This window comes from Gopherus flavomarginatus, chromosome 2 (genome assembly GCF_025201925.1).
Source record: "Gopherus flavomarginatus isolate rGopFla2 chromosome 2, rGopFla2.mat.asm, whole genome shotgun sequence".
In the NCBI taxonomy this organism is placed as follows: domain Eukaryota; kingdom Metazoa; phylum Chordata; order Testudines; family Testudinidae; genus Gopherus; species Gopherus flavomarginatus.
In genome coordinates, this window is record NC_066618.1 from 221,981,724 (window position 1) to 222,125,902 (window position 144,179).

At 43.6% G+C, this 144,179-nt stretch overlaps 3 protein-coding genes across 6 annotated transcripts in view; 2 read left to right on the forward strand and 1 right to left on the reverse strand.

Moving 5' to 3' along the window:
* Window positions 1–152, forward strand: part of LOC127045685 (transthyretin-like) — a 6,274-nt gene extending 6,122 nt beyond the window's left edge. Inside the window, exon 3 of the mRNA XM_050942080.1 lies at window positions 1–152. This exon is cut by the window's left edge and continues 150 nt beyond it. The gene's annotated coding sequence lies outside the window, so the exon portion shown is untranslated.
* A 4,017-nt stretch (window positions 153–4,169) lies between these two features.
* Window positions 4,170–61,276, reverse strand: B4GALT6 (beta-1,4-galactosyltransferase 6). 4 transcript variants are annotated; one of them, XM_050942027.1, is made up of 9 exons: window positions 60,473–61,276; window positions 26,370–26,486; window positions 25,791–25,904; window positions 17,441–17,565; window positions 16,322–16,438; window positions 14,602–14,789; window positions 12,005–12,127; window positions 9,516–9,617; window positions 4,170–5,518 (listed from the first exon to the last, which is right to left on the reverse strand). In XM_050942027.1, exons 1-9 carry the CDS (start codon window positions 60,585–60,587, stop codon window positions 5,371–5,373), a joined length of 1,149 nt encoding a protein of 382 aa, XP_050797984.1. In that variant the 5' UTR covers window positions 60,588–61,276; the 3' UTR covers window positions 4,170–5,370. The 4 variants fall into 4 exon arrangements, with proteins under 4 accessions (XP_050797984.1, XP_050797986.1, XP_050797987.1 ...); XM_050942029.1 differs by having other exon boundaries at window positions 26,370–26,505; window positions 60,473–60,549; XM_050942030.1 differs by having other exon boundaries at window positions 5,407–5,518; window positions 9,538–9,617.
* Window positions 61,277–66,715: 5,439 nt separating this feature from the next.
* LOC127045679 (uncharacterized) lies at window positions 66,716–68,530 on the forward strand. The gene is made up of 2 exons (XM_050942073.1): window positions 66,716–67,083; window positions 67,978–68,530. Exons 1-2 carry the CDS (start codon window positions 66,903–66,905, stop codon window positions 68,469–68,471), a joined length of 675 nt encoding a protein of 224 aa, XP_050798030.1. The 5' UTR covers window positions 66,716–66,902; the 3' UTR covers window positions 68,472–68,530.
* Window positions 68,531–144,179: the final 75,649 nt, after the last annotated feature.

Here is a 144,179-nt window from a genome sequence, read left to right on the forward strand (position 1 = left end):
TTTAAGATGTGTAGATTGATTTCCTATAATTAATGATTCTGCAATAATTAGTACTTATTACTCACGTAATATTTTTCATCTTCAAACACTAACTCAGGAGCAAACTGCTACATAACAGATTTTTATTTAGTGAATGTGTTAACTCTGGTAAAGTCAATAAACGTTTCTTAAAAATGTTTTCAGTTACTCTTTCCAATTTTTTTTTTTTTTTGGGATCAGAAGAAACACTGTTTGAGGGTTGTAAAAGTCCACTGCTGATATACTGAAAGTAAACTAAAATCTTCTATATGGTCGATAAGCCATAGTCCTTATCACAAAGAACTGTGAGCAAAATAGATCTGTAATGCAAATAAGTCTCAAAGCCAAAATTTTGGAACAAGACAAATTTACTTAATTATCTTCATTAGTATATTGTTTACTTTGGCCCAGACCATACCAAAAGAGGCAATAACATGGAGCCCCTGCACAGAGTCCCACTGATTTTCCTGATGTTGCAGTTCTGCAGCTATGCCTACAAAAGACAAAATCAGCCTACAAATGATGACAAGGCTGTATGGCATTCAGGGATAGCTAATATTTATATAATTAAACAACACATGCATATTGTAAATAAGAAAAAATTTACAGGTGTGTTTTTTAAAATATCGTCCTTCTCCTTTTGCATGTTACTTGTCATTTAGAACCCAAGTGCTAATGCAAAGATCTTCCCTATGTTTGTACAGTACATATAAACTTGGCCACAGTTGTGATGGGGGCTCTAGCTACTACTGTAATAATAATTAAAAGACATGAACAACAGATGAGAAGGGGGCACCACTGACACAAGAGGAGCTCTGTCTGCTCCCAGGTTTAATAATTCCATGAAGCTTGGGTGAACTCTTGATACTGGGGTATTTTCCTGCTACTTATCGCTGTTTAGAATACTTCTAGGACACTGTGCTGTTTTATGCTAAGAAGAAGAAACTTGTTAGTTAGAATCCAATCAATATAGTATCGCTGGACAACCATACCTTATTTTTTCCCCCAAGTACTTTCAGATCTAAACAGATGAAAAAAGTGTTGTAAGAGCTAAGTATTACTAAATTGTTGTATTTCACTCCAAACATTTCAGCAGATAAAATCTGTTAATTAGCTGAAGTACAACATTTTTAGATTTTGTAACAGTTTTAACAATGTATTGTATTACAATAGCACAGGGGTGGCCAACCTGTGGCTCTGGAGCCACATGCAGCTCTTCAGAAGTTAATATGCAGCTCCAGGGCTGGAGCTACAGACGCCGACTTTCCAATGCGCCAGAAAGTATTCACTGCTCAACCCTCTGCCCCCACTCCACCCCTTCCCAGCCCCCCTCCTGAGCCTGCCATGTCCTCGCTGCTCCTCCTCCTGCCCCCCAAGCCTCCTGCATGCCACAAAACAGCTGATTGGGAGGTGCGGGGAGGCACTGATTGGCAGGGCTGCTTGTGGGCAGGAAGTACTGGGAACGGGGGGGGGGGGGGAGTTGAGTTGATGTAGGGGTTGCTGCCGTATTACTGTGGCTCTTTGGAAATGCACATCGGTAAATTCTGGCTCCTTCTCAGACTCAGGTTGGCCACCCCTGCAATAGCACCTAGACACACCAGAAGTCAGGCTCAAGGTTGCATTATGTGGGGCAAAATTTAAAGAGTGGGTCCTGCCACAAATAATTCTCACCCTATGCTATCACAAGTTATTTTTTTCTGTAAAATAATTTAACATGCTCTGAAAACATGTTTCAATTTTATCTGTAAAAGGTTTCTACAGGATCAGTCCTTATCAAATAAGAAATTTCCCATCCTGTCAAGCTGTGAGGTCAATGTGGGAGTAATACTGTACCAGACACTTCAACTAATGCTTATTTTTTTATAATAGAATTCATTGAAGGAGCCACCTTCCACAGAACACAGTGCCTAGAAGAGGGGAAAAAATTAAACAGCCACACAGTCTTTAGAACATTATATTTCAAAAGAGACAATGATAAAAAAGTACAAACATTTTCATGAACAAAACAAAAATAAAGGTATGATAGTACACAGGAAAATTGCCAGCAATTGTTTCAGTGCAGTTTTCATTAAGCTTGCCTCAGCTACCTCTAAAAATAAAATCTTAAGTACACTTCCTCTTGCTGATATGCAATGTGTCCTTTTAAATTTTTATAACTGGCTTGTTTGTAATCCACTATAAGACTCATATTATTTTAAACAGAAGAGTACAAAAATAGCCTAAAAGATTTAAGAATAAATATTTTGCATTTGTTTGTCAATATATTCTTGGTTTCAAGGAGAATATTAAATTTTATATTTTTCTCATTGTAATTTAAAATATGGCAGATGGGAAGGAAATTTAGAGGAAAAATATCCGCTAGTGTACTGGCTGGACTTGAGACACTGTTAGTGTTTTCATAGCATTTCTACCTCTTAATTTGTAAAGCCCCTTCAGAATCTCAAAAAAAAAAAAATTCTGTATGTCGTGTCCTCTGTTGAGGAACAGTCAAATTTGCGGTCTGTCAGGAACCAAAATACCAGCATGAATTCTTTTCTGTTTTACTAGAATTAAGCATGTTATCAAAAGGAATGTGCATAACTCTCAGCTCTGCACTTCATTTCTTTTGTTTGAAGGCACTGTTTATGTTAAAGTCTGCTACAGAACTGTACTGGGTTCAGACAGAGTGTACACACATTATTTTGGTGTAACATCAATAATAAGATGGCAGCCTTTAAAACTTCCTGACACTAAAAGGTACGTATCTGGCAAAAGTGATTGGTAAACATCTTTCTTAATGTAAGCTGTGTCAATCTGGGACATAAGTAGTTTGTGTCATGTTAAATTAAAGAAATTACAGTTATGCCTTGTTAACCGATTTATATATAATTGGGACTATGTATTAAATCACAACATTTCTTCTCTCAGACAGTACATGGTTAATCAACACTTAATCAGTTTGCAAAGCACCAAGAGATATTAAAAAACCCAAATCAAACATTAATTGTACTGGATGTCTTCCAAATGCATAACTGAGAAATGGACATGTCAATAAAAGCATGCTGGAGAAACAAGGCACAAACCTAAACTACCAAAAGATGCATCACAAGCAGAGATGCTAAAATTGATGGTACTGAATACCAGAAAACACTTCAAAATAAAGTCAGACATTTAAAAACTATTCCTTTTAATAATCCTGAAGGAAATGTGTTCAGCTAATGTGACATATGGATATAAGACCAAATTTACTTTGAGAATATAGCTGCTTATTTAGTATACTAGTTATTGAGTTCACATCTATTAATCTGCCTCTCAAAATATTCAGTATGCTCAATTACAGAAATATCAGGTAGTAATACAAAAACTCAAGCATGCTTATTTTAAGGGTTTGTTCGGTTTGTTAATCTTTTGTTATTTTTCCTGTACATTAAATAATTTCTATAGCATACTATATGGACTAGATTTAAAGATCATTCCAATACAATATGAAATATCTCCTACCGCCTGCTTTCAACTATGTCAATCAAATCAGTAATTACCACCTTTCCGCAAATTATTGGAAAGTTTACAAGTATACTCACAACTTTCATTAAAGAATGGCCAGGGACACAACTTGCTGCTGGGAAGGCTGTAAAAGAAAAGGCGCTAACAGCAAACAAACATCTGCATCCCACCATCTGCTGTGGTAAATCCAGGAGGCACACAAATGGGCAGTGAGTTTAGATTGGTGTTTCTTGTCAGCACTCTTGCAGGAACACTATATAAAACACTGTTTTTTTATTCTTCACGTGAGCAGAAGAAAGTCTTTGGTTCCTAAATCACTGAATGATTATGACAGTTACAAAACAATCTCAGACCATCTTGGTCAACATTTAACTGATTTGTGTTGCATTAACAGAGAAAATAAATGTTTCAGACTACCTCCTTACATCATATTACCTATTGATATATAAAAATATTAGGCAAAGATAGTGTTTCTGAATGGGATGCTATTAGATAGCACAACAATACCAGGCAAAGCAAAAGGAAAATTAAGATTTATGATGAATAAAAACAGAGAGGCTAGATATTCATGCATTTAATACCACAAAAATAGACAATTATCTGGGATCTATCCTGGTCAGTCCTGAATACCCTCAATTTCACTGCAAGTAATGGAGTTGAGGGTGCTTAGCACTTCAAAGGATTAGGCCCTTAATATCTATGCTGATTAATATATTACGGGGAGATTTTCAAAAGCACTCAGTACTGGCTTAATTCTTGTCCCATTGATCCTATCATAATCAATGGAGCAGCTAGGCCAACAGTGTGCTTTTAAAAATCCCACCCTACAAAGTTTAGGAATATATTTTGCTATCAATTCTTTAAAAAATTAACTTTAACATTTGTCTTCCAGTGAAGATACATTTTTGGCTCTTCTGATTCTTGAGGAATAAAAGTGCTGTTTACTAGGAATAAAAAAAGAAGATACTACCAAACTACAATACACAGACTTGAACAAACTGTTTTAGGCATAAAATCCCTGACATTGACACTAGTGGCACATACGGAGACAATTAAAGTAAGAGTTCCTGTATATCATGATATGCAACAACCTTAAGATTTTTCTAAAATGCACATGCAATATGCATAAACTATGATTTAGATGGCAAGCAGGGAATCATAGGATTTTACTAGTAATAAGTAAAATTAAAAGCTTTCTTCCTAGCAAGTTTACATGTTAAATTAATTCTTCTATACAGATATGCAGCAGGTCTAAAGCTCAAAACTTGTATAACAGTTTACAGTCATAGCTGGCCATCAATTACTGATAGTTCCATCATTTCATACAAGATATAAACTTTGTTTAAACACAAATATTTACATTTGTTCTTTCATGCTACTGAACACAGAAGGAAAACAGTAATATACCTAAATACATACTGAAGCATAATTTACCATATTTAAAAAGCTATTTGAGCACATTAATTTACATCATATATTTACAAAACACATTTTAAAAAGGAAACAAAAAGCATTCATTTAAGTTACAGTTTTTAACTATAAAAATTTCCTGGGAGAAAAGGCCTTCCAAACAAGCTACAGATCTGTTTTCTGCAGTATATATTGTTGAGTGGCTTAAGATAGAGAATATGGTGAAACAAGGCTTAAATATAGTAGTCCCATGCTGTAAACACTGAGTAGTAGCTGCTGGCATTTCTTTTCATAATAGAATGCATGGTAACACATGCAGTCATTTGTCTTCTCTTCCTAAACATCCTTCACCAAATAGTCAAAAAGATCTAATTTAAAGTCTTTTAATAGGTCTTTAATTTGTATTTTCCAGTGTTACAAGTCTTAACTCCAGGAGTGTAGCTTGCCACTCCACTTCCATCAATAGTCTCTAACAGGAGCTAGCTCTGGTATGAGATTTACAGTTATATTTTTATAAAATCTACTGATGAGTATTTTAGGAGTATATATTAAATTGTTCAACCCATCAATGTACTGACGCTCTTTGGAATACCTCAGGAGTTTATACCTGTAGGGCAAGGGAAGAAGGAACAAGGGAAAAGGTTTGTAAAGAAACATGTTAAATTGGTATCAACTGAGTTATTGTAATTAAAGACAGGTCATCATTTATTTTGAAACCCTTGTTTTACAAAAACTCACTCTGGGAGCACTTTGTTTATACTAATTACAAACATCAGCTTTAAATGCATGAATTTTTGCTGTTCTATAAATCAGATGGACATTCAATTACTGTTCATATTCCTAGACAAACTACATTGAGATTAACTACACAGCCAACATATGATTGTGATTAATGCGTATTAGTGTTTGTGGTCCCAAATTAAGAATGGTCTACATTACAACTAGATACCCACAGCTGGCCCACGCCAGCTGACTTGGGCTTGTAGGGCTCAGGCTGTGGGGCTGTTAAATAGTGATGTAGACTTTCAGGCTTAGGCTGCAGCCTGAGCTCTGGGACCTTCTCATCTTGCTGAGTCCTAGAGCCCAATCATAGATGTCTAAACTGCAATTCAACAGCCCTGCAGCCTGAGCACCGGAAGCCAGAATCAGCTGGCTTGACTTAGCCGCAGGTTTTTAACTGCAGTGTAGACATACCCTTAGTGATCCCTCTGTATTCCTGCCTCAGCTCCCCAGGCAGTGCTGCCTCACTATGGCCTGGTCTACACTACAAGTTTATATTAAATTTAGCAGCGTTAAATCGAATTAACCCTGCACCCGTCCACACAACGAAGCCCTTTACATTGATATAAAGGGCTCTTAATACCAATATCTGTACTCCTCCCCGACAAGGGGAGTAGCTCTGAAATCAGTATTGCCATTTCGAAGTAGGGTTAGTGTGGCTGCAATTCAACGCTATTGGCCTCCGGAAGCTATCCCACTGTGCACCATTGTGACCGCTCTGGACAGCCATCTGAACTCGGATGCACTGGCCAGGTAGACAGGAAAAGCCCCGCAAACTTTTGAATTTCATTTCCTGTTTGCCCAGTGTGGAGCGCCGATCAGCACAGGTGACCATGTAGTCCCAGAATCAAAAAGAGCTCCAGCATGGACCGTATGGGAGATATTGAATCTGATCTCTGCATGGGGAGATGAATCTGTTCTATCAGAACTCCGTTCCAATAGACGAAATGCCAAAGCATTTGAAAAAATCTCCAAGGCTATGATAGACAGAGGCTACAGCAGGGACTCAACACAGCGCTGCATGAAACTTAAGGAGCTGAGACAAGCGTAATGGAAAGCCAAAGAATCAAATGGACACTCACGGAGGGAGAGAGGGGGGACTGAGGACTCTAGCTATCCCACAGTTCCCGCAGTCTCCGAAAAACATTTGCATTCTTGGCTGAGCTCCCAATGCCTGAAGGGTCAAAAACATTGTCGCAAGTGGTTCAGGGTATATGTCGTCAATCCCTCACCCCCGTGAAAAAAAGGGGAAAAAATCGTTTCTCGCCTTTTTTCGATGTCACTGTATGTCTACTGGATGCTGCTGGCAGATGTGGTGCTGCAGTGCTACACAGCAGCATCCCCTTCCCTTCCTGATGGCAGACGGTGCAATATGACTGGTATCCGTCATCATCATCATCCTGTGAGTGCTCCTGGCTGGCCTCGGTGAAGTCGGTGGGGGCGCCTGGGCAAAAACGGAAATGACTCCCAGTCATTCTCTTCTTTAAGCTTTGTCTCCTGAAGATTCAGCCCTGCCTGGAATATTATAGCAGCCAGAGGCTGTGCTCCCCTCCCTTCCCCTTAATGTCTAATGGAGAGTCAGTCCTGCCGGGAATATCATAGCAGCTGGAGGCTGCCTCCCCCCCGCATCCATTTTATCTCAATAAATCAGTGTTGTTTCTTCTTCCTGCATTCTTTATTACTTCATCACACAAATGGGGGGGATAATTGCCACAGTAGCCCAGGAGGGGGTGTGGGAGGAGGGAAGCAACAGGTGGGGTTGTTGCAGGGGAACCCCCTAGAATGGCATGCAGCTCATCATTTCTGCAGGATGTCTGGGGCTGACTCGGAGCGGCTGCTTGCTTCTCTGGTTCTTTAGTAGACTCGCCTGATATTCTTGGCAGGACTGACTCTACCTTTAGACAAAACTTAAAGAAAGGAATGACCTGGGGAGTCATTCCCATTTTTGTCCATCACCCCCGGCCAACCTCATCGAGGCCAGCCAGGAGCACCTGTGACAGCAGCAGATGGTACAATATGACTGGTAACCATCTCTGCTAACTTGCAAAAGGCAACGGGATACTGCTGTGTAGCACTGCAGTACCTCGTCTGTCAGCAGCATCCAGCAGACATACGGTGACAGCGAAAAAAGGCTGAACGGGCTCCATGGTTGCCATGCTATGGTGTCTGCCAGGGCAATCCAGGGAAAAGGGCGCGAAATGATTGTCTGCCGTTGCTTTCATGGAGGGAGAACTGACTGACAGCATTTACCCAGAATCAGCCGTGACACTGTTTTTTCCCATCATGCATTGTGATCTCAACCCAGAATTCCAATGGGCGGGGGAGACTGCAGGAACTATGGGATAGCTACCCACAGTGCAATGCTCCGGAAATCAACACCAGCCTTGGTACATGGATGCACACCGCCGAATTAATATGCTTAGTGTGGCTGTATGCACTTGACTTTATACAATCTGTTTCCAAATACCAGTTTCTGTAAAATCGGAATAATCCCGTAGTGTAGGCATACCCTATGAAGCATGGCCAAGCCAGTAGTGCCACAGGGAGCCTTTTAAACACTGATGCTCTAACTAGCATACAGCCACCACATAACTTCAAAGGAACAGTGACAGCAAGTGCCAACTAACTGACCAAAGACAACTCCTGATACATGGGTTCAGTTTCTCTCATGACACTAAAACTAATTTTCATGTTATGATTCTGTTCATTTTATTGAGTCAGAGACAGAGTGATTGCTTGGATTTTTTAATGCCACAAGAGTCCCAACTAATAGTGATATGGACTGTTTACTTAGATTTATCTATGGTCTATAATCATATCTATTAATCATTAGCCTAGTTTAATTACAATCTGGTATCTGAATGTTCCTTATGCACAAAAGGGTCAATGATTTTTAATAATATGGAGTATTTGAATAGAGTGATATGTCATTGTTCAGATTATTAGGGATAATAAAAAGTTGAAACACTGTGCTAAATTTCTTAAAGAATCCATTTTAAATTAATTTTAACTCACTATTCAACAAATATATTTGTACATTCTCCTAAAAAATAATTCAGTATTCAGAAAATACAGAAATGTTGGTAAGGATACACAGTATTTTTCATATATAAAAGGGGGGGGGGGGGAAATCACTGTTTTATGTGCAAAAAAAACTCAACTCAACCTTAACTATGGAGCCATATTAGTGTTTCCAAAATAAACCATGGAAAGCTCTTTATGCATATACTCTCCAGAAGCTCAAAAACCACATCTTCTGTACTTCCACCTATACGAATAAGTTCATGCTACTGATCACTGAGACACATTGTCAATGTAATCAGGCTTTTGCCAGCAATTTTTTAAGCAGTTATTATACAAAAGATACCAGACTGCTACAGCAAACAGGTTAGAGGAGATATTTTCTTTTCAGTTTACTCTTTGTTCACTGTACTTTGTGAAGTTAACTTTGTTGTTTCCCTTATGCAGTCAGTATCCCCTGTTGTGTGAGTACCAAACATTAACAGTGGGCTGGTGGGGAGAAGGGGGGACAAAAACTAAAAACAAAACCGAACAGGAAAATGTTACTGTAAAACCACAGAAATCAGCAGGACTTCCCACAGTAGATCTCTCACCTGAGTTTAGTAATTTTAAATAAATTTGAAGTTTATATGTCCCTTGAAAAATGGAATGTATCAAAATAAAAGTATAGCTCCTTACAAAAGGTTCAGAAGTTTATTAATAGTTCTATATCATTGTGTGTGTTTGTGTGAGAATATGCTCCGGATAAAAATCTTCTGTATTCCTTAGGTTTTAATGTTTGAACACATTGCCCTTTTTCTTACCGTCCTAAAAATTGGACTTCACCTCTGTGATGATGAGGAATGGACTTGTACTTCCCTAGGTCTCCCTCTGGTCTTGTTACATTGTATCCAGCATAATGAACCCTGCAGTACAATAGTTAAAGATAAGTGTATGAACAAAAATGAATTTACAAAAAAAAAAATTAAGTGACACAGAAAAAGTGAAAAAAATAGCATTAGTGTTCAGATCTTAAGCCAACTCTTCCATTTGCTGACAACCTTTCCAATAAAAGATTGGATCTTTGCTTTACTGTTTTTAATTTTTAAATTTAAACAAACAGTGCTATATATAGTGACAAATAGCAACTAGGCCCCTGTCCCAAGCACTTTCCAACCTACTTCACACAGCAAAGAAAGAGATGACAGAGTGGGAGCATATGGAAATGAGGAGGACTACAGGAGTAGAAACTTGGGATATGCTTTTGTTACATAAGACTGTTCCTTTTAGCACTACATAGCTGTTAGTTTACATATAATTTAATTATAAAAATTAGCAAATTAATAAAAATAACTTTTAAAGTTTGTTTACTGTGAGCATTTAATGGTGTTCTTATATAGTCAATTTCACTGTTCTGTTGATGGTCAACTACAACTCTGTGTCATAGGACAGCATGGTGTAACTCACACTGTTCTTGGACATGGAAGCAACTTATGTGCAAGCTTTTCCCCAGACACTGTAAGAAGGTTTTTAGTAGCAACAGCAGCAGCAAAGCTGGGGGGGAAAAAAAAAAAAAAAAGCACATGCACAGAGAAAAAGGAGAGAGGAGCCCAAATATGCATGGTGTTATTCCTATTGTAACACTCATGCCTAATAGGGAGATATCTCTTTAAAAGACCCGGGGGAGGAGGAGGAATGGTGTCTGGGTCATTGTTGCTAGGCGGATGTACAATCAGCATTCATGTCCAGAACTTTCTGGAACTTGGTGTGATAGTTTTGGGCATGACTAATAGGCTTTCTGTAGCTGGACTAAAAGTCTATTGAGTCAGGGCAAGTAGTCAAGGTACCTGTGTGGTGGCTAGAAAAAGCTCAGTCAAAGTAACAGAAAGCAAGCTGTTTTCCCTTAACTCTGAAGCATTTTGCAGCAGGTTGGTGATATTGTTAACTTTCCAACAGGGAAACAAGTTATAGGAGAAATTCTGAAGGAAAACTTAATTTTTTAATTGTATAACTTGAATGTTATTTTAGTCAAATTGTCTTAATTGATATGGTTCAAAAACTCTTTCCTCATTTAAAATGTGTTGACGGGGAAAGAGTCATACAAATTTTCCTATTATTGCAGTGCTTTTGAGAATATAGGGAGTTGATAAACAAGGACTGTAACTAAGATTCTCAACATAAGCTTTTGGACTTCTCAGGTACATCTCACTGTCTTTCTGTTGGGCTAACCTTTTAGATTTAATTTTTGTATATATATTTATGTATAACTATGAAGATAATGCATGTGAATTATGAAGTAATCTTGTTATTTAGTAGAAATTAAGATATTGTTTCTTTATCATTATAAATTTTTATAAAGTTGATACTAAAGAATTAAGCTAATTTCTCCTCTTCTTTTTGGACTTGATCGTGTGGGGGAGGTTGACTCTGTGCAAACCTTGCTGAAAATCCTCAAGGAATGAATTCTGGGTCTCCATGTGCTTTTCTATAGGAGTTGTGTTGAAGCATTAGGAAAGGGGCAATACATTCTAGCCCACCCAAAGGTTACACTACTAGGCACCAAAAAAAGCCTTTTAAACATCAGCAAACCAAGCATAAAACCCTTCCTAGGTAGTTTTTTAAAAATTCAGAACATATTATTTAAGGGGAGCTATATCAGAAACATGATTTTGAAATCTGAACACTTCATTAGCACTGTTCCATTTAATTACAGTTCTTTTAAAAAATAGCTAATGTCGTAATCTGGCTCTCCCCAGCACACATCGTACACTCACCTGGGGGAGATATTCAAAGGTTGGAAGAACAAGTAGGTACCCAAATTCCATTGAAAGTCAATGGGAGTTGGCCACTTTAGGCACTTCTGAAAGTCTGTCCCCTGGAGTTTAAGCTCTTCAGGGCAGAGACTGTGTTTCTTTATAAAGCAAACCAAGTACACACCTTTTAATTTAATATAACAAAACACACACTATAAAGAGTCAATAAACACCTGCTAACTCAAATACGCCTTCTGCAAACTTTTCTTAACTTAGATATTTTAATAGCGAAAAAACTGATCATCACCGTTCAGGAGCTCATGTCTTACCCCAGGGGTCAGTAACCTCTGGCACGCGGCCAGTATATCCCCCGGCCCGCAGCGCTTCCCGCCACCCCCACTGGCCTGGGATGGGGAACCATGGCCAGTAGGAGCCATGGTCTGCCAAACCTGCCGACACAGCAGGTAAACAAACTGGCCCGCCCTGCCAGGTGCTTACCCTGGTGAGCCGCATGCCAGAGGTTGCCAACCCATCTTACACAACGTACTAAAAACACTCACCTATTCCAAAGGTCGTCATCTTCTCCTCCCCATCCCCAGAAAGCATTCGGAAATCCATTGATCTTTTTGAATTGTTCCACTGTCAGTCCACTTACACCACCAAAGAACTCATTGTATGGAAGACTAAAAATGAGAGAAAGTAAGTTTTATTCTATCGATTGAATTTAGAGAAGTGAAAATCCTCTTTGAACAACTGTTTCCGTATCTTGCAGAAAAAAAAAATCTAGTGTATGCGTAGATGGTCAATATACCTATTAGGAAAAATGCTTTACAGATCTTTTATAATGAAAGTTGGTATTAGCAAAGAATATGGAAACTAAATACACTTCTACCTTGATATAATGCTATCCTTGGGAGCCAAAAAAAATCTTATCGTGTTATAGGTGAAACCATGTTATATTGAACTTGCTTTGATCCATTGGAGTGCGCAAACTGCCGCCCTGAGCAATGCTTTATCGCGTTATATCCAAATTCGTGTTATATCAGGTGGCATTATATTCAGGTAGTGGTGTATTTTTAATAAGGGCTTTCATTTGCAGAACAGACAACAGCAGCTTAACCCAAGCTTCAGGTAGCCGGTTTTAGAAGAAAGACCAACTTATAGCTGAAGGGACTGTGAAACAAAGCTTTCAAAATATGGTATTTTGACACGATTGAGTTGAAAAAGTTCTCTTCACCTGATTCAGCAGTAAAAGCTCTGATATATCAATAATATTCCCAGTCCATTAATGTATTCTACAAAACAGGGAAAACTGAAAAAAAATCCAGCCGTTTAACACCTTAAATTAGCCTACTCTGGAGTATTTTTTAAAGTAATGGAAACTCCTCCTTTGTTTCAGTTTTTGGAGAGCATAGCTAAGCACGTTCAAGATTATTTTAATCCTTTTTGCACCAAGAGAATATTTTTCTTGACAGTAAATGCATGCTGACTACCATTACACAAGTGTTAAGTAATAAGCAGCTCCCCAACCTGTACAGCCTCTACAGCTACATAGCTAAAATTACAACTGTCGGTCACTCTTTAAATTTTAGAAATTGTAATTTCCTGATTCCAAACACTGTATGCACAGTGAAAGAAAATTAGCATGGATGTTCCCTTTAGCTGCTGCCTCCTATAGTTACTGGACCAGATAGCTTGTGGGAGGTGAGATGATCTATCAGAGTGAGGAAATTTCCAAGGATCCTCTTTCAGAAATGCTTGATGATTTAATCCCAACCAGAATAGCTAGGTTTGCTCCCCAAATGGCTCCTCCAAATATGGATTCCTAAGGAGGTGAGCACCACCTGCAAGGAGGCCCAGCACCTCTACACCAGGATTCCACAGGTATTGTGCTAACAAGGCTTCCTTCTACCCATAGCTGCCTCTGGGACGCTGTGGAAGAGGGAGCTGCTGGGAGAAAATAATATAGCCCTACTTGTATTCTAGATAATGTGAGAGCAAAGAATGGACAGTAAGTGGACAACTATTATCCCCACATACCAATGAGCAAACAGACAAAAGAATAAAATGGACTCAATCTTCTGACTCTCAATCTCTACTAATTTTGGATTGTTCTACTTCTCATGTACTAAATTAATCATTCTCGGTGGATCACTGATGTTCTGAAAAACCTTAACACCGTAACATTTTCTGTAGCACAGCTGCAGGATTTTCAGGGTTTTCAATGGCTTTTTAACACTGAACTCCAAACACAGCAAGCACACACAAACACACAAGTTGGAGAAACAAATTACAAAAGTTATCTGGCGCAATTGGAACTGTGAGAGTTGCAGACAAGTTGATATTTAGAATTAATAATGAAAGGAAAAATATTACCAATATAAAATTGCAAGGGAAGTGATGTAATCCAGCTGCAGCATCCACATTACATTAAACGTTAATACTGCCTGAATACATGACGGGAAGCAGTCTATCAGTTGGGGAGAAATCTTTAATTTAAGAAGTGATCCGCAAAGTTAAAATATGAGATCCTCTGTATTAAATAATACATTAATGCAAAGTTGAAGTGGGAAACAGTTCCTACTATATTGCCAGTATTCCTACTTCTCCTACTCCAAGATAGTGATATTACAATGATGGTAAGAGACATCTCAAGAAGGCACACACTAGAAGGAAGGAAGTATTGACGCCCTATTACAACAGTTAGATAGATGAAAAGATAAAGCTATTTAGGAAGCCAATATTAAAAGTTTACAAAAGCAACAGAGACCTTTTGAGAGCTGTAATTATATCAGGGTAGCGAACACAAACCCAACACTAAGAATATTTCTACAAAGGTAGACTAGCTTTTCCACAAAGCCGAAATATATCATCAAGAGCAGCTTGCCTTCATTGCCACGTGTATTTTATGTACCCCTTTAGTAACAAGGAGGGTGCTAAAGGAGGAGGTGTCTTTATACTAGTAGCTTCTCAAATATAAATAATTAAACTTTCTCTTCTGTTCTTTTCTTTTATGATACTGTCAGTTAATAGCTTGTACAACATTTACAGTAAGAAAATAGGTTGAATGTTAACTACGGCTAAAGTTTTTTTATGTGCACATTCAAAAGACATTTCTGCAGCTTTTAAAACAGGAAAGGTGAACTGCATTACTTACATGTACATGTATTTGTCCAGCTTTGCTGCAAAATGACGTGGCATCTCTCCACATCCATAATAATTTCGGTCATTTTCAGGTAAATGATCCACATCATGAAAAATTACACAGTCCCAGGCAACATCCTTCATAGCCTCTTTGAAGCCAACATTAAAGAGCATTGCACGGTTAAAAGGTTGTGTACCACTCTTTATGCAGAAACAAAGGAGAAACCGAGTGAGGCAAGAGCAAGTAGACGCTACTTTGATATACAGGAAATTTACCAGCCCCCCCTCGTACTAGAAAGAAAAAGGTGTGTTGATACTGAGGCTTGTTATGCTTTCATTTAATCACAGCAGCAGCAAGAATAGCAGTATTTCACCAACTCCATTTTCATGCAATTAAAGAAAAATTCTTCCTCTAGAATTCCTGCCCTTGAAGAGCAAGAACTTAAAACTTCTATTTAGTTTACATTAAGTAACATTGCACCATATTAATCGTAAGCACCAACACTATAAAGAGCACTGATACTTGTGTTCAAGTACAAGTTGTAGTTAAGTTTTATGCCTAAGTATAAATGCAATACCAAATCACAAATGCAATACCAAAGTTGCAAACAATATTTAACCACTGAAAAATGTATCTTGTTAAAACAAATCACACAATATTTATGAATTTCAACTAGTATGAAATATTTTTCTACATGTTTACAGTAAGTTAACCTTGTGATAGGACATATGTCCACAGCCTGATAAAATCTTGTTAGATAATTTTATTAAAAACCTTTTTAAATGTTCAACATTATTTAATCTTATTAAAACAAAAATGTAATTTGAAGAGCAGCTCACTGAAGGCTGAAAAAATTAGTTTACAAGACTTTTTAGTATCAGAAAATTACCATGTAATCAGATCTTTTTAAGAACACCCATTTCCTCACTCTCCCTTATTCTTTTTCCATTAAAGACTGAATGTATGTATGTGAAAGATGCAGAATTTACTGTTCTGGAAACCAAAATCATGTAATTAGTGTATAGATCAGCTATGAATATAATACTGCCAACAGCAGAGCAAATTCCTCACAAACTGCCCCACCAATGTGCCATAACCCTGTTTTGAAGGGATAGACTCTTCAGGGGGTCAGTCATTCTCCAAACCAATTGAGGTCTATGCACTTATGATGAGACTAGCTGTCAAGGTACTAGCTGGTACCATTTGTAATGTGATCACATATTCAGTAAGAACTAGACAGAGTCCACCAATTCATTTAATGACAGCCAAATGGACAACTTCAAATGATAACAACTTTTGGTAACTATATTTGAGTTAGATAAGAATATGCAATCTAGAGGTGTATATCTGTGTAGCCCTTTATTAGTCCCTGCCCTCACATCCCTTTGTAAATATAAATTTTTAATTTTTATAGCTGCAAAGATAATGGTTTTGCACTACAAGCCTTACCTTTGTATATAATAGATTCGATGAGGTTAATGTTAACAGCTATAAAAATATCGCTCTATATTTTGAGTGGAATAAGATGTCACTGATCAATAAATCTGAGAAAAGAGTTGAGGGATTTTTGTTTATATTTTACTTAATGGATTAGAATGTAACTGCTTAAATATTTAGTTTCAGAAGTTGAGATTTCCCAATTCACAGAATATTCAATAGCAACATCAGACCCCAATCAGTGAGGAAGTTCCAAGGAGTTAATTTTGATATACTATTCTAATTAAAGACTCACCTGTTCAACAACATAAAAGGCAAATTCCAACCGTTGCTTCTGTAACATAGGTATGAGGTGCCGGAAAAAAATTGGAAGATGTTCATGGCGATTGCGAAAAGGAATGAGGATTGCCACCTGCAAAATAAGTCAGATTAGAGACAGTAATGTTAAGATGATAATGGAGTATTTTAAAATCATAATGGGTTAAATTAAATCTGTTATGGATTTTTCAGGGGTTTAGCCTTAATGCTGAATTGATGAACTCTTCTACAACTTTTTGTGCTCCTCTAGAAAGCAGTTAAACAAGGCAATGCTTTTTACATACAAAACTATGATGCATTTTTCTAGCGAATGAGTCTACAAGTGAATTTAAGGGGTAATGCTGATGTCCAACCACCTTTATTGTAAGCAATTTATTGAACCAAAGGACTGAACATACTTGGAAGAGTCACCACTGATTAGGGCAATACCTTTTTTACTACATTCATTGTTCTCATGAGAAATGATCTAATCTGTGTATATTCATATGATGAGAACACTGAAATAATGAATTCATGTTGATATATCAGGGGTGACCAAAGTGGCTCATGAGCCACATGCGGCTCTTTTACCATTAAAATGCAGCTCGCGGAGCCACCCATGCATCCCCCCATTCTCCACTACCAGAGTGGGGAGGACTTGGAACCCCTGCCTTGCAGCAGGGTGGTGTGGTAGGAGCTTTGCCCAGTGAGGAGAGGGGTCTAAGGGCTTCAGACCTGCAGGGCACACCTGCTGGGGGTCAGGGCTTCAGCAGGAGCAGGGCTGAAGCACCGAGCCCCAGACCCCAGCAGGTGTGCCCTGGCTCTCGAACTTCTGAAGATTATCGTACACAGCTCAGAAGGAAAGTAAGTATGGCCACCTGTTATATATTAAAATGTCTACACAAATATCAAAATGTCCTTACCTTCCCTGTAGATATGTTTTCAAGTACTGAAATTTTGTGAAGGTTCATGACAATATTTAAAACTACCCTTCTTGGATCAAATAACCAGCACAAAGATTTAAATTTCTAAGAATGGATGCCTGTAGTTTTCAAATATTCTCAATAAGCAGGAAAACAATTAGTAGAAAGGACATCAGTAAGGAACTTTGTCTCACCTTCCATCGTGGTTTACAATCTTTTGGTTTCCAATGACCACCTGGCTCAATGTCTAAATCCTTTGAAAATACTTCCTGAATTTCATCAAAACTAATTTCACTCATGTTGATGCTGATAAGGCCTCCTAATGTAGTAAGAAATATGAAAAATATTTATTCATTGTAATTAAAGTGTAAAAGTCTAACAGTGTTTTTAATTTGTTCCATCAGAGACACTGTACAGAAGTAATCCAAGAAATGGTTATTTTGATTACCTATTGGTAAACAGAGTCCTAGTGCTGACTCATTTCTTCCAGAATATTTCGTGTATATAGGAATGGAGTTTAGTTTTTTCTAAAGAAATTGAAAACATATTCCTCTGCAAAAGCCTGTAAAAGAATTCTGTAATTTTGTTTTTACAGAACATTCTACAATAGTTAAAATACAGCTAAAACTTCTAATCAATATTGATACATACCCATATTTTGTAACAAGACATTTAGTAGACAAAGTAAACTTACCATAAGTGTGTCTTCTCATAATAAAGAATCACCTTCTCTAGAAGTCACAGTAGTTAGTTAACTGTGCCCACACTACCACAGACAGAGGCACTAATCTGATACTGTACTGAAATTACAGGTATACCTCTACCCCAGTATAACGCTGTCCTCGGGAGCCAAAAAAATCTTACCGTATTATAGGTGAAACCGCGTTATATTGAACTTGCTTTGAACTGCTGGAGCATGCAGCCCTGCCCCCTAAAACACTGCTTTACCAAATTATATCCGAATTCGTGTTATATCGGGGTAGAGATGTACCTTCAAAGCTCTCCTTACATAGAAATACACAATATTTCCATTCTCTAAACTTCTGAAGTTTTAAACCTAATAATTACAAACATATAAAAGTATATGCTACCTTGGGGGAAAATATACAGACTCTTCCTTGTTACAAGAAGACATTTACAGTAAACTGAATTTGCCTAATCTCTCCATACATTCATAAACCTCTAATCTGGAGCACCATAGCTAATGAAAAGTAGTAAGCAGACCACCCAAAAAAGAGGAAGAAAGAGTAGAAGGAAGTGAGACAAATTAAGGAACAGTAGCAGACTAAAACCCAGAAACAAAATGTAAAACAATCTGATGAAGCTGTGTTGTTTCACAACATCTAAGTTGTGTCACTTCTCTGTCAGATGTTGCCGCTTCAGACAGAATGAAGGATGACTTTTCCCAGGAAGAAAAGAGAGTTCTCAGCACCACTCTGTCATTATGAAACACAGAATTAGGTTCTTGCATTGATAACACTGTCAGCTCTCATACCTGTCTAGTTGGTGTGATAATGACGAGAAAAAATGGTTTTTATGGACAGAAAGAAGGCAGTCACTGAAGTAAGGTGCTCGACGGAATGATCTGTTAAGCCTTCAAAACCAGTGGTAGATCCCATTTTAGGAAAATTGGCCTGATCGTTGGCTTGGCTAGCCTAACAACCCTGAGCAATCTGGAGATCTAGGGGTTCTCTGCCAAGGATCCCAAAGACCCCATGAAAAGGGCACAGCTAAGAACAAAAACCTAAACTTGACACATTGTGGTGATGGACTGAAGGTCCTTTTCTAAACCTTTCTGGAATACGATCAAAATGGCTGGAATCCCCAGATTCCTGGGATCCAGGTGGTTTGCACATGGACAAGATGGAAGAGTATGCGTTTAGAGTTAAGGCTCTCCTGGATGCTAGCAAGGTCTTGAGGACTTTGGAAGATACATCTAGGATTGTTAATGCTTCCCTTTCATTAGCCAGACTGGATCTGAATTGAGAAATGGGCCTTGGGAGATGATAAACAATCTCCCTTGGGAGAAGATAATTATAGTGGAGATTCCGGTATCAGGTCCTATCAGGTTGGAAAACCATGTCTCTTTGGTCAATAGGGAGTTATAACAGTTTGACCTGCTCCCTTTTAAGTTTCTGAATCACTTTCCCTGGGATGGGAAAAGGTGGTCATACATAAAATAGGCCCTCTGGTGTAGTACCTCAGCCTCTGTTTCTGCAGCTCACAAACAAAGCAGCTGAAGAAAGACTGAACATCCTCAAGATCAGACCAAACAGCTCCTCATACAGGCATCAATCCAGATTGTTGAAGAGATTGCTCTGCCCATTTCATTATTTCCATTGCTTGTGTGTGTAGCTTTGGACTTCTTGCCCCTTCTTTGTTGTTTATGCATATGACTGTAGTTGTGTTGTCTGATTGAACCATACATGATTTCTTTCCAGGAAGATCTAGAACTCACATTTCTAGCTTGACTGCTCTGAGTTCTAGAAGGTTCATGCTATATCTTTTTTCTCCAGGCTTGCGGTTCCCTGCGTGGTTTGAAAATCCAGATGAACACTCCAGCCCTCCAGTATAGCATTTGTAGTAAGGACAAGAGGCTCTTGAAGACATCGGGCAGGCCTTTGTAGGCATTAATATGGAAAGTCCACCACTCTAGAGAGCTGAATATCTGGATTTAGACTTGCACTTGGTCCTTCATGTGTTCCAGCAAGTTGTTGCATGTTCTCAGGAGGAAGGTTTAAAGGCATCAGATGTGCAATCTTGCCCAAATTCCTATTCAGGATACCAGAAAGCCCAGAAGCTAAAGACACCAAGCTACACTAGGACATCTACAGGTTCGCAAAAAACTGTTAAGATCCTGGATCTTCTGGAATCTTTCAGGTGACAGATTTTTACTATCAGGGCTTCTGTATCCACTCCCCAGTGAGAGATGCAGGTTGAAGGAATTAGGGAGCTCTTTTTGATGTTGATGACGAAGCCATTAACTTTCCGAAAGTCCAGACTCAGAGCTGTGGCTTTGTGAACTTTGGCTTGGGAAGGGATGTGGTCGAGGAAAGGACATATGTAGATATCCTGTGCCCTAAGCCTGAATATGATCACTACCAGCACCTCTGTAAAGACGCTGGGGACCGAAGACACTCTGAAGGGGAGCATGTGATTCTGGTAATAGTTTCTCCACAAGTAAATCTCGGAGTCTGTGGTTACATGACCTTACGAGGATATGGAGATAGGCATATACTGACATCAAGGAGTCTCCCTGAAATAAGGACGACAGTGCTGAGGCCAAGGTCTCCATTCAGAACTTTGTCTTTCTCATCCATATGTTGAGCCTCTTGCGGCAGAAGATGGCCCCCCACCCTCATACTCTTCTGGGTATACAGAAGATAGAGTAAAACCCTTAGAATCTCTCTTCTGAGAGCACACTTTCTAATACTCTTACTTCCACATAAGAAATCTCATTCTGGATCAGCTTATGTTTCATGGGGACTGGATGAAGAAGAGTTGAGGGCTCCATCTCATCCTAAGGCAGTACCTCAGCTCACTATATCCTTCACCCACTTGTCTGCTATGGATGCATACCACTGCTCTGTGAAGTGAGAAATTCTGCCTCCTAGCTTCAGCCATGGGTGTGGGCACATCCAATCATTGTCATAAGGTGCCCTTGGAGGCTGTGGAGCAGTCTCTTGGGCCTTCTCCTAAAACCTTGATTCCAGGACTTACTACTGGAGAAGCTGCTGTCCCTTCATTAGTACTTCTGCAAGGAAGACGGATGAAAGATGTCCCTATCTGAATGTAAGTTTGTATTCTCTCCTAAGGGCACTTACTGAGGCTGGGAGGGTCTACTCAGATTTCGCCATGTTTTCCACCACCAGTTGCTCCAGCTTTTCCTCAAACAGGATGGAGACTATAAACTTTCCTAAGCATAGAACCTGTTTAGAATGGGAATTCATTTTTCAAGGCAGAACCACACCTGGCACCCGTCTGCTGAGCTATCTTGCCATGGCTCTAGCTGACAAGCTTGATACATTCACTGAACTGTGAAGAGCTACAAATGCTGTTGCTAAGGAGGTTTTTTGTTTGTTTGTTTTTAAGAGTAGGGCTGGAATCAGGGTGATCTCTGTCCCTTAGAGCCATGAGATCCCAGTCAGAAGAGAGATGCCCTAGTAAAGCATGTCGCTGTCAGAGATAGTCTTTCAGGTAATCGAAGAGGCCTCAGTCTTTCTTGAGTGTGTCCTCCACTTTTCTATCTGTGTGATCCTTAGGGTAGAATTTTCCTTGAGGGGATAACCACACCCCTTACTAGGGCTTCAATGACAGCATTGACCTTTGGGACCTCAGCAATGGAGTTTTTTGGTTCCTACAGTCTGTAGAACTGGATGTCATTTTTACTGATGTTTGCCTTTGTCAGGCTTGTTCCCACTCCTCTATGATCACATCCTCAAAGGAGAAGTGCAGAGGAATAGCTGCCTCAGAAGAGGATTCTGAGGGCAGGAATTTGCTTTCAGGCTTGCTCTCAGGAACTTGTTCAGGCTATATCTGTATGGTGGACACAAACTTTTTAGAGAGTAAGAATCTCTGTTGTGTCTCCCCTGCTCATATTCAGAGCCCCACAGTTGTTCTACTGTGGAGGTGGGGGAGAATAAAGAGGAAGAGTCAGAAAGCACGTGCCTCCTGTTTGTCTTCTCTATTTTGATTTCTCTGCCCTTGTAGCCTGTCCTGCAGGTCAAGGAGCTGTTATGGCTCTGATGAGGTCTTTTGCAGCGTGCCTTCCAGAACATCTGAAGACCTCTATAGAGCTCTCTGTCTCATTCCTCCCCTGCAGGGTCCCAGCCCCTAGAGAAGGCTCAATTTGGGAGTGAGAAGGGCTGTTTATTAGACCTGCTTCTTTCCCCAGGGAAAGAGACATTTTAAGAGTTGGCATAGGGAGAGCGGGTGAAGACCTATAGCCCCACAAGGCTGTTCTCTTCAGAGTTTCAGGAGTACCCTGGGCAGCTGGATGGGGTCCTCCTCATCCTTCAAGCCTCTCCCTGCTCAGTTCTGTGGCTCTATGTTCTGTTTTCCCTTGTTAGAGTTGCGGCTACTCGGGCAGGTAGCGGACCCTGGAAGCTTGTCCAGCTCGAATCGCTGTGCCCTAACGGAGCTAAGGTTGGTAGACTGGGCGCAGGCAGGGCACACCTCACTGTCTGATGAGTCTGTGAAGGCTGCTTTGCAAATAGAGTAATTTTTGGACTTAACTGGCGCTTCCTTAGCTGTTCTGCCATGCCAGGGAGGGAGGGGAAGGAGAGAACCTGGCAGCGTGGAACTGCTGTTGCAGTTTAGTCACCAAGATGCTGAAATTCAACCCAGGCAGGAGGAAAAAGAGTTAGGTAAAAGATTCTGTCTGCTACTACCCAAAAACAGAAGAGAAAAAAAAACAAAAGAAAGCAGAAGCAGCTAAAACTGCCCACTGACCAATGCCATGAAGGCAGCAAGCAAGAGCAGAAAGGTGTGGCTGGCACACATGGAACAGTAACTATGGATTGCCTCTGTGAGCTGCAGCATGAAGAGGAACAGCCCAGATGTCTCGGAATTGTGGAAAACACTGAGCTGCAATAAGATATTCTGTTTCAGGTTATGCTCTAATATAGAAGTTCTCAACCAGCTGTTCTAGAGGTCACCAGCTGATATCTGCAAAATCCCTATGTGTATTTTAAGAGCATAAGTTTGGGGCAAAATATGACAGGACAGTATCTCTTCCAGGATCAGGGCCCCCAGGTTAAATTCAGCTAGGTAAAGTAAGGCAACTGACCTAGCTAACCTGAAACTGTGTCAAAGTGCACTTGATTCCAGGCAAAGTAGTCTTCACTGCCTGCTTCAAGAATGATTTAGTGAGGTGAAAAGATGAAGATGGGCAGAAGAATGTCTCAAATATGATGAGTAGTTTAGAGAGATTATTTAAATCAAATCCACCCTGTACATTTACAAAGTTTTATCATTTTTTTAGGCGTTTCAGTTTTAACATAAATTTATCAATTCAGTCTCAAAATACTTTTCATTTAGCTAAAATTCTGAAGTCATAAAGCAGTAATTTCAATTAGGGTAATATTAGTACCGTAAGGTAAAATTAATAATTAATTCAATCAGAATGTGTTCTTTAATAATAGATAAAACGTTATTTTTCAACTCATCTCATTTTTCAGTAAGAAGCAGTTTCTGTATTTTTAACTACTGACTTGCCAAACATGTCCTATCTATTTGTATTGATTAGTCCTTTTATATCCAATCTATCTTTAAAAATAGTTAACTATTCAGAAATCTCATAGACGGTCAGATACCATTTCATGTAATATGGATTTGAGAGAATTTAATATACTAATGGATAATCAGGAGGGTCAAAAAATTTGTCTTTAAGACTAAAAACAAGTTGAGAGACTTCTGAAAGTTAGCTTGGAATTTCTGTTCTTACAGATTTAAAATTTTTATTAAAGCTAATGTTAAAAAATATATATAATACATAGGTTGAGAAAAGAGTATGTGTGTATCTGGTATAGTACTTAGATTAAAAACAAACTTTGTATTTGTGGCTAAAGTCATAAGATACATATAGTGCATAATCAGCAATAACATTTTGATATTATTGAATCATAAGAGGTAATTAAAACATTTTTCTAAATTAATATGTAACTAGTGTACAATGATATCATGGTCACACACTAACCCTTTCCTGTGTCAAAGTTTTTAAAGAAATGTTGTGATAATTGGGCCTACAAATTTACTCTTGTTGTAAACTCAATTGTAAAAACATAACGAACGGCCATAGTGGATCAGATCAATGGTCCATCTAGCGCAATATCCTGTCTTCCAACAGTGGCCAATGCCAAGTGCTTCAGGGGGAATGAACATATAATCATCAAGTGATCATCCCTGCACTTCCCAGGAAGGCGGGAGCCCGGGGTGGTGCTCTCTGGCGCTCTGCGCCGCGCAGGGCCCTGACCCTAAGAGCCAGAACGGTAGGGAGTCCCGGCAGTGCTTACCTGGGGCGGCTCCCAGGAAGCATCCGACAGGTCCCTCTGGCTCCTAAGGTTGAGTTGGGTCAGGTAGGGTAGGGGGGGCGGAGGGCTCTCTGCCCGCTGCCAGCACCTGCAAGCCCCACCCCCGCAGCTCTGATTGGGCAGGAGGAAGCCTGTGCAGCACACAGAGACCCCCTCCGCCTCTGTTTCTAGGGGCCGCCAGTACAGCACTGCAGGTTCCTGCCGACAGGCAGGAGCACCACCGGGAGCTGTCACAGGAAGCGCCGCCATGCCAGCCCCAGCACTTTGGCAGTGATGGCGAGTGGTCCTTTTATCGGGACAAAGGGAATTCCAACCGACGTGCAGTCGGGACGCGGGACAAATGTTAAAATCAGGACTGTCCCGATAATATCGGGACATCTGGTCACACACTAGACCCAGATAACACTGCCACTTCTACCACTCCAGCAGAAATTCAAGCATGACCTGGGATGAAATGGGATCAGACTAACAACCACAACTGTTGCCCACCTCAACTAATGTCTTCTTTTTTCCCCCAAAGGGACAGTTATTACAATCTTTTATACCATCTCAGAGACCATCAAACAAGAGGAGGTTTCCTTCTAAAAATTCTCTTTAGGTAAAGGGAAAGGGAACAAAGGGTGCTGTTAAAATGAAAACTTTATTTAAAAGTTTGTTTTAAAAATGCTTTAACTGTTTTTTTCTTTATCTTTAAATAAAGGTTAAAAGGATTTTTAATGGTATGTTTGCCATCGTACTAAGCAGGCAGAAGTCTCTGTATACCAAACCCTGAACCTTGTTTAACGCTGTTCAGTGTTGGACAGTGACTGGATTATGTTAACAGCTTTGGCCCCTTTATTCCAGCTAAATAAATACAACAGAATGTAGGCTAAGATTTTAATCTAATGCTAAAAGATTTTGAGTGTACATACACATGAGAAACTAAATAAGGTTGCATAAGCAAATTTTGTTGCTTTTTAATTTCTAAGTACTTCACTTTGAAACCTTAATCTTCTCAACTTTTCATAGGAATTATTTTCATTTTTTTTCACATTTTATGAAACTGTTGCCTGCTCAGTTATAACAAGATTTAGGACTTTTGTACTTTCTGAAGCACTCACTTTGCTATCTTATGCAGCTTCACAAGTGTTGGTGCAATTCTGATTAACTGATGAAAATATAGGCAACTTGTTTTTGTCGTCTCATTCAATTTTCCACCAAGAATATCCTCACCTCCAAAAATTCTAGCTAACAATTCTCCAAAGCCTCTAATTCAAGAAAGCAGAAGCACTCTAACTGTAGGTGTTGAATACTGTCTTAATTGTAGCACAAATGCCAGAATGCATTACACAGAAGAAAATGCGTATCAAAACATTAGGTATTAGTCAGAATATTGGGCCAAATTTTGCTAAGCATTATTACATATGTTCAAGTGAGTTTTATTCAAGAATTCTGGTTAACAGTTTGCCTTCTGGTTTAACAGAATCAGATGCAATAGATAAGGATCTAAATTAGGGTGAGATTATAAACTTACTCATGTAAGGCAGCTTTTCTGGACAAGCCTGGTAAGGAGAATATGTGAAATTTTCTGGAAGATACATTGTTGTTTGAGCAAGGTAGTCACTGGAATTGTTGCCTTCAGGATAATCTTAAAGAAAAAAAAACAAAACAGTTTATTCTTGTAAAAAGGAAAGTTTCCCAAAGACTTCTCATCAATATATCACTACACTGGCGGTGGAGGGGAATTGTTCTGCATCTTATCCTGACATCACTGCATAAACTTTATGTTTGCTGCAAGTTCCGACGGTGAAGATAAAAACATTCTCTGAACCTTTATCAAGTTGATCCTCATGAATTCTAATCTATTTACCTCAGCTCTTGATAAACCTATTTCTTAAAGAAGATTTAACTTCAGTTTCACAAGTGACTTTGTAAAGAGTAACCACTCTTCCCTTCCCTATTACTCCTCAAAGTTGGGAAAGTATTGGGGGAGGAGGGGAAAATGAAGGGTGCTTAGATCTAGGTTTCTGTAAACTATGTATAAACAAGCTATGTCATTGTCATGAAGAAACAGTCCACTTTTTTTTAATAATTAAATAGGAAACATTCTTACCTGTGCCATTCACAGTAGCATTTTTATTAGTGTACAATCTGATCAGATGTCCTATTGTTTTCACGTTTTCTCTCAACATTATGCCTCGAGCTTGCACCATAAAGAGATAGGTGTTTGCTGTTAAACACAAAAGTGACTATTTCATATTGAACTTAATTCAATAATATTTCATTTTATTTTGTATTTACCAATGTATAATGTCATCAAATCAATACTGAACAGAGTTCAAGGTTAGCCCTCAAAAACCTATTAGACCAAGAGTAGGATCCACAGAGTAAAACCTAAAAATATTTAAGATAAAAATCAAGATAAAGACAAGAGGAAAAATATTAATTCATATTCCTAGACCTAACCGAAAGGCTAAAAATATAAAGTTAAGTTTCAATTACTATTGATTAACACAGTTGCATTTTCCTCCACCCTGCAAAAAACCTATTAAGATACAGCATTAAAAATCTATTTACCCCTAGTAAGTTATATATATTTTAGAGGAGAGAGAGAAATATTTTTAGAAGAGAAATAAATGTAACCCACAAAAGCATCTGTTTCCTACTTCTTGACTGTTTGTAAGGGTATGCTAAGATTTACCTCTGTTCATTCACCACCAGGTGGAAGTATTAAACAGCAGCTATGCCATTTTACAATTATAGAACACCAATCATTGAAAAATCTCAAATTACAGTAGAATCCTGTTTACTGGATCCTCCATTATCTGGCTCTTCATATTAATCAAGGAACCAGCACACACAGGTTCAGAAGTGAGTGATCTCCTGGGTCTCCAAATAGTGCTGCAGCCTCGCACTTTCCCATTCTTCAGGATTATCTGAACTTTTGATTATTCGATCTGGCTCCGGTCCCAATTAGATCAGCTAAACAGGGTTCTGCTGTACTAAAAGTCAGTTTCGCTGTGAAGTAGTTATTAGAGACATTCCAAGTTGGTAAACTCAGGTACAGAAAATTTAACTGATTCACACAAGACGACAGCACATCAGTAACAGAACCAAGAATCCTGCTCTCATATCAGTAATCAAAGCCATATACACAGAGCTCATATAATACTTATCTTTGGCCTGAATAGAAAAGCAAGAAGGACACACAAATCTGAAAGATAAAATGTTCTGTTGCCTTCTAAATAGGCATAAGCCTAAACTCGATCCATACGACTTCAGTAATCTACAAGTAGATGGACAAATCCCTTTTGAAAATCAATTTTCATACCCGGTAGCAAAGTAGATCATCTGTCTTTTCATATACGCCAAGCATGCAAAGACTCATGCTTTTGAAAAATGTCTCTACTGACTACTTACAGCATAGCAACATAGTATCACTAATAAGGAGCCCCCCATAAAAGCTTTTGAACATTGTTTCCTAACCTATGGCCCGCAGAACACTTTCTGGTCCACAGAAAGCTGGCTGATCACGTGGCACTGACTCATATTTCCAGCTGTTAAACTGCATTAAAAACAGCTAAAAATCCATTTTCAAAGCAAACCAATTGAGAATTCTGTCCATATTATTCACATCATATGAATTTGTTGGTAGAGGTGATGATGGGCAGTACACAAATACCAAACCCATCATCTCCTTTATATCAAACAAGCACCATCAGAGGAGGGAAGCGCTTTGAAAAATCTTGCCTTTATAACATTCACCACTTTCAGGGGCCTCTCCCCTCAGATTAGAAAGCATAACCGAGCATCTTGACCATTGATACATAGATTGATTTCCATCCATCCATCTACAAGGATTTTATTTTTCCGTGACTGAAAGCTAAATTTCATATTTCCTTCTTTCCTGGTTGGACATTTCAATGTCATTTTACTATAAAACTGTTCAGTCCTCTTTGACATCTGCATGTACTAAGTATAACAAACTTTAAGACAATGTGTGTTTATTGACTGATCAATACAGGAACCAGGTGGCAAAAGGCAAGAGGCCACAAGCACTTTATAACTGATTTAAAACATACATCTTCATGTGTCTTAATGCAGTGGTTATTTAAAATTATTGATTGCTATTTTGACCATATGATTCCACCAAAACAAGCAAAACAACATACAACATTTTCTCTTCTTCCTTTTTGCTGTAAGCCTGATTTCTTTTCTCTGTTGCTCTGTACTCCATACTCAAAAATTAAACCTCCAGACCCTGAGAGGAAGAAAGAAAATCCTTTGTCATATACCTTCAAATATACAGAACAACAAGGTGATTAATTTTCCCTTAAGAGTGAAAATCCTGTGATGATGGTAAGCAATTGAAGGAACATGTCCATTTAATAAAATGATCAGTAATGCATACTGCATTAGAAAGCAAGGAAGATAGAGGTCAATGCCATATAATCAGTGTTTTTTGTCACTTATTTTGTTTTGGGGTTTGTTTGTTTCATTTTATAATTTAATAAAGAGGGGATCAGATGCCTACAAGTCACCTGCAATGCAAACCCAAAATTTAAGGCTACATCCGCATAAAAGGAAGAATAAAAAATAAAAGTTTGGCTAGTTGAGAAAAAGAACATCCTAACAAAACCAGGTGGGATTTTGAATCCCTCTTCATTAGGGGGTCAAGTTATGAAGGCCTGCACAGCAGAGCTAGCAGGATTTTTGACATTTTTCCGCCCCCAATCAGAAAGCGTTAGGTCATCAAAACCAAAACTGCTAATAGAAAAGAGTTTCTATAAATTTCCCATTTTGACTTCTAAACAAAAGGAGGTCATTTTGAGAAGTCAAAATTACTATTGTTTCAAATTTTAGAGTTAATTTACATTAGAAAAGTGTTTAAAAGCATCAAAATCCAAATGAAATGTTTTGATGAACCCATTTAAAAAAAAATGAAAAATTTTTAGATTGACCTTTCATCCAAATTCAGGATACGATTTATTTTTTTTAAAATCTATACATCCCATGGGATAAGAAAACCATTTGCCATTTGGTTCTCTCTGAAAGAATAAAGAAGGGTTCAACACTACAGAAGCATAAATTTGATCTATTATTTGTATTTGTATAAATTTGTATTACTGAAACCTAGCAGAATGATTCACAAAATTGGATGTTAAAATCAATGCTTACAACCTATTTAGGAAGGATCAAGTAGGCAAAAGGGTAAGGTCAGTGGCACTTTATGTCAAAAATTGCCTTACCTGTTTCCGAGTCACTGATAATTCAAAATGCTTATGAACATAAGAATGACCCTATCTTCTGACAGTGGCCAATGCCAGATGCTTCAAAGAGAATGAACAGAACAGGGTAATTATCAAGTGGATCCATCCCCTCTCATCCAGTCCCAGCTTCTGGCAGTCAGAAGTTTAGGGACACCTAGAGGACGGGTTGCATCCCTGACCATCTTGGCTAACAGCCATTGATGGAACTATCCTCCATGAAGTTATCTAATTCTTTTTTGAACCCATTTATGCTTTTGGCCTTCACTACATCCCCTGGGAATGAATTCCATAGGCTGACTGTGTGTTGTATGAAGTACTTCCGTTTGTTTGTTTTAAAACTGCCTATGAATTTCATTGGGTAATCCTTGGTTCTTGTCTTAAGAGAAGCTGTAAACAACACTTCCTTATTCATTTTCTCCACATCTGGCATTGACCACTGTCAGAACAGAGGATACTGGGCTAGATGGGCCACTGGTCTGAACTGGTATGGTTCAATAGCTCCACAGACAAAGCATAAAACGGGGTATTATTTCGTGTCTACTACAGACCACCAAATGACACTAGGGAAAAGGAAGACCACCTCCTTACGCACCTACCTATAATATTTAAGACAAAAACTGTGTAATCATGGGGGGCTTCAATTTGAGTGACATTTGCTAGAGCTCTCACACTGCCAGAACTAAAACATCCTGGGACTTTCTAAACATTACAGATGATACTATCCTAACTCAAAAAGTGTAGCAACAAGATGGAATTCTTTATTAGACCTTGTTCCTAACAGATAAAGAGGAACTGATCACAGAACTAAAAAATAAATGGCAGCTTAAGTACAAGTAATCAAGTTTTGATCATATTTATAATGTGCAAGCCCAATAAAGCCCAGACATGTAGGCTAGGTCTACACTCGGGGGGGGGAGTCAACCTAAGATACGCAACTTCAGCTATGCAAATAATGTAGCTGCAGTCAGTGTATCTTAGGTCAATTTACCTGGCCGTGAGGATGGCAACAAGTCAACCGCTGCCCCTTTGATTCCGCTTCTGCCTCTCACGGCAGTGGAGTTCCAGAGTCGATGGCAGAGCAATCGGGGATCGATCTTATCACGTCTACGCTAGACGTGATAAAATCAATCCCCAATAGATCGATCACTACCCGTACACATACCCTTAGTGTTTTATAGGGCCATTTCATAAAGCAGAAAACAATTTTGAGCCAAATCTGCTAGGAGGAAGAATTTAATCAGAAAAATGTGAATGATAATTGGAAGTCATTTAAGAACACCTTACGAGATGCCCCAAAAGCCACAATGCCATAACTGAGGAAGATGGCCTTGCTGGTTAAAAAACTGACCTGGTACAGAGGGAAAGTGAAGGCAGCTATACATTTTTAAAAAATATATAATAAATGGAAGAAAGGATAACTTGATAGTAATGAATATAAATCAGAACCTAGAAATTGTAAAAGAAAAAAAAGATAAAGGAAACAAAGGGACATAAAGAGGAATCCATGGCCAGCTGAGTTAAGGACAATAATATATTTTAAAAAATCCTTCTTAAGAACAAAAAGAATCTTGACAATGGTACTGGTCCATTTCTAGATGGAAATGGTAGAATTATCAATAATAATGCAGAAAAGGTAAAACTATTAAAATAAATATTTCTGTTCCGCATGGGGAGGAGAGGAACAGAGGCTACAACCTCAATACATGGTGATAACACTCATTCCATTCCACTCCACTAGTATCTCTAAAAGACTACAAACGGAAGATGCTAAAGTATTTTCAAATCACCAGGTACAAATAACTTGCATCCCAAAGTTTTCAAAAAACTAGCGGAAGAGCTCACTGGACTGTTAATGTTGATTTGGAGCACTGGAGAAGTTCCAGAAGGCTGGAACAAAGCTAGCGTTGTGCCAATATTTAAAAAGGGGTAAATGGGATGACTCAGGTAATTATAAACCTGACACTGATGTCTGGCAAGATAATGGAGCGGCTGATACAAGATACAATTAAAAAAATTAAAAGAAGGTAATGCAATTAATGAAAATCAACATAGGTTTATGAAAACTAGATCTTGCCAAATTAACTTGATATATTTTTTGAGATTTCAAGTTTGGCTGATAAAGTTCTGTAAGGTATTTGACATTGTATCACAAAACATTTTGATTAAAAACAGTAGCATATATCCCCATAAAAACTTAAAAACAAAAAACAAAACATAAGTAGAGAGTGTTATCCCACTCCCAACCCCCAAACAGGAGGGTTAGTGGACTGCCTTTAGGTTGGCTCTTGTTTGGCATGGGTCACCATACCAGGTGTCATAGTGCCACCAGCACCGTTCTCAGGGTCATAGGGCATGCAAGCCTTCCCATTGTATTGAGATTTAGTCCATGGGGAAGGTTTCAGAATCACTAGTCACATTGAGAAGTTTTAGCCTCAAGTTTTGGGAGTTCCCATCCATTCTCACACTGAAGGTCTGAGACTAAAGAGTGAGAATCAGATTCTCACCAGGAGCATGTTTGAAGTTATGGTTACTCTACCTCTAATATTCTTTAAAATACCAAGGAATACTACTTTAAGTGGTCAGCTTTGAAATAGCACTTTCGTATTCCACCTGTTCAAACTGGTGCTTTTCCTGCTAGCTTCTCTCCTTTGTCTGAAGCTTTTGTATCTAGCCTTTCAGGTAATCTCCAGAGACTATTAATTCCCTGATCTTGTATTTAAAAGATTTTCCAGTTGATGAAAACTTTTCCCTAAGAAACCAATGTAAAAATCAATTACACGAAATAATAATTCAATGACAACTCTTTACCCTTAAGCAAGTAACTTGTTTTTAAATCAGTTTTCCCTCAGGGGTCAGTCCCTCAAGGTTAAAATGAATGTTTTAAAAACATGACTCCTATAATAAAACGTTTATTTTTCTGGTAAACATGGGATGAGATTACACTAGAAGAATCTCAGAGCAGTTCTTTCAAAGCCCCACCATATTCCCAATCTGCCCGTCTTTCTCTTCATGATCATATGGCTCCTTCCTTGGATACCTTCATATATTCCAACACTACAAGCTACAAATAATGTAATGTACTTTGGTTTTTGAATTCCTCGCTTTGGATATAAAGTGGGAGGAACCAAGCTAACTCTCCCACAAGACGTGTTATGGAACTCAGTAGTGGACTGTTTTGAGCACTATAACAAGAACTGGCCTAATCTGATGACAGTTTGTGAACAAAATCGTCAACAAATAGATGGCACTGTCACAGCCAAAGTTCTCAACATTGGGCTTAAGAGAAATGTTGAACACATGCCGAGTACCCTGAAGCCTATTTCTGCAGCCTTGAACAAAATGCAGGAAAAATGGCTGACTGTTGAAATTTGGAAGGAACTGAGTGAGATCTTAAAAAAGAGAAATATGCAATGACAGAGTTAAATTGCAAGCATTAAAAAAACGAATGGGACAAGCACTATCTTAAGCTCATTTTCTTGTAAATAGTCTCAATATACTCAGTACTACGGACAAACCTTAACTGCTGAAGAAGAGGAGTTGGCTATGACATGGACATCCAGCCATAATGCCAACTATAATAAACTTCAGAGCTAAGGGTGAAGCATTCAAGAAATGTATGTTTGCTGATGATGTTTTAAAGAAAGTCACACCAGTGAACTGGTGGAAGTCACTTAAGCACTTGAATTCAGACTCTGTTGAAGTGATAATCTCACTTTTAACAGCAGTAGCTTCTTCTGCTGGTGTAGAAAGAATATTTTCTTCCTTTGGACTAATTCATTCCAAACTGAGAAATCGTTTGAGACCTGAAAAAGCAGGAAAGCTTGTTTTTCTTTTCCAGATTATGAACAAACAGGAAAATGAAGATGAAGACAACTGAGTTAGCTGCAGAAGCCAGTATTTTAAGTTGGCTGACATAATCAATTTAATTTTTTTTAAATATTTCATTTAACTATTTTAGTTAACAATTTTAACAAAAACAAACCTGACTTTAAAAAAACTTGAATGTTTAAATTCAAAAATTCATATGCTTGTTTTGTTAAAATATTATATATGTTTGCTGTTGAAGAAAAAAATCCAGAATACTTAACGTTGTTGTTTTAGTTAAATAAAACAATTTAAATGTCTGTCTGGTGATGTTCTCCTCCTAATACAGCATGGCAAGAAAATCCTCCAAATATTAATGATTAACCTGTTGAATTGCAGATAGTTCACCTCCCAGTGACTTCATAAATATCTGCTTCAATTACCTTTGGTAAATGAAATAACCAAACAATCATTCATTTTCTGATATAGCTGTAAAACTAATCTGAAAAATTTTCAAAATAAATCACTTAAAAATGTGTAATGTGTACCTTCTAAAAATTAAACCTACATCTGAGTTATGAAGAATATGTATTAAGGTTAACACAACCAACGAGAATGCACTTTTATGTAGAAATCCATGATTCAATTGTGTCTTCCTGACTAAGATTAAATCAAATCCACCATGTCATGCGGTATTTTAAAAATAAATTCATTAGTCTTTGTGAAGCACTCAGAATTACAGTGATGAGAACCATAGAAAAGCTCATAAAGGAAATTCTATAATCAAAGCAGTAAATACCGGTAATGCACGAAGCCACATGATGAACAATGTGGATAAAACAGAGATATTGCATATCCGCTCAGTGAGCGCTGTCCCTTTTGAGCACTGAATGAGGTAGCGATCCCGCGGAAAAAAATCCATGTAATAACCCATATGCAGAAGAGGCCAAATTAAGATGGCAAAGGCAACCTTCATTTTGGCATTTCCTAATTTTTGAGTGCTTGACTTATAACCTTAATGTTCTTTTAATTTTGTTTCTTGTGGATAATATAAATAAAATACTATTGAAGTACACCTTTACCGTGATATAACGCGACCCGATATGACACAGGTTTGCATACAACATGGTAAAGCAGAGCTCCGGTAGATCAGCATGTCAGCTCTCAACTGAGGTGCTCTGCTTCCCAGCCAGTGAGTGTGAGGAGGATGGGGAAAGGGCGCCCCCCCCGTACTCACCTGCGGCAGGGAGCTGGTGGAGTGGAGCGGGCTGGGCTAGGCTGGTCTGCTTCCGCCACTGCTGGGAGCGTGGGACCTTTCCCCAACCTCCCACCCCCCCAAGCAACATGGCTGGGGCTGGGGCAAGGAAAGCGGAGCGGGCTGGGGCCACAGCGCTTCGCTTCCCTCCACAGGTGAGTATGAGGGGCGTCCTTTCCCCAACCTCCCCGCACACACTGGCAGCGGAAAGCAGAGCGCTGCAGCTGGGAGCTGGTAGAGTGGAGCGGGCTTGGGCCAGGCTGCTCCGCTTCCCGCCACTGCCAGTGAGCTCCTGTCAGGGGGTGGGGTCCTGGGGGTGATTAGGGATGGGGGTCTCTGGAGGGGGCAGTCAGGGGACAAGGAGCAGGGGGGCTAAAGCAAGTTCGATATAATGCGGTCTCACCTACAGCGCAGTAAGATTTTTTGGCTCTGGAGGACCACATTATATCAGGATAGAGGTGTATTATGTATTTAGCAGACAAATGCTATATCAATATCGCTCCCTTAGTAGGATGTCTCCTGGAGCTTGATTTATCTTAATGAAAATAAATGGTAATTATTTCCGTCTATTGGGAATAGTAGCATTAGCACAAAACGTTTATTAAAAAGAAAGCAGTAGTTTAACCAGTTTTTAAATTCTTAGTGCTGGTCTTTTGGTAAATCAGTTGCCCTAGCAAAAATTAAGAGACATGTTTTCCAGGGCATACTAGGAGTAATGAGACAGGCAGGAAGGAAGAGAGAAGACTGTTTTCAAAGAAAGGTGTAGTACAAATTTGGGGTGAATTATATTCCCAAATTGGTTTTGCCAATGTAAAAATGTCACTTTTCCCCTCCATAAGTAGAAAATTGATAATGCTTTTTCATTGCTGACAACTCTTACAATTTTATCATAAGTCAAGCAAAATTTGGCATTTTTCTTAAACCCTAGCTTTTGGAAGCAAGAGATTAGATGAAAGCTGCGATTTCTGAACAAAGTAGAGCTTTTAGTCTTCATGGTAATTGAGAAAAGCTTGAAAACATAACCAATTGCTCTCTACAGGCTCAGAAATCTGAAGACAAATGAAAAGAACCCAAAATTTATTTTTAAAGAAATATCATGAGTGTTTAGGGCCTTCCTTTTTTTTGTGTGCTTTGGTTTGGCAATACTACTGTTTGCCTATGTAACTGCTCAGTGGTGTGGCCCAGTAACTTCAAAGTGTTTTTATATGTACATAGTGGCAACAATGATGACTCTTGGAATTTTAAAGAAACATACTGGAAATAATTTACACTGCTGAAATAAGATTATGGTAGCACTCCACTGACATGGTGCAGACATTTTAGAGCTACTATTATCTCCACTGTAGCAAGCAAGATTTGATTTCAGAAGTTAAACACTTTTTTAAAGGTTCAAAAGACACTTTTTCATCTCCATCAACAGCTAACTTATAAACTTGCTGAATCTACATCAATTCACGTGAGATTTGATACCTGATCCTCAATTAAGTGAGAATATTTTGCCAATTCTTGGGTGGTAGCAAAGTAAGAAATTTCATTTGTGGAAATCGTCAATGACTTTTTGGAAAAACAAAAATTTTTGATTTCTTTCTCTCTCCTAAATTTCAAGTAGTGCTTTTGAATAGTTTTAGAAAAGCTGGATGCTGTAAGCTTTCAAGTTGTGTGCTATGAACACTTGGACTTCTGCATTTGGATGCATTCTTTGTAAGCTTTATATGCACTTCCACATGCTATTCTGCTGCTTCGAAACCCAGTGGAGGTTCCTAGAAAACTAGTAAGTAGAAATGACAAGATTATCAGAAGTTAAGAAATCTACAAATACAGTTTTGAAAACAATTTTGGTACAACAGTAAAATCAAAATCAGAAGCAGGAAGCATGCCAAATAATCAGTGGGGACGCTGGATGATTGAGGTTCTAATGCAGTACTCAAGGAAGATAAGGCAACTGAGAAGCTAAATGAACTCTTTGCATTAGTCTTCACTGCAGAAGATGTGAGAGATTCCCACCCGAGACATTTTTAGGTGACAAATCTGAGGAAACGTCCAAGATTGAGGTGTCACAGTAGAGAAGGTTTAGGAACAAATTGATAAATTAAACAGTAATAAGTCACCAGAACCAGATGGTATTCAAGAGTTCTGAAGGAACTCCAACGTGAAATTGTAGAACTACCAACTGTAGTATATAATCTATCCTTTAAATCAGCTTCTGTACCAGATGACTAGAGAGTAGCCAATGTGACAATTTTTTTAAAAGGCTCCAGAGATGATCCTACCAAATAAAAACCATTACACCTAACTTCAGTACCAGGCAAATTGGTTGAAACTATAGCAAAGAACAGGATTACCAGGTACACACAAACACAATTTACTGGGGAAGAGCCAACACGGCTTTTGTAAAGAGAAATCATTCCTCAACTATCTATTAGAATTCCTTGAGCCCGGCATGTTTGTGTGTGGGTGGGTGATACAGGAGGTGTCATGGTACAATTCCCCACTCTGAACCTTAGCGTCCAAAAGATGGGGTACCAGCATGAATTCCTCTAAGCTCAATTACCAGCTTAGTACTTGTAGTGCTGCCACCAAACAGGAATTGCAGGGCCTGGTACACTCTGGTCCCCCCAAAACCTTGCCCAGGGACCCCCAAGACCCAGTCCCTCTGGATCTTAACACAAGGAAAGTAAACCCTTTCCCTCACCGTTGCCTCTCCCAGGCTTCCCCTCCCTGGGTTACCCTGGAAGATTACTGTGATTCAAACTCCTTGAATCTTAAAACAGAGAGGAAAATTCACCTTCCCTCCTCCTTCTCTCTCCCCCTCCCAGACTCTCCCGAGAGAGAAAAAGACAGTTACTCACCTCTGAAACTGTTGTTCTTCGAGATGTGTTGCTCATATCCATTCCAGTTAGGCATGCGCGTGCCACGTGTGCACGTTCATCGGAAGATTTTTACCCTAGCGACTCCGGTGGGTTGGCAGGTCGTCCCCTGGAGTGGCGCCGCTATGGCGCCTGATATATACCCCTGCCGGCCCGTCCGCTCCTCAGTTCCTTCTTGCCGACTACTCCGACAGTGGGGAAGGAGGGCGGGTGTGGAATGGATATGAGCAACACATCTTGAACAACAGTGACAAAGGTGAGTAACTGTCTTTTCTTCTTCGAGTAATTGCTCATATCCATCCAGTTAGGCGATTCCCAAGCCTTACCTAGGCGGTGGGGTCGGAGAGAGATGTCGCAGAGTGCAACATGGCGGAGCCGAAGGCTGCGTCATCCCTAGATTGCTGAACCAGGGCCTAATGGGAAGCAAAGGTATGGACAGAAGACCAGGTTGCTGCCCGGCATATTTCCTGAATGGGCACGTGAGCAAGAAAAGCAGTCGATGAGGCTTGAGCCCTGGTGGAGTGCGCAGTCACGTGGCCCGGGGGGGCGTGTGCCAATTCATAACAGGCGCGGATGCAGGACGTTACCCACGAAGAAATCCTCTGGGAGGAGACGGGTAACCCCTTGACATGTTCTGCCACCGCAACAAAGAGTTGGGGGGTTTTGCGGAATGGCTTAGTTCGCTCTATGTAAAAGGCGAGCGCCCTACGGACGTCCAGTGAGTGTAGCTGCTGCTCCCTGCGAGTTGAATGGGGTTTTGGGAAGACGACAGGTAGGAAGATCTCCTGGTTAACATGGAAAACCGATACCACCTTGGGAAGGAAGGCTGGGTGCGGTCTCAGTTGCACCTTGTCCCTATGGAACACGGTATACGGGGGATCTACCATAAGGGCCCGATGCTCCGAGACTCATCTCACTGATGTGATGGCCACCAGGAAAGCGGTCTTCCATGAGAGGCAGAGAAGGGAGCAAGTCGCTAATGGTTCAAATGGAGGGGACATGAGCTGGGTCAGAACCAGGTTAAGGTCCCAGGTAGGGGCAGGGCAGCGAACCTGGGGGTAGAGACGCTCTAAGCCCTTAAGGAATCTAGTCACCATAGGGTGAGAGAACACCGAGCGGCCATCCCCCCCTGGGTGAAAGGTGGAGATGGCTGCCAGGTGAACCCGGAGAGATGATATCGCCAGGCCCTGTTGTTTGAGAGACCAGATGTAGTCCAAGATTTGAGCAATGGAGACCTCGGTGGGAAGGAAACTCCGTTCCACGCACCAGCAGGTGTAGCGCTTCCATTTGGCCGAATACGTCGCTCTAGCGGAAGGCTTCCTGCTGCCCAGGAGCACCTGCCGCACTGGGGTAGAGCAACAGAGCTCAGACCAGGTCAGCCACTCAGGAGCCACGCCGTGAGGTGGAGCGATTGAAGGTCTGGGTAACGGAGCTTGCCATGGTTCTGAGTGATCAAGTCCACATGAAGGGGCAGCGGGACAGGGTCGGCTATGGAAAGGTCCAGCAGCATGGAGTACCAGTGCTGCCGAGGCCACGCTGGAGCTATCATGATCAAGCGGGCCCTGTCTCTGTGCACCTTCAATAGGACCTTGTGGATGAGCGGAAACGGTGGAAAGGCATAGAGCAGGTGCGTCGTCCACGGAACAAGGAAGGCGTCCTCCACCGAACCTGGTGAGAGGCTTTGAAAGGAACAGAACATCTGGCATTTCCTGTTCCCGCGGGATGCAAAGAGGTCCATTCGGGGAAACGCCCACCTCTGGAAGAGCGAAAGAGCAATGTCCGGGCGAAGGGACCATTTGTGGGACAGGAAGGACCTGTTGAGATGATCCGCCAGCACGTTCCGGACCCCTGGGAGAAAGGACGCGATGAGGTGAATAGAATGGGTTATACAGAAGTCCCAGAGTTGTAAGATCTCTTGACACATGGGGGAGGATCTCGTGCCGCCCTGCTTGTTTATATAATACATGGTCGTCATATTGTCGGTGAACACCGAGACACAACGGCCCTGCAGATGGTGACGGAACGTCTGACAAGCAAGGCGGACTGCTCTCAACTCCCAGACATTGATGTGGTGGGCTAGTTCACGAGGTGACCACAGGCCTTGGGTTTGCAAGAGCCCGAGGTGAGCCCCCCAACCCAGGGAGGAGGCATCTGTTGTCAGGGACACCGAGGGTTGGGGTGGATGGAATGGGAGCCCCGCACACATCACGGAAGGGTCCAGCCACCACTGGAGGGAGTCCAAGACGCCCTGTGGAATTGTGACAATCGTGTCGATTGGATCTCTGGTCGGACAGTATTGTGCGTCGAGCCAGGACTGGAGGGGTCTTAGGCGGAGCCTCGCATAGTTCGTTACGAACGTGCAGGCCGCCATGTGGCCCAGGAGGGTAAGGCAGGTGCGCACCGAGGTTAGGGGCGCTGCTTGCAGTCTCCGTATGATGGCTGCCAACGTTTGGAACTTCGAGGGAGGCAGAGAGGCTGTGGCAAGAGTGGAGTCCAGGGTGGCACCGATAAACTCTATCCTCTGTGTGGGGATCAGCGTTGATTTCTCCACATTGATCAGTAGACCTAGGCTTACGAACAAGTTCGTGACAATGCAGATGTGCCTGAGGACTTGCGCCTCGGAAGTCCCCCGGATAAGCCAGTCGTCCAGGTAGGGGAATACGTGTATATGACTGCGGCGAAGGTGGGCGACGACTACAGCCATACACTTGGTGAACACTCTTGGGGCTGTAGATAGGCCGAACCGGAGGACCGCGAATTGGAAATGTTGCCGGTTGATCACAAACCAGAGGAACCTCCTGTGGGGTTGTCATAACCTAGTCCCAGATTTGGACCTTAGCGTCCAAAATATGGGGGTTAGCATGAAAACCTCCAAGCTTAGTTACCAGCTTGGACCTGGTAAAGCTGCCACCACCCAAAAAATTAGAGTGTTTTGGGGCACTCTGGTCCCCCCAAAAACCTTCCCTGGGGACCCCAAGACCCAAATCCCTTGAGTCTCACAACAAAGGGAAATAAACCTTTTCCCTTCCCCCCCCCCCCCCGCCTCCAGGTGTTCCTGGAGAGAGACACAGAAGCAAACTCCGTGAATATAAACAGAGGGAGTCCACTCTCTCTATTTCCAGTCCTGGAAACACAAGCACTTCCCTCTTCACCCAGAGGGAATGCAAAATCAGGCTAGTAAATCTAACACACACAGATTTCCTCCTGACTTCTTCCTCCCACCAATTCCCTGGTGAGCTGCAGACTCAATTCCCTGGAGTTCCCCACTAAAGAAAACTCCAATAGGTCTTAAAAAGAAAGCTTTATATAAAAAGAAAGAAAAATACATAAAAATGGTCTCTCTGTATTAAGGTGACAAATACAGGGTCATTTGCTTAAAAGAATATTGAATAAACAGCCTTATTCAAAAAGAATACAATTCAAAGCACTCCAGCAACTATAGACATGTAAATACAAAAGAAAAAAAAACAATCCCTATTGTTTTTATGATCTCTGTACTCACAACTTGGAAACAGAAGATTAGAAAGCAGGAAACAGAAATCCCCTCATAGCCGAGAGAGAGTCAGGCAGAAGACCCAGAACAAAGGACTCACACACAAACTTCCCTCCACCCAGAGTTGAAAAAATCCTGTTTCCTGAATGGTCCTCTGGTCAGGTGTTTCAGATACTTCTTTCCAGGTGAAAGAGACGTTAACCCTTAGCTATCTGTTTATGACACGCCCCCCAAATTGCAGACAGTGGGGAACCTCACTGGCGGCGATTTCCTCCTAGAACTTTAAACAGAGTAATACAACACATGCACCTTTACCTATACCACTAAGTATATAACTAACAGACTTCTACAGTTTAAGAACACTTTTTAACTACTGGATTCTGGGAAACTCTCACGGGAGAGTGCATCAGCTACTTTGTTAGAAGCTCCTGAGATGTGCTGAATTTCAAAATCAAAATCTTGGAGAGCTAAATTCCAACGAAGAAGTTTCTTGTTCTTCCCCTTGGCAGTATGAAGCCACTTTAGTACAGCATGGTCAGTTTGTAGCTGGAACTGCCGTCCCCAAACATATGGGCGTAGCTTTTCCAGGGCGTACACAATGACGTAGCATTCCTTTTCACTGACTGACCAGTGACTTTCCCTCTCAGACAGTTTCTTGCTGAGAAACACGACAGGATGGAAGTTGTGATCCGTTGCTTCCTGCATGAGAACTGCTCCTATACCACGCTCAGATGCATCAATGGTTACTAGGAATGGCTTGTCAAAGTCCGGGGCCCTGAGCACAGGGTCAGACATGAGCGTTGCCTTAAGTTGGGTAAAGGCCTTTTGACACTCATCAGTCCACTTAACTGCATTTGGCTGGGTCTTTTTGGTCAGGTCGGTCAGTGGGGCAGCGATTTGGCTGTAGTGTGGTACAAATAGCCTGTAGTACCCGGCCAAGCCTAAGAAGGATTGGACCAGTTTCTTTGACCTTGGGACAGGCCACTTTTGGATAGCATCCACCTTGGCCTGTAGGGGGTTTATGGTTCCTCGACCCACCTGGTGCCCCAGGTAAGTCACTCTGTTTTGGCCTATTTGACACTTTTTGGCCTTAACAGTCAGTCCGGCCTGCCTGATGCGCTCAAAGACCTTTTCCAAGTGTAGTAGGTGTTCGGGCCAGGAGTCTGAAAAAATGGCCACATCATCGAGGTAGGCAACAGCATATTCTCCCAGTCCTGCTAGTAGACCATCTACCAGCCTCTGGAAAGTGGCGGGTGCATTTCGAAGGCCGAAAGGAAGGACATTAAATTCATACACCCCAGCATGGGTGACGAATGCTGACCTCTCCTTGGCAGGTTCATCTAGCGGTACTTGCCAGTACCCCTTGGTTAAGTCTATTGTAGAGATGAACTGGGCACGTCCCAACTTTTCCAATAGCTCATCGGTGCGTGGCATTGGATAGTTGTCCGGACGAGTTACCGCATTTAGCTTACGGTAGTCCACGCAAAAGCGTATTTCCCCATCTGGTTTGGGTACCAGAACCACTGGAGATGCCCATGCACTGGTAGATGAGCAGATTATACCCATCTGTAGCATGTTCTGGATCTCCCGTTCTATAGCAGCTTGGGCATGAAGAGACACCCGGTAGGGCGGGGTTCTAATGGGGTGAGCATTACCTGTGTCAATGGAGTGGTATGCCCGTTCAGTCCGTCCTGGGGTGGCTGAGAACAATGGGGCGAAGCTAGTGCACAGCTCCTTGATTTGTCGCCGCTGCAGACGTTCCAGGGTGGTTGAGAGGTTCACCTCTTCCACGCCACCGTCTTTTTTCCCTTCATAGTAGACACCGTCAGGCCACTCAGCATCATCTCCCTGGACTGTAAACTGACAAACCTGTAAGTCTCTGGAATAGAAAGGCTTGAGAGAATTAACATGGTACACTCTGGGCTTTAGTGAGGAATTGGGAAATGCTATGAGGTAGTTCACAGTTCCCAGGCGCTCTTGGATCGTGAATGACCCTTCCCATGATGCTTCCATCTTATGGGCCTGTTGCGCCTTCAAGACCATAACCTGGTCTCCTACCTTGAAGGAACGTTCTCTGGCATGTCTGTCATACCAGGCCTTTTGCTCTTCCTGAGCATCCTTTAGGTTCTCTTTAGCAAGGGCTAAGGAGTGTCGGAGGGTGCTTTGTAGGTTGCTTACAAAGTCCAGAATGTTAGTTCCTGGAGAAGGCGTTAACCCCTCCCATTGCTGCTTCACCAACTGTAATGGCCCCTTAACCTTGTGACCATACACAAGTTCAAATGGTGAAAACCCTAAACTGGGATGTGGTACAGCCCTGTAGGCAAACAGCAACTGCTGCAACACTAGGTCCCAATTATTGGAGTATTCGTTGACGAATTTACGTATCATGGCCCCCAAAGTTCCATTAAACCTTTCCACCAGGCCATTGGTTTGATGGTGGTACGGGGTGGCAACCTAGTGGTTCACCCCATGTGTGTCCCACAGTTTTTGCATGGTCCCTGCCAGGAAATTAGATCCTGAATCTGTAAGGATGTCGGAGGGCCAACCTACCCTGGCAAAAATGTCTGTTAGGGCCAGGCACACAGTGTCAGCCTTGGTGTTGCCTAGAGCTACTGCTTCCGGCCATCGGGTAGCAAAGTCCACGAAAGTCAGTACGTACTGCTTTCCTCTGGGTGTCTTTTTTGGGAAAGGACCCAGAATATCCACAGCTACTCGCTGAAATGGGATCTCAATTATGGGGAGTGGCTGGAGAGGTGCCATGACCTGGTCTTGGGGTTTTCCCACTCTTTGGCATACCTCACAAGACCGGACATACTTGGCAACGTCCTTGCCCATCCCATCCCCTCCCAGTGGAAGGACTTCCCCAACCGGTCCTTGGTTCTGTTCACCCCAGCATGGCCACTGGGATGATCATGGGCTAAGCTTAAGAGCTTCCCCCGGTACTTAGTTGGAACCACCAACTGTTTTTGCGGCTGCCATTCTTCCCGGTGTCCATCAGAAAGAATCTCCTTGTATAAAAGTCCTTGGTCTATAACAAACCGGGATCGATTAGAAGAGCTGAGAGGCGGTGGGGTGCTCCGTGCCGCCGCCCAAGCTTTCTGAAGGCTGTCATCTGCTTCCTGCTCAGTCTGGAACTGTTCCCTTGAGGCTGGGGTCACCAGTTCTTCCTCAGACTGTGGACTTGGGCTTGGTCCCTCTGGAAGCGATGTAGGTGATGGGGTCGTTTCCGTTGCTGGTGAACCGCTCTCCGCTGGTGCACCTGAGGGTATTTCAGGCTCAGGCTGAGCCTTTTGGGTATGGCTGTCTGTTGCTTCTGCCAGTTTTGGCTCGCTGGTGCCCTCCGGCGTTGAGTTTGAAGATGGGGTTGCACTTGCTGGTGCTGGTTGCTGTTCCAGTTCCGGGCCTGGGACTGCAGGTGCTGTGGCTGCTTCAGTGGTTGGCATGGAATCCGGGTCCACTACCTCTGTCTGGGTCTCTGGTAACACAGACGGGGCGCCTGTGGACGGCTCAGGAACAGGAATGGGTCTGGAAGCTTGCCTGGTTTGGCTGCGTGTAACCATTCCCACTCGCTTGGCCCGCTTCACCTGGTTGGCCAAGTCTTCCCCCAGTAGCATGGGGATAGGATAATTGTCATAGACTGCAAAAGTCCACATTCCTGACCAGCCTTTGTACTGGACAGGCAGTTCAGCTGTAGGCAAGTCTACAGCTTGTGACATGAAGGGGTAAATTGTCACTTGGGCCTTTGGGTTGATGAATTTGGGGTCTACGAAGGATTGGTGGATAGCTGACACTTGTGCCCCCGTGTCTCTCCATGCAGTAACCTTCTTTCCGCCCACTCTCAAATTTTCCCTTTGCTCCAAGGGTATTTGAGAGGCATCTGGGCCTGGGGATCTTTTGTGTGATGGTGGTGTAATGAATTGCACTCGGATGGCGTTCTTTGGACAGTTGGCCTTGATATGTCCCAGTTCATTACACTTAAAGCATCTTCCATCTGATGGATCACTGGGCCGAGGTGAGTTACTGGAGACTGGTGAGGTGGAAGAATAGGGTGTCTGTGGCTTTACTTGGGTTGTATGTGGGGTCTTTGGCTGTCCTCGGTTGTAGGGTTTATGGTCGGTGTGCCCTCTGAGGTATTCGTTCCCCTTGACAGTAGCTTTCTTGCTTTCTGCCACTTCCATCCATCTGGCTTCAACCTCCCCCGCCTCGGTGAGATTTTTGGGTTTTCCATCTTGTATGTACCATGTTATGTCCTCAGGAACACCATCCAAGAACTGCTCCATTTGTATGAGGAGGTGCAGTTCTTCCACAGTTTTAACATTGTGTCCTGATATCCAGGCCTCATAATTTTTCCCAGCGTAGTAGGGGTGGGAAATGACACATCTGGTTTCCACTTTTGGGTTCTGAAACGCCGACGGGCATGATCCGGGGTTATCCCCATTCTGTATCTGGCCTTGGTTTGAAAAAGTTTATAGTCGTTCATTTACTGCTTAGGCAGTTCAGCTGCCACCTCTGCTAAAGGTCCACTGAGCTGTGGCCTCAATTCTACCATGTACTCGTCTTCAGGGATGCTGTACCCAAGACAGGCTCTTTCAAAATTTTCCAAGGCCTCAGTGTCATTACCTGCCTTGTAGGTGGGAAATTTCCTGTGCTGTGGAACCATAATTGGCGGAGGATTGTTAGGATTGGCTGGAGCCTGTTGCTTAGCCTTTTCTAATTCCAAGGTCTGGCGGTGTGCCTCCCTCTGGAGTTCTATCTGTCTTTTGTAGGCTGCATCTCCTTCTTCTTCTTGTTTCCTTCTGTGTGCCACCTCTTCTTCTTCTTGTTTACGTCGGTGGGCCACCTCTTCTTCTTCTAGTTTCCTTTTGTGGGCTGCCTCTTTGGCTGCTTGCTCTCTTTTGTAGGCTGCCAGTTTGATGCTTTCTTCCTTTTCTTTCAGCTCCACCTCTTTTTGTCTTTTTTCCAGTTGTCGCCTGTGTTCAGCTTCTTTGATTTGTTCTTCTGCCTCCCTTTTTTCCTTGGAAGTCATGGTTCCTGTTTTCTTGTGTTGGGGTGCCCTCTGGTGTTTGTTGTCTGAACTGCAGGCTCTGTTGCCTCCTGGAGTCTGCCTAGCAACAGTGCCTTCTTCCCTTTCTTCCTTTAGCTAGTCTTTTCAATGTAAAGTAAACCAGAAAAACCACTTTATTTGCATGTGTATAGTGCTGGTAATGACTCTCAATGGGAGTGCTATTGTCACAAAAGACCCTTAATAGCTCCTTAATGGTTTCTTGCTTAATATGCAAGCCACAACTGCCAGAGAGAGCAGAAAAAAAAAAAACTCTCTCTGGTTCCCTTTTAAAACCAAACTGTTTCTCTCTGCTAAAAAGCCCCTAGCAGAGAAAAGAAAAATATAATATTCCTACTGGCTTTTGGATTCTGTCTATCTCACCACTGCCACTCAGGTCATAACCTAGTCCCAGATTTGGACCTTAGCGTCCAAAATATGGGGGTTAGCATGAAAACCTCCAAGCTTAGTTACCAGCTTGGACCTGGTAAAGCTGCCACCACCCAAAAAATTAGAGTGTTTTGGGGCATTCTGGTCCCCCCAAAAACCTTCCCTGGGGACCCCAAGACCCAAATCCCTTGAGTCTCACAACAAAGGGAAATAAACCTTTTCCCTTCCCCCCCCCACCCGCCTCCAGGTGTTCCTGGAGAGAGAGACAGAAGCAAACTCCGTGAATCTGAACAGAGGGAGTCCACACTCTCTATTTCCAGTCCTGGAAACACAAGCACTTCCCTCTTCACCCAGAGGGAATGCAAAGTCAGGCTAGTAAATCTAACACACACAGATTTCCTCCTGACTTCTTCCTCCCACCAATTCCCTGGTGAGCTGCAGACTCAATTCCCTGGAGTTCCCCACTAAAGAAAACTCCAACAGGTCTTAAAAAGAAAGCTTTATATAAAAAGAAAGAAAAATACATAAAAATGGTCTCTCTGTATTAAGGTGACAAATACAGGGTCATTTGCTTAAAAGAATATTGAATAAACAGCCTTATTCAAAAAGAATACAATTCAAAGCACTCCAGCAACTATAGACATGTAAATACAAAAGAAAAAAAACAATAACCCCTATTGTTTTTATGATCTCTGTACTCACAACCTGGAAACAGAAGATTAGAAAGCAGGAAATAGAAATCCCCTCATAGCCGAGAGAGAGTCAGGCAGAAGACCCAGAACAAAGGACTCACACACAAACTTCCCTCCACCCAGAGTTGAAAAAATCCTGTTTCCTGATTGGTCCTCTGGTCAGGTGTTTCAGATACTTCTTTCCAGGTGAAAGAGACGTTAACCCTTAGGTACCTGTTTATGACAGGGGTGGGAAGATGGCTATATGGAAGTAGGCATCTTGCATGTCAAGGGCGGCGTACCAGTCTCCAGGGATGGGATAATGGTCCCCAGGGATACCATACGGAACTTCAACTTTACTAGGTATCTGTTGAGTTCCCTCAGATTGAGAATAGGTCTGAGACCTCCCTTCGCCTTGGGGATTAGAAAGTATCGAGAATAAAACACCTTGCCCTGCTCGAACTCAGGAACCTCCTCTATGGCTCCTTTGGCGAGGAGCGCTCGCACCTCCTGTAGGAGGAGTTGCTCGTGAGAGGGGTCCCTGAAGAGGGACAAGGGAGGGGGGTGGGAGGGAGGATTTAAAACAAATTGCAGGTGGTATCCAGATTCCACCGTGCATAAGACCCAGCGGTCCAATGTTAGCTGGGACCACGCAGGGAGGAAAAGGGAAAGACGGTTGGAAAAAGGAGTGTCATAAACAGATAGCTAAGGGTTAATGTCTCTTTCACCTGAAGCACCTGACCAGAGGACCAATCAGGAAACCGGATTTTTAGACCAATCAGGAAACCGGATTTTTTCAACTTTGGGTGGAGGGAATTGTGTGTCTGAGTCTTTGTGTTCTGCCTGCCTGCTTTCTCTGAGCTTTGGAGAAGTACTTTCTACTTTCTAGTCTTCTGTTTCTAAGTGTAAGGACAAAGAGATCAGATAGTAAGTTCTATGGTTTTCTTTTCTTTGGTATTTGCATGAATATAAGTGCTGGAGTGCTTTGATTTGTATTCTTTTTGAATAAGGCTGTTTATTCAATATTCTTTTAAGCAATTAACCCTGTATTGTATCATCTTAATACAGAGAGCATTTGTATGTATTTTTCTTTCTTTTTATATAAAGCTTTCTTTTAAGACCTGTTGGAGTTTTTCTTTACTTCAGGGAAATTGAGTCTGTACTCACCAGGGAATTGGTGGGAGGAAGAAATCAAGGGGAGATCTGTGTGTTGGATTGCTAGCCTGATTTTGCATTCTCTCTGGGGGAATAGGAAAGTACTATTTGTTTCCAGGATTGGAAACAGAGAGGGGGAGTCCCTCTGTGTAGTTTCACAGAGCTTGTGTCTGTGTATCTCTTCAGGAGCACCTGGAGGGGGGAAGGGAAAAAGGATTATTTCCCTTTGTTGTGAGACTCAAGGGATTTGGGTCTTGGGGTCCCAGGGAAGGTTTTTCAGGGGGACCAGAGTGCCCCAAAACACTCTAATTTTTTGGGTGGTGGCAGCAGGTACCAGGTCCAAGCTGGTAACTAAGCTTGGAGGTTTTCATACTAACCCCCATATTTTGGACGCTAAGGTCCAGATCTGGGACTAAGGTTATGACAGGAGGGGATGGATCCATCAACGAAACTGGTACAACGCCCTCGGGCACACCTTTAAAAGGAAGGTTTCAGCCCGGAAGAAGGCTTGGAGGGGTTCTGGCCCCCTTGGTTGCTGGATTGTCTGCAGCGACCATTCCTGCCTCGCCGTCTGGCGAAATCCTGCCTCTGCCGGGGTTGGGGGTAGGGCCGGCATTGCTGCTGTGGCCGGAAGGGTCTGCACGGGGTAACAGGTGTATGCATCCCCAAGGAGCGCATAATGACCCTATTGTCTTTTAGGCTTTGCAGCCTAGGGTCAGTTTTGTCAGAGAACAGGCCTTGGCCCTCAAATGGGAGGTCTTGGATGGTATACTGGAGTTCCGGGGGGAGGCCAGAGACCTGCAACCATGAGATACGGTGCATAGTAACGCCAGATGCCAGAGTACGTGCAGCTGAGTCCACGACATCTAGGGCAGCCTGCAGGGAAGTTCTGGCGACCTTTTTGCCCTCATCAAGGATCGCGGAGAACTCCTGACGTGCGTCCTGAGGGAGCAGCTCCTTAAAATTGTCCGCTGCAGCCCAGGTGTTATAATTGTAGTAGCTAAGGAGGGCCTGCTGATTAGAGACGCGGAGCTGGAGGGCCCCCACAGAGTAGACTTTCCGGCCGACTAAGTCCATGCGTCTCGCCTCCTTGGATTTTGGGGCCAGGGCCTGCTGACCATGTCGCTCCCTCTCATTCACAGATTGGACGACGAGGGAACAAGGGGGAGGGTGGACATACAAGTATTCATACCCTTTTGAGGGGACCATGTATTTACGTTCCACCCCTCGTGCAGCAGGGAGAACAGAAGCCGGAGACTGCCAGATGGTAGTGGCGTTGGCTTGGATGGTTTTAATAAACGGAAGGGCCACCCGAGTGGGGGCATCTGCTGACAATATGTCCACCACTGGATCTTGTATCTGCGAGACCTCCTCAGCCTGCAGGTTCATGTTCTGTGCAACATGCCTGAGGAGGTCCTGGTGCGCCCTAAGGTCAAGTGGAGGCGGGCTGATAGATGATGTCCCAGCCACAGCCTCGTCTGGAGACGATGAAGAGGAGAGACCCAGGAGGAGTGGGTCTGCGGAGGGCTCTGCCTGAAGGACTGCATCCGACTCCGCAGGTGGTTCGGGGTCTTGAGGCTGGGACAACCTTTCCACCATGGTAGGAGGAGGAGGACGGGAAATCGTGGCCTCAGGAACCCTGTGCTCCGAGACATTGGAATGTTAGGGGCCCGGCTGAAAGCCTTGGGCTTGATGGTACGCCCAAGGTGTCCAGAGCCCCCACTGCTGCAATCCATGCTCTTGAGGCTGGGGTTCGTGGAATGATGTGGTAGGGACATCTGTGTCTGGGGCATATAGGCTATCCGCCTGGGAGGACACAGACGGCTGGTGAGACAGTTGGGGGGGGCCCGAACGAGGTTGGTATGGGCCCCTTGCCCCCGTTGGTGAAGACCTTCTCGGTGCCGGAGACCGGTACCCATAACGGTGCCGAGATCGCGACCGAGACCTGCCACCAGCTCGGTGCCGGGAGGTCGACCGGGATCGGGAATGCCGACAGCGCGAGCGGCTGCGGGAGTCTCGGTGCCGGTAGTGATGACTAGAATCGGAACGGTGCCGAGAGTACTGGGAGGTGGATCTGCGCCGCAAGTACGACCAGTACCGCCGTGGTGAGCGGTGCCGGGACTGCGAGCGGCGCCTCAATCGAAATCTTCCACGGGATCTGGAGCGGTGCCGGGACGTAGGTGGAGATCGGTGCCGGCCCGTCGACTCCAGGGATGGAGGTTTCATGGCTGCCAATTTGCCTCTAGATTGAAGAGCCCGCACCGGCGGTGCCGGGGGTTGAGGCAGGGCAGACTCGGTCATTGCGATCAGGTCCCTGGCCGACGAGAATGTCTCTGGCATAGAGGGGACCGTCAGCTCTACCACAGGTCTCACCAGGGAGCTCACCAGGACCGGACTCGACGGACCTCTCGGGCCCGGAGTCGATGGTATTACTGGCGTAGGGGCAGCGGCAGGAGTCGGTGCCGAGCGGTCCACACGAGTCTGCTTCGCAGGAGTAGAGGCCGCTGATGTTCTTCTGTCGGGACCCGGCGCTGGGGAAGGCCGGTGCCGAGGCGTCTTCGTGGTGCTCATGCGGTCCAGTGCCGGCGTGGTGTCGGCACTCGGTGCCGAGGAAGGAGGGTTAAGAGCTGCCTCCATAAGGAGAGTCTTCAAACAATGTTCTCTCTCCTTCTTGGTCCGTGGTTTGAAGGCCTTACAAATGCGGCACTTCTCAGATATGTGCAATTCCCCCAGGCACTTTAGGCAGGCATCGTGGGGACTGCTCGTGGGCATTGGCTTTTTGCAGGCTGAGCACGGCTTGAATCCCGGCGAACCGGGCATGAGCCCAGGCACCGGGTGCGGGGAAGGGCTAGAGCCTGAACCCGCTAAACTATATACAATAACTAACTGACACTATGAACTAAATACTCTATACACTAACGATAACTATATACAACAAGTGAACAAGGAGAAGCTAGGTACGTGGAGGACAGCTATGACGCGCTCCACAGTTCCAACGACCGACATGGCGGTAAGAAGGAACTGAGGAGCGGACGGGCCGGCAGGGGTATATATCAGGTGCCATAGCGGCGCCACTCCAGAGGGTGACCTGCCGACCCACCGGAGTTGCTAGGGTAAAAATCTTCCGACGAACGTGCACGCATGGCGCGCACACCTAACTGGAATGGATATGAGCAATCACTCAAAGAAGAAGTAATCCTAACGCAGAGAGAAAGTTAACCTCTCTCTCCCCCTTCCCTGCTTTCTCCCCACAAATTCCCTGGTGAATCCAGACCCAGTCCCCTGGGGTCTCTCCAGAATAAAAAAAAAAAAAACAATCAGGTTCTTAAACAAGAAAAGCTTTTAATTAAATAAAGAAAAAACAGTAAAAATTATCTTTGTACATTTAAGATGGAATATGTTACAGGGTCCTTCAGCTATAGACACTGGGAATACCCTCCCAGCCTAAGTATACAAGTACAAATTAAAATCCTTTCAGCAAAATACAAAATTTGAACTCCTTCCAGTCAAATACACATTTGCAAATAAAGAAAAACAAACATAAGCCTAACTCGCCGTATCTACCTAGTACTCACTATTCTGGACATATAAGAGCCTGTATCAGAGAGATTGGAGAGAAACCTGGTTGCACGTCTGGTCCCTCTGAGCCCCCAGAGTGAACAACAACCAAAATCTAACAGCATGCACAAAAACTTCCCTCCCTCAAGATTTGAAAGTATCCTGTCCCCTGGCTGGTCCTCTGGTCAGGTGACAGCCAGTCTCACTGAACTTGTTAACACTTTACAGGCAAAAGAGATATGAAGTACTTCTGCTCTATTAACTCTTACTTATCTGCTTATAAGAGGAGGGGTCAACAAATGTTGACAAGGGTGATCCAGTAGATATAGATATCTCTTTTCATAAAGAGCCTTTGGTGAGGGACCTTCTGTAGAGTAAGCAGTCATGGGATAAGAGGGAAGGTCCTCTCCTAAATCAGTAACTGGTTAAAAGACAGGAAACAAAGAGCAGGAATGAATGGATAGTTTTCAAAATGAAGTGAGGTAAACAGCAATGTCCCCTAGGGATCTGTACTGAAACCAGTGCTGTTCAACATATTCATAAATTATCTGGAAAAAGGGGTATACAGTGAGGTGACAAATCTGCAGATGATACAAAATTACTAAAGATTGTACTCTGCTTTGGACCTAAGAATTACAAAGAGATCTCACAAAACTGGATGACTGGCCAACAAAATGGCAGATGTTCAATGTTGATAAATGCAAAGTAATCAACACTGGAAAATGAATTCCAACTATACATACAAAATGATGGGTCCAATAAATAATATATGGAGATAAACCTATCTCATAGAACTGGAAGGGACTTTGAAAGGTCATTGAGTCTAGTCCCCTGCCTTGACTAGCAGGACCAAGTACTGTCCCTGACAGGTTTTTGGGGTTTTTTTTGGTCCCAGATCCCTAAATGGCCCCCTCAAGGGCTGAACTCACAACCTTGAGTTTAGTAGGCCAGTGCTCAAACCACTGAGCTATTCCTCTCCCTTAAATTAGTTGTTCGGTCTAAATTAGTTGTTACAACTCAAGAAAGAAATTATACAGATTCATTGTCCACCATTCTCTGAAAACATCTATTCAATGTGCAGCAGCCGTAAAAAAGCTAATAATGTTAGGAACCATTAGGAAAGAGATAGCTAATAAAACATTAATAAAATACAAAGTATCGTAATGCTACTATTTAAATCCATAGTTTGCCCACACCTTGAATACTGTGTGTAGTTCTGGTCACCCCATACCAAAAGATATATATTAAAATTGGAAAAGGTACAGAGAAGGACAACAAAAATAATTAAGAGTATGGAACAACTTCCATATGAAGAAAGATTATAAAGAATGTAACTTTTCAGCTTGGAAATGAGATGACTAAAGAGTGATATGATGCAGGTCTATAAAATCGTGACTGTTGTGGAAGACAATAGGAAAGTATTATGTGAAGGAATAAACACCACAAGAACCAGGGCTTGCCCAATGAAATTAATAGTCAGCATGTTTAAAACAAACAAAAGGAAGTACTTTTTCGACACAATGCATAATGAATCTGTGGAATTCATTGGCATAGTTCAAAAAAGAACTGGATAAGTTCAGGGAGGACAGGTGTATCTATGACTCTGAGTGTCCCTAGCCTCTGATTGCCAGAAGCTGGGAGTGGATGAGAGGGGATGAATCACTTTATGATTGCCTGTTCTATTCATTTCTTCCAAACCACCTAACATTGATCACTGTCAAAAGACAGTATATTGAGCTAGACAGACCATTGCTCTGACCCAATATGGCCATTCTCATGTTCAATGCTACCAAGCAGATCACCGTTAATTAGCAAAGATGACATCAAGATTTACAAACTATTTCAAAAATGAAAACAATTCTGGATGATTGTGTTACCTCCTACCTTACTTTTTCTACGAAGAATTTTGAATAATTTCCTTTCTGTAGGTGGTATACCTGTGAATGTATTTTTATGACAACTGATTAACAGCATCATTATTGTGGGGAAATTTAGAAATTTTTGTTCCCCTCTGGTTTCCACCTCCTATTTCCTCTATAAAATACACAGCCAGAGTGTATAAGAAATACGTTGGGTTTCTTTGCCAGTGCTCAACTAGATTCTATTTGCTTGACATTTATTGTCCATCTAAAAGACACTTGAAGTATGAGACAAACAAGGTGGGTGAAGTAATATCTTTTATTGGACCAACTTTTGTTGGTCAAAGAGACAAGCTTTTGAGCTTACACAGAGCTCTTCTTCAGGTCTAAGGAAATTTTCTCAATGTTACAGCTAAATACAAGGTAGAACTGATTGTTTAGTAAGTTAACACATGTTTCAAGAAACCATTCAAGGTGAAGTGGCCTATTAACACTCTCCAATCATAGGTGAGAAAGGAGAAAAAAGGGTGTGTGTGTGTGTGGGGGGGGGAATTTAGTAGGTTATAGATTGTTGTAATAAGCCATAAATCCAGTGTCTCTATTCAGTCCATGATTTTTAGTGTCTAGCAAAGTCATTAATCTAAGCTCCCAGGCTCATCCTTTGAAGGTGTTGTGCAGGTTTCCTTTGAGGATGAGGACTAAGAGTCAAATGTAGAGTGATTGTTTCGTGAAGCATGTAAATAAGCAGAGATTGTGAAAAGTAAGTTGGATTACTAGAGTTCTTCCTATTTTAATAAATCACAACTTTTTTTCAAAAACAGATGAAGATTTTTTAAATATTTTTAAAATTACAGGTTCCCTTGTAACAACCAATAAGTTATTCTTCACAGAATGTTTAAATGGAAAATACCTCATTCAAAAATAATCCATTATGATACATGGATTATGAATACAATACAGTTGTAATAAATCCATATTTGAATTCTGCAAGTGGTAATTAATCATTATCCTGGTTTAAAGTATTTTTAAAAAGCTAAATTCACAATAAGGGCAAAAAAGAAACTAAAGTACAAGCTATTGACATCTACCATTTGCAAAATACAGATACTGTTCTTAACAGTATTTTAGAAGACCAGGACCAATAAGAGAAATGGCTCAACAGATACTTGTATGATACAGAATTAAATTAAAATGACAATTATTCATTTTCCAACTAAATGCTATACATACAGAAGGAAGAGTTAACTAAAGCACGCAACATACTAAAATGTAATCAGGGGCTTAAAACAAGTAAAAAAAAAATCAACACCGTAACAATTATGGAGACATGAGGAGCGATTTCATACTTAAACTTGCAATTAAAATCGGAAAGTAAAGTAAGAATAAAAAAAATCCTTGTTTCACACTTTAATTGAACTTAGTCTCCAAATTTGTCATGATTACTCTTCAGGAGTAATTGACTGTCTTATTTTTTAGGAAAATATTTCCTCTGCAGTTAGTAAATATTTTTACATGCTTTCTTTTTGTAAACTTTGTCCTGTTTCTCACTTGTCTTTGGTTTCCTATGGCTAATCAATCACACCTCCCCCTGCTCCAAATTCCACAGATGAAATCTTTAAAATAGGCCTCTTTGATTTTAAAATTAAACAGTTATTCCCTTTATTCTGGAAAACCCAACTGAATTACACCAAGAAATGCCAATCAAGCAGCTCAGATAAGTCAGCTACCTCCAAACCGCTGAAATGGACCTGCAAGCTCCCAAACTGGCAACTTGGATTTCAACTCTACCTCTCTCATTGCCACCTCCCTTCCCACTACCTATTTAAAAAAGGAGTCATGAAGGAGACCAGAATAGAGGTAGAGAAGAGATGGGAAGATGATGTCCAAATTGTCAGATACTCCACTTGCAAAGGCAGATACTATTTCTGATGAAGCATAGGAATTTTTTTTAGAAGTTCCAGTTTGATGTATCAGAGAAGTCCCTCAGACTAGGGGCTTTTCTATGCAGTGCTTTAACACTAGCATATTGTGCACTAATTAGCCTGTGCGGACCATGCTAGAACATATTAAATGTTTCCAGTACATGTTAACACAATACTGTTTGAAAAGGGACTATGTTAACATGCATGCGGGAACTTCAGGATCCACGCAGGCTAGTCAGTGCTTGACATACTAGTACAGACTAAAATTTACACCCCTGTGGTACAGACTAAAATATCATGCGGACAAGCCTGAGGAATCAGTTGCTGGGCTAAACAATGGGAAGAAGGGGTTATATGTTGAGCAAAAACATGCTTAATGGAAAAAAAATATACAGGGGGTGTGTGTGCGCGCACACAGAGATTAGCAGTGGTTGGATGACCATTCCAACAGAGCATGGGTGAGCAGTTTAACTCCCAACTGACAGAAATGTTCGCAACTCCGAACAAAATGTTATGATTGTTCTTTCAAAAGTTTACAACTGAATATTGACTTAATACAGCTTTGAAACTTTACTATGCAGAAGAAAACTGCTGCTTTTTACTATCTTAACATAAATGCAACAAGCACAGAAACAGTTTGATTACCTTGTCAAATTTTTTTTTTAAACTTTTCCTTTTTTTTTTTTTTTTTTTTTTAAGTAGTTTATGTTTAACGCAGTACTGTATTTGCTTTGTTTTCTTTTGTCTCTGCTGCTGCCTGACTATACACTTATGGCTCCAAATGAGATGTGTGGTTTACCAGTCAGTTCATGACTCTGGTGTTCCTGAGGTTCTACTGTAGAAAGATTTTTCCCACCTTTATTTATGCAATAACTAATGAAAAAAAAAATTCGTCTATTTCGAATTGTAACTATTTGAGGGAAGGATGGGGAACGTAACCCACAAAATTAGGGAGTCTGCCCACTGTGGACAGAAAACTGGATTCTAGAAGGGAGCTTGTGACCAATGGACAACTCTGATACCAATCTCTGTGCCTGCCCAACATTATCCATAGCCCTCTACAAATCAGAACTCATCTTTTATCCACATACTCCTGCATTTATGCATATGGAAATTTTCCCAGTTTTTCTTCCGTTCAGGACTCCCCCTTGCAAACTACAAGAGGGTCTCCAGAATAGGTAGCTGTATTCCGGACGCTTCAGATAAAATCTCTCCCATCTCCTAATCCCTTTCCATTACCCTCGTGTCCTAGATTTTATCATTACTAAGTAAAGCTGGTCAGGAAGAAAAAAAAATTTTGTTCCATGAGAAATTCTGATACTAATTGTTTTTGTTCCAAATTTTAATTTGAGACTATTTAAACTCTTCATTTCAAGAAGGCAAACACAAGTTATTATATAATACATATAAATATTAATATAAGACAAAACAAAATGAATCAAAATGATAAAATTGAAACAAAATGTTTCAATTCTCTCCTGTTGATTTTGATTAAATTTTTGATGCGTTTCCACAAACCCTTTGATTTTGACAAAACTGCATTTTTCAATGGAAAACTGTTCCACTGGAAATTTTTTAACAAGCATCACTACTAACAGGAGCAGGAAGAAGGGGAGAGTTACAGCTTTGTATGACTCAAGTTACTAGATGTCTTGTGGTAGAGGCATCTTCTCCCTCTTCTAGTGAACCATAAAAGGTTTGCTAGAGAGGAATTCCATTCTAATGACCTGAACAGGTCTGTCAAACTTGAATTCCTTCTAGAGGAGGCTAGGTCTTCCCAGGGAACCTGTGGAACTCCTTGCCAGAGGATGTTGTGGAGGCCAAGACTATAACAGAGTTCAAAAAAGAACTAGATAAATTCATGGAGGATAGGTCCATCAATGGCTATTAGACAGATGGGCAGGGATGGTGTCCCGCAGCCTTTGCTTGCCTGAAGCTGGGAACGGGAAACAGCGGATGGATCACTTGATTACCTGTTCTGTTCATTCCCTCTGGGGCACCTGGCATTGGCCGCTGTTGGAAGACAGATACTGAGCTACATGGACCTTTGGTCTGACCCATGGCTGTTCTTATGTAATATGGGAAGGCAAAAATGCCCTCTTCTTCCCCAACTTTCCCTGGTTATTCTTTCTTCTTACTACATCACCACTCCATATACAACCCAACCTTTTCCTCTTCATCCAACCCTCCTTCTCTCCTGCTGGTAACCCCCTCTTATCTTTCTGGTCTCAAAAAGAAGGAAACATGTCAGACAGCAGCTCTACTACAACAACCTTCTGTGGATAAGTTAGAGTTGAGCTGTCCTATGATGATTCTCTTGTGGTTTGCCGGAGAAGAGCTCCATTCTAGTGAACCAGAGGAAGTTCACCACAGCAAAATTCCATCGTGATGAATGCATTTATTATTCTAACATACAGACATTACACAAATTTCCATCTGCATTTCCACATTTAATATACCAACTGTAGAATAATTACTAACATAGATCACTCTTTCACACAAAAGTTTTCCTAACTATTATAGGAAAACATATTGCAGACATCATTTGCAATCGGACATTTCTCATTTACACACACTAATAACAACCTGTGTATTCACAAACATGATAATAACCAATAAATATGGTTGGAGTTGAATTTCAAAAGTTCTCATTGGTTACCTAAATTTTAGGGAGAGATGTGCTTGGTGTAGTTAGAGAAAGGGAAGGGAGATAGCTGATGAAGAAGGGGAATTGGTTTGAGTGCACTGATGGGGTGTTGACTGACAACTATACACAGCCTTGCTTTTTACAATTCGCTGGTGGGAGATTCAACCTAGCATTTTTAATATTATTAGATTGGATCTGATCTTAAAGCCACGAATCGGGGATAAGAGTCACACCATAAAAAATACAAAAAAAAAACCATTTCAGATGGAAATTTAACTGAAAATCACTGTGGCTTTGCATACTGACTGGCTCAGAGGACTAATGATAATAGGCCAGATGGGAGCAGGGTGAAAGACTAGCAGAACCATATACAGTTTCTCCACACATTCAAATCCAGTCTATGTCAGTAGTGACTGAATGTTTTCTTAAGGCTAATTGGATGTGTGACCTAAGGTACATGACCTTGGGCTAGACCAACAAAGACAATTCAGATTCAGCATTGCAACTCCTAACATTTAGACATGTTTCCACCTAATGGAATCCACATTCCCAAGTTAGATCACTAAGCTTCATATACAGTGCTTGGGGAAAGTTAGGTGCCTAAGACTATGTCTATACTTAAAAGGCTACAGCAGCAGAGCTGCAATGCTGCAGGTGAGCCGCTGTAGTGCTTCAGTATAGACACATACAACAGGAGGGGTTATTTTGTCATCATAGGTAATCCACCTCCCTGAGAGGCAGTAGGTAGGTGGACAGAAGAATTCTTCCATCCAGCTAACACTGTCTACACGGGGATTATGTTGGCTTAACTACGTCTCTCAGGGGTGTGGATTTTTCACACCCTTGAGAGACGTAGCTATGTCAATGTAATTTTTCAGTGTAGACCAGCCCTAAGAAATCTTCACAGCACTCTTATGAGCTAAATAAATATCATCCCAATTTTGAGGATGAGGAAACTGAGGCACAAAAACTGAAGATTCTTTAGTCATATAACACACTGATGGCAGAACCAGGAACAGACCACCGGAGTTCTGGCTCCCTGTCCCCTGCTGGAGCCACTTAAATTAAATACACCTCTTAAATAGTAAATATGCTCCCCTGTACTTGATGACTGGTACAAGTCAAGAGCCAGGTTGATTTTTTTTGCCAGGGGCTGTTCTCTTCTGTCACTGAGCAGTCTCTCAACATGTTCATACCATTTTTCTGAAGTCCTCTTAAATGAAGAACAGTATCAGTACAAGAAACACTAATCTTAAGTAACTACGGAAGTCTGGGTAAAACTGATAAAGAAAAAACACTGATTCATGCGCTGCTTTTCTAGTCTGCATTCCTATTGTCTTCAGTGTTCTACCAGAGGGCTTTCAGCTTATTAGATGATGCTTTATAGCACTGGTTGTTTCAACTCTGTGAGGTAAGGAGGGAAAGATTCTTTCAGATCATACTGACATGTCAGCCAAATTATGCCAACTGTGATTGACTATCATTTTTCCAACAAGCACCTATAGACTTTTTCCTGTTATGCATCATAGAATAATCCCAAAATATCAGCAAAGCCACTTCATTGCATTCCTCGAAATTACATCTTAAAACTTTTCCCTGCTGAGATGTCAAAAAACAAACTCCACGACGGTTAGGCAGTTACCCTGCTGTGGCCACTGTGTAAGGCTGACACTAAAAAGTTAAGTCAACTCAGCTACATGATTCAAGGGTGTGAAAAATCCACACCTCTGAGCAACATAATTAAGCCAACCAACCCCTTGTGCAGCCAGTACTGGGTTGATGTAAAAGTTCTTCCACCAACCTAGCTACTTCCCACTGGGAAGGTGGATTAACTAGTGATGGGAGAATTTTCAGCGACAGGAGGCAGTGTCTACATTGAAGCATTACAGCTGCACCCTTTTAAGCATAGACCTAGATTATATGTTTACAAAGCATTTGAAAACCTTGAATGAAAGGTGCGACAGACATATACTGTACTACCCTAACTATCCTTCAATCTCTCTCTCATCATCCCTTAAGGGGAATGTCCTTTAGTTTTAGACCTAAATTTACTTCCACCCAATAGTATTTCTGTGGCACCTCTCTTACTCTGAAAGATTTCCCCAGTGCTGTATTATTCAAAGCCCATTATCTAAAGCCTCTCTCAAAACAGACTCACTGACAGACACTCCTACCTTGGGCCTCTGTCCCAATTACATTCCTCACACTTCGGGAGTCCGGCAAGTTAAGAGATGTAGACCCCTCCACCTCACCGCCCGCCCAAGCAGAGATCTTCCCTGCTTACCTATCCCAGGGGCCACGTAGATGAAGTAGAGGCACGATGAGGAGAAGGAAAAGAAGAAGATAAAGGCGAGGATGGAGCGATTGGAGACCCGCAGCGCCTTCCCGACCAGTGACATCCTCCTCCTGGACAGGGGCTGCTGCCTCCTAAGCCCAGCAGCAGCCAGCGGCGGCGGCAGCACTTCCCAGCGGGAGGGAGCAGACTCCCATGAGGCGCACAGCGGGGCCAGCCAAGGGAGAGGGCCTCAGGCGAGCCGCCGGCGGCGGGAAGAGGCTGGGGCCGGAGCGGAGGGAGTGTCTGACAGCAGGAGCTGACCGGCGGGGGCTCGGGAGGCCGGTTGGTGTGAGGGAAGCTGACGCGAGTGGCTAGTACACGAAGGTGCTATCGGAAGGGCGGGGGCTCCCAATGGGCGCTGGGTCTGGGGCTGCAGTAGCGGTAAACACAGCACCGCGCAGGGGAGGGGAGCGGCTCGCTGGGGCTCGGGGGCTCCCTTCCCCGCTGCGCAGGTGAAACGGGGGCGCGGAGACCGGCAGAAGAGGCTGCCTCAGCGCTGCGAGCCGCGGGCCGGACCGGTTGTTCCGGCCCCTCACACAGCGGGGTAGGGGTAATCCGCCCCGCTCCCTCCGCCGGCAGCGGCAGACCCCGGGGCTCGGCAGAGGAGTCCTAGTGCTGCCGCGGGCGGGGCTGCGGTGGCTGCTGGGTGGCTCGGTGGCTGGTCATGCCGGCGGGGGTAACGGCCGCCTGCTTCCTTCCCACGGGCGGCGGCGGCAATAGCAGCAGCATCGCCGCCACCCGCTGACAAAGTCACCTGCGCGCCCCGCCGCTGCTTCCTCCCGGGCCGGCGGCGGGGAGCGCGCTGCAGCCGCCCCGCCCCTCAGCGACCCGGCTACTGCGGCGGTTGGGAACGTGAGCGAGCCTCTGTGTGGCTGGCGACCAACTGCAGAACTTCGGCGGGCGCGCGCGCCCGCCCACTCAGGCCGCGCGGGCTGTCTCGTCTGACACTGTCAGAGGCTTGCAGCAGTGCTAGACGGCTCGCGCGGCCTGAGTGGGCGTGAGCTGCGCCGGCCCAATAGGGGACAAGGGAGAAAAGAATCCGCTTTCTTGATTGGTTGATAAATAAACTACTTTCTCTTGGGGCAGAGTGTTCTACCAGACTCTCCGGCGGCTGTTGTTCTCCTCCGGAAGTGGGGACCTAGGGGTAAGGGGAGAGACTGTTAGTGGTAGGATAAGAGAATGAGTGGCTGGGGAAGGGGCGTGGAGGGGAGGCACAGCAGCCTCGGATCCTGTGTGAAGAAGCCTGGCTGGAGCCTTTAGGCTAGGCTCTGTCTCCTCCTAGCTGTGGTCCAGGGCCAGATGACTAGAGCAGTGGTTCTCAAACTTGTGTAGTGGTGACCCCTTTCACATAGCAAACCACTGAGTGCGTCTTCCCCCCTTATAAATTAAAAACACTTTTTTATATCTTTAACACCGTTATAAATGCTGGAGGCAAAGTGGGGTTTGGGATGGAGGCTGACAGCGCACAACCCCCCATGTAATAACCTCATGACCCCCTGAGGGGTCCCAACCCCTAGTTTGGGAACCGCTAGACTAGAGCAATAGCAGCTGGTGCCCTTTGGTAGCTGTAGTGCTGAATCTGGCAATGGTACGAATGGACTATTTTTTAACAGGAAGATGTGTGAGTGCTAGAAGCTGCATGGCAAGAGGATATGAGAGGCAATAGCTGTATATTGCAGCAGAGGGAGATGAAAAGAAAGAAATGAGGTAATCCGTTGGGAAACTATATTATGTATAACTTTAAATCCCCTTTTGCCTGCAGCTCAGCCAGGGCTCAGACTTTTCAGGACTTTGAGGGAGGTGGAGGGAAGAAATTTACACAGTTAAATGTTATTCAGAAATAACTGTATGGCACCCTCTCCAGTTTAAGAGCTGTAAACTTCTGCTATCAGCATATGTAACATTTCAGTACAAAATATATCTTTGTATGCCTATATCTGCATATTGCCCTCCCATCTTGTCATGGATATAACTTCTCACTCTCTGTGGTATTTCAGAGTGGTAGTCTATGTTAGTCTGTATCAGCAAAAACAACGAGGAGTACTTGTGGCACCTTAGGCCACGTCCAGACTAGGAATTAAAATCGATTTTAGATACGCAACTTCAGCTACGTGAATAACGTAGCTGAAGTCGAATTTCTAAAATCGAGGTACTCACCAGTCTGGACGGCGCGGCATCGATGTCCGCGGCTCTCCGTGTCGATTCTGGAACTCCGTTCGGATTGATGGAGTTCCGGAATCGATGTAAGCGCGCTCGGGGATCGATACACCGCGTCCAGACTAGACGCGATATATCGATCCCCGAGCAATCGATTTTAACCCGCCGATGCCGCGGGTTAGTCTGGACGAGGGCTAAGAGACAATTTTATTTGGGCATAAGCTTTTGTGGGCTAAAACCCACTTCATCAGATACATGGAGTGGAAAATACAATAGGAGTATATATATAAAAAGTACATGAAAAGATGGGAGCATGGGAAAATTAGTTTTTGTAGTGATCCATCCACTCCCATGCTTTATTCAGGCTTAATTTGATGGTGTCCAGTTTGCAAATTAACTCCAGTTCTGCAGTTTCTTATTAGTCTGTTTGTGAAGGTTTTTTTGTTGAAGAATTGCAACTTTTAACTCTGTTATTGAGTGTCCAAGGAGGCTAAAGTGTTCTCCGACTGGTTTTTGAATGTTTTAATTCTTGAAGTCTGATTTGTGTCCATTTATTCTTTTGCACAGAGACTGTCTGGTTTGGCCAATGTACAAGGCAGAGGGACATTGCTGGCACATATTGGTAGATGTGGACGTGAATGAGCCCCTGATGGTGTGGCTGATGTGATTAGGTCCTATGATGGTGCCCCTTGGCAATAGGGTTTGTTGCAGGGATAGATTCCTGGGTTAGTGTTTTTGTTTTGCGGTGTGTAGTTGCTGGTGAGTATTTGCTTCAGGTTGGGGGCTGTCTGTAAGTGAGGACTGGCCTGTCTCCCAAGTTCGGTGAAAGTGAGGGATCGTCCTTCAAGATAGGCTGTAGATGCTTGATGATGTGCTGGAGAGGTTTTAGTTGGAGGCTGAAGGCAGTGGTGAGCTGGAGCCGGTTTGCACCAGTTCGCAAGGACTAGTTGTTAAATTTAGAAGCCGGTGTAGAACCGGTTATTAAAGGGGCCGGCAGGTGAGCAAACTCTGGTCTGCAAACCACATCTGACCCGCGGGACCGTCCTGTCCGGCCCGCTTGAACTCCCAGTTGGGGAGGCTCCCCCAGCCCCTCCCCCACTCCCCCCCCCCCGAGCCCCAGTGCACCGCGCCACCGGCACCGGCACCAGCACTCTGGGCAGCTCTGCAGCTCCTGCCGCTTTGAACGGCATGGTAAGGGGGTGGGGCTGCGAGCTCTAGCGGGCCACATGGCACCCATGCACACTGCCCTGAGCAGCATGGTAAGGGGGCTGGGCCAGGGCTGGGAGGAGGGGTTGGATAAGGGGCAGGGAGCAGTTGGAGGGGGTGGAAGTTCTGGGTGGTTGGTCAGGAGATGGGGATCGGGGGGGGTTGGGTAGGCGTGGGAGTTCCAGGGGTCTTTCAGGGTGGTAGTGGTAATGGATGGGGTTGGGGCAGTCAGGGGACAGGGAGCGGGGCAAGGTGGGTAGGGGGTGGGGTCCTGGGAGGGCAGTTAGGATGGGGAGATCTCGGGAGGGGGTGGTCAGGCGACAAGGGGGGTTGATGGATTGCAGGTTCTGAGAGAGGCAGGACATGGGTTGAGTTCAGATGGGGCTGGGGAGACAGGCACTTGGGGCCCAGCCCCCTTACCATGCTGCTCAGGGCAGCATGTATCGATGCCGCACGGCCCGCTGGAGCTCGCAGCCCCACCCCCTTATCATGCCACTCAAAGCGAAAGGAGCTGCAGAGTTGCCCAGAGCACTGGCAACAGCGGCGTGGTGCGCTGGGGCTCTGCGAGGTAGGGGAATGTGGGGGAGGGGCTGGGGGAGCCTCCCCAGCCGGGAGCTCAAGCGAGCCGGACAGGACGGTCCTGGCCCGTGGACTGGAGTTTGGCCTCCCGCTAGCCCCTTTAACAACCGGTTCTACACCAGCTTCTAAATTTAACAACCAGTTCTCGCAAACTGGTGCAAACCGGCTCCAGCTCACCACTGGGTCAGGGGTTCTCAAACTGGGGGTCGAGACCCCTCAGAGGGTCACAAGGCTATTACATGAGGGGGTCACAAACTGTCAGCCTCCACCCCAAATCCCACTTTGCCTTCAGCATTTATAATGCTATTAAAGATATAAAAATGTTTTTAATATATAAGGTGGGGGTCGCACTCAGAGGCTTGCTATGTGAAAGGGGTCACCAGTACAACAGTCTAAGAACCAGTGCTCTATCCTCTAAAGTGTTCTCAACTCCCCCTAGCATTGTGTTCCCCTGCTGTAGGTGTTTGTCTCTGTCTGAGGGATTGGAGCAAATACAGTTGTATCTTAGAGCTTGGCTGTAGACAATGGATCGTGTGATGTGGCCTGAATGAAAACTGGAGCAATTAGATAAGTATAGCGGTCAGTAGGTTTCCGGTATAGGATGGTCTTTGTGTGACCATTGCTTATTTGCACTGTAGTGTCCAGGAAGTGGATCTCTTGTGTGGACTGTCCAGGCTGAGGTTGATGGTGGGGTAGAAATTGATGAAATCCTGATGGAATTCCTCAAGAGCATCTTTCCCATGCGTCTAGATGATGATGATGATGTCATCAATGTAGCACAAGTAGAGATGGGGCGTTACGGGACGAGAGCTGAGGAAGCACTGTTCTAAGTCAGCCATAAAAAGGTTGGCATACTGTGGGGCCATAGCAGTGCCGCTGGGGGTGAATGAGTCACTACAAAAACTAAATTTCCCCATGCTAATTTCCTCCTACTGTTACTCACACTTTCTTGTCAACTGTTTGAAATCAGCCACCCTGATTACTACTACAAAAGTGATTTTTCCTCCTGTTGATAATAGCCTGCTTTAATTGAGTTGTCTCGTTAGATCTGACCCCCCACGTGGTAAGGCAACTCCCATCTTTTCATGTAATATATATATATATATATATATATATATATAATCTTCCTACTGTATTTTCCACTCCATGCATCTGACGAAGTGGGCTTTAGCCCACAAAAGCTCATGCCCAAATAAATTTATTAGTCTCTAAGGTGCCACAAGTACTCCTTGCTGTTTTCTCTGTAGTGTGTCTTCAGAAGTGCATGTCCCCTATTCTCCTCAGAACCAGAGGATAATAGCAGCTTCACAGTTCATGCTGAACTCCTCCAGAATCCAAAGATCCTCACAACCAGCAGCAGTTCCTATCTTGGAGTCAATATTAAGCCAGTTCTTCAGTTTTCAGGTACATCAGGAGTCCGGCTGCTAACTAGCACAGGCTCTGGAATGCTATTCTGATAGCAGACACACCTTAACCCTGGGATGTCCAACCAATTAGTATATAAGGCTGTCTTCAAACTCCAACTCCTTCTATAACCCTTTTCCTCACTGACCTCAAATGGTGGATGTTTGCAAACGGTTTGACCTTAATGGAAACCATCTACTAGTTTCAGAGACACCTACTGGGCAGGCCCAGTAACTACCACACACCTCTCCTCTAGAAGTCTCCAGGCCCTTGTAACTAAGGCCTGGTCCACACTACGCAGTTAAACCGATTTTAACAGCGTTAAATCGATTTAATGCTGTACCCATTCACACTACAATGCACTTTATATCGATTTAAAGGGCTCTTTAAATCGATTTCTGTACTCCTCCCCAACGAGAGGAGTAACACTAAAATCGATATTAACATATCGATTTAGGGTTAGTGTGGCCGCAAATCGAAGTTATTGGCCTCTGGGCGGTATCCCACAGTGCACCACTGGCCGCTCTGGACAGGAATCTGAACTCTAATGCACTGGCCAGGTATACAGGAAAAGCCCTGCAAACTTTTGAATTGCATTTCCTGTTTGGCCAGCGTGGAGCTCTCATCAGCACAGATGACCACACAGAGCTCATCAGCACAGGTAACAATGCAGTCTCCTGAGAATCGAAAAAGAGCACGAGCATGGACCGCACGAGAGGGACTGGATCTTATCGCTATATGGAGAGAGGATTCAGTGCTAACAGAACTGCGTTCCAAAAGACGAAATGAAAAAACTTTTGAAAAAATTTCCAGGACCATGATAGAGAGGCCACAGCAGGGACTCAGTGCAGTGCAGAGTGAAAGTGAAGGAGCTCAGACAAGCCTACCAGAAAACCAAAGTAGCAAAGGGAAGATCAGGGTCAGGGCCAAAAACATGCCGCTTCTACGCTGAGCTGCATGCAATTTTAGGGGGCTGCGCCACCACTACCCTCCCTTGTCCGTGGATTCCGAGGTGGGGGTTATAATCTCAACCATGGATGAGGATTCAGCGGAGGGGGAAGATGAGGAGGAGGAAGAGGAGGAAGAGCTTGCAGAGAGCACACAGCACTCCATTCTCCCCAGCAGCCAGGAGCTTTTTGTGACCCAGACGGAATTACCCTCCCAGCCCTCCCAAGCCACTAGCCCAGACAGTGAAGCCATGGAAGCGACCTCTGGTGACTGTACCTTTGTAAATATAAAACATGGTTTAAAAGCAAGCATTTTTTTAATGATTGATTTGCCATGAGGGCTTTGGATGCATTAGCAGCCAGTAAAGTTACTGGAAAAGTTTGTTAACATGTTTGGGGATGGAGCAGAAATCTTCCAGGGACATCTCCATGAAGCGCTCCTGGAGGTACTCCAAAAGCCTTTGCAGAAGGTTTCTGGGCAAGGTAGCCTTGTTCCGTCCACCACGGTAGGACACTTTACCATGCCATGCATGTAGCAAGTAATCGGGTATCATTGCATGACAAAGCCTAGCTGCGTATGGTCCCGGTGATTGCTGGCATTCAAGAAACATCCGTTCTTTATCTCACTTTGTTATCCTCAGCAGAGTGATATCGTTCATGGTAACCTGGTTGAAATTAAGGAATTTAAGTAAGGGGACAGAGAGATGGGGGAGGGGAGGAAGGATAGCGGTGAGCTTTTTAGCATTTGGCCAGCAGGAATCTTCCCAGCTACCAGCCACACGGTGGAGGGGAGGAGACAGGGGGGTGATTAGCAGTGATCTTCCATGATACCAGCCATGCGGTGGGGGGAGGAGTAAACCAATTCTAGAGAATTGGATTGGGGAGGGGAGGGATTGGCGCATGCTGCTCCTTGTTAACAGGAAAGGAGCAGCAAAGAGAGAAGCTGTGCCTTACCATGACTGCATGCAAGCTAAATTGTGATGCCCGGACCTGCGTCTGTGTTGATCTGTAACACCAGAGCCGCAGGCACTCGATATTAAAAGATGCAAAATGCGACCTTGTAGTGAAATCACATGTGCTATGTAAGGTGAATAGTGTTGTTCACTGTGTAAAATGTATCTTTTTAAATCCTACTCTCCCTATTTTCCCCCACTCATGCAGCTGCACATTTTTCAAGCCTCCCTACTCCATCCCGAAGGCTAGCTCAGATAAGGAGGAGCAAGAAGAGGATGCGAGATGAAATGCTCTCAGAAATCATGGAAGTAACCCGCAATGAAAGAGCTCATCTGAGGGAGTGGAAGAACATGGTAGCAAAGTACAGGAAAGATGCCAGTGAACGTGAGGATAGGAGAGACGCTCGAGATGAGAGGTGGCGGCAGGAAGATCAGAGGTATAGGCAGGAAGATCAGCGGTGGCGGGATGCAACGCTGGAGCTGCTGCGTGATCAAACTGATATCCTCCGACGTCTGGTGGATCTTCAGGAAGAGCAGCGGGGTCACAGAGTGCCGCTGCAGCCCATGTTTAACCACCCTCAGTACTCACCGTGTTCCATGTCTTCCTCACCCAGACGTGTAAGAATGCGTGGGGAAAGGCTTTGTGCATCAGCCCACTCCACCCCCGTGGACAGTCCAACCAAAAGGCTGTCATTACATTGAAATGTGCTTAATGACCTTTTCCTTCCCTCCTATCCTCCTCCCAAACCACTCCCGGGATACCTTGTTAATTCTCTTCCTCTTTTTATAATTACATGCTTTTTAAAGGAAGGGGGAGGGTGGGTTGCTTACAGGGAATGGCTTTTAATAAAGAATACATGCTTTTTAAACGATAGTGACTTTATTTCCATAAGCAAGCTGTAATCGAAGGGGGAGGGTGGGTTGCTTACAGGAGGAGTCAATAAAGTGGGGGAGGTTCATGAAGGGGAAACCAACACAGCAGTCACACCGTACCCTGGCCCGTGATGAAACTCGTTTTCAAGGCTTCTCTGATGCACATCGCTTCCTGGTGAGCTCTTCTAATGGCCCTGGTGTCTGGCTGTGCGTAATCAGTGGCCAGGTGATTTGCCTCAGCCTCCCACCCCGCCATAAAGGTCTCCCCCTTACTTTCACAGAGATTGTGGAGCACACAGCAAGCAGCAATAACAAAGGGGACATTGGTTTGGCTGAGGTGTGAGCGAGTGAGTAACATTCGCCAGCGAGCCTTTAAATGGCCAAATGCACATTCTACCACCATCCTGCACTTGCTCAGCCTGTAGTTGAACAGCTCCTGACCACTGTCCAGGCTGCCTGTGTATGGCTTCATGAGCCATGGCATCAAGGGGTAGGCTGGGTCACCCAGGCTAACGACAGGCATTTCAACATCCCCAACTGTTATTTTCTGGTCTGGGAAGTAAGTCCCTTGCTGCAGCCGTTTAAACAGAACAGTGCTTCTGAAGACGCGAGCGTCATGAATCCTTCCTGGCCATCCCACGTGGATGTTGGTGAAACGTCCCTTGTGATCCATCAGTGCTTGCAGCACCACTGAAAAGTACCCCTTGCGGTTTATGTACTGGGTGCCCTGGTGCTCCGGTGCCAAGATAGGGATATGGGTTCCATCTATCGCCCCCCCACAGTTAGGGAATCTCATTGCAGCAAAGCCATCCACTATGACCTGCACGTTTCCCAGAGTCACAACCTTTCGTAGCAGCAGCTTAATGATTGCTTTGGCTACTTGCAACACAGAAGCCCCCACAGTAGATTTTCCCACTCCAAATTGATTCCCAACTGACCAGTAGCTGTCTGGCGTTCCAAGCTTCCAGAGGGCTATTGCCACTCGCTTCTCCACTGTGAGGGCTGGTCTCATCTTGGTATTATAGTGTTTTAGGGCAGGGGAAAGCAAGTCACAAAGTTCAAAGAAAGTGCTCTTACGCATGCGAAAGTTTCGCAGCCACTGCGAATCGTCTCACACCTGCAAAACTATGCGGTCCCACCAGCCTGTGCTTGTTACCCGGGCCCAAAATCGGCGTTCAATGAGTAGAACCTCCCCCATTACCAGCAGGAGCTCCAAAGCGCAGGGGCCCGCGGTTAGGGAGAATTCAGTGTCCATGTCCTCATCACTCTCGTCGCCACAGTGCCGTAGCTGCCTCCTCCTCGCCTGCCTTTGCAGTTCATGGTTCACCATAGACTGCATGAGAATGCGTGAGGTGTTTACAACGTCCACGATTGCGCTATTGATCTGAGCAGGGTCCATGCTTGCTGTGCTATGGCGTTTGTTTTCAGTTCACCCAGGAAAAAAGGCGCGAAATGGTTGTCTGCTGCTTTCAGGAAGGGAGGGGTGAGGCTGTACCCAGAACCACCCGTGACAATGATTTTTGCCCCATCAGGCACTGGGATCTCAACCCAGAATTCCAAGGGGCAGGGGAGACTGCGGGAACTATGGGATAGCTACGGAATAGCTACCCACAGTGCAATGCTCCGGAAATCGATGCTAGCCTCGGACCATGGACGCACACTGCCGAATTAATGTGCCTAGTGTGGACGCGTGCAATCGACTTTATAATATCTGTTTTATAAAACCGGTTTAAGTTAATTCGAAATTACCCTGTAGTGTAGACATACCCTTAGACACACCTTGTTCTTTACACATATGCAGAGACAAGATTCAACATGAATCCATGTCTCCTCCCCAGTGCTTTGCTCCCTGTTTTAGGCTTTAAAAAGAATAAATCAAATGCTGCACTATATTCATGTAGGTTATAAGGGTACCCCAGGACAAGTTTTCTCTATCTTTTCCAGGGTTTGGACCATAATTTAATTAGGCCATGTCCACACTACAGCCTATATCAGCATAATCTATGCCACTCAGGGGTGTGAATAAACCACCCCCCAAGTGACATATTACAGTGACATAAGTGCTCATGTGCATAGCACTGTCAGGGAAACGGTTCTCTTGCCAACGTAGCTTGTGTCGCTCATGGAGCTCGATTTTTTATGCCAATGGGAGAGCTCCTTCCTCTCAGCATAGACCATCTTCACCAGACATGCTGCAGCCACACAGCTGTATCAATACAGCTGTATCAATATAGCTGCACCACTGCAGCGCTGTATATATATATATAAACATGGCCTATAAATTGTTTTATGGACACTCCTACTCTTATTCGCAATTGTGTGTTCTGCTCTTCTTTCCCTGACCAATCAGTACTATCCTTGTGGCAACTGTAGCAAATGCTTAGATGGAAAATTTATTTTTAGCAGCTTTTAGTGCAATACACATATCTGTAGAAACAGCTGAAAATGAGGAGAGTTTGATTCATTATACCTGAGGTCTCCCCAGAGCACCACCAAATGTTTAGTGGATGACAGTTTGAAAATCATCAGATTAAGCAATCTTCTAATACTCTAAGTGCATGTCTACACTAGAGTTTAGTTTGTTTGCCAATTCGCTCTAGTTAGCTAAAATATTTGTACATGGTAATCTGGACACACCACCAATGGTTATGGTTTACCCTTTAAATAAATCCTTGTGGAGAAATAAAAGTGTGCAAGGCCAGCACTGTGCTGAGCACCTGTTCTCCTTGTTTGCTTGAGCAACCTGATGCTGGCTACCAGCAAGCCATTAGGTGACTGGGTCAAATCAACACTACATTCCTCTGAAAAGAACTGTAGATGAAATGCTATGTGCTAGGGGAGTGTCTGCAGGCCAGGGTGTGGCTGAGTGCACTTGAGCCAGATATTGGGCTCAGTTTTCACAGGAGTTCAGTTCCCTTTTGTATGCTCTGTGTTTAATCTGAAATCCTGGAGTGCTTGAGAAAAAAAACGTACATTTTTTCAAATGTGTTTTTCACTCAAAAGGCCAGCACTGTTTTAATGGTGCTTGAAATACTTCTTGAATCTTGGTAAGTTCTGCAGTCAGCACAGTTAGTGTTCAGAAGCATTGCTCAAACCTTACTAACAAGCTCATTTTAACTGAATACAAATGTTTGGGGGCAAAGCCATTGTGATATGGAGTACCCAGCAGTGATAGCTACAGCAAGGACAGAAGTTTTCCCTCAGAACAGAAGATTGTGCAATTTGTTTTTTTCTGAAAGGACTAAAATGTCGTTTTCTGCAATCAATGGCAAACCATCTGGTCTGTTTTCTTGCATTTCAGTATTTTCATTTTAAAAATTAAAAAAATGTATGAAAATCAAAAATTAAACGTAGAAAGGAACACAGTAATAACCTAATGAAAAAAGTTAGAAATGTCACACTTATTTGGTGAATCAGTGGATAATTAGGTAAATAATTCCCACTAATGACATAACCACAATTTAACTGAAAGGGAATTTGAGTAAAATAGAAGTGAAATAAAGGGAGTTACACTATAACTAGTATCCCATAATATTGCTACACGTTGAGAGGAAAATTCCTATATATTATACTAGTCATAATTTGATAGCCATCCAGGAACTTCAGTTATTATGCTTAGGCTTGACAGAATCAGATGTGTATGTTTTGTTATTTCAATGGATAATATCAATATTTAAGTTTTTCTTCAATTTTGTAATCGATTTTCAATTACAGCAAATTTTAGGGGCAGGCAATAATTACTTAATGACAGTAACTACTGAGATTCAAAAAGTTAAGGTTTAGCTGTTAAAACACAAATTGTCAAAATATCTTTCTCAAATTTAATATGGTCTCAAACATTTCTTACTTTGCCTGTCTGTAAATCTTGATAATTAGCAAGAGAAATTTTTTCATCAGTTTGTGTACAGTGAAATGGAAGTCTGCCGACATTTACAATAAAAACCTAATCCTTCCAAGCCTAATTATGCTGCACACCATGACTACTGGAATCTCCTGGCAACAGCAAGGAGAGAACATAGCTCTCTCTGCTCCAAAAACATTAGACCCCGCTACTTCTTGAGCCATTAGGTACTATTCTAACTAATAATGAATTCATTATTGTTGTTAGTATTGGGTAGCTTGAGGTGTTTGAGAATATTTGTTTTGTCACAAAAAAATGAGAGCTGTAGATAATGTATCATCTTCTGAGTTTCATTAAGCAGAATATAAAGGAATAATACAATGGAAAGCACTAATAGACAAAAATATACAGTTGTTTACATTGACTCTTGCAGGTGTGCATAATATAAGGCCATATTAACTTAGCAGCAAATGTTTGCATCATTAAGTGAAAATATATCTTGCTGGTGTGATGTCTAACTTCCAATTACTAATATTACAAAACATGGGCAATTTGAGCTGTGAATAAAATTTCATTTGTATACGATACAATGTTTATACTATTATTCTGTATTAGCAGGTGTTTGTGCACTTTATTTAGGATTTACTTCTCTTTGTTCTGCTTTTATTTTAACAATATTGTCAATATTTTGGTAGATCTTTAACATTTTATTTGGTATATATTAATATTCTCCTTCTATATACCAATACAAACACATCTTGTACCGTCCATCCATGACAAAAGCAGGACTTGTGGGACCAGGAGAAAGTCTTACCTAGCCTGACCCATAAGTGTCAAAGTCCCTCCCACAAGAGTTAAGACGTACTACAATTCTTACTACCTTCAGGAACTAACACAAAGCCCATGTCTTGTGCATAACTTTTCCCTAATGTTAATATTAGATTAATTAAATGTAAAGCTTCAAGTGCAAGGTAGGAGGAAGTTGTCATAAACAGATAGCTAAGAGTTAATGTTCTTTTACCTGTAAAGGGTTAACACAGGGAACCTGAAACACCTGACCAGAGGACCAATCAGGAAACGAGACTTTTTCAAATCTGGGTGGAGGGAAGTTTTGGGTGTGAGTTCTTTGTTCTTTGTCTTGGGTCTGACCCTCTCGGCTCTGAGAGTGATTTTTCTATCTCCTGGCTTTCTAATCTTCTGTTTCCAAGTTGTAAGTACAAGGATAGTAAGACAATAGGTTTATATTGTTTTCTTTTGTATTTACATGTGTGTAGTTGCTGGAGTGTTTTGAATTGTGTTCTTTTTGGATAAGGCTGTTTACTCATTTTTTCCCTTTAAGCAATTGACCCTGTACATTGTCACCTTGATACAGAGACTATATATTATGTCCTTTTTCACTCTTTTTATATAAAGCTTTCTTTTTAAGACCTCTTGGAGTTTTTCTTTAGTGGGGACTCCAGGAAATTGAGTCTGCAGCTCACCAGGGAATTGGTGGGAGGAAGAAGTCAGGGGGAAAATCTCTTTGTGTTAGATTTACTAAGCCTGACTTTGCATACCCTCTGGGTGAGGGGGAGAGAGGTTAGCTCTCTCGGTGCTTGTGTTTCAAGGACTTGAAACAGGGAGGGTGGAATCCCTCTGTTTAGATTCACGGAGCTTGCTTCTGTATATCTCTCCAGGAACCCAGGGAGGGAACACCTGCAGGGTAGGAGGGGGAAGGGAAATGGTTTATTCCCTTTTGTTGTGAGACTCAAGGAATCTGAGCCTTGGGGTCCCCCAGGGAAGGTTTTGGGGAGACCACAGTGAGCTAGGCACTGTATAATTCTTAGCTGGTGGCAGCGATACCAGGTCCAAGCTGGTACCTAAGCTTGGAGGTTTTCATGCTAACACCCATATTTTGGACGCTAAGGTCCAGATCTGGGAAGAAATGTTATAACAGAAGTATACTAAACAGAGATCTGTTTAGACTGGCTGTCGTAATAATATAGTTACGCAGTTGCTCAAATAGTACCATGATCATCATAGAACAACATGCTGGACTAACAGTCACCAACAATATGGATAGACATCCTAACTTGGAAACTTGTATAACATCCAAAAACAATCCCAAAAGATAACAGAAAAGTTTGAAATAGAGGAACTTTCACTTTAGCATTACTAGGTTAAAGAACACATGGTAAAAAGGAGACCAGTTGTTTTATCATTTTCTATAGTCCCCTATCACCACCAGCTGTTTTTATTATTCTTTTAATAGGAGTGAGGTTTTTGACACCCAGTTTTGCCATATAGAACTGAACCAACACTAATGTAGATTAGATTTGGCAGCAATAGTTAGATAGGTGCTTCCCCGGCTCTGCCCTCCCAGGTCCTGGCTGGTCCTGGAGGTGGGAGGCCTGGATGGATGGACCCTGGGCTGAGGCGTGGCCCAGGAGCCCCACTGCTTACCCCAACCCTGCCAGCGCTGGACCGGCTGGAGGTGAGGGGGGAGCGGGCAGCGTCAGCACTGGTGGTAGGAAAGCCCAGGGCTGGGGCAGCAGGGGGTATGGGTGGGGTGGGGAGGAGAGCCCAGGGCTCGAGTGGCAGGGGGTGCGGGTGATGGAGGGCACTGGTGGGGAGGGAGAGCAAGAGCCCAAGGCTAGGGTAGGGGGCAGCCAAAAATGTTTTTGCTTGGGGCGTAAAAAACCCTAGAGCCGGCCCTGCTTCTGATGGTGGATTGAGTGATAGCTTCTTCCAGCAAGGGGTGGCTCCAGGCACCAGTGCACCAAGCACGTGCCTGGGGTGGCCCGCTGGTCGCCGTGAGGGCGGCAGTCAGGCTGCCTTTGGCGGCATGCCTGCAGGAGGTCCGAAGGCGCAGGACCGGCAGACGTCCCGCAGGCACGCTGCTGAAAGCCGCCTGACTGCCGTGCTTGGGGCAGCAAAATACATAGAGCTGCCCCTGCCTCCAGCCTTACCATTGCTGGTTGGGGGCGGGGCGGAAGGGTATCCTGTAGAGCAGGAATCTACAAGCTTTGGCATGTGGCTTGCCAGGGTAAGCACCCTGGTGGGCTGGGCCAGTTTGTTTACCTGCCGCGTTCTCAGGTTTGGCCAACTGCAGCTCCCACTGGCCGCAGTTCGTTGTCCCAGGCCAACGGGGGCTGCGGCACGGGCTGACGGATGTGCTGGCTGCCGCTTCCCACAGCCCCCATGGGCCTGGAGCTGTGAATTGCGGCCAGTGGGACCCGCGATTGGCCGAACCTGCAGATGTGGCAGGTAAACAAACTGACCCAGCCCACCAGGGGGCTTACCCTGGTGGGCCGCATGCCAAAGATTGCCAATCCCTGCTGAAAAGAGTGGAACTCTTACTAGCAAAGCAGTGTGTCCACATAGTACAGCCAAGTTTTCAGAAATCTTGGGAGTCCAGAGGCATTTGATACTTTTCTGAAGCAGACTCCAGAGAAATTGCAGTGAGGGGAGGATTTGTAAATCCCAAATATTAGGCTCAAGTTAGATTTTACAGGCATAGTTTAGGGTTTTTTGTTTGTTTTTAAGTGGGCCTGTAAGCCTTTCTGTAGGTGGTTTAATATTTATAGAGACAAGCCTGTTTTCAAGATAGAAAAGGAAAAATGAAGCCTAACCAACACCTGTGTAAGACAAGTTCTTTCTGAAATCTATAAATCACCTGCTGTATTGTTGATTTAGGAACTGGTCTGATGTAGGATAATCAGTCTTAGAATTCTTCTGGCGCCCTCTACCTCACACAACATAAAATTTGACTGGCACCTTTAGTGTTTTAGGCCATGGCTACACTAGAGAGTTGCAGCGCTGGTGAGGGGGTTACAGTGCTGCAACTTAGGATGTGGCCACACTTGCAAAGCACGGCCAGCGCTGCAACTCCCTAGTTGCAGCGCTGGCTGTACACCCGGTCGAGCCTCGGGTGTAGGGATTCCAGCGCTGGTCAGCAAGTGTGGACGCCCACCAGCGCATTTATTGACCTCCGGGGTATAAGGAGGTATCCCAGAATTCCTGTCCACAACAAACCGGAAGAAAGGGAGAGCTTGGAGTTCAGCCAAACTGCTTATTTAAAAAACAAACACAGCTCCTGTTTGCTGAGCGAGCGGAGGCAGGCAGGGGAATTACTTTGGAATGTTCACAGCTGTTTGCTTGAAGAGAGAAACAGCACGCTCACACGGCAGAGGGGGAGGGGGAAGTCCGTGTTGAGCAGTTGCTTATCTGGTCTGACGGGTATTTAAAAGTACATAATTTGCATTTAGTGAATGAGAGAGCAGCGGGGGAAGGGAGTTAGAACTTTTAAAATGATTGAAGGTAGGCACTGTGTATCTTCCAGTCCTTAGAACTTGCAAGGCAGGGAGCTGAGAACAGTGTCAACTCCAAAAATCCACACTCTCTGTCTCCCCCATGCTCCCTGTCACACTCCACCCCACCCCCCTCTTTTGAAAAGCACGTTGCAGCCACTTGAATGCTGGGATAGCTGCCCACAATGCACCACTCCCAACAGCGCTGCAAGTGCTGTAAATGTGGCCACACTGCAGCGCTGGTAGCTGTCAGTGTGGCCATACTGCAGCGTTGGCCCTACACAGCTGTACGAACACAGCTGTAACTACCAGTGCTGCAAAACTGTAAGTGTAGACATGGCCTTACTCTCCCATCACCCAATGGTAATTGCAGTCCTGAAAATGCTGGTGATCTCAGGGCTTGGCTACACTGGAGAGTTACAGCACTGGTGGTGGCTTTACAGCGCTGTAACTTATTCCCTGTCCACACTGGCAAGGCACATACAGCGCTGTATCTCTCTGGATACAGTGTTGGTTGTACTCCACCTTGTCAAGGGAAATAAAGAGAACAGTGCTGGTGCTGCAGTGCTGGAACGCCAGTGTAAACAGTGATTAATCTTACTACGCTGTAACTGACCTCTGGAATTTCCCCGGAGGTCAGTTACAGTAAAGTAAACTAAAGATAACACTCTTTGTTTTGTTGTGATGCCTCTCTTTGGTTTTGGAGCTCCTGGAGCTGCTTATCTAAAAAACAAACACAGCTACAGTTTGCTCGAGCAGAGGCAGGCAGGGGGATGAATGTCCACAGCTAGTGTTTGCTTGAGGAGAGAAGCAGCACGGCTTGCGGGGGTGAGGGGGCGTCTGTTTCAGAGCAGCTGCTTATCTGGTCTGTGAGGAAGAAAACAGAAGTCTACCTGCATTTAGTGAATGAGAGGGGTGGGGGAAGGGGTCGGAACTTGCAAGGCAGGGAGCTGATCCACTCTCTCTCTCCCCCATGCTCCCTGTCACACTCCAAAAGAGCGGGGTGGGTGGGGCGAAAAGCACGTTGCAGCCACTTGAACGCTGGGATAGCTGCCCATAATGCACCACTCCCAACACCGCTGCAAATGTGGCCACACTGCAGCACCTTCCCTACACAGTTGTACAAAGACAGCTTTAACTCCCAGCACTGTACAGCTGCAAGTGTAGCCAAACTCTCAGATTAATATTCTGGTAACACTATAATGGGGGCTGTGCTGTACAGTAATAGGTCTGTGCCAAGTTTATACATCTTGACGTAAAGAACTTACAATATGAAGGCAAGGAAGATTCTATTGGGTTCATCACACTTTGCTGCCTTTGATCCATGACCGTTTTATTCTGCACAGTGACACATATGATACTTTTCTTGGAAGAAAGTTGATGGGTTTTTTTAACTGTAATTATTTACCCCTTTTGAAGAATATGAAGGCAAAAAGTAGGACAACCACCTTGCAGGGCTGGTGCAAGGACATTTCACGCCCTAGGCGAAAATTCCACCTTGCGCCCTCCCCGAGCCCCTGCCCTGAGGCGCCCCCTCCTGCGGCAATTCCCCCCCCACCCTCAGGCACCCCCCACACCCCAGCTCACCCCTGCTCCGCCTCCAACCTGAGCACGCCATGGCTGCTTCACTTCTCCCACCTCCCAGGCTTGCGGTGCCAATCAGCTTAGGCGCCACAAGCCTGGGAGGCGGGAGAAGTGAAGCAGCCACGGCATGCTCAGGGAGGAGGAGGGGCAGGGGTTAGCTGGGGCAGGGAGTTCCCCTGCATGCTGCGCCCCAGGACCACCTGCGGGGGAGCAAGTGGGGCAATTTGCCCCAGGCCCCTGAGGCCCCCATGAGAGTTTTTGGCCCCTGGAGCGGGGTCCTTCAGTCTCTCTAGGGGCTCTGGAAAACTCTCGCGGGGCCTGGGCCCCCAGAGCTTCTTCTGCTCCAGGTCTTCAGCGGCAATTCGGCGGCAGGGGGTCCTTCTGCCCCGGAGCAGAAGGACCCCCCCACCACCGAATTGCCACCGAAGCGGGACCCACCACCAAAGTGCCGGGTCTTGGGCGGTAATTCGGCAGCAGGGACTCCCCCCCCCCCCCCCGCTGCGGGTCTTCGTGGCACTTTGGCGGCGAGCAGCCCCCCGCTTTGGCGGTAATTCGGCGGCGGGGGGTCCTTCTGCTCCAGGACTCACCGTCAAAGACGCCAGGCCCCCTGAATCCTCTGGGCAGACCTGCTGCCCACCCCATCCTTACTTGTTGCAGGCGGCCCTCCCCGCGCTCCTCTGCCCCAGCTCCCTCTGCCTAAATGCGGGCAGCGAACCGGAGCAGCCAAAGATCTGGCCGCCGCGGTCGCTGCCGAAGAAAATGATGCCCCCCAAATCCTAGTGCCCTGGGCGACCGCCTAGGTCACCTAAATGGTTGCACCAGCCCTGCCACCTTGGCATTGTTTGGTCACTCATAGCAGCAATATAGAAGAAGGAAGTAGCCAGTATAAAATGTAACTTTGTAAACAGTGTGCTTGGTAAACTTGGTTACATCCCCACATGCAAACAAGCTAGTTCAAGTTTTTCAATTGTGGAGCAAACATTTTAATTTCTTCACCAGGTACTTTATAGAAAGGCATGAGAAATAATAGTTTGTACCTTCAGACCTGATCCTGCGCACACTCCTGCATGTGCTTAATTTCATTTATGTTAAGGGAATGACTCATGGTTAAAGTTAAGTACTCGTTAAGTGTTTGCAAGATAAGGGCCTCCGACATTAACTGCTTTTAAATGATAAAGAAGCCTTTTTTCTTTCTGGCTTGGTTTTCATGAAGTTGGTTCACTTTCAAAGAAAGAAAACAAAAGGATAGTGATGAAGCACCTTTTTTGCCGGTGTCCTTCATAACATTTTGACTTCCAAGGAAACTAAAGGCCCAGTTCTGCTCCATTTAAGTCCAGGGGGAGGGGTGGGAGAAGAGATTTCAAAGGAAGCAGATCAGGCCCTACATTTTCAGAGTATTTTTTTTCTTAAAATAAAACAAGTCTGCAGTATCTCAGAAAACAAAGTGACATTAATCAGCATTTGTATACAAAAAGAAAAAGGCCTAATAAAAGAATATTTTGGAAAAACAAGCTTATTTTTTCTTAAATGCTAAGTGTTTGTCCCTTTCCAAGATAAAAGGGAGTTTGTCCCTTTCCAAGATAAAAAATTAAAGGTGGTCCCATAGTCTTTAATTTCATGTATTCTAACAAACAATTTGAATCTATTTTTCCCCCCTAAAATGACTGTCAAGCCTCTTCATCATTCTGTTTTTTCTCTGTCTTCCTTTTACATTTTGCCATATTTTTATTAACAAAATCTGGCAAGTGAGCCTTTTATTTATCACTGTTAGTCCCATATGTAGCACTAGAATAATTGTCTTCTACTTTTGGATACCGGTATTTGTTTGTTACTTTGGTTGACTTGGTTTTGGAGCTGTTTACAACAACTTGAATTGTTATAACACTGTATTATGTAGTATCACAGCATTCCAAGACCTTGTACAGTAACTAACATCAGAAAATAACCCTCCTGGCAGGTTAACAACCAACTAAAGTAAACAGGTATTTTACACAAGTATTTAAATAGCATAAAAACATTTTACTTTTAATTCTTAATGTCAGTAGATAATAAGCTCTAAGACAATGCATGGTGTATCCAGTATTTGTTAGTACTTAAGATGCTTGGAGACAGGGGCGGCTCTAAACATTTCGCCGCCCCAAGCAGACGGCATGCCGCGGGAGGCGCTCTGCCAGTTGCTGGGAGGGCGGCAGACAGTTCTGGTGGATCTCCCGCAGGCGTGCCTGCGGAGGGTCTGCTGGTCCCACGGCTTTGGTGGACCATCGGAGCCACGGGACCAGTGGACCCTCCGCAGGCGTGCCTGCGAGAGGTCCACCGGAGCCGCCTGCCGCCCTCCCGGTGACCGGCAGAGTGCCCCCCCCCCGCAGCATGCCACCCCAAACACGCGCTTGGCATGCTAGGGCCTGGAGCCACCCCTGCTTGGAGATAAAGCAGTTGATTTAAGCTGGTGATCTAGAGGTTAGAGTGTAATTTAGAAAGGTAACTTGGCTCTGTTTGTAGAAGAGCTCTAATAATAGTGTATGAATCTTGCAACTAATCAAAAACCTAACCAACAACTAGTAGAATTTGGGCAAGACTGGGGTCGTGTGATACCAATAATAATCCTACTATTCAATTTAAAAGTAAAGTACCATAATGATAGAACTTAATGAAGTCTTTTTTGCAGTTATACTGTTGGCTCTAGAATATGTTTTCTGTAGTCTTCACCTACCTATCCAGTTATCCTTATATTTTTAAAAAGAGAATTCAATAGTATAGTAAGCTATTCGTTAATTCCCTAGAAAGAATATCATTTGGACAGGTTGATTCTGTCATTATGTTTTCATACAGTGATAGATATTTTATTTCCTCCAATCAGACATAATTCACATTTTTTAATTCCACAAATTTTGTTTCTCAGTTCCAGTACCTTTGTATTGGTATATTCTGCTAAGCCATTCCTCGCTATACTCAGTTCAAGTAACTCATGCTCATTGGATCCAATTTTTCTATTCATCTATTTCCCTGAGTCAAATCCTCTTTCTTGGTGTGCAGGAGATCCAGCATGGATTGTCCTGTAGTTAAAGTCTCCCTTGTTGACTTCATGAAGTTTTTCTCCTCACATAGCAGTAGAAATAAATCTCTGCAAAGTCTAATGGACTCTGCAATGGCATATGCTTGGTGGAAGCATTTTCCACAAATGAACATTGGTGAGTGTGATAGGGTGCATTCACCTCTCTCAAGCGCCCCCTTTACCAAGTGTATGTGCCTGAACGTTCTTTCTGCTTTGTGGTGAGTCTTCCTGGGGGATGTGACCCAGCTTTCTAGCCAAGTCACCTCACACACAATCTGTATGTGAGATAAATCAAATCCCTTCTGGGATGTAAGTCCCACAGGGGGCCAATCTCTGTGCCCACTGTCAGGTCCCTTCATCTGCAGTCCTATCCCTGGGCTCACTCCTCAATCAGTCCAGCAGGGCCTATTCCAGTACCCTTCTGTGCTCCCTCTAATGTTTCCTGCTTTCAACCAGTCCTGACCCTGTTGTGGAGCTGCATCCCCCAGAAACAGCCCTGCATGTGGTTCTGCAGATATAAATCAGTATCTGCAGAACCACAGGGCTCTCCCAGAAACTGCAACAGCAAAAGGAGAAGAACATGGGGCCAGTGCTCTGTGCCAGCAGTTCCTCCGGCACAGCTGTACCATCCTTAGCACTGCCCCCGTCCCTTCCATGCAGCTGTTTGCCTCTCCTGTCTGAGGTGAGTATAGCCACACCGGAGGAGCTGCCAGCACGGGGTGCTGGTTCCTGGAACAGGCAGTCCCACATTCTGCTCCTTTTGCCACGGTGGTTCCAGGGAGAGCCCTGCGGTTCCACAGATCCTGATACATATCTGCAGATATAAATTTGTATCCACGCAGGGCTCTACCCCCAGGGATCACTCCCTGGAGACTCTTTGCCTCTCTGGCCTCAACTCTTCAGATGAGCCACTAAAAGAGTTAAGTTCTTCTTCTGGGGAGTATCAAGGTCCAGGCCATCTTCCTAGTGCTTGGTGAGGGTGAGGGGACCCTGGCCCACCCTCTATTTTGGGTCTAAGCCCAGGGATCCAATAGATAGAAGCCATCTCCCTCACCTCTTTAAATAAACTGCATTGCTGCTACAATTACCTGGGTCACGTCTCTGTGGCCCCAACACATTCTTCACCCTTACCTCAGGGCCTTGTGCTGGTGGAGGTCCCAACAGCCAGCCCAGTGCTCCTTCACATTCCCTCCCCCACAGGGCTCTGCCAGCACTGCTCTGTCCAAGGTCCTGTAGCTCCCTCAGCCAGCTAGGCCCACTATCCACTCTCTTCTAGCTCTAGCAAGGAACTGAACTCTGCACTACACTGCAGCTCCTTTTATATGGACTTGCTGGGCCCAGATTGGCTGCATCCCATGCTGCCATTCTAAGCCACTTGGAGGACTCTCTCCACTGCCTGTTTCTGGGGTGGGGTATGTGGCAGGACTATAAGGCCTCCAGCAGGGGGCCTCAGGTCCTCATCCACCGGATCCCAATGAGACTAATCTCCCAAGCTTTTTTTGGTAAAAGTAGTAGGTCATGTTAGTAAATTTCAATTACCTGAGATTATGAATGCTACAGTTATAAACAAAATCTGATCTCACCTACTGCTATCCTCTCAGGATGCCTTCATTTTGTAGAAGGCAGACAGAGGTAGCCCTAGCAGGCAAGGCAGGATTGCAAGACATTTATTGTATTCCTCATCTCCATCCTAAGTGAAATGAATTCCCTCATAATCAGAGCATTAAGCTGAGGAACCTCCTTAGGATTTGGGAGAAGTTTAGTGAGATTATTCTTTGACATGCATCCCAAACTAACAGGCTCACTTTGTAATAGATGGGTATATCACCATCCTTGTAAAGCTTCTCCTGCTGGATACTCAACTAGTCTGCTGTATGTGGGTCCTACCAAGCTGGACTCATGTGCTTTTAAGCTTCCCTTGGTCTGGGTAGGTCTGTGGCCTGCATTGTGCAGGAGGTCAGACTAGATGATCATAATGGAACCTTCTGACCTTAAAGTCTATAAGTCGATGTGTCTATGAGCATGGTCTCTCTCTTTGGCCTCTCTAGTGGTTTCCCGCACAGAGAAGTAGGACCTCATGATCCAGCTGCCCTAGGCCCCAAGGACCAGGGCTGACCCTCATAACACCCAACTCGCTTAAGCACATCCTTTCACAGATCTCCAACCTGTGAGCACTCTAGTTTCTCTCTCCAGAAACACACAATTATTGAAGCACATAACACACAGTCTTTGTAAATTGCTCCTTGCTTTGGATAGTGCCAGTGATCTTTAGATATAGACACGACAACAAACACACCTATTAATCTTTATAATTTGTATTACTATACTGCCTGGAAGACTTAATCGTGGATCAGGTGTGGACCCTTCCCTGCTCAGGTTCCTCACCATTCTTGAGCTTTCTTTAGGATTTGGTCAGAGTTCTCTGGGGTGTCTTGGCTCCCTCCTCCAACACATTGCTTCTCCAAATTATGGAGTCTGAGTATGTGAGTGACTATATCTCCTTCTCCTCTCTCCCATAAAAACAGAATGAGAAACCCATTCTTTCTTTTATAACTTCCAGTTCCCTTTGTCAAATGACCCCAATCAGCCTCCTCCAGTGATCAAATTGTTCATCCAATGGTGCTTCTATTTGAATAGAGGGTCACTAGGATTTAACAACCTTCCCTTGTTATCCCTTTGTATTACTTTTTGGAATTTTGGTCCACAATAGAAGTAAAAAGACAGCCGAGAAGGCAAACCAGCCTTGCAATCAAAATGGAATTTGTAATCTGATAAAGATACAAAAAGAGTCCAGAGCATAAAACAGAATTGATTTGTTGTACATAGACTCCCCAAATCATCACAGGGAGCTTCATGCTGAAAACTGGAACCAATTTTCCCCGTTCAGCTTAGTGATTGCTTTACATTTCAAGCCTCTCTTTGCAAGGAAGTGAGCCAGAAACATACCTTTTTAAAACAACAAAAGCTGTTTTACATGTCTGTTTCCACCAAATCAGTGAAGTCACATATGTGTGGCCTTTGTGGGACACAAAGGCTAATTCTGGATGTAGATCATCATAAAAGACAAAAAGGTTTCTATAAAAATAAACTGGTGGTTGTGTAATTTTATGATTTTAAATGACTGCTTATTATATTCTCATTTGTTAAAGTTTGGAAGCATATTGATTTTTTAAAAACATTACAGAATTCTACATATACACTTCTACCTTGATATAACACTGTCTTCTGGAGCCAACAAATCTTACCATGTTATAGGTGAAACTGCATTATATCGAACTTGCTTTGATCCACCGGAGCGCACAGCCCCGCCCCTCCCGGAGCCTGCTTTACCGCGTTATATCCGGGGTAGAGGTGTATTTATAAACAGCACTTGTGGAAGTGTGCTATTATATAAATACATTGCAGCTTTCTAAAACATAGAAATGACATTATTTGATATGCTATCTCAGAATTTTTAATAAATATGATTGCTTGTTTGTTTTTAAACTTACCACAATCCCTCTGAAATGACTCCTGTTTAATGGATCTTATTAAATATTTAAGCAGGAACATTTGCATCATCCTGAAACAGGGGAAATAAATACCTTTTCAGTGGCATTCATCATGAAGACTTCATGCTGACAGCTCAGCAGCCTGGCTAAGAGAAGGAGAATGTCACCCGCTATGCCTGCATAGCTGTCATTAATCTGGATAGCTAATGAACAAATCTCTTCCACTACTTGATGCTTGTGTTTTGTATCCATGTTCTCCCCCTCTCCTCTTGCTTCTGGATCATGATCTTAGTCCTGATGGGAGTTTCTCTGCCAGGAAATGCTGTTGTTGAGTTCAGTTTTCTGTATTATCATTTCTCTTCTGTCATTTTTAACAATTATTTTGAAACACTGTAAAATGTTTGTGTCTATATATTCAGTTTATTAAAAAAAAAGAATGGGACAGTTTATATTCAACTATTAAACTGTAAAATAGAGTTCTCTCAAGGCAGTATGTTGTTTTAAAATCTTATAATGAGGGCACTTACAATTACTATTACAGTATTTATATTACAGTAACATTCATCTAAAGGCCCCAGTCAGAAACGAGGGCCCCATTGTGCTAATGCTGTTTGTCCACATACATAGGAAGACAATAGTCCCTGTCCTATAAAGCAGACCTTACAATTAATTCAATTCTTATTAAAGAATGGGTTCTTATTAAAGAAAGGCTAGTCCTGCAAATGGATCTGCCTGGGCACACCCATGCAGAACCCCTGCTGAATTTCTGTGTACCCCCACATGGATCTATTTGCAGATTCCAGCCTTAAAGCCCCAGTCATGCCACCAAACTGGACCACTGCAGAACTCCATTGACTTCTGATACCTTTTTGTGTGTGTGTGTTTAACTTTATCATTGTTCTTCATGGTAAAAGACAACAAGATTGCAGTATGCAGTATTGTTATAGCTGTGTGAGTCTCAGGATATTAGAGAGACAATATGGGTGAGCTAATATGTTATTGAACCAACTTCTGTTGGTGAGAGAGACAAGAAGAAGAGCTCTGTGTAAGCCTAAAAGCTCGTCTCTCTCAACAACAGACATTGGTCCAATAAAAGATATTACCTCACCCATCTCATCTCTCTAATAAAGTTGTTAACATTTCTGAAGGCACTGGCAAATAGTTCATTAATACTACCTATTGTAGATATTTACAACATTAAAGTAAATTATGCAAACTAAGTAGCTGCTATGGTGATAGGCACTCTATAACAGTAGTTCTCAACCAGGGGTACACAGAGGTCTTCCAGTGGGTACATCAACTCATCTAGATATTTCCCTAGTTTCACAACAGGCTACATAAAAAGCACTAGAGAAGTCAGTACAAATTAAAATGTCATATAGAATGACTTGTATATACTGCTCTATATACTGAAATGTAAGTACAATATTTATATTCCAACTGATTTATTTTATAATTATATAGTAAATATGAGAAAGTAAGCAATTTTTCTGTAATAGTGTGTTGTGATACTTTTGTATTTTGTCTGATTTTGTTAGCGAGTATTTTACATGAGGTGAATGAGATGTATTTTAACTGCTGTGCAAAACAAATCAGACTCTTAAAAGGGATACAGTAGTCTGGAAAGGTTGAAAGCCACTGTTCTATAAAAACAAAAACAATCAGATCTCTGTGTGTGGACCCTTGGGCTTCAACAGCTGAAAATATCTGCCCAGGTTTAGTTTTTATTTGACAATGTTCATCACTGTAGCAGCTACTAGAGACTTATTTACAACAGTCAAAAAATATATTACACAAATTATCCACAATGGGTAGTGTTAATGATCTACTACTGCTGCCCACAGAAATTTTAATAACCGTGTTATCATTTTAGCATTGATCCAAGATGACAAAATTAAAACAAAACCAATCAGAGAAAAGCTAAATAAACCAGACTTGCATCATTCTTAAGACAATTTGTTCTTTGTTGTGAGCAGCACTGCTAGTGCTGAGATGAGGGGGGAGGACGGCTGTTGTACTGCACTAAGGGATTGTGGAAAGGAGTGATGCTTGGGCTTCCCAACCCAATACAGAGATATAGACATTCCAGGAGATAAAAATAAGATGTTTTCCCACACACTCAAACTTTCTACTATTTTGTCATCCCCCCAATTGGGCCTGCAGTATTCATGCACTCTCACGCCTGTTTTTCCACTCACCCTCCACCATTTTTTGTATGTGGCTGAATTCACGTTTCCCTCACAGCAAGGTTGTGTCATGGTGGCAGTGGCAAGTGAGGCCCAATGGGAGTAGCTGTAAAATTATTCAGTTGCTTCATCATAAGCATTTAAGAAAAGATGTTTTCTCTGTTCTAAACACTAGGGGGTGAGCAGACTTTAAGAAACGGAGTCTTAGCAAAAAACAAACAAACAAACAAAAATAATCCCTACACTACTCAGAGACCAGAAAAAGAAACCTGTAGATACAGAGTAATGAGAAATGCAAGTGACGTGTGTGAATGCTTCAAAATTTGGAAGGGAGTGACCATTGGATACAGGGGTACAGCAGGTTAACTGTTCTGGGTTTTTGTGTTATACACAGATCTTGTTTTGGGTAAATACAAATGTATCTAGTTAGGTCATGTGAAGGGGACATTTGTTTGAGACTTGCAAGAAGGTGGATGTAAGAATTTAGGGCTAGTCTGAGGATGTTTTTTTAAAACAGGCCCTCAAGCGTACAGATCCTAACGTGGGTTGGTAGAGGATCTTTCGACTACATAGTCAGAAGAAGTGTCAGTACAAACCCCAAAAGGCTAGTACCATAAAGGACTAGACTGTGACAAATGTTCTCTAGCTCTAGATAGAAAGAAAATCACCACAGTTACTTTTAACAATGATATAAGCATGATATCCACTCGGAAAGTCCCAGGCACAGGAGTCCCTCATTTACAGCTCTGCAGTCATAATTTCACTTGGAGTTGATGTACCTGAAAAGTCTGATTTTAAGGGCAGCCCATTGCACTGCGGGACATTCAACAATAGGGCGATGACCAGACAAAGTTTCCACAAGTTTGTCTTTTCATCATTTCCCTCATATTAATGAGTGTTTGGAGGAAACAGTTAAAACAGAATAATTTAAAGGGGAAACCTTTTATTTTCTGCTTGTTCAGCAAAGCACTGTGGGAGCTACAATGTTATAAAACCCAGCCCTAAGCAGCTCAAGTACCGTTCTGTCTGGGAATTCATCATATTTTAAAAATCAAACATAAGCTTTTGTGTTCTTCTCCAAAATCTGTACAAAATTAGTGATGTCCTGCTAATATTTCAACACAGAGCTCCCACAAGAAACTTCTCTCCTTGGCCTGAAATAAACCCAGCATGAGGGAGAAGCCTGCAGAGAGGTGAGGCTAAAGATTGATCACTTAATTTTGTTGATTACTGATTACTCTCGCCCCTCGCTCCACCGATATGGTCACAAGGTGCCCGTTATCTACCGGGTAATGAGCGTTGGGATAGGGCGGAAGTTCGATCACTGGATGCCCTTGGGGGGGGTGACAAGTGCCCGAGGGTAGCAATGGGGATAACGCAAACAATCAGTCGTGGGGTTAAAAATTGAGGGTTTATTGAATGAGTCACAGGTGAGGATAAGGAACAATTCAATACTAGTTACAACTTGGGCTTACAATATAATACCAGAACAAATAATAAAAATACTGCAATTACAAACAGAAGCTGACCCTGGTACTTCTCTAGGTCCCAGTAGTTATTCAGGTCCTTCCAGGGGTTAGTAAGGGTGGTATTGGTGCTATTATTAACCATAAATGCAATAACTCGTCTAAATAAAAGCAAATTGCAATAAGACAACTACAGCTTGCCGTGAAACTCCGGCTTACAACACAATACAGACTCAGTTAGCTAACAACAATAGCAAAATCAGTACCCAGGCATACTCACACACACAAACCACGAAAGTTTCATCATCACCGGTAATCGGGTAGGCTCCTTAAAAAAAAACTCGGGGGCCGAGGGAGTCCTCGAGGTGATCAGGCTCGGTTACAAGATCCAGCTTTTTTCGTTTCTCCCTGTCCACTCTATACGGACTGGACAATTTATAAAGGTAATGACGTGTTCAATTTTTCGGCTAGGTTTCTCCTAATTAGGAGACTTGCAGGTGCCTCGTTACCACCCTCAGGGGCGGGGGGGGGGGTTTCCTGGAAATGGCTGACCACAAAATTTGCCTAGCATCAAACGGTAACTTACAGGAAATGTTTTTCGCTTGAAACTGTGTGCTCGTTTCCTGAACATGGAGGCCAGGGCAGAAAGCTGCTTAAAGCTGCAGCACAAACACAGGCTTTAACAAATTTCTTTACCCATTTAAACAAAATCACCTTCTCACCACAGCAGCCCAGATGGGAGGCCATACCACCAAGTCGACAAAAATCTTTTAAGTGAACATCCTGGAAAAATATACAGATGGAACAGCACATTGTTGAGCTTGGGTAATTTGAAACAGCCAGGAAAGAGGAGGGAAGGTCTTGTAAGAGCAGGGGTGGGGGACAACCCCTACATGATGGTCCCTTTGGAAACTCATTTGATACTTTGGTGCAATCTGGCACATTCCAAAGACAATTTTTTAAAAGGCCTGTATGTCTTAAGTATTTTAATGAACTCCAAAGACTTGTCATTTCTAACAGGAATGAATAAGTAGCAACCACACCGGGATGGACTTCAATCAAAGCTATGAAAATCACGCCAATCCTCCCCTCAGTTCGATGGTGGAATATTATCAACATGCTTCCAGCCACCCCCCAAATGTCACTTGAGTGCACCACAGCATCCAATCACAGAGCTGGTAGATAAGTAAATGTCAATTTTTAGACTTAGTACCAATGAAAAGGTATTTCTATGTATATTTAGGTACTTCAAACCATGAAGATATCAGCTACATAAATTCCTATGTAGAAATTCCTGAGCATAAGTAACTCACCTCATTTCTTAGTGGGCATGACTAGGAAGGTAAATGGATCAGTAGGCTACAGACAGGATGTCTGTACTAACTGGATAAGGGGGAATAGCCTGGTACCATTTACAATGAACAAGATAAGCCTGGAATGTAAGATGAGGTAAAAAGTAGGTCATGTAAGTATAGTGTGTGCACAGAGCCTGCTGTACAGGTATTGATTGCTGAAAAGTAACCAAGACAATCTGGAAGTGTGTAATGAAATGTATAGTTAAGAATATATACATTGGTAAAAGTGTACATAAGGAACATTTTTGCTCTGTAACCCTGGATGCGGAGTATTTCTATACCCATCCCTTACTCTTGAATCTGATTAATTCAGCATAGGTTTGTGGTATGAAAACTAAAGGAACCCGAGCCATGAGATTGGAGTCAAACTGAGTTCTTGAGGAACCAAGTGGAAGAGGTCTTGGGGGAACCACAACAAAGAGGCAATCATGTTTTTCTGTCATATTTGATGGAAGTCATTACATTACAGTAGGTAGAATGACATTTCAGTCATGCCCCCACTATTCTTTGTCTGTGCCTGGCTTTGCTTGGGAAGAGCTATGTACACTGTAATCAAATTCCATTCTAAGTAGTAAACAGTGCTAAATAATACAGTGTAGCTATATCTGCTTAACTCAAGGCAAAGCCCTATCCAAGGCTATTTAGAGGAGAATTTGTGACAATATATCATAATTAATCTGGGCAAACAAATGAACCATCTGTCCCCAAAGGAGATTCAAGTTTATCCAACAAGAACTGATTAAACATCAGTTTGTTTCTTAATAGCCTTAAGGGTCATCACATGGCCTTTTCCGGCAAGGACAATTAGATTACAAGGTCACATGGAAGGGCAACATATGTATCTTCGTAGTCACAATTTTTCAATAAATTATTTATTTATAGGTTTGCTGGAGCTTTACATTTAACTTAAAGCTTATTCATTGCAAAAAAAACATTTTAAATAAAAGTTAAGGTTGCTTAGTGACAAAAGCATAGTTATTCATTATTTATAAAACTCAAGCACTTAAAGACAAGAAAATGAGTAGTTAAAGATATCAGTTTTCCCATTGGAATCAGTTCCCAGGTCTCCTCTGGCTGCTTTGAACCAAAAAACTCCATATATCCAGTCCCATCACATCAGTTTCTTAAATATTTTATCATTCCTGCCCTTGAAACTTACTTCTTGTAAAAAAACAAACTAAAACCTCTCAAAATCTATATATTCTTGACATGTTGTGTGTGTAATACAGTGGTTCTCAAACTTTTGTATTGGTGAACCCTTTAACACAGCAAGTGTTAATAATTTAACACTATTATAAATGCTGGAAGGGAAGCAGCATTTGGGGGTGAAGGCTGACAGCTCGTGAGTCCCCACTAATAACCTCATGATCCCCTGAGGGGTCATGACCCGCAATTTGAGAACTTTTGGTGTTATGTGATTTTTTTTCATTCAGAGAGAAACATTTCACACTTTACAAAAAAATTCAAAGACATTTTAAAAAATAATTTGATGTAATTTAATTCAATTGTTCAAAAAAGTGATTTCTCCTGAGATTTAACCCTAAAAATCTAAAAACATGAGAATATTTTGTTTGTTTGTGGAGTTACAAGACTTATCAGAATGACTGGTCAGGTTATAACCTTAACTACAGAGAGCTTATCCCCTCTCCATAATAAAATATCCAAGCGTATCTTTCTCTCTGTTAGTGATAGAAGGACGTATGTGTTCTTTGTAAGATTCAGTCATCCAGCAGAACAATTTGATGGATTTTTAAAAAAAATTTAACTGAGCTGCAAAATTATACTTTCCACTCATAGTAAATCTACAGTTTTCTGGCCAAACAGATATTCAAAGCAAAGCTATAGGGTTTTACAATGGAAACTAGTTGCAATCTTAACTGTGGAGAGCGTACTGCATCTCCATAATGTGGCAATTTTAATTGCTGCCTTCATATATTTTCTACACCGATAATTTTGGCATTCTAAATGGAAACACGGGAAAAAACTTAACTCCTGGCATTAAGGTTTTATTGGAGACAGAATATAGAGCAAAACACAGAATTGTCCTATAAGGTGCTGGGGATATGTCAAGTATTCTGTACTTCCAGGAAAGCAGGGATACATTTTGCTGGATAGCAAAGTTAATGGAAAAGCAGAGGCAGCAGGAAACAAGTCATGTTATTAAAATATACCAGCTGCTAAAGAGAGACAATGAAACCAAGATACAAAGACTCTGAACATCATATCAAAACTTCACAGGAGTAGGATTCACAGGGGCTTATGGTGACTCTGTTCTTTCTGTCATCCTTTACAACTTGAATCTTGTTATTTGAATCTAAAATTAAGGACATATAGGACTAAATTCATTCCTTGTAAGTCAGTTGAATTCAGTGGTCATATTCCAAGGAAAAGGTTGGTTCATTGTCTGTACTTCCCTTTTATTCATTCAAGCCCTTTGTGGGTACAGTGAGGGCAGGGAGGGAAAATGAATTTCACGCATCAGTCCAAGACCACAGGGATTATCAAAATTTTGTACAGGCACTTATTCTGATCAAGGGAGATGTCTGTTTGCTATTGAATTCTGAGCCAAATTAATTCCTTGTGGAAAGGCCTGTCACACAACTTTAATCCATATAAGGCCTATTCAGGAAGTTGCCTATCTGAACACTCAGAGGGGCATCTTCATACTCTCAGTGAGTTCTTCAGGGTGGTCTCTGTGCTAGTTTATGTGGGGCTAATGCAGATCGTCAGTTTGGGAGTCAACAATCCACATTTATGCAGCTCAAGTGCTCCCATTGATCCCAGTGCATCATGCAACCAGCATGCTTCAGTCTTCACTGAAAAGGGTAACTGATCAGATTTTTAATACTATATTAACAAAGGGGTAATACCACAAGCCAGAATAGGAAAAGAACAGGCTAAAGCATATTTAGATAAGTTAGATGTATTCACGTTGGTGGGATCTGTTGATATTCACCTGAGTGTACTTAAGGAACTAGCTGAAGCTAGCTCAGAACTATTATCAATCATCTTGGAGAACTTATGGAGGATGGATGAAGTCCCAGAGAACTGGAGAAGAGCAAATAGATAGTACCTATCTTTAAAAAGGGGAACAAAGAGGACCCGGGAAATTATAGACCGATCAGCCTAACTTCGATACCTACAATGAGACCGGTACACATTATTAAACAAACAATTTGTAAGGCACAGGAGATAATGGATAATAAATAGCAGCCAACATGGATTTGTCAAGAACAAATCATGCCAAACCAACCTAATTTCCTTCTTTGCCAGGGTTACTGGCTTAGTGGATGAGGCGACAGAGGAGAAGTTATAGATGAGACATATCTTGATTTTAGAAAGGCTTTTGATACACTCCCACATAACATTCTCATAAGCAAACTAGAGAAATGTGGTTAAGATGAAACTACCATCAGGTGGGTGTGCAACTGGTTGAAAGACTGTACTAAAAGAATAGTTAAATGGTTCCCTGTCAACATGGAGGATGTATCTAGTGGGGTCCCACATGGATCTATCATTGATCTGGTACTATTCGATATTTTTATTAATGGATAATGGAATGGAGATGTGTAAAATTTGTGGATCACATCAAGCTGGCAAGGGGTGCAAGCACTTTGGAGGACTGGGTTAGAATTCAAAATGACCTCAATAAACAATGACAAAATGGGGAATAACTGGCTAGGCCATAGTACTGCTGAAAAGGATCAAAAGAAGAGGGGGAAATAGTGGATCAAAAGTGGAATATGAGCCAATAATGTGAAGCAGTTGCAAAAAGGTTAATATGCTGGGGTGTATTAATAGGAGTGTTCTATGTAAGGGAAGTAATTGTCCTACTCTACTTGGCATTGGTGAGGCCTCAGATGGAGTACTGTGTCAAGTTCTGGGTGCTACACTTTAAGAAATATATGGACAAGTTGAAGAAAGTCCAAAGAAGAACAAAAAAAAATGATAAAGGTTAAAAAAACAGGGTACATGTAGTCTTAAGACTGATAATTTTCATATAGCAAAAAGATTGTTATAAAGTGCATGGTGATCAGTTGTTCTCCTTATTCACCAAGGGTAGGACAAGAAGTAGCTGGCTTAATCTGCAGCAAGGGAAATTTAGGTTGGATATTAGGGAAAACTTTCTAACTATAAGGATTAAGTACTGGGATAGGTTACGAAAGGAGGTTGTGGAACCCCCACCAGTACAGGACATTCGCTTTGTTTGCATAAAATGTGAATGTTTGAACTCTGTGAGTGGAGTGCAGAAAAGTTGAGAGAGTGAAATTCATCCCTTAATCCACCCATTCTCATGACTGCTACTCCAACCAGTGAACTGCAGTATCATCCACCGTCAGTGATCATCTAGGTTTACTTGGTCCTGCCTCAGCATAGCATTTCTATGATTATGTGAAAGAACGGTGGATGATACTGCAGTTCACTGGTTGGAGTAGCAGTCATGGGAATGGGTGGATTAAGGGATGAATTTCACTCTCTCAACTTTTCTGCACTCCACTCACAGAGTTCAAACATTCACATTTTATGCAAACAAAGCGAATGTCCTGTACTGTGCATCTGGCATCAAACATCATCTTAACAAACGGTAAAAGAGAAAGAAATGGAAAACAAAACTGAATGTTACTGTTTATTCTGCTGAGCAGAGAGAAAGATGCTTTGCAATTCTGCTAGCAATCAGCTAATAGGTCTGAACTGGATCAGCAGAAATTTAACACAAAGCTGGCAATCAACATGGAATGAGTCACTCTTTTCAAAGCAGAGATGAATGGAATAATTTAATGGAGGTTGTATATTAGTAAAAGTTCCTGTATCTTTATTTGGAAAGATTATCTGCCTAAAAATCAGATTTCAATTTCGCAAGACCTAGATGTGACACTGGTTTCTAAAATGTGAAACAGAAACTCAGTAACAGACCCACAGCTGATATAAAATGTTATAGTTACACTGAAGTCAACAGAGCTATGAAAATTTACATCAGCCGAAAAGCTGCCCTTTAAAAATACATTAGATTGACAGAGCTTGAAAAAAAAAAAAAGATTAATTTCTTTACCATGGGCAATGTTTTCTGCAGTTTTAGACATTGGAATTACTGGTATCATTTTACAAGAACAAACAAGAAGACGACCTTAGGATTTGGATGGTATGGGACTGACTTTAAAAATAAAGAGAAATGAAAATTTAAAATTAACATTCTTGTTATTGAATGCTTGCAGAATGAGAAGGTAAATACTTATAGTATGTTGATGGGTAAAAGACTAGATGGAATAGAAAAAGTATGTTGAGTGACACAGAAGGGTAGACACCTGAAAGACACCATGGAACAACAGGTAATTCTAGTTTGCAATACAGAAACATTTTATTTGTTCACAAAATGTCAGGACCAATCTGATATCACCAGTGCTTTAGTTTGTAGAAACAACCTGAGACCAGGGGACCTTTCAAACACTTGCATTAATAGTACACAAAAATAAAGAAATAGGAGATTTGACTACTAAAGATCATTTTCTCTCTGAACATTGTACAAAGGGCATCTGATAACTACATAACTCTTTAATACCTGAAGGGAGAGGTTCCCAGGACTAGCACTTTCCAAGCCTTGGTGCACCACACACTAAGAGAGGAACCCCATTTCTCTAACAGAATGCTATCTATTAAGCATTAAATTGTAACTAGGAAATGTGAGATTAGGAGCCTGATTCTCCATTGCCTTATACCCTGTGTAGTCATCTATATCATCTTTGCACAGATTTAAATGACTTCACAAGTGCAAGGCAGTGGAGATTCAGATCCTATGATCTTTACATCTGTCATATTCAAGATTTTCCACTGGAAGGCTCAGCAATATCACATCCTTCTGAAAGAAGTAGTCAAGGATGAAGGGATAGAGGCAGTGAAGAAAAGATCAAGAGGGCATCTGCTCTTAGCAATAGATTGAATCTGACTTTTTATGATGGACCAAAACTGCTGTAGGCAGTCTGCTGTGGGCATTTGTACAGATCCAACAGATATGGATGAAATGTCCTGTTTGACCAGAGATTCTCCCTTTCATTAGCTATATTTCAAATGGCCTCTCCTCTCCCTATTAACATACCATAGCACTGTTGTTGTAAGTGCATTTTATCTGCTGCATACACTTTTTTGCACTTCATCTCAATATTGCACAGTTCCTTTGAAAGAGCACTGATTTCATACTCACAGGACACACTTTAATAATCACGGTGCACTCTTTAATAAGTGTCTAAAGCATGAAAGACATGCTACCATAAGTATCAGAGGGGTAGCTGTGTTAGTCTGGATCTGTGAAAAGCAACAAAGAGTCCTGTGGCACCTTTAAGACTAAGAGATGTATTGGAGCATAAGCTTTCGTGGGTGAATACCCACTTCATCAGACACATGACATGCATCTAATGAAGTGGGTATTCACCCACGAAAGCTTATGCTCTGATACATCTGTTAGTCTATAAGGTGCCACAGGACTCTTTGTTGCATGCTACTATAAAATCACTTTACTGTAATTATTTGCTGCAAGCACCAATTGTTAATGATCCAAGACAAAATTCACTCTAGATTTCACATATTAATGATTCCCTTGTAAGCTAGATAACTCACTTTAGATTCGCAATAACGGAAATGCCAACTCTTTACAATGAGCCAGAAATTTCTACTTCTCAATAATAAACCAACCTGATGATTAACCCTAGCCTTTTCAATCTGGGGCATGCACTGTGTTTTCCTGGTAAACATCTTTCTTTCTTTCTGTTAACAAAATTCCAAAATTAAAGATTTTTAAAAAAAAACTTTTAAAAAAACATGTAGATCTTTCGTTTTGTCAGCTACTTATGTGTTGCCTTTGGAGGAAATAGTATCTAGTTGCATGAAATAGATATTTTTATTTTATTAAAATATACTCAGACACTGCTTAAGAGAATATTCCAGTGGGCACTAATCTCATAAAAACAGGATCCTAGACCATTGGAGATGGGTTCTAAGTATTATCAATTATGTGTATTACAATACAGATGCTCCCCAACTTACGTATACGTATACCCAACCATTACGCAAAAAAAAAAAAAACCCAAACCCAAACCACCTCCTATTTCTAGCTTACGGAACTTTTTCCGTAAGTGCAGATTTTTCGAAATTGGGTTTGCGTAACCAAGAGGGCATCTATAGAAACTAGAAGTCCAAACAGAAACTGGGTGATAGGCTCTGCAACACAAGAGACAGGCCCAGCCCTGAAGAGTTTATAACCTACCTGATAAAACCAGTAGTACCAGCCCCAAAATTCAAATATCATGAGATTTTCTGCGTGTGGTTTTTTGATCTGTCTTAATTTTTGGACTCTCCTTCAGAAGTATTATTATCCCCATTTTACAGAAGGGAACTGTGGCAGCTTTTGTACCCCGTCAACCTCTTTGATTCAAGGGGGGCAAGATTAACCCCACCTCCCTGTGTCTACGTTGGTTTTACTACCTCCCCGGTAGTCAGGGCTGTATGGCCCCATGGCTAGGGTCCCTCTAAATCCACTTCCCCTAGTAGGATAGCACAGCTTAGTGGCCAGAGTCCATATAGTGCATGCCTACAGCAGTGGTGCCCAATGGCCAGAATCTCTCTCCTCTTCCTTCCCCTGGTGGGGTAGCATGGCCTAGTGGCCAGAGTATTTATAGTGTGCTCCTAAAGCAGCATGGCCTAATTGCCAGAGTCTCTCTACATTCTTTCCCCCTCCAGTGATAGCATAGCCCAGCGGCTGGAGTCCATCTATCTCCTTTGGGGATTGAGAGAGGGGTCAGTGAACTATGTCATCACCAGGAGGGGTGGTTAAGAGATCCCCGGTAGGGGAACCCAGGGGACCACCCACCTTCACTGGGTTCCAACCCAGGGCCCTGTCAGTGATGGCATGATCTGCCACAGTCAGCAGGGAATCCTACTGCAACGCGCTGGCCTCGGAGTGGTGGTAGATACAACTCCCTTCCTTCCCTGGGTCACTTCCTACCAATTCTCCAAATTTAGCAGTTCCTGTGCCATCAGGGTCTTCAGGTTCCTCAGCACCTTGTGCTCCAACAGCTGCCAGTCTCTGAGTCCACTTCCTGGCTCCTCAGCTCCCCCCCATCAGGGTCACAACTGCTCCTGGGCTGGAGCTTCCGCTGGGGGTCCTCCTTCCCCAGCCACCAGCCCTGACTGAGCAGTTCTGCAGACTTTTATGCTTGGCTTCCAGTTGAAGCATGCCCAGCAGAGCCTCAGGCATGTGGCTTTCTCTGCCATTAGGGAAGGGCTAACTCTCTCAGTCCCAGTGTGGGGCCAGTCCGCCCCTTCACAGAAACATTGAGGCAGAGAGAGATAAATGACTTGCTGTCAAGGTTCCTTCCCCACTCTGAACTTCAGGGTACAGATGTGGGGACCTGCATGGACACTTCTAAGCTTAATTACTAGCTTCGATCTGGTATCACTGCCACCATCCAAAAGTTTCAGTGTCTGGATCATTCCCTTTCCCTCCAAAACCTTCCCCTCCCTGGGTAGCTTTGAGAGACTCCTTCACCAATTCCCTGGTGAGCCCAGATCCAATCCCTTGGATCTTAAAACAAGGAGAAATTAACCATCCCCCGTCCTTTCTCCAACCTGCCTGGCTTGTTTCACAGAAAATGTTAATGCACAGCATCCTGATGAGTGATGGAACAAAGCAGTGATTTAAAAAAACCCTGCTCCTGCAGCATTTTTTTTTTTTAATAAAGTGCCTGTGAGAGCTAGGGAACGGTGTTCAGTCTGACTTCCTGTACTTCCGAATAGAATCCTCCTGAGGGTATAACAACGAGACTTGTAAAGGGGCACATTGCCATCAAAGTTTATGAACATGACAAAGTCAAACACTGAATTATCATATGAAATATGAAAGGAGTCAGAAAAGTAACCCAGCTCCCATCCAAACAAAAACTTCTGACCAGAGTTTGGTGGTGCCTTCAGCCCAAGCTAGCTGGCCTCTCTGGGGTACAGACAAAAGCCTAGCTGCTGCTTTCATTAGAGCTAGTATCCCTCCCACTTTCAGCAAGCTAAGCTACTTGAGTCATGACAGTCCTCCAGTGCCTTCCCATAATTCCCCCTTTAATGCCCAGAACAGACAAGTTTTAATGCCCATATATAATGCCCAGAACAGACAAGTTCTCCCACAACTCATTGGAAAATAATCATAGAGTGACTCAGCTCATTGTAATGCTAAGAACCATGGGATATGTTCCTGGAAGACCTAGCAACACACTCAACTGAATGAAGCACCACTGTGGACTAAATAGCTCGGCTATGGCTTTGCAGTGGGGCTGCTCACACCCGGGGTAGGCTTACCCATGTACCAATGACCCAAGTTAACTCTCTAGTATTTCCAAACATGCAGGGGATCCAAGCATGTCTCAAAGCTCTGAGAATTCCATTTCACAATCATATTTTTCAATACATTACCCCTTTCCCAAGTGCAGGTGAAATGACAACCATTCTTTCAGCTGAGAAGATGAAATGCTGCTCCCACTGGACTTTATCAATCAGAGCTTAAAAACATTTCTGTAATAAGTCACTCCGTGTTATAGAAAATGCAGTGCTAGTTATGGACAACAGCACTGGGAACATTAGAGTCTGTTCAATGTGCTAGTTAGTGCATATTTTCAAAGCTTTGCTGTGCAAACATGCATCACTGGTGTTTTCTTTGGTCTCACCATGAATTCCACATGTAAATCAGCTAGAGGAGTCACTAAAGAATAATGCAAAGCACTCCTTTTCCTCACCAGAGCCCAGAAGCTAAATGCACCAGCTCTGCAGCAGTCCCTTTATGCCAGCCTTGGAAAGGGGACCAGGTTTACAGCTCTTGCTTCCATTGTGTTACTATTGATTCTCTCTTTTGCAAACAAAGACAATAAGATAAAATCAAAACAACTCAGCACATTAACTAGGTTGGAAGTATCTAACCTCTCTATCCGTAATGCGCTATGTTTGCACTAGGTGTGTCATGTTTCCATTTGCTTTTGCTTATATAGTACCCATCACCATGTAATAGTGCTGTAGAAGTTAATTCTAATATATGTAAAGGCAGCCTATATGCTGTGATGTCCATCTTAAAACATTTGTCTTACAGTTCTTGACTACATATAAGAGTTGCAAATTTGCTTCCAGCGTGATAAATTCACTATCACCCATTATGCTGAGGCAAAAACCATTCCTCCCCTCCCTTCCCCATTTTCTCTTTGGACTCCGTATCTACCTTTCACTGTGCTACTGGCCTGTAATTACTCTGGATATAGGGAGCAGAAATGGAGAGATGGCAAGTTCCCCATCTACACTTCAGAGAAGAATCACCATGAGACCAGCCTGGAGCGAAGGAAGGAGAAGCTAAGGGCCAGGAGCAACACTTTATGCTAACATGCATATGTTCAGGCTAAATCCATGCCCTCACGCATTGAAACCATTGAGTGACCCTCAGAGGCAGCCACTGAGGGTATGTCTACACCGCGATTAAAACCGTGCAGCTGGGCTCTAGGACCTTGCAAAATGGGAGGGTGGCAGAGCTTGGGCTGCAGCCTGAGCTCGAATGTCTGCACCACAGCTAGACAGCCCCTGAACCCAAGCCCCATGTCTGAATTAGTTGGCATGTAGTTTAGACACATGCAAAGAGAACCCTGTGTGATCAATATCCCTACTATCATCAGGGATCTTCTCTATCACCTCCATTGAGCAAGCCCAAGATCTGAAAGCAAGAAGTAGATTATGCAGCAAGTCAGAGTAGATAGTCCAAAGATCACAGTCAGGGCCTATTGTAACCCTATAGTCAATTTTCAGAAATGTTAGACATTAGCTCAGTTTAGTAAGCACAGATGTATTCCTGGAACACTTAATCTCAGTATTAAATTATGGTATCATTTCACATGGGAACTGGGAACTTAATTTCTACAAACAGTTCAAGCAGATGAATATCCTGTGCAACTAATGGAGATTCTCAGTACAGGACTTGTGGAACTTTTTTGGATGGTTCCCACCTATGTTAAAAATATGAAATTATTATTTAAGTCTATTACTATTAGGAAACTTGCCTGCTTAGCAGGATCCTTTGAAGCTGTGAACGAATATGGATTTTATCCCACTCTCTGTGGGTTCTGTCATTGACTTAAATAGAAGGCAGAATAGGGCTCTAAGTCTTATGAATCACAGAGATACACTGTTGTCATCATGAACAGGTCTGACTACCAAAAGGAGGCTGCCAGACAACTCTCCAACACCAAATTCTACAGGCCACTTCCCTCAGAACCCACTGAGGAATACACTAAGAAACTGCAACATCTACTCAGGACACTCCCTACACTAACACCGGAACAAATCAACATGCTCTTAGAGCCCCGACCAGGGTTATTCTATCTACTACCCAAGATCCACAAACCCGGAAATCCTGGACGCCTCATCATCTCGGGCATTGGCACTCTCACTGAAGGACTGTCTGGATATGTGGACTCTCTACTCAGACCCTATGCCACCAGCACTCCCAGCTATCTCCGTGACACCACTGATTTCCTGAGGAAACTACAACGCATTGGTGACCTTCCAGAAAACACCATCCTAGCCACCATGGATATAGAGGCTCTCTACACGAACATCCCACGCACAGATGGAATACAAGCTGTCAGGAACAGTATCCCTGATGATGCCACAGCACAACTGGCTGCTGAGCTCTGTGCCTTTATCCTCACACACAACTATTTCAAATTTGATGACAATATATATCTCCAGATCAGTGGCACCGCTATGGGCACACGCATGGCCCCACAATATGCCAATATTTTTATGGCCGACCTGGAACAACGCTTCCTTAGATCTCGTCCACTCATGCCCCTTCTCTACCTAAGCTACATTGATGACATCGTCATCATCTGGACCCATGAGAAGGAGTCTCTGGAAAAATTCCACCACGATTTCAACAGCTTCCACCCCACCATCAACCTCAGCCTGGACCAGTCTACACAGGAGGTCCACTTCCTAGACACCACAGTGCAAATAAGTGATGGTCACATTACCACCACCCTATACCGAAAACCTACCGACCGCTATGCCTACCTTCATGCCTCCAGCTTCTATCCCGGGCACATCACACGATCCATTGTCTACAGCCAAGCACTGAGGTACAACCGCATCTGCTCTAACCCCTCAAACAGAGACCAACACCTACAAAATCTCCACCAAGCATTCTCAAAACTACAATACCCGCATGAGGAAATAAGGAAACAGATCAACAAAGCCAGACTTGTACCCAGAATCCTCCTACTGCAAGACAAACCCAGGAAAGAAACCAACAGGACTCCACTGGCCATCACATACAGTCCCCAGCTAAAACCTCTCCAACGCATCATCAGGGATCTACAATCCATCCTGGACAATGATCCCACACTTTCACAGGCCTTGGGTGGCAGGCCAGTCCTTGCCCACAGGCAACCTGCCAACCTGAAACATATTCTCACCAGCAACTGCACACTGCACCATAGTAACTCTAGCTCAGGAACCAATCCATGCAACAAACCTCGATGCCAACTCTGCCCACATATCTACACCAGCGACACCGTCACAGGACCTAACCAGATCAGCCACACCATCACTGGTTCATTCACCTGCACGTCCACCAATGTAATATACGCCATCATATGCCAGCAATGCCCCTCTGCTATGTACATTGGCCAAACTGGACAGTCTCTACGGAAAAGGAAAAATGGACAGAAATCAGATATTAGGAATGGCAATATACAAAAACCTGTAGGAGAACACTTCAACCTCCCTGGCCACACTATAGCAGACCTTAAGGTGGCCATCCTGCAGCAAAAAAACTTCAGGACCAGACTTCAAAGAGAAACTGCTGAGCTTCAATTCATCTGCAAATTTGACACCATCAGCTCAGGATTAAACAAAGACTGTGAATGGCTTGCCAATTACAAAACCAGTTTCTCCTCCCTTGGTTTTCACACCTCAACTGCTAGAACAGGGCCTCATCCTCCCTGACTGAACTACCTCATTATCTCTAGCTTGCCTGCATACATATATACCTGCCCCTGGAAATTTCCACTACATGCATCTGACGAAGTGGGTATTCACCCACGAAAGCTCATGCTCCAAAACACCTGTTAGTCTATAAGGTGCCACAGGATTCTTTGCTGCTTTTAGAGATACACTTATCTTTTTCTCAAGGTGAAGAAAGACAGACACAGAGAAATGTAACAACTATGTGGGTGAAGCCAGGCAATCACTATGCTCTTGGATGAGCTCACACAGAAAAATGATGAAAGACAAAAACATCCTATCACCCTTAGGCGAACTATATTCACAAAGCAATCTCTCTATAATCAGCTATCGCTATCCTCATCCTCAAAGGAAACCAGCATAACACCTTCAAAAGACAAGCTTGAAACTTACATTCGTAACTCTGTTGAGACCACGATTTTTAGTGTCTAGCAGAGACACTGCCCTTTATGGCTCATTGCCCACTTCATTTTGAGTGGTTTCTTAGAACATGTATTAACTCCTTATGCCTAACAATCTGTCTCACCTTGTATTTAGTTCTGACACTCTAGTTATCTTTTCCAGACATGAAGAAGAACTCTGTGAAGCTCAAAAGCGTCTTGTCTCTACCACCAACAGAAGTTGGTCCAAAATAATATATTACTTCACTTGCCTGTGTCTCTCATATCCTGGGACCAACATGGCTACAACACTAACACTGCAATCAGGAGGAAAATAACCATTTTAAAACAATAGAGAGAGCAGGGCCGCCCGGGGGGGGGGCAAGTGGGGCAATTTGCCCCAGGCTCTGGACCCCGCAGGGGCCCCCAAGAGAGTTTTTTTGGGTCCCTGGAGAGGGGTCCTTCACTCGCTCGGGGGCCCCAGAAAACTCTCACAGGGCCTGGGCCAAAGCGGGACCCACTGCCAAAGTGCTGGGTCTTCAGTGGCAGGGGGCCCCCGCCGCAAATCTTTGGGGCACTTTGGCTGCGGGTCCCGGAGTGGAAGGACCCCACACTGCCAAATTACCGCCGAAGCAGAGGCCCCCTGCCACCAAAGACCTCAGGCCCCCTGAATCCTCTGGGTGGCCCTGAGACAGAGAGAGAGTGAGACAGTTTCATATTTAAGGTCAAATCTCTATTTGAGCTAGTAGTTAATTAAGGAACATGAACATTTTTCAGTTTCACATATTACTTGATTTGGGGGGAGGGGGAACAACCAGTGTATTTTGTATCACTATCACAAAAAATGGTGGAGGGAGCATGCATGAAAAGGCAATTTTCCTTTGCTGTGCTGCAAAGGATGCTATGGTGTTTGATTTAGAAGTGTGCATTGAGCAATATTTCTTGATATCCTTGTCTTTAGCCTTAAGTAAAAAGTTGAAAAGGGACCAGAAATACACAGAATTACTCTAGAAGTAATAATGAGCTTTTTCCCTCCCGTTATCTATCACTGATTGTGAATTTGTCTCAGCTACTTCAAAAGACATACTCAGCCCTTTTGTATTGCATGCAGACATTTTCAAAAGCAACTTTCAATAAACCCTTTTACACTTAAATAGAAAACAAACCATTCACATGTGCTGCCAGCATTGCTATTAGTACAGTGCTGAATATCAGCAGGCCCCAAAGTGCTAGCACATACCACATTATTTTTTTATTAAATAAATTAGCACTTTCTAAAGGGAGAAGCAGGACACATCATATTACATTAAAAGCCATCAAGGAAAACACTATAGGCAGATTAATTCCTGTATACAACTGTATACCTGTAATTTTTAAATGCTGTTAGTTTGTAGGGATATTAAACTAAATTCTTCTCATAGCATCCATTGGGCCAAATTCATCCTTAATGTAACTCAGCTGAAATAATTAGACATGTGCATGTAAATACCTAATTTATACACACATTTTGATGTGTATATAAAAGGAGACTCATGCACATTATGGGACATGCTTGACCTTGAAAATCTGAGCATTAGTCTCCACTCAGCATTAGAAAGAAGCTTTAAGTAAACTCTTTATTACACTGTTAGCATCCACATTATGTTTTAATGCATATGCAAGAGAATCTGTATAGCTGCTCAGCTCCAAGTGCAATTTGCAACATAGAATTTGTCACCATTATAGTGCAAATTTATAGTACAGCATAATTCTGCAACCTTTGTTAAACTGAGCCTTGTCTTTGCTATAGAACTGCGTTTAGTTCTAGAAGACTGTCAAAGCTGGCCTGTGCTACCTGAGATTGACATCGCATGACCTTTTCTGTGATTGATTCTTTCATAAGGGCTGCCCACACAAAGTAAATCAAACCAAACTAAAAAAAACCCCACAGCAATAAAAACTCTTCTAGGTTATTCCTTCAATGCCTATCACTGTGTGTTCCATTTTCTCTATTTCTGTCTGCCAATTTGTAAATTCTTTTTTCACTTGTTCAGTGTTGTGTGCATTGTTATCAAATAAATAAATACATAATGCTAAAAGAAATTCTTTGGTTGTTCAAGGTATATAGTATATAGTAAATGCGCTCTATGTGGGGCACTTGTATTCCCTCACTCCCCCCATCACCATAGTCTCTGAGCACCTCATGCCTTTTAATATCTCTCTACTCACAACATCCCTGTGAGGTAGGGAAGCGCTATTATCCCTATTTGACAGAAAGGGAACTGAGGCTCAGAGAGATGAAGTTACTTAGGCCTGGTCTACACCACGCAGTTAAACTGATTTTAACAGCGTTAAATCGATTTAAAGCTGTACCCATCCACACTACAATGCACTTTATATCGATTTAAAGGGCTCTTTAAATCGATTTCTGTACTCCTCCCCAACGAGAGGAGTAACACTAAAATCGATATTAACATATCGGTTTAGGGTTAGTGTGGCCTCAAATCGACGTTATTGGCCTCCGGGCGATATCCCACAGTGCACCACTGTGACCGCTCTGGACAGCAATCGGAACTCAGAGGCACTGGCCAGGTATACAGGAAAAGACCCGCGAACTTTTGAATTGCATTTCCTGTTTGGCCAGCGTGGAGCTCTCATCAGCACAGGTGACCACGCAGAGCTCATCAGCACAGGTAACAATGCAGTCTCCTGAGAACAGAAAAAGAGCACCAGCATGGACCGCAAGAGAGGTACTGGATCTTATCGCTATATGGGGAGAGGATTCAGTGCTAACAGAACTCCGTTCCAAAAGACGAAATGAAAAAATATTTGAAAAAATTTCAAAGGCTATGATGGGAAAAGGCCACAGCAGGGACTCAGTGCAGTGCAGAGTGAAAGTGAAGGGGCTCAGACAAGCCTACCAGAAAACCAAAGCAGCAAACGGAAGATCTGGATCAGGGTCGAAAACATGCCGCTTCTACGCTGAGCTGCATGCAATTTTAGGGGGCTGCGCCACCACTACCCTCCCTCCCCCCGTTCTTGGATTCCGTGGTGGGGGTTGTAATCTCAGCCATGCTTGAGAATTGTGCGGACAGGAAGGTGAGGAAGAGGAAGAGGAGGATGAGCTTGAAGAGAGCACACAGCACTCTGTTAGCCCCAACAGCCAGGAGCTTTTTGTGACCCAGACGGAATTACCGTCCCAGCCCTCCCAAGCCACTAGCCCAGACAGTGAAGCCATGGAAGCGACCTCTGGTGACTGTACCTTTGTAAATATAAAACATGGTTTAAAAGCAAGCGGTTTTTAATGATTGATTTGCCATGAGGGCTTGGGATGCATTCACAGCCAGTAAAGTTACTGGAAAAGTTTGTTAACATGTCTGAGGATGGAGCGGAAATCCTCCAGGGACATCTCCATGAAGCGCTCCTGGAGGTACTCCAAAAGCCTTTGCAGAAGGTTTCTGGGCAAGGCAGCCTTGTTCCGTCCACCGTGGTAGGACACTTTACCACACCATGCATGTAGCAAGTAATCGGGTATCATTGCATGACAAAGTATAGCAGGCATTCAAGAAACATCCGTTCTTTATCTTGCTCTGTTATCCTCGGCAGAGTGATATCATTCATGGTAACCTGGTTGAAATTCAGGAATTTAATTAAGGGGACAGAGATGGCCTTTTTCCTACAGGGGTGTTTGCCTGTTGCTTACAAGAAATCCTTCCTTGCATGTAGCCAAGCAGAGGGAGGGGAGGAAGGATAGCGCTGAGCTTTCTCGCATTTGGCTAGCAGGAATCTTCCCAGCTACCAGCCACGCGGTGCGGGGGAAGGGGAGTGATTAGCAGTGATCTTCCATGATACCAGCCATGCGGTCCGGGGAGGGGTAAAGCAATCCTAGAGAATTGGATTGGGGAGGGGAGGGGTTGGCGTCTGCTGCTGCTTGTTAACAGGAAAGAAGCATCAGAGGGCACTGTGTATATGAAGGCTGGAGAAGCTGAAAGACAGTCACTTACCAAGGATGCATGCAAGCTGAATTGTGATGCCCGGACCTGCGTCTGTGAGATCTGTAACACCAGAGACGCAGGCACTCAATATTAAAAGATGCAAAATGTGACCTTGTAGTGAAATCACATGTGCTATGTAAGGTGAATAGTGTTGTTCACTGTGAAAGAGTATAACCATTGTTCTGTAAAATGTATCTTTTTAAATACTTCTCTCCCTTTTTTCCCTCCCTCATGCAGCTGCACATTTTTCAAGCCTCTCTACTCCATCCCGAAGGCTAGCTCAGATAAGGCGGAGGAAGAAGAGGACGCGAGATGAAATGTTCTCTGAAATCATGGAAGTAATCCGCAATGAAAGAGCTCATCTGAAAGAGTGGAAGGACATGGTAGCAAAGTACAGGAAAGATGCCAGTGAATGTGAGGATAGGAAAGAAGCTCGAGATGAGAGGTGTAGGCAGGAAGATCAGCGTTGGCGGGATGCAACGCTGGAGCTGCTGCGTGATCAAACTGATATCCTCCGACATCTGGTGGATCTTCAGGAAAAGCAGCGGGGTTACAGAGTGCCGCTGCAGCCCATGTTTAACCACCCTCAGTACTCACCATGTTCCATATCTTCCTCACCTAGACATGTAAGAACACGTGGGGGAAGGCTTTGTGCATCAGCCCACTCCACCCCCGTGGACAGTCCAACCAAAAGGCTGTCATTACATTGAAATGTGCTTAATGGCCTTTTCCTTCCCTCCTATCCTCCTCCCAAACCACACCCGGGATACCTTGTTAATTCTCTGCCTCTTTTTATAATTACTTTTTAATAAAGAATACATGCTTTTTAAACGATAGTGACTTTATTTCCTTAAGCAAGCTGTAATCGAAGGGGGAGGGTGGGTTGCTTACAGGGAATGACTTTTAATAAAGAATACATGCTTTTTAAACGATAGTGACTTTATTTCCTTAAGCTAGCTGTAATCAAAGGGGGAGGGTGGGTTGTTTACAGGGAAGGAGTCAATAAAGGGGAATGGGTTCATGAAGGGGAAACAAACACATCAGTCACACCGTACCCTGGCCCATGATGAAACTCATTTTCAAGGCTTCTCTGATGCACATCGCTTCCTGGTGAGCTCTTCTAATGGCCCTGGTGTCTGGCTGCGCGTAATCAGTGGCCAGGTGATTTGCCTCAGCCTCCCACCCCGCCATAAAGGTCTCCCCTTTACTCTCACAGAGATTGTGGAGCACACAGCAAGCAGCAATAACAAAGGGGACATTGGTTTGACTGAGGTCTGAGCGAGTGAGTAATGTGCGCTAGCGAGCCTCTAAACGGCCAAATGCACATTCTATCACCATCCTGCACTTGCTCAGCCTGTAGTTGAACAGCTCCTGACCACTGTCCAGGCTGCCTGTGTATGACTTCATGAGCCATGGCATCAAGGGGTACACTGGGTCACCCAGGATAACAACAGGCATTTCAACATCCCCAACTTTTATTTTCTGGTCTGGGAAGTAAGTCCCTTGCTGCAGCCGTTTAAACAGAGTAGTGCTTCTGAAGACGTGAGCGTCATGAACCCTTCCTGGACATCCCACGTGGATGTTGGTGAAACATTCCTTGTGATCCACCACTGCTTGCAGCACCATTGAAAAGTACCCCTTGCGGTTTATGTACTGGGTGCCCTGGTGCTCCGGTGCCAAGATAGGGATATGGATTCCATCTATCGCCCCCCCACAGTTAGGGAATCCCATTGCAGCAAAGCCATCCACTATGACCTGCACATTTCCCAGAGTCACAACCCTTCGTAGCAGCAGCTTAATGATTGTTTTGGCTACTTGCAACACAGCAGCCCCCACAGTAGATTTTCCCACTCCAAATTGATTCCCGACTGACCGGTAGCTGTCTGGCATTGCAAGCTTCCAGAGGGCTATTGCCACTCGCTTCTCCACTGTGAGGGCTGCTCTCATCTTGGTATTATGGCGTTTCAGGGCAGGGGAAAGCAAGTCACAAAGTTTAAAGAAAGTGCTCTTACGCATGCGAAAGTTTCGCAGCCACTGCGAATCGTCCCACACCTGCAAAACTATGCGGTCCCACCAATCTGTGCTTGTTTCCCAGGCCCAAAATTGGCGTTCAATGGGTAGAACCTCCCCCATTACCAGCAGGAGCTCCAAAGCGCAGGAGCCCGCGGTTATGGAGAATTCAGTTTCCATGTCCTCATCACTCTCATCACCGCACTGCCGTAGCTGCCTTCTCCTCGCCTGCCTTTGCAGTTCATGGTTCACCATAGACAGTACGAGAATGCGCGAGGTGTTTACAACATCCACGATTGCACTATTGAGCTGAGCAGGGTCCATGCTTGCTGTGCTATGGCGTTTGCTCAGTTCACCCAGGAAAAAAGGCACGAAATGGTTGTCTGCTGCTTTCACAAAGGGAGGGGTGAGGCTGTACCCAGAACCACCCGCGACAATGATTTTTGCCCCATTAGGCACTGGGATCTCAACCCAGAATTCCAAGGGGCAGGGGAGTCTGCAGGAACTATGGGATAGCTACGGAATAGCTACCCACAGTGCAACGCTCCGGAAATCGATGCTAGCCTCGGACCATGGACTCACACCGCCGAATTAATGTGCATAGTGTGGCCGTGTGCAATCGACTTTATAATATCTGTTTTATAAAACCGATTTATGTTAATTCGAAATTATCCCATAGTGTAGACACAGCCTTACTTAAGAGCATTAAGGAAGTCTGTGGCAATGCAGGGAATTGAACTTGAGACTCCAGAGTCCCAGGTTAGTACCCTAACCTGCCTGCCTGCCTGCCTGCCTCCCCTACCCCCCAACACTGGCCTTCCTCTTCTGCTGATCTTTTATTGGTTTTAGAACAGCAGCTGTTAAGAGCACGTTTCTTTTATGAAAGCCTTATCGCATAACCAAAGTAAGCAAGTTGTACTGTGTACATGAGTTAATACATTTGAGATCTGTTGGCTGGTCCTGGGAAAAGAGATGGAAAGTGCAATGTGCCTTAAAGGTCAACAGATCTATTTGAACCAGTGGGTGGGAAGCAAATTCAGAAGTTTCTGGCCATCACAGAAATTATCCTGCCAGCAGCCTCTTCTTTGTTATACTCTGGAAGCTCCAGCTCACTTACTTCTGGTGGCCACAGGTGTGACAGCATGTCATGGAAGCAGAAAAGCAGGCTTTCAAATAGATGGTTACCAAGCTATGTATATACGATCAGTTTCTTGTAGCTGATCACGACATAGGAATTGACATCAGGAATTTTACTATTTAATCTAATTTAATGTAATCTACCTAGATTTGTATAGTGTGCTCAACACCATGGTATCTGAGCACCTAGAGTTTGCTGCTGTGGATTAAATCTACTTGTTTATTTGTTCTGCTGAACACTAATGCACACTCTTGGTAGCATTCTATTCATGTTCATGCCACTGCAAGTATCATGCAATAACAGCCTAGATAAAGACCATTTGAAGTGAAGACACATGTGCAGAGACAATGTATAATTTTTTAACCCCAATACTACCACCAATATCTTCCCTTATCTCTGCTATTATTTTAAATTAAGATGTGGGCATGAACCCTAGAGTAATTATATAGAAGGCATCATTGTCAGCTGCTCTATCGCTCAGAAGAAGCATTTATAACCAACGCAGCAGCAGGACCTGACCAAATCATGGCCATCCTAAAAAAGAGCAAGATTTTTCCAGAAACATTGTATTTCCAGAGATAAAGTGTTATTGCCAGTAGGAAGAGAAACCTAGATTTAGCTGCTGTGGAGTCAATCCACTTTGTTTACTTGCTGTGCTGAACTCTAATGGACATTCCCGGTAGCATTCGGCTCATGTTCATGTTACTGAAAGTAACATGGTAAGTGATACTGGATTGCTAGGTAAAAAAGGCGAGATTTTCAAAGTCACAAATGGGAGTTAGTCACTTAATTCCCATTGACTTTGATAAGTGCCATACTATGTTTTGTGCCTTTAAAAGTCTCCCTCTAAGTGCACAGACTGTTGATATTTTGAGGAATTTTTTGTTAAATTGAAATAGCATATAAATAGAGAAGATGTGTGAAGATAAAAGGTTGAAAAACAAACAAACCCGACAACCAACAACCTGGAGTCATGTCATGATAGGGGCCACTACAGACCAATAAATCAGGAAGAGGGGGTAGATGAGACGTATCTAGAATGAATAGAAATATCTGAAACACAAGACCTGCTAGCAATGAGGGGACTATACTACCCAGACATCTGTTGGAAAAGTAATATAGCAAAACACAAAATGTCCAATAAGCTCTGGAAATGTGCTGGGAACAAGTTTTTATTTCAGAAGATGGAGGATGTAACTGGAGGACAGCTATTTTAGGCTTGACTTTGACTAACAGGGAACAATTGATTACAAATCTGAAGGTTGAAGGCAATTTGGATGAAAGTGATCAGAAAAAGATGATTTCATAATTCTAAGGGAAGGAAGGAGTGACAGCAGTAGAATAAGGACAATGGACCTCAAAAAAGCAGACATAGAAAGCTGGTAGATAAAGTCTAATGGAAAGAAAATCTAAGGGGAAAAAGGAGTTCAGGAGAGCTGGTAGTTTCTCAAAGAGACAATATTAAAGGTGCAACAGCAAATTAACCTGATGAGAAGAAAAGATAGGAAGAATAGTAAAAGGCTAATATGGCTCCATCTGGAGCTCTTAAATGACTTGAAAATCAAAATAGAATCCTACAAAAAGTTGAAATATGGACAAATTGCTAAGGACGAGTACAAAGGAACAGTACAAGCATGAAGGCACAAAATGAATTACACCTTGCAAGGGACATAAAAGGCAATAAGAAGAGATTCTATAAATACATTAGAAGCAAGAAAAAGATAAAAGAGAGTGTAGATCATTGGTTCCTAAACTGGGGGGGCGCATCCCCTTGGGTGTGTGTGAAGAAATTCCAAGGGGGGGCAAGGCTGCCCAGCCCTTGAGCTCCCTGCCAGGGAGGCTAACCCCTGGCCCCTCCCCTTCTGTTCCCCCTCTCCTGCAGGCATACTGCCACACAGGCAGCATGGTTTGCACCCACCCACCTCCCAGCCTTTCCAATAACCCAGTCCTGCTGCTCTATGTGGCCTGGTAAGGGAGCAGGGAGCGGGAGTTGGATAAGGGGCAGGAGGTTTCCGGGGGGAGTCAGGGGAACAGGGAGTGGTTGGATGGGGTGGAGGTTCTGGGGGGGGCAGTCAGGATACAGGGAGCAGGGGGCGTTGGATAGGCACGGGAGTCCCAGAGGTGGCCATGTGGATAGAGGTCGGGGCAGTCAAGGGACAGGGAGCAGGGGGGGTTGGATAGGGAGTGGGGTCCTGGGAGGATGCGGGGGGTCCCAGGAGCGGGGGTGGTCAGAGGACAAGGAGTGAGGGGGGTTGGATAGGGAATAGGGTCCCGGGGGGGCATTAGGAGTGGGGGGTCCCGGGAGGGAGCGGTTAAGGGACAAGGATTAAGTGGGGTTGGATGATGGTAAAGGAGAGATGGTGGGTGTGAGGGTTTCTTGAAAATTAAAAAGGGGGGGTGATGCCGAAAAGTTTGGGAACCCCTGGTGTATGTCCTCAGTGGGGAGGGAGAGCTAATAATGGATCAGACACCTCAGCCTTCTTTCTCCCCCTGATTTCTTCCTCCCACCAATTCCCTGGTGAGTACAGACTCAATTTCCCTGAAATTTCCCAGAAAAGAAAACTCCAACAGGTCTTAAAAGAAAGCTTTATATAAAAAAGAAAGAAAAAATACATACAAATGGTCTCTCTGTATTAAGGTGACAAAATACAGGGTCAATTGCTTAAAAGGATATTGAATAAACAGCCTTATTCAAAAAGAATACAAATCAAAGCACTCCAGCACTTATATTCATGCAAATACCAAAGAAAAGAAACCATATAACTTACTATCTGATCTCTTTGTCCTTACACTTAGAAACAGAAGATTAGAAAGTAAAACTACTTCTCCAAAGCTCAGAGACAGCAGGCAGATAGAAAACAAAGACCTCAGACACAAAATTCCCTCCACCCAAAGTTGAAAAAATCAGGTTTCCTGATTGGTCCTCTGGTCAGGTGCTTCAGGTGAAAGAGACATTAACCCTTAGCTATCTGTTTATGACACGCCCCCCAAATTGCAGACAGTGGGGAAGCTCACTGGCGGCGATTTCCTTCTAGAACTTTAAAATAAACGGATTAGTACAACACATGCACCTTTACATATACCACTAAGTATATAACTAACAGACCTCTACATTTTAAGAACACTGTTCAACAACTGGATTCTGGGAAACTCTCACAGGAGAGTGCATCAGCTACTTTGTTAGAAGCTCCTGAGATGTGCTGAATTTCAAAATCAAAATCTTGGAGAGCTAAACTCCAACGAAGAAGTTTCTTGTTGTTCCCCTTGGCAGTCTGAAGCCACTTTAGCGCAGCATGGTCAGTTTGTAGCTGGAACCGCCGTCCCCAAACATATGGGCGTAGCTTTTCCAGGGTGTACACAATGGCATAGCATTCCTTTTCACTGACTGACCAGTGACTTTCCCTCTCAGACAGTTTCTTGCTGAGAAACACGACAGGATGGAAGTTGTGATCTGTTGCTTCCTGCATGAGCACTGCTCCTATACCACGCTCAGATGCATCCGTGGTTACTAGGAATGGTTTGTCAAAATCCGGGGCCCTGAGTACAGGGTCAGACATGAGTGTTGTCTTAAGTTGGGTAAAGGCCTTTTGACACTCATCAGTCCACTTAACGGCATTTGGCTGGGTCTTTTTGGTCAGGTCGGTCAGTGGGGCAGCGATTTGGCTGTAGTGTGGTACAAATCGCCTGTAGTATCCGGCCAAGCCTAAGAAGGATTGGACTTGCTTCTTGGACCGTGGGACAGGCCACTTTTGGATAGCATCCACCTTGGCCTGTAGGGGGTTTATGGTTCCTCGACCCACAGTTGTCACAGAGTCCCCGGGCGATGCTCTGGAACTGCTCCCCACCAAGCCAGTCAGGACTTTGGGGAGCCTCCTCTCCCTTGGAGCAGACTTGTTCAGGGCAAGAAGCTCACACGGCTTCACCTCCTGGGTCTCTCCTTGGAGCATTCAGCATCCTCTGCCCCTCCATGCGCTTCCCACAGTGAGTCCACCCCAGCGGGGTCCTGGGGAAGCCACAGGGTCCTGCACCCCGACTTTGCAGTCAGACGTGACTCTCAGCCAGCCAGTAACACAGAGGTTTATTCAATGACAGGAACAGGGTCTAAAACAGAGCTTGTTGGTACAGAGAACCGGACCCCTCGGCCGGGTCCATTCTGGGGGTCAGTGAGCCAGACCCCCATGTCTGCCCTCAGCCAGCTCCAGACTAACAACCCCTCCCAGCCCCTCCTCTCTCCTCAGCCCCTTTCCCGGGCCAGGAGGTCACCTGATCCCTTTGTCTCCAACACCTTCAGCTGGCACCTTTGCAGAGGAGGGGCCCAGGCCATCAGTTACTAGGAGACAGAGTGTCAGGCATTTAGGTGCACTGGCCCTTTGCTCTGCCAGATACTTAAGAACTGCCATGGGGACACTGAGGCACCAACACAGTACTCAGAGAAAACATTAAGAACTTTCCCAGTTCGTCACATCTCTCCCCCCTTCGAGACCGAACTGAGCGAGGTCACTTCAGCCAGTGACCTGGGGAAGTTCGAACCCACCAACTTTCCCATGGATGCCCCAGCATCTCTCCCATTTCTTGGTGTGAGTTACACCAGGGCAGTACAGTCTCACGCCCTCCCTACGCCTTCTCCAGGAACTAACATTCTGGACTTTGTAAGCAACCTACAAAGCACCCTCCGACACTCTTTAGCCCTTGCTAGAGAGAACCTAAAGAATGCTCAGGAAGAGCAAAAGGCCTGGTATGACAGACATGCCAGAGAACGTTCCTTCAAGGTAGGAGACCAGGTTATGGTCTTGAAGGCGCAACAGGCCCATAAGATGGAAGCATCATGGGAAGGGCCATTCACCGTCCAAGAGCGCCTGGGAACTGTGAATTACCTCATAGCATTTCCCAATTCCTCACTAAAACCTAGAGTTTACAATGTTAATTCTCTCAAGCCTTTCTATTCCAGAGACTTACAGGTTTGTCAGTTTACAGTCCAGGGAGATGATGCTGAGTGGCCTGACGGTGTCTACTACAACGGGAAAAAAGACGGTGGAGTGGAAGAGGTGAACCTCTCAACCACCCTGGAACATCTGCAGCGGCAACAAATCAAGGAGCTGTGCACTAGCTTCGCCCCATTGTTCTCAGCCACCCCAGGACAGACTGAACGGGCATACCAGTCCATTGACACAGGTAATGCTCACCCAATCAGAACCCCACCCTACCGGGTGTCTCCTCATGCCCAAGCTGCTATAGAACGGGAGATCCAGAACATGCTACAGATGGGTATAATCCGCTCATCTACCAGTGCATGGGCATCTCCAGTGGTTCTGGTACCCAAACCAGATGGGGAAATATGCTTTTGCGTGGACTACCGTAAGCTAAATGCGGTAACTCGTCCAGACAACTATCCAATGCCACGCACCGATGAGCTATTGGACAAGTTGGAACGTGCCCAGTTCATCTCTACAATACACTTAACCAAGGGGTACTGGCAAGTACCGCTAGATGAACCTGCCAAGGAGAGGTCAGCATTCGTCACCCATGCGGGGGTGTATGAATTCAATGTCCTTCCTTTCGGCCTTCGAAATGCACCCGCCACCTTCCAGAGGCTGGTAGATGGTCTACTAGCTGGACTGGGAGAATTTGCAGTTGCCTACCTCCATGATGTGGCCATTTTTTCAGACTCCTGGCCCGAACACCTACTACACCTGGAAAAGGTTTTTGAGCGCATCAGGCAGGCCGGACTGACTGTTAAGGCCAAAAAGTGTCAAATAGGCCAAAACAGAGTGACTTACCTGGGGCACCAGGTGGGTCGAGCAACCATAAACCCCCTACAGGCCAAGGTGGATGCTATCCAACAGTGGCCTGTCCCACGGTCCAAGAAGCAAGTCCAATCCTTCTTAGGCTTGGCCGGATACTACAGGCAATTTGTACCACACTACAGCCAAATCGCTGCCCCATTGACCGACCTGACCAAAAACACCCAGCCAAATGCCATTAAGTGGACTGATGAGTGTCAAAAGGCCTTTACCCAACTTAAGGCAACGCTCAAGTCTGACCCTGTACTCAGGGCCCCGGACTTTGACAAGCCATTCCTAGTAACCACGGATGCATCTGAGCGTGGTATAGGAGCAGTGCTCATGCAGGAAGCAACAGATCACAACTTCCATCCTGTCGTGTTTCTCAGCAATAAACTGTCTGAAAGGGAAAGTCACTGGTCAGTCAGTGAAAAGGAATGCTATGCCATTGTGTACGCCCTGGAAAAGCTACGCCCATATGTTTGGGGACGGCGGTTCCAACTACAAACTGACCATGCTGCACTAAAGTGACTTCATACTGCCAAGGGGAACAACAAGAAACTTCTTCGTTGGAGTTTAGCTCTCCAAGATTTTGATTTTGAAATTCAACACATCACAGGAGCTTCTAACAAAGTTGCTGATGCTCTCTCCCGTGAGAGTTTCCCAGAATCCAGTTGTTGAACAGTGTTCTTAAAATGTAGAGGTCTGTTAGTTATATACTTAGTGGTATATGTAAAGGTGCATGTGTTGTACTAATCCGTTTATTTTAAAGTTCTAGAAGGAAATCGCCGCCAGTGAGCTTCTCCACTGTCTGCAATTTGGGGGGCGTGTCATAAACAGATAGCTAAGGGTTAATGTCTCTTTCACCTGAAGCACCTGACCAGAGGACCAATCAGGAAACCGGATTTTTTCAACTTTGGGTGGAGGGAATTTTGTGTCTGAGGTCTTTGCCTGTCTGCCTGCTTTCTCTGAGCTTTGGAGAAGTAGTTTCTGTTTTCTAATCTTCTGTTTCTAAGTGTAAGGACAAAGAGATCAGATAGTAAGTTATATGGTTTCTTTTCTTTGGTATTTGCATGAATATAAGTGCTGGAGTGCTTTGATTTGTATTCTTTTTGAATAAGGCTGTTTATTCATATTTCTTTTAAGCAATTAACCCTGTATTTTGTCACCTTAATACAGAGAGACCATTTGTATGTATTTTTCTTTCTTTTTTATATAAAGCTTTCTTTTTACAACCTGTTGGAGTTTTTCTTTACTTCAGGGAAATTGAGTCTGTACTCACCAGGGAACTGGTGGGAGGAAGAAATCAGGGGGAGATCTGTGTGTGTTGGATTTGCTAGCCTGATTTTGCATTCCCTCTGGGTGAAGAGGAAAGTGCTTTTGTTTCCAGGACTGGGAACGGAGAGGGGGAGTCACTCTGTTTGGATTCACAGAGCTTGTGTCTGTGTATCTCTCCATGAGCACCTGGAGGGGGGGCAGGGAAAAAGGATTATTTCCCTTGGTTGTGAGACTCAAGGGATTTGGGTCTTGGGGTCCCCAGGGAAGGTTTTTCAGGGGGACCAGAGTGCCCCAAAACACTCTAATTTTTTGGGTGGTGGCAGCAAGTACCAGGTCCAAGCTGGTCGCTAAGCTTGGAGGTTTTCATGCTAACCCCCATATTTTGGACGCTAAGGTCCGAATCTGGGACTAAGGTTATGATAGGTGGGTGTGAGGGTTTCTTGAAAATTAAAAAGAGGGGGTGATGCCGAAAAGTTTGGGAACCCCTGGGTATGTCCTCAGTGGGGAGGGAGAGCTAATAATGGATCAGACACCTCAGCCTTCTTTATGTAAATGCCTATTTTGCTTCAGTCTTTACTAAAAAGCTTAATTGTGACCAGATGCTTACACCTTTAATATTAACAACAAAGGCAAAGGAATGCAAGCCAACACAGGGAAATAATAGGTTAAAGAATATTTAGATAAGTAAGATGTATTCAAGTTGGCAGAGTCTGAATAAATTCATGGATACTTAAAGTACTAGCTGAAGCAATCTTAGAACTGTTAGCAATAATCTTTCAGAACTCATGGAAGACAGGTACTATGTTTTCCCTTCTCCAGTCCTCTAGGATCTTGCTTATCTTTAAAAGGAGGAAAGAGGACATAGGGAGTGATAGACCAGCCAGCCTAACGATGGTATCTGGAAAGATACTGGAACAGATTAAGTAAGTATTAACTCTTCTGGCATCATTGCGGCACACAGTACTGCAGCATAAGGATCTGGTCTGTACCCAGAAACTTGCAACATCTGCTCCCTTTCTGTCTCTGTTACCCTCAGGAGAGTCATATCGCATAGGGTCACCAAGGGGAAACAGGGGAAGTTTTGAATGCTAGCCCTTAAACTGCAAACAATTCAACAAGTAATCCACCCCCGTGTGGTGAATTCTGGGTCACACAACCACACTTTCCCAAGCATGCCATGGTTGTGGTTGGAAGGGATCACTGCGAATTGCAACCAGGATTTAAAAAGAGGGCGTCAGCTTCTTGTTTGTCTCCCTTACTACCCCCAACCTGGTGCCACTTTAAAAAAAAAAAGAAATCAAACTATTTGGGGGGACTTTACACTGGTGCCTGTCCTCAAGCACCATCCAGGTTGCAAAGGGATAGAGGGCTTTTCTGAAGTTGCAACCAGTGATCCCAAGGATGTCTTTCACAAAAGCTACAGCACAACACCTCTTGCCCATGCCTCGTGACCTTACTCACTATGGCTGGAGCAGCAAACTGACTCTTGCAGTAGCCAGCGGTTGTGATTACGTTGTGGCTTCCAGTGAAGTGCATTCAGGAGTGTTTCTTTTATAAAAAGAATTAACCTTGCACCAGAAACAATTAAAACCTCATCCATCAGTGCATCCTCCACGCCGGGACAGAGACTTTCCCAGATTAGAAGGAGGAAAAGGAAGACTCAGAAGGACATGTTAAATGAGTTAATGCACGCTTCCGAGAGTGACAAAACGGAGCTCAGCACATGGAGAATTACACAGTCCGAGAACCTGGACATAGACAGGGAGGACACGAGAGCATGCAGGGAACAAGAGCATGCCACACAGGAAGAGATGCTATGGATTATGAAGAAGCAATCGGACATGTTGAGGCGTCTGGTTGAGGTTCAAGAAAGGCAGATGGATGCTAGAGTCCCTCTGCAGCCTATGCTGAACCTGCTGCCATCATCGCCAAGTTCCACATCTTCTTCTCCCAGATGTCCCAGGATGTGGGGGGGGAGGGAGTCCGGCATCCCTTGCACTCAACTCCAGGGGAGGATACAAGGACCAGAAGGTGCCCATTCCCACACCTTTGATTGTTATTGCAGTGCAATTGTAAGCAAGCTCATAAGCGGTGAGTTATATGCGACAGTGGTGCCCGTGCTTCACCAATATCTGGGCTTATATTTTCAGAGCCATCCAGTCCATAGGAAAGACTGGGGCAACCGGCCTGGGCCCCACACTTCAGGAGGATGCAGGGTCAGGGTGGCCTGGGGGGTTAGCAGGGTAGCCTGGGGCTGGCAGCAGCAAGCAACCCAGCCCCAGCCTGCTCCACCTCTTCCCGCCGCCACTCCGCCTCTTCTCCCCAAACCTCACCCCACCTCTTTCCAGCTTCCGCCCCCTCAACATGACCAATGGTGATTTTGCAGTCTGGAAAGAAAGTCCCTGCTTGCAGCTTTCTGAACAGACCAGAGTTCCTAAAGATGCAGGCGTCATGCACCTTTCCCAGTCATCCTATGTTGATGTCACTGAAATGGCCCCCGTGATCCACCAGCACTTGCAACACTATTGAGATGATTTTGATTTATGTACTCTTTGGCAAGGTGGTTTGGTGCCAAGATAGGGATATGCGTTCCATCTATAGCCCCACTGCAGTTTGGGCAACGTGCAGGACATAGTGGATGGTTCTGCCGTGATGGGGTTCCCTGAGTCACTACCCTTCTTAACAGTAGTCTGTTGATTGCCCTGCAAACTTGGATCACAACAGACCCCATGGTAGATTTACCCACTCTGAATTGATTCCCCACTGATCAGTAGCAGTCTGGCGTTGCAAGTTTCCACAAAGCTTCGCCACTCGCTTCTCCACTGTCAGAGTAGCTCTCATTTTAGTACTGCTGCGCTTCAGAGCTGGGGAAAGCTCTTCACGCAGTTCTATAAAATAGGCCTTATGCATTCAAAAGTTCTGCAGCCACTGCGCATTATCCCATAGCTTCATAATGATGTGGTCGTGTCATAAACAGATAGCTAAGGGTTAATGTCTCTTTCACCTGAAGCACCTGACCAGAGGACCAATCAGGAAACCGGATTTTTTCAACTTTGGGTGGAGGGAATTGAGTGTTTTAGTCTTTTGTTTTCTGGCTGCCTGCTTTCTCTGAGCTTTGGAGAAGTAGTTCTACTTTCTAGTCTTCTGTTTCTAAGTGTAAGGACAAAGAGATCAGATAGTAAGTTCTATGGTTTCTTTTCTTTGGTATTTGCATGAATATAAGTGCTGGAGTGCTTTGATTTGTATTCTTTTTGAATAAGGCTGTTTATTCAATATTCTTTTAAGCAATTGACCCTGTGTTGTATTATCTAATACAGAGAGAACATTTGTACTTATTTTTCTTTCTTTTTATATAAAGCTTTCTTTTAAGACCTGTTGGAGTTTTTCTTTACTTCAGGGAAATTGAGTCTGTACTCACCAGGGAATTGGTGGGAGGAAGAAATCAAGGGGAGATTTGTGTGTTGGATCGCTAGCCTGATTTTGCATTCCCTCTGGGGGAATAGGAAAGTACTTTTTGTTTTCAGGATTGGGAACAGAGAGGGGGAGTCTCTCTGTGTAGTTTCACAGAGCTTGTGTCTGTGTATCTCTCCAGGAGCATCTGGAGGGGGGAAGGGAAAAAGGATTATTTCCCTTTGTTGTGAGACTCAAGGGATTTGGGTCTTGGGGTCCCCAGGGAAGGTTTTTCAGAGGGACCAGAGTGCCCCAAAACACTCTAATTTTTTGGGTGGTGGCAGCAGGTACCAGGTCCAAGCTGGTAACTAAGCTTGGAGGTTTTCATGCTAACCCCCAGATTTTGGACGCTAAGGTCCAAATCTGGGACTAAGGTTATTACATGGTGTGCAGCTGGTGGGAGATAGACAGAATCCAGAAGCCAGTAGGAATATTATATTTTTCTTTTCTCTGCTAAGGGCTTTTTAGCAGAGAGAAACAGTTTGGTTTTAAAAGGGAACCAGAGAGAAATTTTTTTTTCTGCTCTCTCTGGCAGTTTGTGGCTTGCATGTTAAGCAGAAGTCGTTAAGGACTATTAACAGTCTTTTGTCACACAATAGCACTCCCATTGAGAGTCGTACCAGCACTTATAGGCATGCAAATAAAGTGGTTTTTCTGGTTTCCCTTCATTGAACATTAGCTAGAGAGAGAAAAGGAAAAAAGCACTGTTGCTAGGCAGACTCCAGGAGGGAACAGAGCCTGCAGTTCAGAAGATAAACACCGGAGGGCACCCCAACACAAGAAAACAGGAATCATGACTTCTAAGGCAAAAATTGAGGCCCAAGAGCAAGTCAGAGAAGCTGAACACAGGCGACAACTGGAAATAAAACAAACAGAGATGGAAATAAGAGAAAGAGAAAGAGAGGCGGCCCACCGCCGAGAAATGGAAAAGCACCAAAAAGAAATGGAAAAACAACAAAAAGAGAATGAAGAGAAGGAAAAACAGAGAAAACATGAACTGGAGTTGGCAAAAGCTGGGCTGCATGTGCCAGCCAACCCTAACAACCCGGCGCCAAATATTGCTCCACAGCACAGGAAATTTCCCACCTACAAGGCAGGTGATGACACCGAGGCCTTCTTGGAAAATTTTGAAAGAGCCTGTCTTGGGTACAGCATTCCCGAAGACCAGTACATGGTAGAATTGAGGTCACAGCTCAGTGGACCTTTAGCAGAGGTGGCAGCTGAAATGCCTAAGCACCAAATGAATGACTATAAACTTTTTCAAACCAAGGCCAGATACAGGATGGGGATAACCCCAGATCATGCCCGTCGGCGTTTCAGAAACCAAAAGTGGAAACCAGAGGAGTCATTTCCCAAACACGCCTACTACATTGCAAAAAACTATGAGGCCTGGCTAACAGGAAACAACATTCAAACCTTGGAAGAACTGAACCTCCTCATACAAATGGAGCAGTTCTTGGATGGTGTTCCTGAAGACATCACGCGGTACATACAAGATGGAAACCCCAAGAATATCGCTGAGGCGGGGGAGATTGGAGCCAAATGGATGGAACTGGCAGAAAGCAAGAAAGCTACTGTCAAGGGGAACGATTACCCCAGGGGGCACACAGACCATAAACCCTACAACCGAGGACAGCCAAAGACCCCACATACCACCCAAGTAAAGCCACAGATACCCTACCCTTCAACCTCACCAGTCTCCAGTAACTCACCTCGGCCCAGTGACCCATCAGATGGAAGATGCTTTAAGTGTAATGAACTGGGACATATCAAGGCCAACTGTCCCAAGAACACCATGCGAGTGCAATTCATTACACCACCATCACACCAAAGATCCCCAGGCCCGGATGCCTCTCAAATACCCTTGGAGCGAAGGGAAAATTTGAGAGTGGGCGGAAAGAAGGTTACTGCGTGGAGAGACACGGGGGCACAAGTGTCAGCTATCCACCAATCCTTCGTTGACCCCAAATTCATCAACCCAAAGGCCAAAGTGACAATTTACCCCTTCATGTCACAAGCTGTAGACTTGCCTACAGCTCAACTGCCTGTCCAGTACAAAGGCTGGTCAGGAATGTGGACTTTTGCAGTCTATGACAATTATCCTATCCCCATGCTACTGGGGGAAGACTTGGCCAACCAGGTGAGGCGGGCCAAGAGAGTGGGAATGGTTACACGTAGCCAAACCAGGCAAGCTTCCAGACCCATTCCTGTTCCTGAGCCGTCCACAGAGGCCCCGTCTGTGTTACCAGAGACCCAGACAGAGGTAGTGGACCCGGATTCCATGCCAACCACTGAAACAGCCACAGCACCTCCAGTCCCAGGCCCGGAACTGGAACAGCAACCAGCACCAGCAAGTGCAACCACATCTTCAAACTCAACGCCAGAGGGCGCCAGCGAGCCAGAACTGGCAGAAGCAAAAGACAGCCATACCCAAAAGGCTCAGCCAGAGCCTGAAATGCCCTCAGGTGCACCAGCGGAGAGCGGTTCACCAGCAACAGAAACAACCCCATCACCTACAGCGCTTCCAGAGGGACCAAGCCCAAGTCCACAGTCTGAGGAAGAACTGGTGACCCCAGCCTCAAGGGAGCAGTTCCAAACTGAACAGGAAGCGGATGACAGCCTTCAGAAAGCGTGGGCGGCGGCACGGAGCACCCCACCGCCTCTCAGCTCTTCTAATCGATCCCGGTTTGTTATAGACCAAGGACTTCTATACAAGGAAATTCTTTCTGGTGGACACCGGGAAGAATGGCAGCCGCAAAAACAGTTGGTGGTTCCAACTAAGTACCGGGGGAAGCTCTTAAGCTTAGCCCATGATCATCCCAGTGGGCATGCTGGGGTGAACAGAACCAAGGACCGGTTGGGGAAGTCCTTCCACTGGGAGGGGATGGGCAAGGACGTTGCCAAGTATGTCCGGTCTTGTGAGGTATGCCAAAGAGTGGGAAAGCCTCAAGACCAGGTCAAGGCCCCTCTCCAGCCACTCCCCATAATTGAGGTCCCATTTCAGCGAGTAGCTGTGGATATTCTGGGCCCTTTCCCAAAAAAGACGCCCAGAGGAAAGCAGTACGTACTGACTTTAGTGGACTTTGCTACCCGATGGCCAGAAGCAGTCGCTCTAGGCAACACCAGGGCTAACACTGTGTGCCTGGCCCTAACAGACATCTTTGCCAGGGTAGGTTGGCCCTGCGACATCCTTACAGATTCAGGGTCTAATTTCCTGGCAGGGACCATGGAAAAACTGTGGGAAACTCATGGGGTGAATCACTTGGTTGCCACCCCGTACCACCATCAAACCAATGGCCTGGTTGAAAGGTTCAATGGAACTTTGGGGGCCATGATACGAAAATTCATCAACGAATTCTCCAATAATTGGGACCTAGTGTTGCAGCAGTTGCTGTTTGCCTACAGGGCTGTACCACATCCCAGTTTAGGGTTTTCACCATTTGAACTTGTGTATGGTCACGAGGTTAAGGGGCCATTACAGTTGGTAAAGCAGCAATGGGAGGGGTTTACGCCTTCTCCAGGAACTAACATTCTGGACTTTGTAAGCAACCTACAAAGCACCCTCCGACACTCTTTAGCCCTTGCTAGAGAGAATCTAAAGGATGCTCAGGAAGAGCAAAAGGCCTGGTATGACAGACATGCCAGAGATCGGTCCTTCAAGGTAGGAGACCAGGTTATGGTCTTGAAGGCGCAACAGGCCCATAAGATGGAAACATCATGGGAAGGGCCATTCACGGTCCAAGAGCGCCTGGGAGCTGTAAACTACCTCATAGCATTTCCCAATTCCTCACTAAAGCCTAAAGTGTACCATGTTAATTCTCTCAAGCCTTTCTATTCCAGAGATTTACAGGTTTGTCAGTTTACAGTCCAGGGAGATGATGCTGAGTGGCCTGACGGTGTCTACTACGACGGGAAAAAAGACGGTGGCGTGGAAGAGGTGAACCTCTCAACCACCCTGGAACGTCTGCAGCGGCAACAAATCAAGGAGCTGTGCACTAGCTTCGCCCCATTGTTCTCAGCCACCCCAGGACGGACTGAACGGGCATACCACTCCATTGATACAGGTAATGCTCACCCAATCAGAACCCCACCCTACCGAGTGTCTCCTCATGCCCAAGCTGCTATAGAACGGGAGATCCAGAACATGCTACAGATGGGTATAATCCGCTCATCTACCAGTGCATGGGCATCTCCAGTGGTTCTGGTACCCAAACCAGATGGGGAAATACGCTTTTGCGTGGACTACCGTAAGCTCAATGCTGTAACTCGTCCGGACAACTATCCAATGCCACGTACCGATGAGCTATTGGAAAAGTTGGGACGTGCCCAGTTCATCTCTACAATAGACTTAACCAAGGGGTACTGGCAAGTACCGCTAGATGAACCTGCCAAGGAGAGGTCAGCATTCGTCACCCATGCGGGGGTGTATGAATTCAATGTCCTTCCTTTCGGCCTTCGAAATGCACCCGCCACCTTCCAGAGGCTGGTAGATGGTCTACTAGCTGGACTGGGAGAATTTGCAGTTGCCTACCTCGATGATGTGGCCATTTTTTCAGACTCCTGGCCCGAACACCTACTACACCTGGAAAAGGTCTTTGAGCGCATCAGGCAGGCAGGACTAACTGTTAAGGCCAAAAAGTGTCAAATAGGCCAAAACAGAGTGACTTACCTGGGGCACCAGGTGGGTCGAGGAACCATAAACCCCCTACAGGCCAAGGTAGATGCTATCCAAAAGTGGCCTGTCCCACGGTCCAAGAAGCAGGTCCAATCCTTCTTAGGCTTGGCCGGATACTACAGGCGATTTGTACCCCACTACAGCCAAATCGCTGCCCCACTGACCGACCTGACCAAAAAGACCCAGCCAAATGCCGTTAAGTGGACTGATGAGTGTCAAAAGGCCTTTACCCAACTTAAGGCAACGCTCATGTCTGACCCTGTGCTCAGGGCCCCGGACTTTGACAAGCCATTCCTAGTAACCACAGATGCATCTGAGCGTGGTATAGGAGCAGTGCTCATGCAGGAAGCAACAGATCACAACTTCCATCCTGTCGTGTTTCTCAGTAAGAAACTGTCTGAGAGGGAAAGTCACTGGTCAGTCAGTGAAAAGGAATGCTATGCCATTGTGTACGCCCTGGAAAAGCTACGCCCATATGTTTGGGGACGGCGGTTCCAACTACAAACTGACCATGCTGCACTAAAGTGGCTTCATACTGCCAAGGGGAACAACAAGAAACTTCTTCGTTGGAGTTTAGCTCTCCAAGATTTTGATTTTGAAATTCAACACATCACAGGAGCTTCTAATAAAGTTGCTGATACACTCTCCCGTGAGAGTTTCCCAGAATTCAGTAGTTAAAAAGTGTTCTTAAAATGTAGAAGTCTGTTAGTTATATACTTAGGAGTATATGTAAAGGTGTATGTGTTGTATTAATCTGTTTATTTTCAAGTTCTAGAAGGAAATCGCCGCCAGTGAGCTTCCCCACTGTCTGCAATTTGGGGGGCGTGTCATAAACAGATAGCTAAGGGTTAATGTCTCTTTCACCTGAAGCACCTGACCAGAGGACCAATCAGGAAACCGGATTTTTTCAACTTTGGGTGGAGGGAATTGAGTGTTTTAGTCTTTTGTTTTCTGGCTGCCTGCTTTCTCTGAGCTTTGGAGAAGTAGTTCTACTTTCTAGTCTTCTGTTTCTAAGTGTAAGGACAAAGAGATCAGATAGTAAGTTCTATGGTTTCTTTTCTTTGGTATTTGCATGAATATAAGTGCTGGAGTGCTTTGATTTGTATTCTTTTTGAATAAGGCTGTTTATTCAATATTCTTTTAAGCAATTGACCCTGTGTTGTATTATCTAATACAGAGAGAACATTTGTACTTATTTTTCTTTCTTTTTATATAAAGCTTTCTTTTAAGACCTGTTGGAGTTTTTCTTTACTTCAGGGAAATTGAGTCTGTACTCACCAGGGAATTGGTGGGAGGAAGAAATCAAGGGGAGATTTGTGTGTTGGATCGCTAGCCTGATTTTGCATTCCCTCTGGGGGAATAGGAAAGTACTTTTTGTTTTCAGGATTGGGAACAGAGAGGGGGAGTCTCTCTGTGTAGTTTCACAGAGCTTGTGTCTGTGTATCTCTCCAGGAGCATCTGGAGGGGGGAAGGGAAAAAGGATTATTTCCCTTTGTTGTGAGACTCAAGGGATTTGGGTCTTGGGGTCCCCAGGGAAGGTTTTTCAGAGGGACCAGAGTGCCCCAAAACACTCTAATTTTTTGGGTGGTGGCAGCAGGTACCAGGTCCAAGCTGGTAACTAAGCTTGGAGGTTTTCATGCTACCCCCCAGATTTTGGACGCTAAGGTCCAAATCTGGGACTAAGGTTATTACAGGTCCCACCAGTCAGCGCTGATTTCCCAGGCCCAAAAGCGGTGCTCCACCATGTCAAGGTAATGGGTGACTGATGCCAGCAACTGCAAATTGCTCCTCTCCATGGCTTACAGCAGGGCTGCTTGCATTGTATCACATTGTTCCATGTGGCAGCTCCTGCCTTGGCTGAGTAAATACTGCAGTATAAGGCACAAGGTGTTGTATTAGTCAACAACAGTGTACAGCTGAACGGGGTCCATGCTTGCTGTGCTATGGCATCCGCTTGGGTAACCCAAGCTTAGGAAAAAGGTGGTTTCTTTGCTGTTGATTTCAGGGAGGGAGAGAGAGAGTAAAGTAAGTGCATCATGGGATGCTAACACCATGTTCCTATAATCACCCACACAAATGTTTTGGTTCCATAAGGCATTGCAAACCCAACGCAAAATTCCACTTGGCTTCAAGCACTGTAGGATAGCTACCCACAGTGCAGCACTCCGTGAGTCGATGCAAGCCTTGCTAGTGAGGATGCAGTCTGCAGACACAATGAGCATAATGGGAACATGCAGGATCAACTTGCTTAAATCGGAGGCTCAATGTCGACTTATATAAAATCAACTTACTTTGTAGTGTAAACATGCTCTTACATATTACACTCCTGTTAATATACTCCAGAATATTAGCCTTTTGGGCAACTGCAACACATTGTTCACTCTTATTCAATTTGTGATCCACTATAACCCCAAGATCCTTTTAAGCAATACCACTGCCTAGCCAGTTATTCCCCATTTTGTAATTCTGCATTTGATTTTTTCCTTTTTAAATGTAATACTTTGCACTTGTCTTTATTGTATTTCATCCTGTTGATTTCATAACTATTCTCAAGTTTGTTTAGGTCATTTTGAACTCTAATCCTGTCCTCCAGAGTGCTTGCAACCAAAACACATTCTACATTCCATTTTCCAAGTCATTAATGAAAATACTGACTAGTACTAGACCAGGGGTTAGAAAACTGCGGCTCACGTGCTGGATCCAGCCTGCCAGCCATTTTAAGCCGACCCTTGAGCTCCCACTGGGGAGCAGGGTCAGGGGCCATTCCACGCGGCTCCCAGAAACAGCGGCATGGCCCACCTCTGGCTCCTATGTGCTCCAATAGTCTCATTCCAATGGCCCCCTCCAGCATTCCAATGGGAGTTGTGGGGGTGGTGCCTGCAGATGGGGCAGACTGCAGATTGGGCAGCCTGCAGAGCCACCTGTCCGCGCCTCCCTGCAGGAGCTGGAGAAGGGATATGCTGCTGCTTTTGGGAGCTGCTTGAGATAAGTGCCGTCCATAGCCTGCAGCCCTGAGCCTCTCCCCCTGCCTCAACCCCCTGCCCCAGCCCTCCCACTCTCCAAACGCCTTGATCCCAACCTGGAGCACCCTCCTGCACCCCAGAGCCCACACCCCCAGCTGGAGCCTGCATCCCTTCCCGCACCTCAACCCCCTGCCCCAGCCCTCCAAATCCCTTGGTCCCAGCCCAGAGCACTCTCCTACATCCCAAACTCCTCATCCCTAGCCCCACCCCAGAGCCCACACCTCCAGCCGGAGCCCTCACCCCACCACACCCCTGACCCTGGAGTCCCCTCCTTGAACTCCTCATTTCTGGCCCCACTCTGGAGCCTGCACCCCCAACCAGAACCCTCACCCCCTCCTGCACCCCAACCCTAAGTTTGTGAGCATTCGTGACCTGCCATACAATTGCTATTCCCAGATGTGGCCCTTGGGTCAACAAGTTTGCCCACTCCTGTACTAGACCCAGGACTGACCCCACAGGACCCCACTAGATAAGTCCTCCCTGTTTGACAATGACCTATTGAATACTATCTTTTAACCAATTGTGCATCCACGTTATAGTATTTTCCCTATTTTGTTTATGAGACTTTCATGTGGGACTGTGTCACAAGCTTTAGTAAAAGTGAAGATATATCATGTCTACTGCTTCCCTCCCTCCAGTAGCCCTGTCCAAGGAGGAAATTAGGCCCATGAGGTGTAATGGAGGGAGGATGCATGAGCCAGCTGAGTAGTACTCTGTGACGGTGCTGCCCTTGGGAGCCAGCTGAGGTCACTCAATTAGGGTGAACTGCAAACAGAACGGGGCAGACAACCCCCCAAAAGCTGGTGGATATTCCAATACTTAGATTTACCAAGCCAGCCAAAACAACTTCTATATTGCAATACAAGTTACTCAGAAGTCCAAACAATGCAGTTCCCTTAAAAGTACCCAGCCTCAGGCCTCCATCCAGACACACCTGTCAGATCTGATGATGATTATTGAAAAATCTTCTCATCATAGAAAAGAAATCCCAATGCAAAAGGATCAGCCACATACCCAGGTCGAATTATAACTTAGATCTTACCCAAAATACACGCTTAGAGCCAATTCTTATTCACTAAGCTAAAATTTATTAAAAAAGAAAAGAGAGAGAGTGTTGGTTAAAAGACCAATATACAGACAGACTTGAATTCAATTCTTGATGTTCAGATACATAGCAGAGATGAGCTAGTAGTTACCAAAATTTCTTTCAGATATAGTCCATAGGTTATAGTTCAATTTTTATATTCAGGGTGGCTCCAGTCAATGACTGGGGATCTCAATCCTTGTGGCTTAAGGTTTCCCGCTCTTGGATCCCAAAGCAGATCTGAGATGAAGTAGGATCGTGTCCCAGGGTTCTTATACATTTCCAGCAGCCTTTCGGCTTGAGAAAACAATAGGCTTAATTCTTTTTCCCAAACATCCTGGCAATTAGCACAGAGTAATTTATCCATTAAACAGTTCAGATACAGGTTACCACAACCTTCAAAGAGACATATAGACAATAATACTATTTCACTCAAGTATCATCACAAATGTTAATATTCCTTTTTTGATCCTTGAATTAAAGTTATAGCAATAGACAAGACTTGTTTGCTTACATCACAAGACCTGAGCAAACATCTACCCGTGAGATCTCTAACAATGCAAACTTGCATTTCAAAGATCTATTCATTTACATCTTTCTAACCAGTCCCTAAGGTTCACCCATGGGTCAGGTCAGTCTGTGAGTTAATTAACTCTTTCTGGCCCTGTCACCTTCCAACAAAATATTATAGTACACTCATAACGTCATACTCTCTCTTACTGTTCCTGTCAGGAAAAAGGACAGGAGGATACATAGTCCTCTAAACACTTAAAATATACCAGGAATGGCCAAGTTGCAGTTCACGAGCTGCATGTGGCTTTTTCATAGTTAAAGTGCAGCTTGCAGAGCCCCCTCCCCCCATCCCGTTTCCCCCTAGGAGTGGCAGGTTTGTATAATTTTTGGTGGTGTCCAGAATGGGTCCAAGTCCTGCTCCACCTAAGGCTTTGGGAGGGAGTTTGGGCATGGAAGCGGTGCAGGCTATGGGAGAGAGTTTGGGTGCAGGACGGGTGCAGGCTGTGGGCTGGACCAGGGGCTTGGGATGCTGGAGGGGGTTTGAGGTGTGGGGCTGGGCCAGAGATGAGGAATTTGGGGTGCAGCAGGCAGGCTGCCTGGGGGATGGGGGGGAGGCAGAAAGGAATTCCATCAGCCCTCTCCAAGCGGGCAGAAGTGAGATCCAGGGGCAGGCCTCCCCAGCGCCCCTGGCATGACACTCACCCAAGCCCCTCCAGGCTGCTGCTCAGGAGGTCCAGCCAGGATAAGCCCCCCCTCAGAGTTGACTCGAAGTCACCTACCGAGGGGTGGGGTGCCATGCACCTCCTCCCTCTGCAGGTGCAGCCTGCCCCCAATGCTGCTCTCTTGTAGCCAGCAGTGGCCGGTGAGGGAGCACAGCTCAGAGTTGCATGGGGCAGCTGCCCACTGCCCATGGCAGACATGGACACTCGGGGGTGGTGCATGGGGGTGGCAGGCGGGGCTGGGGGAAGAGACCCAGTCACAAACATTGATGGAGCTGGGCACGCTGGGCCCTGAATTTGCTGAAGCCCAGGCGCCACAGGCCCATACACCTCGCCGACTCTGCCCATATCCACCCATTCTGAGCTTGGGGCATCTTCCCTGCAGCAGGGTGATGGGGCTGGTGCCTGCTCAGCGGGGCAGGGGGAACAATTTAAAAGGTCCCCCCGCTGCGCAACAGCTTCAGTCACCCCCTCCCCCAGGCCTGCCATCCTTACCCTCAATAGCCCTTCCCTCCCAGGTGTTAGCTCCCCATAGAGAGGTAGCAGGCAAACAGCAGGGAGCTGCAGGGAGGGGCTGCTGGTTTAGCTCTGCAGGGAGTGGCAGAAGCAAAAGCAAAGGCTCTCCCGGTCACTCCCAGCTATTTGCTGCTGCCTCTCCCCATGGCTGCAGTCCCCAGCTTGCTGGCTCCAACAGTTGCTGTGCAGGGAGGAACCCTGAGCATGATACTAAGTGGGGCCAGCAAACCCTGGCAAAAATTTTGGGGGGGAAGCACGTGCTCCTGTGTGTCCCCCCAACATTGCCCTGAAGCCCTGAGACCTTCCCGCCCCACAAGGCTGAAGCCCCGAGCCCTGGCAGGTGCACCCCATGGGGCTGAAGCCCTGGCAGGTGTGCTCTGGCTCTCAAACTTCTGAAGATCATCATATGTGACTTTGAGGGCTGTAAGTTTGGTCACTTCTGAAATATATTCAACAATTCACAGGAGAAAGTATATTTTATCTATTCTGGGAACCATCATTCACAAACCTGCCATTATAAATGTGTCCTCAGTATTAGATGTTTGCTATGGATTCTTATAAATCTCACTAGAAGAACAGAGAGCTCAAATGAAAACTTTCATAACTACATTGAGTCAATTATGTTTCATCTCTCGTGATTTATGTACTAATGTTCCTGAAAGGGTTTGATGAAGAATAGCACAGTTACAGTACTTCAAAGCCTGTAGGGAAAATGGTCTATTGCAGCATTTCCCAAAGTTGTGAAAGATAAGCCCTCCAATAGGAAAATTCAACCAATTATATTATCCCTGCAACTCCAATTCTAAGCATCTTAATTAATACCGCTTCTGCACCCCCCATGGCTGCCCAGAGAGGGGGGCAAGTGAGGCAATTTGCCCCAGGCCCCGCAGGGTCCCCCAAGAGAATTTTTCAGGGTCCCTGAAGCAGGGTCCTTCACTCGCTCCGGAAGCCCCAGAAAACTCTCACAGGGCCCGGGCCCCCAGAGCTTCTTCCACTCCTGGTCTTTGGCAGCGGCGGGCAGGGATCCTTCCTCCTCGGGGGCAAAAGGACCCCCCATAGCCACATTACCGCCGAAGTGGGACCCGCTGCCGAAGTGCTGGGTCCTGCTTCATTAGTAATTCGGCGGTGGGGGGCGTCCGTTGCAGGTCTTTGGGGCACTTCGGCGGTGGGTCTCGGAGAGGAAGGACCTCCCTGCCGTTGAATTACTGCCGAAGCGGTAGCCCCCCACACCGAAGACCCCAGGCTCCCTGAATCCTCTGGGCAGCCCTGGCACCCCCCTGGCTAATGCTCTCCCTGCCACCCCCAATTGCCCACACACTTTGGGAAACACTAGTATAAATCTTTATAAGATGATATTTCCTTTCTTTTTCTCACATGCTTTGATGAACAGTGAAATAATTAACATTGTTAACATTTAAAGTATCATGACTGGCATTCAAATCTCAGAGCTACTGTTTCAGACTTTCTGCAAACTCAAGCAGATGTCTTTGCAATGATTACACTTGCTTCACAATCTTCCAGTTTTCTTTCCAACCCTAACAACTAGAGTTTTCCTTTTAAAATGAAAGCTGAGATTCTAGAGACCAATCATGAGGTCTGTCCCCATGTCCCATCCTACCCCACACATGCCTCATCTTATGCTGATCTAGTGTATGGATGGTCAGAGAAAGAAATCTCAGTAAGTGCCTCAAGGAAGTCTTTAATATAATGAATGTTTTTGCTCACTTAAAATGGTACAGTTAAATCATTTTCAGACATATATAAATTATACATGAAGTCTGAATAGTGAGGATTAGTTTAATCCTCAAACTATATCATCAAAGACTCACTGATTTCTGTGAGTTATCACCCTATTTCTCTCACAAATTGTCTCAAGACTGCTTGCAAAAGTTGTAGCCTATACATCATTGCTCTACAGAGAAGGGCTACAAAAAGGATTAAGAGTATGGAACAGCTTCCATTTGAGTAGAGATGAAAAACACTGGGACTTTTCACTTTAGAAGAGAGATTATTAAGCGATATATGATGAAGGACTATAAAATCATGAAAGGTGTGGAGAAAGTGAGTAAGGAAATGTTATTTACTCCTTCACATAACACAAGAACCCAGGGTCACACAATGAAATTATAGGTAGCAGGTTTAAAACAAACCAAGCCAAAGGAGGTACTTCTTCACACAACACACAGTCAACCTGTGGAACTCATTGTCAAGGGATGATGTTGTGAAGGTCCAAACTATAACAGGGTTTAAAAAAGAATTAAAGAAGTTCATGGAGGATAGGTCCAACAATGGTAAATAGCTAAGATGGTCAGAGAGGCAACCCCATGCTCTGGGTGACCCTAACCTCTAACTGCCAGAAACTGGGAGTGAAAAACAGGGAATGGATCACTTGATTGCCTGTTCTATTCATTCCCTCTGAAGCACCTGGCATTAGCCATTGCTGGAAGACAGAATACTGGGCTAGATATGACCCAGTATGGCCATTCCTATGTAGCCTCTAGACTGAAAAACATATTTCTCACTTGATTTCCCTTTCTCGGGTTGAGTTTAATAAATGTAAACTTCGTACAGATAAAGGCTAGAAATATATGCAGTATTATTCAATTAGCTAATGAATTCTCCCCCATTAAGTTGTGCTCTGTGGGTCAGTGAAAGGGTTTGGTTGAATGGGATAGAACTGCCTGTTACCATGTAGTGGAGTGACTTTGGGCCACAGTTTGTAAAGTAAATTTGCATTCTCTCTCAGAAACCAGCTGCAAGGATCTTTTAATGCAATTTTCCCCAACTTTTTCCACACAGAAATCCATAAGATGATGCCTCTCATCAGCAATAAATCCGGTGTCAAAAACAAAACATAGGAATGTGCGCTACTATAGTCATCAATTCCAGACCCATGAAGACTTGAACTATTAGAGCATTTGGATGCTGAAGGACCCAAACGATGGCAGCCATCCTTGACTTTCTCTAAAAAGAAAAAACAAAAACAAAAAAAAAAATCCGCCAGGTGTGTAGTGTGTCTGACTTAAGACTGTCCAATAACAGACTCAACTGGAAATATTTCATCAAAGATTATCATTCAGGGTTTCTAAACAAAGAACATTTATTTTGCCAAAAGAAACAAGGTTTTGATGTCATTTCTACACATTCTCAGTTTACTCGATTTATGTGTGAAGGCATAATTATTCACAGCTGAGAGGACTAACGCTGTGACAATTATCCCTTATCAGTTTCCCAGGTTTATATATGCTTATGTAAGAATTATGTGTATATATATATATATATATATATATATATATATATTAAGAAAATGGTTTCCTGCCCTAGACTCTCTGGAGGTCTATGAACATAAAGGCACCCAAGATCATTAAATAGAGTGTAACACAGAGAATTCCTGAATAGGGTTATCATCAGTCAAGGATCAGTGTTCTGGGCCTTAGAATTCAACATATCCTTTGCTAATATCCTAAAGATTCTAAAAAATAGTTTATATATAAATGAAATATACAGAAAGAGCTAAAAGGGTAAATATTTACTAACAGACGCTACCATAGTACAAGCATTATGTTTTGACATTATAATAGAATTCAAACCACACTAGTCCAAAAGTTATCTGCAACCCTGTATGTGCACGCTGCACAGCTCATGACCTCCACTGGGTGTTGTTTGACACAGTAAATAATGTTTTTTGTGCTGATTGATTTATTTGTATTCCAGAGTCTATGGGTCAATTCATCTCATATTTATAGCCAGGCATTCCACTGATTTCAGTGGAGCTGCAACAGCATACCTAAAGGTGCAATTCAGCCTGCTGTGTATTCACCTGCCACCTTAGATCTCTGTCACAGCCCATGACTGGGAGTTCAGAGGGATGGCACAGTGGTGGGAGCTGACTTAGCCAGAATGCATCTACGGGGAGAAAACATGTCAGCGGAGGAGCTGTGCTACCCTTTAAAAGCACTCCGGGACAGTTCTTCTCTATGAATTGTTGTGGAAAGAGCTGGAGCCATAAACCCACATTGTCACTTCTAAGGAGGTTGATATCCATAGCAGACTCACATGTGTATAATGCCTTTGCACAATGAGGTCCTGATCGGGGGCCTCTAGGTGATACTGCAGTGTAAATAGTAAGCATTGAAGAAGTGAAAAGACCAGGATTGTGGCTGGCCCCTACTCAGGAGCATATGCAGTAGGGAGGCAAGGTTCTTACATCCGCTCTCACTTCTGCATCTATGCAGGGCCAGCCACACCCTCACTCTTAACATTCACTCTTTTTTTTTTTAAACAGATTGATCTATAAGGCCAGAAGAGACCATTATAATCATCTTATGCAGTAGGTCAGACTACACTAGTCATAAAAGCTCACTCAGTAATTACTGCATCAAGCCTGTAACTTCTATTTGAACTATTTCATATCTTTTAGAAAGACACTCAGGCTAGGTCTACACTGGTGTAGCGGGGGAGTTGACCTAAGATACGCAACTTCAGCTACGCAAATAGTGTAGCTGAAGTCGGTGTATCTTAGGTTGATTTACCTGGCCTTGACGACAGCGGTGAGTCTACAACTGCTGCTGCTCCCCTGTCGACTCCACTTCTGCCTCTCACCATGGTGGAGTTCCAGAGTTGATGGCAGAGTGATCAGGGATCGATTTTATCGCATCTACACTAGACGATCCCCGATAGATCAATCACTACCTGCCAGTCCAGCTGGCGATGTAGATGTACCCTCAGTTTCAATTTAAAGACTTCAATGAGATATTTACAGCATCAGTTGAAACATCTTTTTTGTTTGTGAATTAACAGCTTAATGGTTGGATAAAAGATAACAGTCAGTCACTATCACTATGAAATGTCCAGAATCAAGTGGGGCCAAACAGATCTCAATCTGAACTTCTCTGAAGTTCAAGAGTATATAGATCTGGGCTTTGATCATGAGTCTCTTCCTCCCTCTAGTTTTATAAAACTATTTTTAATGGTGAGGAACATCTGGATAATGAATTATGATGACAAATTGAATAACCTGGATTTAATAAAAAGTCTTTGTATTTTTGTTGAAATAACTTTAAAGTTTGTTCTTTGTCCACCATACTAAATAATAAATGAATGATCTTTTTCCTTTATTGAAATCTATTTCTGCTACATTCTCCAACTCTTCTGTAATGCATTGAATCTGTTGAACTGAAACTAGAAAGGTTGTGTGTAGAATGTGCATTGTCTCCTTACTGTTATGGGAAGAAAGAAAATCTCCTTAAAACTGAGGGTAGACAAAAATTATTTGTGTACCTCAGCTCTCCAATTCCATACTTTTAAATGACTTTTACTTCACTGTGTACTCTTAACACTGAACTTCCTGACTTTCAGAGGTTTGTGCAGTTAAAACAATATTTTATTAAGGAATTTCCCCCTTGAATTGTTAATGCATATCTACTTAACTCCATTTTAGTGGTTTTTACCCCCCTCTAGGAAACAGAATTGTAAATTCCATTCCAAAAAATAGTGAACCAGATCCTCAGCTAATATACTAATAGGCATAGCTTCATTAACTTCAATGTAGCTATAACAGTTTACACTAGCTAAGGATCTCTACTACTTGTCTCCAGGAATCTAGTAAATTACTTTGTTTTATTATTATTTTACAGTGGATTAATTTATCATCCCATGAGACAAATATTAAAGGTACAGGGTAAAACTTTTTAAAAACTGCTTAAGTGACTTAGGAGCCTATGTCCCATTGACTTAGGCCCCATTTAGATGGGGATAGGAATGGTCCCATTGATTTAGGTTCCTAAGTCAACTTAAGTACTTTTAAAAAAATTGTACCTATTATTCTTTGCAGTGGAGTTTATAATTGAACAGACAGAGGAATACTGAAAATTACTAATGCTTTATCCTCTGATTAAGAGGATATCTTTCTTTAAAGAGCTTTAGAGAAGTGGGAAAGAGAAAGAAGACAAGTGGAGGAAAAAACTGACCTTTCAATTTTTGGAACACAGTAATGCTATGACCTGAACTAATCACTAGATGGCATTCTTCTAACACACTGAATTGTTTCATTAGACATTATGAAGACTATTTTCTACAGTAATACTACTAACCAGTCTTCTGGTCTTGTGTAGAGCATTACTGTTGCTATGCTATAGTCTGTATTCATAATAGCCAATTCCATGTCATATACAGCTGGCAAAAGAGTTGTTCTAATATACAATTACTAGAGGCAGATGATTAACACAAACAGTTACTTGTAAATAAAAGCATTTAATGAAGTCAGTTTGAGTGTTCAGTCACTGTGTATTCATGAAAATGTTTGTGAATTCCAAAGGTTTCATTAATAGTATGATGTATGATTATTTGTTTGAAGGTTCATACTGGTAATACATTATTCACTATTCATCATTGACTATTTTCCTGTTATAGTGTCAGTCATCCAATCAAGGCACAAAAACAATACTGAGAGTCTTAGGTGACCAATCATACACCATGAACAACAACAAAAGTGAACAGTCAAAGTGAAAAGTCAATGAACAACACACATGCAGAATTCTGTTTGCATAAACTATTTGCCAACCATTTTTGTACATTTGTAGAAAGCAAGGCCTATTTGAGAATGACTTATGAACAGGAAAAAGTCTAACAATATCTGCAATGAATAATTCAACCAATTCTAGTTAGCACCTTTTCCCAGATAGTTGGAAGAGAAACGCAAGAACTACAGATGGGAATGTCCAGTCTACTACTTCATTTACTCTCCCTTCCCTGTTGTTCATCTACTTCCTAATTTTCTTTCTCTATTTTTCCCTGTGTTTTCCCCAATTTTGCTATTTTATATATAAATACACACACACACACACGCGCTCGCGCGCGCGAAACCTGTTTGCATAATTTTTCAAACTAGTAGAACTCTGTTTTCATTTCTGTCTTACATGGAGTCTGGGTTTGCACATACAGTCTACTGAGGTATATATGTAATCTCTGAATCAACCTAGTTTTTAACAGAACAATGCCGAGCCACAGAGAGACACAATGACTCACAATTAACAAGTGGTTATGTGAAATCACTTTGCTACAAAACACTCATGTCAGCAATTAAAATATATTGCAGTGTATTTTCCCCACCCCTTTCATTAGGACATGATCCTGAGCACCCTCAATTCTTATCTTTATTATGTGATCACTCCTCTCTCAGGAGAAGGGTTTCTTGAAAGCAATAAGACTAGTTGTGTGAGTAAAGGATACACACATGACTAAGGCTTTGTCAAGCTGGATGCTGACACAATAAAGGAAGGCAAACCTTTTCACAATTCTTTTTATTAGATGGATGCCCAATACTCAACCTTTAAATCTACCACAACAGTGGAAATTAGCATGAAGTTGCTACTGCCAATAGCATAAAATCTGCAGTGATGTGCAGCTTAGATATCAAAGTCCCAGTTCTTCAACCCTTACAATAAAACAGATTGTGCCCAGCTGCTCAAGTAAGAGAAGAGGCAAGAAGTTCAATACACACGGCTATTGTACTTCTGTATAGCAGTTGGGTACAACCGCAATTCTCTTCAGAGTAGGGACTGCTCCCAGCTAGTGTGAAGGTGAGGCACTGATATCTCCTTGCCTCCTCTCCTGCACAGGCTGTCAGAATAGGTCAGATGCACAGCGGCAGGGCCAGCTCTAGGTTTTTTGCCACCCCAAGCATATTCTCTGTTCTGAACAGGTTGGGAAATTCATATGCTTCTTTGTGATGAAAACACCATCTGTTCAAAGTGGAAGAGGGTAGTTACTGCAGCACAGTGGAAGAAGTCCTGAACCAGCTATTTGGACCCTTTTTCTGATGGGAAGGCACAAGACATATACCAAGCCCCAAGGGAGAGTGCTGCTAGAGGCTACTGGCCCATAAAAACCTCTATTTTGAACCAGTTAGGTGTCCACCAGAATTACTGGCAGAGATTTCAAAATCAGCTTTTATTTCTTTGGGGTGCAACTGCCTGACACCAAACAGAACGGATGACTCATTGGCTCAAGCCAAACACCTGAGCTGTAGGAGAAATGATGAAAATAAATAATGGAGTAGAAGTTGACTAGTACCTAGGTGAGTGCACACTAGAGTATGCTAGCACTGGACATCCACACTAGAAAAGCTGTGCAATAAATGGAGGATGAATCACCACTTTGAAAAAGAACGAAGGGACTACAAAGGCAGAAGCAAAGAGGACAAGGAAGCTCACTCGAAAATTGATGAAAGAGACTCCAGCCCCACCTATTGTGTGTTTTGCTTTTGATGGTAGGGGGCAAACACAAATAATCTTCCCATTTATGAAGTGTGACTATGGTGAAATCAATGGCCTGGTGAGGACCTGGAGGCATAAGGTGGGGGAAAAAGAGAGAGATGCATAGATTTTTAAGGCCAGAAGGAATCATTATAAGTTAACCATCTAAACCGACCTCCTGCATAACACAGGCCGTAGAACTTCATACAGCAAGTTCTGCATCAAGCCCAGTAACATGATCTTATCTATACCATGACTGTGAATCCAGGATTTGGAGCATGCCCAAACAGTATTGTGCCGTATTCTTTTTCTCTCTCATCATTCAAAAGTTGAATAGAATTCCCAGCATAGCTGCCCTCCCTCCCCTCTTTCTTTTTTGGTGTGCAAGGAACTTACATCAACATTCTTAGAAACTTGTTTGTGAAACTTGTTTGACTGGTAGCAATGGTACAATAATGGCTATACAAGAGAAACCACTTTAAGTTCTCTTTAAAAGAAAGAAAGATTTGCCTTTTTAAATTACTGAAACTTTCAGTTTTGTATAGAGAAGATATATAATTTATTGTACATTACTATCTATTATGCTGTAACAAAATCGGTAGCCACTTAGGAACTTCAGTTGCCCTCAGAATGCTACACACTACATTCACATGAAAGTACCAGAGAGAGTGGGTGTAGAACTCAGAACCCACTTAACCTACAGGTATCTACTAGTTGAACTAGAGGAGACTCTTCATTGGCTATTGGAAGTAAAAGCTTTCTGACACACAGCTGAGCAGTTCCAATTCTACACACTAGGAGGCAAAGGTACACTAGAGAGACTAGCTCCTCACAGTAAATGTGCTTCAAAACTGAACCTTCTGTTACATGCCACTCACTACATATTGTTTCAGAATGCTGGCGTTCACAAATGATTGAATTATTGTTGTTTGCAAGATGGGCCTGCTCCTGCTCCTACTAAAGTCAAAGGCAAAACTCTCATTGGCCTCAAGGGAATGAGGATCAGGACCTACGTCAAAGTTGCATGCTATTCTATATAGAAGTCTTGCAGTCTTTCAATTAAAGATTTAAATGAGTTAAGAACAGAAAAACTAGAGTCTCATAAAAAAGACTATTATAATTTCCCTTTCAGTTGTAAAGTCCTTTATCCTTCTTTCACAAGATTTCTATTGATATGAGAAACAGACAAGAACCTCAGCTAGCAGTAAAGTTGTTAGAGCCCTTGTCAGTATCAGTGGCAGCCAGCTCAGTATTGCAAATACTGTTATCTCAAATGTACCTGTCTATTTATGGTATTTACATGGGCCCATTACCACAGTATCTTAACACACCATCTTTAATATAGTTATCCTCACAACATCCTTGTGAGGTAGGGAAATACCATCACATGGAGAACTGAGGGACAGAGAGGCTAAGTGACTAGCCTAAGGTCACACAGGAAGCTGGAAATTGAACCCTGAGCTTCTTGAGTCCCAAGCTTGTGCCCTAACCACTAAGCAATCCTACTCACCACCTGCAGTGAAGAGAGATGTTAAAATATCTATATTTTTCTGGCAAAATTAATTTCAGTTTAAAAACCAGAAAGCTAAAAGCTTTGGTATGTGAGTCTGTAACACAACAAAATAAATTGCTAACACTCTTAACTCAAATACTCCACAATAAAATCAGTTAGTTGGGGCTCTGTTTTTTTTTTTTTAAGCATTGGAACACAAGATCTCTGGAGTGTGTCCGCATACTAAAATTGTATTGAAAAAAAGATAAACAAAGTTACTGATGAGAAAGTATTCACCAGTAAACCGCAAAATGCCAAAAAAAATGTGTGCTGGGGAAGGAGGGTGCGAATACATAAACATTAAAATATTTGCTTCTGCTGCAATTTCATTTGAAACAATAGGATGTGCTTCTGAATTAATTTTCTAGCTGTGGCACAGCTAATCCCAAGGTTATCTTGTTATATCTACTAAAGATAAACAAAACAAGGGACAACAGAAACACTTATCAACAGAATACTGTACTTTAAGCCCTCATCTGGGAGGGATTTTCCTAAACAGGAAAATTTAAGACCATATTTAGTGGCAAATTAATACCTTATAGCTCAGTCCTGTGAACAGGGTGTAATTGCATGAAGCCCTCTGTCCATGCAGAGACCCTGCTGAAGATCATGTGGTTTTCAGGTCATCTGCAGACTTAGGGGTCAAATCACTTAGGGACAAAACAATATGAAAGAAACACCACAAACGGAAATCCATGTTGTTTCTTGTTTGTTCCACGAGTTTCTCCCACGGAGAGAGAAATCTAACCTGTGGATATTGTGACTGCTATAAAAATCAAATTACTCTGTTACTTGACTGTTTAAAAAGTACAGATTTTGCTGCCCAGGGATCATTCATTCATGTTAAACATGAGTTGCGTGAAGTGATGTATTATATATACCCTCCATCTTAGACCCTAAAACTGGAATCCTTAAGACAGGAATTTACCCTGGCACGTCTGCAAATTTTTAATTTCCAAGATGTTACTAAAGTTGGTAAAGTTTCATATTTGAAACAAAGCAATTAATATTTTCTAATTATTCCTCACCCACATTTCCTATGAAGGAGGATTTGAGGGAGGGCCAGCTGGCCAAGCAAGTCCCAATCTTTACTGTTACATCACATAGCCACACAACCAGAATGTTCAGCAGCCATTGCCAGAACTTTATTTGATTTCAGGAGACCTGTTCAAAGCCCTACCCTTGGTACAAGAAGGAGGAAAGGAAGCGGAGAGTAGTAATAAGACAGACTGTGTAACACTTAGGCTTGGTCTACTCTTAAAATTTAGGTTTCAGAGTAGCAGCCGTGTTAGTCTGTATCTGCAAAAAGAACAGGAGTACTTGTGGCACCTTAAAGACTAACAAATTTTGTTTGAGCATAAGCTTTCGTGGGCTACATAGCTATGTCAGTCAAGAGTGAAAGAGCTATACCTTTGATCAACACAGCTACACTGACCTAACTGCTGGCACGGCTGCAGCTAGGTGGATGGAAGAACAAGTCTGTCAACCTTGCTTCTGTAATTCAGAGAGGTTCCACTGGTTAGGCTGCATCTATGCTCAGAGGTGCTGGAACTAGGGGTGCTGCACCACCCCCTGGCTTGAAGTGGTTTCCATCATATACAGGGTATATAGTTTGATTCAATGGCTTTCAGCATCCCCACTTACAAAAATTGCTCCAGCACTCCTGTATATGCTATGGAGTTATGCCAGCATAGCTGTGGCACTGTAGCTATTTTAGTATAGTCCCTGTAAACTAGACATACCCTAAGATCCTGTGTGGGCCTCTCTCTGGATTAGGGCTCTGATCGGCAAAGCCCTTAAACTCATGTGTCACTTTAAGCAATGATTTTCAGTAGAACTACTCACATTCCTAAAAGTTATGCAAGTGCTTAAGTGCTTTGCTGGGTTGGGGCTTAACATACTGCTCTTTAGAAGGAGAACTCAGAAAGGATTTTGAAAAGGGAATAGTTATTAGAGTCACAAGCAGTGAAAATGCATTTTTAAATGAATGAGACAGAGCTCAAGAATGGATTCTCTCTCATTTTGCCCAGGTACTTTTGAAGGAAATGAGGAGGGCACACTAATCAGATCCCCATCAAAATCATAAGTGGTTCTGTGGCTCAAACAAAAGAATAGCCTACGTGAAATCTCATGACAACAAGGAAATTCATAGCTAAGATGGGAATTAAGTTGCTAAATATGTAGGAAGTTAGTGTAAATAAAATTACTTTCGTGATAAAATCATGATGATATTAACATTTGTACTATTAAAATTCTTAAAAATCTTAATGGGAAAAATAAATTGACTGCACATGAATGATTTTTAAAAGCTCAAATATCTTGACTTTTTCCTAAAACTTAGGAAATATACTTCATAGTCCAAAATGTGAGCTAATTGCTTGAGATATATTTAGAAGAGGTGAATAAAGATTAATATGATTGTCATTAACATCAGTGAAAAGGCTGAATTCCCACATCCACTGTTAGAAAATGTACTTTTACTATCTGCAAAATCTGAATTTCTCTTTATTAGTAAAGGGGAGGGGTGAGTATTTTCCCTTTAAAAATCCAGTCTAGAATAGCATCTTTCTATTTACCTTTGCACACTTTGCAAACAGAATCTACACAGAGGGCTACTGTAAAAAAAAATTTAAAAAAATCAGGGGGTCAAATATTTGTTCTTGGCCCAAGACATTGTCATGTTTAAATCCAGACACACTGCTTATTGCATAAAACCTTTAAAAATAAGGATTGGAAACAAAATACTGCTCCAACATGTAATATAGTCATGGTACCCTGGGTTCTGCTCTTTCCATAGCATACTCTGAATGCAACTTTTACAATAAAAAATAGATGATAGAATAAGTTATCAAATGAAGGGAATTTTGATTCTGATTTTTCATTGTCCCTGTTTT

Excerpts from the sequence above, each read along its gene's own strand:
- B4GALT6 (XM_050942027.1), bottom strand. The coding sequence starts at position 60,587 with ATGTCACTGGTCGGGAAGGCGCTGCGGGTCTCCAATCGCTCCATCCTC. Across the intron at positions 25,905-26,369 it reads TGCTACTGTGAATGGCACAG|ATTATCCTGAAGGCAACAAT; the intron begins GTAAGAATGTTT and ends TTTTTCTTTAAG. Across the intron at positions 9,618-12,004 it reads GATGACGACCTTTGGAATAG|GGTTCATTATGCTGGATACA; the intron begins GTGAGTGTTTTT and ends ATTGTACTGCAG.
- LOC127045679 (XM_050942073.1), top strand. The coding sequence starts at position 66,903 with ATGGATGAGGATTCAGCGGAGGGGGAAGATGAGGAGGAGGAAGAGGAG. Across the intron at positions 67,084-67,977 it reads AGCCATGGAAGCGACCTCTG|CTGCACATTTTTCAAGCCTC; the intron begins GTGACTGTACCT and ends CCACTCATGCAG.